The sequence below is a fragment of the Odocoileus virginianus genome, chromosome 13, assembly GCF_023699985.2.
Source record: "Odocoileus virginianus isolate 20LAN1187 ecotype Illinois chromosome 13, Ovbor_1.2, whole genome shotgun sequence".
Lineage (NCBI taxonomy): Eukaryota > Metazoa > Chordata > Mammalia > Artiodactyla > Cervidae > Odocoileus > Odocoileus virginianus.
Genome location: NC_069686.1, coordinates 2,237,797 through 2,381,975, shown reverse-complemented (window position 1 = coordinate 2,381,975; position 144,179 = coordinate 2,237,797). Strand labels below are relative to the sequence as shown.

General features: G+C 37.6%; 1 pseudogene; it reads left to right on the top strand.

Moving 5' to 3' along the window:
• The first annotated feature begins 58,111 nt into the window (after nucleotides 1–58,111).
• LOC110130123 (ribonuclease P protein subunit p38-like) lies at nucleotides 58,112–130,459 on the top strand (annotated as a pseudogene).
• The last annotated feature ends 13,720 nt before the right edge of the window (nucleotides 130,460–144,179 follow it).

Below are 144,179 nucleotides of genomic sequence, written 5' to 3'. Positions count from 1 at the left end.
CTAAAATATTTAATATTGACCTTAAGCTTCATTCATCTGCCACAAAACAACTTGGCAATTATTAGGGATTTCCAACTTTGCTAGTTAGCTGTGTTATTAAAGAAGTACTACTTAAACATGTTGATGAGTGAAAAGATTTTCATCACTGGTATTATAGAAACAATGAAATATTTATATATTGAAATATATATATTGAAATAATCATATATTTATGATTTATATATTAAATCATATATTTATATATGATATTATATGAACTATTTTATACATTGGTATTCAGTTGCTAGGCTCTGTCTGACTCTTTGTGACCCCATGAACTTCAGCACACCAGGCTTCTCTTTCCTTCATTATCTCCTGGAGTTTGCTCAGACTCACATCCATTGAGTCGGTGATTCCATCTAACAATTTAATATCACGTCAAATATTATACTGAAAAGGACTTTCAAAATCTAAAGCTAAAAAAATGTAGGTACTATGTGAAAGTGAAAGTCACTCACTCATGTCCAACTCTTTGGGACCTCATGGACTATGCAGTCCATGGAATTCTCTAGGCCAGAATAATGGAGTGGGTAGCCTTTCCCACTCCATTTCCAGGGATCTTTCAATCTTTCCAACCCAGGGATTGAACCCAAGTATCCAGCATTGCAGGAGGATTCTTTACCAGCTGAGCCACAGGGAAGCCCATTTATGATTTAATTATTTAATTATTAATCAACCAGAACCAAGATAGGTATATATGTGTTCCTTACTCTGAGGGCAACGTTCTTCTCTTACAACATGCTAATATATTTTATAATATATGTATTTTATTTGCTGAAGACCAGCAAGACAGAAAGTCAAGTCATTGCTATCAAAATTATTATCACATGTGGGTATTTTTGATGGATGCCTGTTTTTAAAAGTTGAAAAAGGAGTTAGGGAAAGAATAAGAGGATTCCACATTTATTTAGTTTTAAAAACCATGTATGGATTCAATAAGGAAGCTAATGTGACAGAGTAAAAACATGTTGGGTTTCCCTGGTGGTTCAGTGGTAAAGTATCCACCTGCCAATGTCGCAGATGCAGGAGATGTGGGTTTGATCCCGGGATCAGGAAGATCCCCTGGAGGAGAAAATGGCAACCCATTCCAGTATTCTTGCCAGAGAATATCCCTTGGACAGAGAAATCTGGTGGGCTACAGGCCATGGAGTCACAAAGAGTCAAATGTGACTGAGCATAGTAGTGTTAGTCACTCAGTCATGTCTGACTCTTTGCAACCCATGGACTGTAGCCCACCAGGCTCCTCTGTACATGGAATTCTCCAGGCAAGAATACTGGAGTGGGTTGCTATTCACTTCTCCAGGGTGACTGAGCATTCATACATTGCCTTTGAAGTTTTCCTCTGATATTTATTGTTTGTGTGACCTTACTGTTAGCAGATAACTTAATCCTATGAAATCTCAGTATTCTTATTTGCAAATTGGATGACTTTGACTGTAAGGATTAAATGAGGTTAACTCATAGTCATACGCACATGCCTTCATGCTCAGTCACTCAATCATGACCTAACTCTTTGAGACCCCATGAACTGTAGTCCACCACACTCTTTTGTCCATGGAAATAAGCAAGCACATTGGAATGGGTTGCCATTTCCTACACCAATGGATCTTTCTAACCCAGGTATTGAGTCTGCATTTCCTGCATTGGCAGGTGGAATTTTTACCACTGAGTCACCTGGAAAGACCCAGTTATATACACTGTTGTGTTCAGTTGCTAAGTTGTGTCCAGCTCTTTGCAATCTTGTGAACTATAGCTTCCCTGTCCTTCCCTGCTCTTCACTGTCTTCCAGAGTTTCCTCAAAATCATGTCCATTGAATCGGTGATGCCATCCAGCCATCTCATCCTCTGTTGCCCCCTTTTCCTCCTGCCCTCAATCTTTCCCACCATCAGGGTCTTTTCCAATGAATGGGCTCTTTGCATCAGGTGGTCAAAGTATTGGAGCTTCAGCTTCAGCATCAGTCCTCCAGTGATTATCCAGGACCGATTTCCTTTAGGATTGACTGGTTTGATCCCCTTGCTGTTCAAGGGACTCTCAAGAGTCTTCTCCACCATAGTTCGAACGTGTCAGTTCTTCGGTGCTCAGGATTCTTTATGGTCCAACTGTCACATTCATACATGACTACTGGAAAAACCATAGCTTTGACTAGACAGATCTTTCTCAGCAAAATGATGTCTCTGCTTTTTAATACACTGTCTAGGTTTGTCATAGCTTTTCTTCCAAGGAGCAAGTGTCTTTTAATTTCATGGCTGCAGTCACCATCTGCAGTGATTTTGGAGCCCAAGAAAACATAGAAGGCACTTAATACCTGCTCTTTCCTGATCTTCCCATTCTGCCCTACCCCAAACACCAACTCTAGTACAATAAAATCATAGAATATACAAAATATAATTCTATGTCATATTTGTATTTATTTTATCATTTGAATATTACTTTATTAAATGCATGAGAATTATATAACTTTTGATATTTGATCCTTTCATAAACTGATTATGAAATCTAGTGAAAGGCAGATATGTAAAACATTTCATCATACAAATGATTTTTCAGTATTAAAACTAAAGGATATGAAAGGCTTTAAATTCAATAAAAGATTTATGCTTACAAAAATATATGAAGCAGATTATTTTTAAAAATAAGGACAAACAAAGAGTATTATGCTAATTTTTAAATGGCCAATAAACAGAGTATTCTTCCTAACAGATGACACAGACAGGGTTTCCTGGAAAATAGGAGTGTGTTATGATTTTTAACCTCTTGAGTATTTTGTACTGCTTTGGAGTGAGATTGGTGCAGAGTTCCTTAGATTATTAGGCAATAGTTCTCTTTTCTTCCCCACCTTCAGCATAAATTGAGAACAGCCTTTAGGTATCAGCATCTTGATTTTCACCCGTCATCACAACCAGCCATTCCTTGGACTAAATGAAACACTACAGTCTCATGGTGGTGTTCTCTGAAATCCCATCAACAACTCTTAACTCCTTTGGAATTAATAAAAACTGACATTTGTTTCTGGCTATTAGAAAAAAAAAAGATAATGTTCTATTTTTTTGTCTTCTGCTTAGGAAGCTCCTTAATTACAAAGAGTTTTGTCTTTTTTGTTTACTGATGCATGTAGACCATGTATGTACATCAGAGCCACTCAGATGCACAATAAATGTTACTTTTAAACAAATATTGAATGAGTTCAAGGGATAATGGTTCCCATGATATGATCAAGGAGGTTGTTGTGAGTAAACTGAAACATAAAAATTATCCTGACAGATGGGTGAGTTGGATGAGTAGTGAGATAGGAGGATGATCTGGGTGGAGTGACTGGCTTAGATATTTGTGAGTACTTTTTATTATTCAGAAACTGACATCTGATATATTATACAAACTAGCAGGGAGGACAGCCTTCAACTCTGACAAATGCTGCCAAGAGGCCAATTAAGGAAGGAGAATAGCCAACTGGCTTTAGCAATAGAATTCCTTGTAACTTTAAGATTACTTTCAGTAGAGTGTTGGAGATGGAGGCCAGATTGTAGAACAGTTACGAAAGGGGGACAAAATGGAGACAATGGGTCTTCCAAAACAACTGGAAATGAAGAAATCATGTATATGTCAGTAGATAAATTCAAGGAATTTTGGAAAATATTGTCGTTATAATAAAGAAGTTCAAGGGGCTTCCCTGGTGGCTCAGTGACAAAGAATCTGCCTGAGAATTCAGGAGACACAGGTTCAATACCTTGTCTGGGAAGATTCCGCATGCTGCAGCGCAACTAGCCCATGCTCCACAACTATTGAGCCACTGCTCTGGAGCCTGGGAACTGCAACTATTGAGCCCCCATGTCACAAATGCTGAAACCCACTGCAGCTAGAGTCTGTGCTCCACCTCAAGAGAAGACTGCAATGAGAAACACACACATTGCAACCAGAGAGCAGCCCAGCTTGTCCCAGCTAAAGAATGAAGACCCAGGGAAACCAAAAATAAATAGGGAAAAATTAAAGTTAAAAGTTTTAATTACAAAATAAAGAAGGTTGAGCATGTTTAAACAGTAAAAGGAGGCAGAGAAGTTGAAAATATCAAGTGAATCAAGAGTAATTGCTACTATAAGATTCCTCAAAATTAAGGAAGGTATCTAATTCAGATCAAAAAGTAAGGCATAAACTTGGACAGGAGTCCAATATGATGGTAAGCAGATTAGTTACATATTTTTAAAAATTTTATTATAGAATTGTTCAAATATTCAGAAAGGCTATAAGAATTATATATAGACACCCATATTCTCAACTTTGATTTGTGATTAGCATTTGGTGATATTAATTATGTATCTATCCATATTTCCACCCTATTCTTGCAGATATCTACCTTATTTTTGACATGTTTCAAAGCTGTAAATGTCAATACATGTCACTGCTAAATTTTTCAACATGTGAGTCATTAACTACGGTTCAATATTTAAAAAACCTTTTGTGATAAAATATACAAATGTAAAAAACACAAATATGGATTGCTCCATTGACTGAATAAGTTTGGGAAGTGTATTTACTAAGTGAGCTAGACATTTATCAAGTCACAAAATATATGCATCACCTCCACAACATTCTTTTATGTTGTTACCCAGTGATTCCTTGCCTTCATTCCCACTCTTCTGGCTCATTTTAACTACAGATTAGTTTTGCCTATTCTGAAGCCTGATATAAATGGAATATATTATAGGTATGTACTCTTTTGCATACTTTCTGTTTTGAATTTCACCCATGTTATTGCAAATATTTGCAATTTGTTCTGACTTATTACTATATAGTTATTCATTTGTATTACTGTAACACAGCTTTCTTATTTTCCTGATGGATACCTGAGCTTCAGACAGATTTTTGCTGATTAATAAAACTGATAAGAAAATTCTTAAGCAAGTCTCTTTAAGAGCATTTGCTTTCTTTTCGGGGGTAAACACCTAGGAATGAAATTTCTGAGCTTATAGAAGATGTATGTTTAATCTTTGAATAACTAAGCACCTTTTTTCAAATATGGAAAGAGCATTAAATAACTTTTACAATAATTATAATAAGTATGGGTTATTTTATATCCAACTTCAGTCATTCCAATTGATATATATCTCAATGCTATTTTATTTTACCCTTTCCTGATGATTTGCAAAGCATCATTTTAAATATTCTGTCTATTTTTACTGGATTGTTAATCTTTTTATGGTGTGTTTGTGTATATGTGACAAGAACACTCAAAACAGTTCAGTTCATTTCAGTTAATTTCAGTCATTCTGTTGTGTCTGACTCTTTGTGACCCCATGAACTGCAGCACACCAGGTCACCCTGTTTATCACCGACACCTGGAGTTTACTCATACTCATGTCCACTGAGTCATCCAACCATTTCATCCTCTGCCATCCCCTTTTCCTCCTGCCTTCAATCTCTCCCAGCATCAGGGCCTTTTCAAATGAGTCACTTCTTCTCTTCAAGTAGCCAAAGTATTGGAGCTTCAGCTTTAGCATCAGTCCTTCCAATGAATATCCAGGACTGATTTCCTTTAAGATGGACTGGTTGGATCTCCTTGCAGTCCAAAGGACTCTCAAGAATCATCTCCAACCCCACAGTTCAAAAGCATCAATGTTTGGCACTCAGCTTTCATTATAGTCCAACTCTCACATCCAGATATGACTACTGGAAAAACGACAGCTTTGACTAGATGGACCTTTGTTGGCAAAGGTATGTCTGTGCTTTTTAAAGTGCTGTTTAGGTTTGTCATAGCTTTTCTTCCAAGAAGCAAGCGTCTTTTAATTTCATGGCTGCAGTTACCATCTGCAGTGATTTTGGAGCCCAAAAAAATAAAGTTTCTCACTGTTTCCATTGTTTCCCCATCTATTTGCCATGAAGTCATAGAACCAGATGCCATGATCTTAGTTTTCTGAATGTTGAATTTTAAGCCAAATTTTTCACTCTCCTATTTCACTTTCATCAAGAGGCTATTTAGTTCTTCTTTGCTTTCTGCCATAAGGGTGGTGTCATCTGCATATTTGAGGTTATTGATATTTCTCCCATCAATCTTGATTCCAGCTTGTGCTTCATCCAGTCCAGCAATACTCATGATGTACTCTGCATATAAGTTAAAGAAGCAGGGTGACAATATACAGTCTTGATGTACTCTTTTCCTATTTGGAACCAGTTTGTTGTTCCATGTCCATTTCTAATTGTTGCTTTTTGACCTGCATACAGAGTTCTCAGGAGGCAAGTCAGGTGGTCTGGTACTGCCAAATCTTTAATAATTTCCCACAGTTTATTGTGATCCACACAGTTAAAGGCTTTGGCATAGTCAATAAAGCAGAAGTAGATGTTTTTCTGCAACTCTTGCTTTTTCTATGATCCAGCAGATATTGGCAATTTGATCTCTGGTTCTTCTGCCTTTTCTAAATCTAGCTTGAACATCTGGAAGTTCATGGTTCACATATTGTTGAAGCCTGGCTTGGAGAAATTTGAACAATACTTTGCTAGCATGTGAGATGGTGCAATGGTGCAGTAGTTTGAACATTCTTTGGCATTGCCTTTCTTTTGAATTGGAATGAAAATTTACCTTTTCCAGTCCTGTGGCCACTTCTGAGTTTTCCAAATTAGCTGACATATTGAGTGCAGCACTTTCACAGCATCATATTTTAGGATTTGAAATAGCTCAACTGGAATTCTATCACTTCCACTAGCTTTATTCATAGTGATGTTTTCTAAGGCCCACTTGACTTCACATTCCAGGATGTCTGGTTCTCAGTGAGTGATCACACCATCGGGATTTTCTGGGTCATGAAGATCTTCTTTGTATAGTCCTTCTGTGTATTCTTGCCACCTCTTCTAAATGTCTTCTGCTTCTGTTAGGTCCATATCATTTCTGTCCTTTATTGTGCTCATCTTTATTTTTCCACTTATTTTTATTAGTTGGAGGCTAATTACTTTACAACACTGTAGTGGTTTTTGCCATACATTGACAGGAATCAGCCATGGATTTACATGTATTCCCCATCCCGGTCCCCCCTCCCATCTCCCTCTCCACCCAATCCTCTGGGTTTTCCTAGTGCACCAGCCCAGAGCACTTGTCTCATGCATCCAACCTGGGATAGTGATCTGTTTCACCCTTGATAATATACATGTTTTGATGCTGTTCTCTCGAAACATCCCACCCTCGCCTTTTCCACAGAGTCCAAAAGTCTGTTCTGTACATCTGTGCCTCTTTTTCTGTTTTGCATATAAGGTTATCGTTACCATCTTTCTAAATTTCATAGATACGCATTAGCATACTGTATTGATCTTTATCTTTCTGGCTTACTTCACTCTGTATAATGGGCTCCAGTTTCATCCATCTCATTAGAACTGATTCAAGTGAATTCTTTTTAATGGCTGAGTAATATTCCATAGTGTATATGTACCACAGCTTCCTTATCCATTCGTCTGCTGATGGGCATCTAGGTTGCTTCCCTGTCCTGGCTATTATAAACAGTGCTGCAATGAACATTGGGGTGCACATATCTCTTTCAGATCTGGTTTCCTCAGTGTGTATGCCCAGGAGTGGGATTGCTGGGTCATATGGCAGTTCTATTTCCAGTTTTTTAAGAAATCTCCACACTGTTCCCCATAGTGGCAGTACTAGTTTGCATTCCCACCAATAGTGTAAGAGGGTTCCCTTTTCTCCACACCCTCTCCAGCATTTATTGCTTGTAGACTTTTGGATAGCAGCCATCCTGACTGGTGTGTAATGATACCTCATTGTGGTTTTGATTTGCAATTCTCTGATAATGAGTGATGTTGAGCATCTTTTAATGTGTTTTTTTGCCATCTGTATGTCTTCTTTGGAGAAATGTCTGTTTAGTTCTTTACCCCATTTTTTGATTGGGTCATTTATTTTTCTGGAATTGAGCTTCAGGAGTTGCTTGTATATTTTTGAGATTAATCCTTTGTCTGTTGCTTCATTTGCTATTATTTTTTACCAATCTGAGGGCTGTCTTTTCACTTTGCTTATAGGTTCCTTTGTTGTGCAAAAGCTTTTAAGTTTCATTAGGTCCCATTTGTTTATTTTTGCTTTTATTTCCAATATTCTGGGAGGTGGGTCATAGAGGATCCTGCTGTGATTTATGTCGGAGAGTGTTTTGCCTATGTTCTCCTCTAGGAGTTTTATAGTTTCTGGTCTTACATTTAGATCTTTAATCCATTTTGAGTTTATTTTTGTGTATGGTGTTAGAAAGTGTTCTAGTTTCATTCTTTTACAGGTGGTTGACCAGTTTTCCCAGCACCACTTGTTAAAGAGGTTGTCTTTTTTCCATTGTATATCCTTGCCTCCTTTGTCGAAGGTAAGGTGACCATAGGTTCATGGATTTATCTCTGGGCTTTCTATTCTGTTCCATTGATCTATATTTCTGTCTTTGTGCCAGTACCATACTGTCTTGATGAATATGGCTTTGTAGTAGAGCCTGAAGTCAGGCAGGTTGATTCCTCCAGTTCCATTCTTCTTTCTCAAGATTGCTTTGGCTATTAGAGGTTTTTTGTATTTCCATACAAATTGTGAAATTATTTGTTCTAGTTCTGTGAAGAATACCATTGGTAGCTTGACAGGGATTGCATTGAACCTATAGATTGCTTTGGGTAGTATAGTTGACAATATTGATTCTTCCAATCCATGAACACGGTATATTTCTCCATCTATTTGTGTCCTCTTCGATTTCTTCATCAGTGTTTTATAGTTTTCTATGTATAGGTCTTTTGCTTCTTTAGGTAGATATACTCCTAAGTATTTTATTCTTTTTGTTGCAATGGTGAATTGTATTGTTTCCTTAATTTCTCTTTCTGTTTTCTCATGTTAGTATATAGGAATGCAAGGGATTTCTGTATGTTAATTTTACATCCTGCAACTTTCCTATATTTGTTGATTAGCTCTAGTAATTTTCTGGTAGAGTCTTTAGGGTTTTCTATGTAGAGGATCATGTCATCTGCAAACAGCGAGAGTTTCACTTCTTTTCCCATCTGGATTCCTTTTACTTCTTTTTCTGCTCTGATTGCTGTGGCCAAAACTTCCAAAACTGTGTTGAATAGTAGTGGTGAGAGTGGGCACCCTTGTCTTATTCCTGATTTTAGGGGAAATACTTTCAATTTTTCACCATTGAGGGTAATGCTTGCTGTGGGTTTGTCATATATAGCTTTTATTATGTTGAGGTATGTTCCTTCTATTCCTGCTTTCTGGAGAGTTTTAATCATAAGTGGGTGTTGAATTTTGTCAAAGGCTTTTTCCATCTATTGAGATAATCATATGGTTTTTATCTCTCAGTTTGTTAATGTGGTGTATCACATGGATTGATTTGCAGATATTAAAGAATCCTTGCATTCCTGGGATAAAGCCTACTTGGTCGTGATGTATGATCTTTTTAATATGCTGATGGATTCTGTTTTCTAAATTTTGTTAAGGAATTTTGCATCTATGTTCATCAGTGATATTGGCCTGTAGTTTTCTTTTTTTATGGCATCTTTGTCTGGTTTTGGAAATAGGGTGATGTTGGCCTCATAGAATGAGTTTGGAAGTTTACCTTCTTCTGCAATTTTCTGGAAGATTTTGAGTAAGATAGGTGTTAGCTCTTCTCTTAATTTTTGGTAGAATTCAGCTGTGAAGCCATCTGGTCCTGGGCATTTGTTTGCTGGAAGATTTCTGATTACAGTTTCGATTACCTTGCTTGTGATGGGCCTGTTAAGATCTTCTATTTCTTTCTGGTTCAGTTTTGAAAAGTTATACTTTTCTAAGAATTCTTCCATTTCTTCCAAGTTGTCCATTTTATCGGCATAGAGCTGCTGGTAGTAGTCTCTTATGATCTTTTGTATTTCAGTGTTGTCTGTTGTGATCTCTCCATTTTCGTTTCTAATTTTGTTAATTTGGTTCTTTTCCCTTTGTTTCTTAATGAGTCTTGCTAATGGTTTGTCAATTTTGTTTATTTTTTCAAAAAACCAGCTTTTAGCTTATTGTGCTCATCTTTGCATGAAATGTTCCCTTGGTATCTCTAATTTTCTTGATGAGATCTCTAGTCTTTATCATTCTATTGTTTTCCTTCTTTCTTAGCATTGATCAGTAAGGAAGGCTTTCTTATCTCTTCTTGCTGTCCTTTGGAACTCTGCATTCAAATGGATATGTCTTTCTTTTCTCCTTTGTTTTTTGCTTCTCTTCTTTTCTCAGCTATTTGTAAGGCCTCCTCAAACAACCATTTTCCCTTTTTGCATTTCTTGTTCTAGGTGGTGGTCTTGATCACTGCCTCTTGTACAATGTCATGAACCTTCATCCATAGTTCTTCAAGCACTCTGTCTATCAGATCTAATCCCTTGAATCTACTTGTCATTTCTACTGTATAATCGTGAAGGGTTTGATTTAGGTCATACCTAAATGGTCTAGTGGTTTTCCCTACTTGCTTCAGTTTAAGTCTGAATTTTGACTGTACCCAGCAAGGATCTCCATCAGATATGAAGGAGAATTCAAAAGCTTTACAGACAAGCAAAAGCTGGGAGAATTCAGCACCACCAGACCACCTCTTCAACAAATGCTAAAGGATCTTCTCTGGACAGGAAACAGAGAAAGGTTGTATACATGCAAACCCAAAACAACAAAATAAATGGCAATGGGACCATACTTATCACTAATCACCTTAAATGTAAATGGGTTCAATGCCCCAACCAAAAGACAAAAACTGGCTGAATGGATACAAAAGCAAGACCCCTATATATGCTAACAAACACATGAAAAGATGCTCAACATCACACATTATCAAAGAAATGCAAATCAAAACCACAACGAGGTGCCATTACAAGCCAGTCAGGATGGCTGCTATCCAAAAGTCTACAAGCAAAAGTCTACCCTCTAGAGAGGGTGTGAAGAAAAGGGAACCCTCTTACACTGTTGGTGGGAATGCAAACTAGTACAGCCACTATGGAGAACAGTGTGGAGATTCCTTACAAAACTGGAACTAGAACTGCCATGTGACCCAGCAATCCTACTCCTGGATATACACACTGAGGAAACCAGATCTGAAAGAGACATGTGTTCCCCAATGTTCATCACAGCACTGTTTATAATTGCCAGGACATGGAAGCAACCTAGATGCCCATCAGCAGATGAATGGATAAGAAAGCTGTGGTACATATATACTATGGAATATTACTCAGCCATTAAAAAGAATTCATTTGAATCAGCTCTAATAAGATGAATGAAACTGGAGCCCATTATACAGAGTGAAGTAAGCCAGAAAGATAGACATCAATACAGTATACTAATGCCTATATATGGAATTTAGAAAGATGGTAACAATAACCCTATATGAAAGACAGAAAAAGAGACTCAGATGTATAGAAGAGACTTTTGGGCTCTCTGGGATAAGGCAAGGGTGGGATGATCTGAGAGAATATCATCAAAACGTGTATATTATCAAGCATGAAACAGATCGCCAGTCCAGGTTGGATGCATGAAACAAGTGCTCAGGGCTGGTGCACTGGGATGACCCAGAGAGATGGGATGGGGAGGGAGGTGGGAGGGGCGTTCAGGATGGGGAACACTTGTAAATCCATGGCTGATTCATGTCAATGTATGGCAAAAACCACTACAGTATTGTAAAGTTAACTAGCCTCCAACAAATAAAAACAAATGGAAAAAAAAAAGTCTGAATTTTGCAAAAGAAGTTCATGATCTGAGCCCCAGTCAGCTCCCAGTCCCGTTTCTGCTGACTGTATAGAGCTTTTCCATATTTGGATGCAAAGAATATAATCAGTCTGTTTTCAGTTTGACCATCTGGTGATGTCAATGTGTAGCGTCTTCTCCTGTGTTTTTGGAAGAGGGTGTTTGCTATGATCAGTGAGTTTTCTTGGCAAAACTCTATTAGCCTTTGCCCTGCTTCATTCTCTACTCCAAGGTCAAATTTGCCTGTTACTCCAGGTATTTCTAGACTTCCTACTTTTGCATTCCAGTCTCTTATAATGAAAAGCACATCTTTTTTGGGTGTTAGTTCTTGAAGGTCTTGTAGGTCTTCATAGAACCATTCAAATCAGCTTCATCAGCATTACTGGTCGGAGCATAGACTTGGATTACTATGATATTGAATGGTTTGCCTTGGAAATGAACACAGATCATTCTGTCATTTTTGAGGTCACATCCAAATACTGCATTTCGGACTTTTTTGTTGACCATGATGGCCACTCCATTTTTTCTAAGGGATTCTTGCCCAAAGTAGTAGATATAATGGTCATCTGAGTTAAATTCACCCATTCCAGTCCATTTTAGTTCACTGATTCCTAAAATGTTGATGTTCACTCTTTCCATCTCCTGTTTGACAACTTCCAATTTGTCTTGATTCATGGACCTAATATTCCAGGTTCCTGTGCAATATTGCTCTTTACAGCATTGGACCTTGCTTCTATCATCAGTCACATCCACAACTGGGTGTTGTTTTGTCTCCATCTCTTCATTCTTTCTGGAGTTATTTTTCCACTGATCTCCAGTAGCATACTGGGCACCTACCAACCTGGGGAGTTCATCTTTCAGTGTCATATTTTTTTGCCTTTTCATACTGTTCATGGGGTTCTCCATGCAAGAATAGTGAAGTGGCTTGCCATTCCCTTCTCCAGCGGACACATTTTGTCAGACCTCTCCACCATGACCCGCCCATCTTGGGTGGCCTTACACTGCATGGTTGATAGTTTCATTGAGTTAGACAAGGCTGTGGTCCGTGTGATCAGCTTTGTTACTTTTCCGTGGCTGTGGTTTTCAGTCTGTCTGCCCTCTGATGGAGAAAGATAAGAGACTTGTGGAAGGTTCCTGATGGTATAGACTGCCTAAGGGGGAAACTGGGTCTTGTTCTGATGGGCGGGGCTATGCTCAGTAAATAAATCTTTAATCCAATATTCTGTTGATGGTTGGAGCTGTGTTCCTTCCCTGTTATTTGACCTAAGGCCAAACTATGGTGGAGGTAATGAAGATAATGCAAACCTCCTTCAAAAGGTCCCATTCATGCACTGCAACTTGCACCTCCGCCGAGACCCCTGGACACTCACAGGCAAGTCTAGGTCAGTCTCTTGTGGGGTCACTGCTCCTTTCTCCCGGGTTTTGGCATGCATAAGTTTCTGTTCATGCCATTCAAGAGTCTGCTTCCCCAGTCCTCTGTAAGTCCTGGTGGCTCTCCAGTGGGGTTAAAGGCGACCTCCTCTAAGAGGGCTTATACCACACCCAGGGCCCCTGCCCCTGCGGCAGTCCACTGCTGATCTGCACCTCCACAGGAGACGCTCAGGCACAGTTTTGTCTCAGTCTCTGTGGGGTCTCTGGGTCCTGGTGTCCACAAGGTATGTCTGAGCCCTCTGAGCGTCTCTGCCGGGTATGCAGTTTGATTCTAAACGTGATTTTGCCCCTCCTACCGACTTGCTGGGTTTCTCTGCCCTTGGACATGGGGTATCTCCTCACAGTTGCTCCAGCTCCATGCAGCCACTGCACCAGCACTTGTTCTTAACACAGGAACACGTCATACCAAACAGTCTATTGACTATAGGCCCAGTCTGTACAAGAGATATTTAGGACATGCTTATCTTACATAGCTGAAACTTTGCACACTTTGACTAGTAACTCCCAACTTCCCTTCTCTCAGCCCCTGGCAACTACCATTCTACTCTCCTTCTATGATGTTAACTATTTCAGATTATTCATTTAAATGGTATCACACAGTGTTTGCCCCTTGTCTGGCTTATTTCAATTAGCATAATGTCCTCCAGGTGCATCCATATTGCTACAAATAGCAGGATTTTTTTCTGAATGATATCCTACTGTATGTATATACCACCATTTCTTTATCCACTTGTTCACTGAGGGACATTTATAATGTTCTCATGTTTTGACTATTGTTAAAAAAAAAAAGCTTCAATGAATATGGGAGGCCACTATCTCTTTGAAATACTGATTTCAATTCCTTTGGATATATACCCAGAAGTGGGGTTTTTGGATCATTCAATCTTTAAATTTTTGAGAAATCTCCATACTGTTTTCCAAAGTGGCTGTATCAATTTATATTTCCAAATTTTTGTGTACAATGTGTTTTTCTTATAGCATAGAAAGGCATAGTCTATAGTAATTCATTATAGTGTTTGTAATAAAGAAGAAGATACATATCTTTCACCCATTATGATTAAGAATTGTGATTATATGTGTGATTAAATGTATGAGTGAACATAACTTTGTAAACAATTTTGTATAACAGAATTTATCCAAAAAATAAAAGCTTGTCATGTTCTTATATCTAGATGCATAAATTTATTTTTTTCTCCCCATTTATGTGATATGATATCATAAGGACACAATTCAACTTAAGTATGCAGAACATGATGCAGTACGTGGTATGACTATTGTAGTTATGAATTTTCAATTGATATATAAATCTTGTATTCTCCTTCTCTAAGAGTGCTTGGGAGTGTTCACAATATAAATCATTAACAAGAATGAAACTGGTTGCGATTGGTGTTTTATCTCTGAGGATCAACTGGCAGAATGAATTTTATTGTTAAAGTTACAAAGAAAATAAAAGTGGGACATCAAATTTCTGACTGCTTGAATGAAATCCTTCAGGTCTAGTGTCTACATCAGTAAGACAATTAAGCAAAATTTTTATGCCTAAAGACATTTCCGCTTTCTCCAGCTGCCTGAGTTGAGTCATTACCTCTGAGAGAATCCGTTTGGTGGAAAGGGAGAGATTGGTTATGTTCACTATGTGCTTGGTGTGAGAGCCAAGGTATATTTTCCTTCTCAATGTGGCAGTTATGGAATCAATTTCTGCTATATTTGTACCATAGAATGTTATTTCCAGCATGTCTAGTGTTAGTAGACCAAATCTGCTTCTTGGTTTCTGTTTGCTTTCCTGAGAAATCAATAAAGTCAGGTAGTGATGGAAATCCCATCTGTACAAATCTTTCAACAAGTCTCCAAATAACACTAAAAGATGTAAAGAGTAACCTAATTTCATCTCTGGATGTAATAAAGTAACAAGTATTTGGGGCAACAAATGAGGATCCAGGTCATCTAAACTTAGGAAAACCTTGATTAGATTGTGGCCAAACATCAAGTAGTAATATCTGGAAAATTATTTCACAAGACTGTGGTTGACAGGATTCAAGTCTGGGAAAATCTGTGGATAATTCAGATTTTAGATTTTCTTAGGATTGAAAAACCACTCTCCTCTAGAAAATACAACTCCAAACTCTCTAACTAATTTAAAAGAGAAGACAAAAGATATTATTTTAATTAAATGCCTACTGTTTGTTTCTGGAGTTATCATCAACTATGATGTAATAAAATCATTACATCAAGATGGTTTCAATAAGATTACACATTAGAATATATTATTATCGAACACTTCCTTGAAGTATCTATGTATCTTCTTTAGAATATATTATTATCAAGCACTTCCCTGAAGCATATTTAAGTAGATATATCATTCATAGAATAGGAATGAGGAGTATATATATTACATAATTATCAGAAATCCCCAGATTTTTACCTCCCACAATTATTGGCTGCTATTATGCTAAAATCATCTCTTTACTGACAGGGTTATGCTTGAAAGCCTCACCATTAGAGTTACTTTTTTGAGTGAAGATGTAGTCTTAGAGTGGTAAGTATTAAACTATAGAATTTCGGGAATGAAAAGCTATAAGGCTTACATTTATTTCCTGTTAGTTTTTCATTTATTTACTATTGGTCTGACATGTATGGCTTAATATATCAGGTTGTCTCATACATCCTTGAAAAAAAATAAGTTATGTATAATACTTTGAGCAGTATTTAATACATTTGACTTAATATAACCAATTTAGAAAGCTGCATTTCACAATTGCAAAATAAGCATTATCTTCAAATGCATATAAAACATTTACCAAAATGACTATTATTTTTCCCATAAAGCAAGTCTCAACAAATTTTGAAAGCTTAATATCCTACAGAGTATGTCCTCTAAATATTGTTATATTAATATAGAACAAACTAAATATTAGAAACTAATTGATCCAGAAATATTTGGAAAGTAAACAGTATAATTCTTAATAATCAATTCGCCATATACAAGGAAAATTAGAAAATACTTGGAACAGAGTACTTATGAAAATATGATTATAACATATCATTACTCAAAGGGAAAAGTTTTGGGAAAAGTTTTGGAAAAAGTTTTGTTAGGTGCATATGAAACAGTGTAACTCAGGTTGGGATTTAAACCCACATACCAGGATTCAAACCCAGGCAAAACCCTGGTTGGGACTTGAACACACTCGGCAGGGACTTAACGTGGCTAAAACCCACAGTCTTCCAACTGAGATCACACACCTGGTTTTAGGACTTAATGAAGTTCAGGTTCTTGATGTCTCCTCAGCAGAAAGAATTCAGTGAAAGACAAAGTGACAGGTAAGAAGTGGATTTATTTGGAGAGAAACACATTCCACAGACACAGTGTGGGCCATCTCTGAAGGCGAGACCAGCCCTGAAATAGAACATGCTTAGTTTTTATGGGCTGGGTTATTTCATAGGCTAATGAGGGGGAGGATTCCAACTATTTTGGGGAAGGGGAGGGAATTTCCAGGAATTGGGTCTCTGCCCAATTCTTGGTCTTTGATGGTTCACCTCAGAATAGTCGGGGCATTTGGGAGTATGGCATTTAGCTTGCTGCTGTGTTTCAATGACTATATACTCAGGCTCCAGATCTAGTGGAAGTTGATTTGTCCACCATCTGGGACCTATTTGGTTCTAAACCATTTATGTTTGTCATTCTAATCAGTCATATCAGGTTATGTCATTTTTTAAAATTTGTTCCCTGCCCAATTCTTTCCCATTTCAATATTAGAAACTTCATCTCCCAAACCATTGAAAGATAAAATTCATAGCCACAGTGAAAGAAAATGTTTTTAATATATAAAATAAACAAAGAAAACAACACATAAAGAATCCCCAAACACACATTGAACTTCTAGGTTCTGACATGTAAAGAGTTTGTAAATTATCACTCCCATCCTTAGAAGAAAAAGCTGGACAATCTGACAATCAACAACTTTACTTTGACCCATCAGAGAACTGAGGTTTCAGGGAAAACCACCACCAAAATCTGGCTGCTGCTGCGTCGCTTCAGTTGTGTCTGACTTTGTGCGATCACAGTCTGGAGGGATAGGCAAATCCAGAAAGTCAAGGTCAGGATCCAATCACCTGGAATAGAAGCCGCAGGAGCCATACATTGGTAAGAGTTCCTAAATGATAAATGTGAATTGCTGGAGGCTGAATGTAGGAGCCAGAAACGCTTGGAGGCCTCCCCTCTTTTGGAGGCTTTACTTCCAGGAAGCCCACCAGGTTCTCACAGTGAATATCTAAAAAAAAGAACAACCCTCTCAGTCTGGAAAGAAGAAAGAAAGAGTAATCAATTTTGAAATACTCTCTTAAAGTCTTCTCCATAACAAAAAGTCTATCTAAAAAGAAAAATACTTTGCGTGTGTGGTCAGTTGAGACCAACTCTTTGCGACCCTATGGACTGCAGCCTGCCAGGCTCCTCTGTCCATGGGATTCTCCAGGCAAGAATACTGGAGTGGGTTGCCATGCCCTCCTCCAGGGGATCTTCCCGACCTAGAGATTGAGCCTGGGTCTCCTGCATTGCATGTGGATTCTTTACTGCTGAGCCACCGGGGAAGGTCAAAAAGTGCTTTAATAAGCCTTATTGTTATCCTATCTGGGGAGAGTTCCTCCAAATCAGTCTCCCACTAGCCCTTCTCCCCCTAGCCCTTCTGCTTCTCCAAAAGTGTGTGTGTAGGAGGCAGGGTGGGTTGGCAACAAAATGTGGTCACAGTTGTTAGCTCTTAGAGGAAATGGAGGCAGAGGAGGGAGTTAGGGAATGGGGAAAAAATATATATATATATAAACATATGTATATATATATATATATATATCACTGGTGATAGAATTTGTGAATGTCACAGCCCTGAGACACAGATCCATGAAAAGGATTAAGATTTAATTGGAAGTCAAAGAATGTTCCACTCACTCACACCTCACCATTTATAGACTACTCCTTCATATTTATAGAATACTCCATCCAACAATAGCAAGACACATTCTTCTCCAGCTCATATGGAACATTCATCATATAGATCATAAAACACACCTTAACACATTTAAAGGACTAGAAATTATACAAATTATGCTCTCTGACCACAGTGGAATTAAACTAGAAAGAAATAACCAAAAAATAGCTGAGAAAATCCTACTAAATATTTGGAAATTAAACAACATACTTCTAAATAACCCAAGGGTCTAAGGAGTTTCAAGAGAAATTTAAAAATCCTCGTGAGAGATAAAAAGCAAAGGCAAGCTGAATTTAATAAGGTGAGGAGAAAACCTTAAACAGACAGTTCACAAGAAAGGATTTTCCAATAGCTGATAAATATGTGAAAAATTCCTCAACAAAGTCACCAGAGAAATGCAAAGTAAAATGATAAGATTTTTAAAATGACAGTTTTAGGTGATAAGAAGGACAGAAGTCAACTGGAATGCTGATGAGAGAATCAACTGGTATGATAACTTAGGAAAATTGTTTGACAGTATTTGAATATGTGCATACACTGTGATCCAAGACATCCTCTTCAAGGAATATACCAAGCAGTAATATATCAAAATTTTTTTAAGTATAGGAATTTTCATGGATTGATTCATAATACCCAAACCAGAACACAATCTTATCTAAGTACCCCTCAGGAGTAGACAACATAACTGAATTGTGGCACAATAACACAAGGGACACAATTAGCAGAGAAAATAGCCAAACATGCTACATGCAACAAGAGAATGAATCTCAAACCAAAAGCCTTAATGAAAGACTGAACCAAAAACAATACAAATGGTATGATTCCTTTCATATAAAGTTCAAAAAGAGGCAAAAATAATGATAACGAGAAGGCAGAATAGTGGTTACCTTTGAGAGGGACAGGTGACTCAGACGGTAAAAATCCGCTTGCAATGCAGGAGACCTGGGTTCTATCCCTAGACTGAGAAGATGCACTGGAGAAGGGAATGGTAACCCACTCCTGAATTCTTGCCTGGAGAATCCCATGAACAGAGGAACCTCATGGGCTATAGTCCATGGGGTCAGAAAGAGGTGGACATGACTGAGCGACTCACACACACACACACACACACACACACACACACAGGAGAGAAGGATAGAGTGATACGTCGGGTGATACTGATGCCTGAAGAGTATTTCTAAGATGCTGGTGATGTTTTATTTCTTGACTTTGCTGGGAACATGATCAATTCTTTTTGTGACAATTCAGCAACCAATGCACTTGATTTTATATGTTTTCCATAGCATGCTTCATCTTGAAAAAAAGGTTTTATTTTAAAAATTGAAGATAAAATACTAAATTTCATGATGTGGAATATAGTCCTTATTCTTCCAAGACTTAAGTCTCCATGTCATCTAAGGCATTAACATAGTCTTGAGAAATTTAAAGAAATGTTTTAGTCAACTCTGACTTTTTAGTAGGAAAAAATTAAGTTTTCATTTTCAAAGCTTGGCTTACACTTCAAGAAAATACATGATTTTCTGTCTGATAGAGGAAAGAGTCTTGTTTAAATAATAAATGACCTCTCCATGTCCTCTGCAGTTTTAGAAAAATATCCTTCTTTAAAATTCTTTTTAAATTTTGGTTTCTCTTTGGGGTTATTGATGTTCCATCCAATGTCAGAGAAGTGGGCTAAAATTCCTGTCATTGACTTCTGTAAGCTCAGGCCAAGGTCCTCAGAGTTGCTGGCTTAACCACCTGTGTTTCTTCTTACAGGTGTATCTAATCCACCTTAATACATTAATAAAGCTTGACTAGTCTTTAACCTTAAGATGACTTTGTTTTTGGTCCATACAAAAAATAAGAAAGTATAAAACTTTAAATCAGATTACAATTTGATAAATGTACCTGGTCTTTGATGATTAGATACTAAAGTGTAAGTAATTTATTTAATTAAGAATTTTCTCCAGGTAGCTACAAAACAAACTGCATTCTTGTATTAACATATAGTAAGTAGAATTCTAATTCAAATAGTGAATTCTCACAAAAATATTTTTCATTATTTTGGGGACAAAGTGACACCAGATTTGTTTTAGTATTGATGTTTTGCCCTACTAATTGACTAATAACAACCAAACTCACTTTATAATAGTTATGCACACTGAATGCATTAATTCATCAAAATATTTTATTCTCTAGAAAAAAAAAATTGGTTAATAGAAAATAATCTGAAAAGCACCAGTTGTATATCTTGTGTTTTGAAACTGAAATGAGAAATGGGAGCTATGTTTTGTGGTTGGTGGGTATCGGAAGTCTTCCATACATACTAATATAGCTTGTGGGCATCAGACTATATATGACTATTGTCCAAAAAAATGAATTATTGCAATCTCTTGGGCTGCACACTATACATTGTAAAATGTTAGTTGTATCAGTCTTTGCCAGGCTTCTATCATTCACCCAGTCTCAAGCATCAGATGATTTACATACTGGTGAGCCAAGCGCTACCTCATTATATAATGGTCCACACTAGCTTTTGCTTTTATTTTTTTCTTTTTCCATTCCTCAAATATTTATCTTCCCCTCTTCTTTCAAATTAAAAATAAGCCTGGATGACTCCTGTAAGATGAAGAAAGAGGCAGTATTGAGTAATGGAAAAATGAATAAACTTGGAATTTGGAATCTTGGCTTGCAGTCCTGGCATTACACTTCAACATTTCTTTGGGCACCTCAGTCTTTCTGAGTCTCAGTTTCCTCATTCGTAAAGTGTAGATAATGACACTTATTCCACTTACCTCAGTAGTTGTTGTGAACAACTGAGGTAAATGTGAAAGCTCTGTGATCCCCTATTATACAAGTGGAAGGTGTTATTACTACTGCTTTTATAATTTATTAGAACTAGACTTCTGACATGGTGTCCCTCTGCCAGACTCACGTCACATCACTCACACCGAATTTATTTTTTGATGGACCTGGAAACTTCAAAAATCTATCCTGTAGGGAATATTTATTTAAAACTTTTGAAACTAAGTTTATTTGGGTGAAAGTGGTTTGCAAAGACTACCCAATCATCTGCTTTAAATAGTTGTAGGATTAAAAAAAAAAAAAAAACCAGGAGGAGGTGTCTCTTATGAAATCTGAAGCACTGCCAACCTCTGTGTATCAGCCTAGAGCAGAGGGGCTCTCCCTTGTAAATGCGCTACCAGAGGGCACCCAAGGCCATTTGCTGAAAGATATTGGCTCTCGTTCTGTTACTTCTGAGTAACTTCCAGATCTTTTTCCCTGTGACCTTACAATTTGGCTCCCCTTGCAAGTCAGCACCCATCTCCAGGCTCTTCCTTTTCCAGACTCTAGTGGTGCTCCCCACCCTTCTTTGCTGGCCTCTAAATGCCAAAGCTTTGAGGTTTCCAAAAAGCAGACTCAGCCTGGTCCTTCATCCGGTGGCGGTGTTTGAGTGTCTCAAGCTATTTATTTCCATTTATTAGACTTGGATTCACAGAGTAAAGAAGGCTTATGGAAAGGCTCCTAGAGTTTTGACATGGGCTGACTCATGTGCCCTAGGTCACAATGACCTTTTGGAGTCCTCAGAACTTTGTTACCATACCCTCAGATCGCTCAGACCAGTTCTCAGCAGCATTATCAGAGAAGTAGCTGTCTGTAGCTCCCAGCAGATTGGTGCAGCCCGCAGCCACAGTGTGGAAGGACAGCCCACGCTGTCAGTGGTAAAGAACCCACCTCCCAATGCAGGAGACTCAGATTTGATCCCTGGGTCAGGAAGATCCCCTGGAGAAGGAGATGACAACCCACTCCACTGTTCTTGCCTGGGATATCCCAGAGGAGGAGGAGAACAGAACAGAGGAGCCTGGTAGGCTGCAATTTATAGGGCTGCAAAAGAATCAGAAATGACTGAGCAATTCAATTCAGTTCAGTCACTCAGTTGTATCTGACTCTTTGCAACCCCATGGACTGCAACATGCCAGGCTTCCCTGTCCATCACCAATTCCCGAGCTTGCTCAAACTCATGTCCATGGAGTCGGTGAGGCCATCCAACTATCTCATCCTCTGTCATCCCCTTCTCCTCCTGTCTTCAATCTTGCCCAGCATCAGGGTCTTTTCTGATGTCAATACTTCACATCAGGTAGCCAAAGTATTGGAGTTTCATCTTCAGCATCAGTCCTTCCAATGAATATTCAGGACTGGTTTTCTTTAGGACTGACTGGTTTGACCTCCTTGCAGTCCAAGAGACTTCTAAGAGTCTCCAGCACCACAGTTCAAAAGCATCCGTTTCTTTAGTGTATTCAATGAAGGAGAGGTAGAGTTTTTATGGAATTACCTTGCTTTCTCCATTACCCAACTGATGCTGGCAATTTATTCTCTGGTTCCTCTGCCTTTTCTAAATCCAGCTTGTACATCTGGAAGTCCTTGGTTCATATGCTGCTAAAGTCTCGCTTGAAGGATTTTGAGCATTACCTTGCTAGCATGTGAAATGAGCATATTTGTGAGGTAGTTTGAACACTCCTTGGCATTTCCTTTTTTGGGGATTCAAATAAAAACTGAACTTTTCCTGTCCTGTGGCCATGGCTGACTTTTCCAAATTCACTAATATATTGAGTGCAGCACTTTAACAGCATCATATTTTAGGATTTTTTAAATAAGAAATCCATAATGTGTAAATGAGAAAAAAGGCCAGTGTTTTCCATTTCACACTTTAAATCCCCTTGACAAGCTTTTTGCAGTTGTTTAGTCACTCAGTCATGTATGGATGTGAGAGTTGGACTATAAAGAAAGTTGAGTGCCAAAGAATTGATGCTTTCAAACTGTGGTATTAGAGGAGACTCTTGAGAGTCCATTGAACTGCAAGGAGATCAAACCAGTCAGTCCTAAAGGAAACCAGTCCTGAATATTCATTGGAAAGACTGATGCTGAAGCTGAAGCTCCAATATTTTGGCCACCTGATGCAAAGCACTGACTCATTGGAAAAGATCCTGATGCTGGGCAAGATTGAGGGCAGGAAGAGAAGGGGATGGCAGAGGATGAGATGGTTGGATGGCATCACCAACTCGATGGACATGAGTCTGAGCAAATTCCAGGAGACAGTGAAGGACAGGGAAGCCTGGCATGCTGCAATCCATGGGGTTGCAAAGAGTCAGACATGACTTATCGACTGAACACCAACAATGGGTTTATTATTATCTAGATTTCATATAGGACTAAATTATATTTTCAATGCTTATATCATGTGATTTCTAATTGTGTTTCAGAGAAAAGTGCTGAAAATGGCATGTGGAATATAGACAATAAGGAGAAAGAAGAAGTGTGGAATGAGTGCCAAGAGTATCACTAGTAACATGTTGGGCACCTCTCTTAGGAGGGTTTACTAATCTCAGTCAACAGAGAAATAGGTTATTTATACTGTAGCCAGGGATCTCTGAGAAAGGCTTTCCACTCCCCACATGGGTCTCAGCAACAATATCTCTATATTAGCATCACTTTCCACTTGTTCACACTATTCGCTGCTGGGAAAACACAAAATCCATAAGATTGCTCATATCAGTCAGTGGGGGGAAAAGTGTTAGTAGTTCAGTTGTGTCTGACACTTCACTATCCCATGGAATGTAGCCCTCCAGTTTCCTCTCTCCATGGAATTCTCCAGAGAAGAATATTGGAATGGGTAGTTATTCCCTTCTCTGGGGGAATCTTCCTGAACCAGGGATTGAACCCAGGTCTCTTGCATTGCAGGCAGATTCTTTAGTGTCTGAGCCAGCAAGGAAGCCCATATCAATCAGTATATAGTATTTGACTACTGGTTATTTATAATATTATCTATATTTTATAACCCATAAAGTTATTTTATACTTACATTCTTGTTCCAGTTTCAACATTTTCTGATTATTTCACATATGTTTTCTTTGTGTATGCCTGTGCTACTACAAGTGGTAAGGATTTCAAACATTGTTTTCCTTTCTAAATAATATTTTTCCTTTCATATTTTTTATTTAGCTGCAATACTCTGAGAAAATGACCTCCCCTACTTCCAAAGTCAGTGCTTAAGCCAAACACTTGCATTTTCCACTCTGGTCCACTACTTGTCTGGCTTCATCCATTTTTTTCAGAACTGAAGTGAAATAAATGTCCCCTTTTTAGAGAAACTTCCCATAAATTCTAGGAATAGTTCAGGTCTTTTTGTAATATACACGCATAGGTGCCAGTATATTAGAATCATGTCAAATTTTACTGTTCTTAGTAAATCAGTTCAGTTCAATTGCTCAGTCATGTCTAACTCTTTGCGACCCCATGAACCGCAGCACGCCAAGCCTCCCTGTCCGTCACCAACTCCTGGAGTTTACTCAAACCCATGTCTATCAAGTCGGTGATGCCATCCAACCATCTCATCCTCTGTCATCCCCTTCTCCTCCTGCCCTCAATCTTTCCCAGCATCAGGGTTCTTCAAATGAGTCAGCTGTTCACATCAGGTGGTCAAAGTATTGGAGTTTCAGCTTCAACATCAGTGCTTCCAATGAACACCCAGGACTGATCTCCTTTAGAATGGGCTGGTTGGATCTCCTTGCAGTCCAAGGGACTCTCAAGAGTCTTCTCCAACACCACATTTCAAAAGCATCAATTCTTTGGCACTCAGCTTTCTTATCTTAGTAAATACCCAGTTGTATAATTGTCTGTGAGAAATCAATGGCTCCATTTCTGGACCTTAAGCTCCATGAGGGCAGGTAGAACACTGGTCTTGAACACTGCTAAATTTTCCTTTGTCTACCAGAGCACCTGACACTCAAATAGTAGCTCAAAGAAGAATGAACAAACCAACATCTCCCTGCACACAATTCCTGGTGAACCTAAAACATGTATCCTGATGACACCTGGAATAAAATCAGGAATATTTATGACCACAGGTAGAAGCAAAGGAGGCAGAAAGGTCTGCTGTTTGAGTCTTGCCTCAGTTCACAAACATTTCAGGATGTATTAATTCTCCCAATCTTTTCAAGCTAATTGCCAAATCTGCAGCTGTGTAGAGAGGACCTGTGTTTTGTACATATGACACCCTCTGATGGACCAACTGCCAGATTTAACTCAAATACTTTTAGCGCGTAGACCTAAGAGGTGGGTATATTCTCAGTGCTCAGTCCCTGCAGCCACTATTGTGTGTGTGCTTAGTCACTCAGTCGTGTCCAATTCTTTGATACCCCATGGAATGCAGCCTGCCAGGCTCCTCTGTCCATGGGGATTCTCCAGGCAAGAATACTGGAGTGGGTTGCCATGCCCTCCTCCAGGGAATCTTCCCAACCCAGGGATTGAATCCAGGGCCCCTACATTGCAGGTGGATTCTTTATCATTTGAGCCACCAGGGAAGGCCAAGAATACTGAAGTGGGTAGCCTATCCATTCTCTAGGGGATCTTCTGGCCTAGGAATCAAACTGAGGTTTCCTGTATTGCAGGTGCAAAAGTAGTAGAGTTTTTGGACCCTGGATTTTAAAATTATTATAACAGGTACAAACATATTTTTATTAATCAAAATAGGAAACATTACAATCAAAACATTTTTGCCAATGAGAACTAAGTTTGTTTATTCCTATAGCAGAAAAAAAAACAAAAGTCCATGCTTAGGGATTTGATAAACTGTTGGAAAGCATTTCTAAATCCTACTGGTCATGGAAGCATTTTCCATACAAAAAGTTGTCAAGATACTTGAAGAAGTGGTAGTTGGTTGGCGAGAGGTCAGGTGAATATGGCAGATGAAACAAAGCTCTATAGTCCAATTCATTCCATTTCTGAAGCGTTGGCAGTGTGATGTGCAGTCGAGCATCTTCACAGAGAAGAGTCAGACCCCTTCTGTTGACCAATCCTGGCTGTAGGTGTTGCAGTTTGCAGTGCATCTCATCAATTTGCTGAGCATACTTCTCAGATATGAAGATTTCATTGGGATTCAGAAAGCTGTAGTGAATTCGACTGGCAGCAGACCACCAACAGTGACCATGATCCTAATTTTTAGTGCAAGTTTGGCTCTGGGAAGTGCTTTGGAGCTTCTTCTCAGTCCAACTACTGAACTGATTATCACCAGTTGTCATACAAAATCCACTTTTCATGACACATCACAATGAAATCAAGGAAGAGTTTGTTTTTGTTTCATAGGATAAGAGAAGTTATTTCAAAACGATATATATTTTTTTTTAATTTGCGATTAGCTCATGAGAGATCCACTTATCGAGCTTTTTCACCTTTCCAATTTGCATCAATTGCCAAATAACAGTAGAATGATTGAGGTTGAGTTCTTAGGCAACTTCTTGTGTAGTTGTAAGAGGATCAGCTTCAGTGATGCTCTCAGTTAGCTGTCAATTTCTGTTGGCTGGCCACTGCACTTCTCACCTTCAAGGTTCTTGTCTCTTTTGCAAAATTTCTTGAGCCACCACTGGACTGTATGTTCATTAGCAGTTCCTGGTCAAATGTGTTGTTGATGTTACTAGTTGTCTCCACTGCTTTAAGACTAATTTTGAACTTAAATAAGAAAATTGCTCAAATTTGCTTTTTGCCTAACACCATTTCCATAGTGTAAAATACATTTAAAATAAATAGTAAGTAACAATTAATCAGCAAAAAACATAAAGCAAGAAATGTGCATTAAAATGATGTATAATATAACCACATTTTAAAAGAATGTATTCCAATATCAAATGGAAAAATTCAACAGTGCAAAACTGTAATTACTGCTCCCACTGCTTCTAGAAACTGACAATAAATGGCAGTAAACGATGGGTGCATGCATGTGGGCCAACTCACTTCTGTCATAACCAACTCTTTGCGACCCCATGGACAGTAGCCCACCAGGCTCCTCTATCCATGGAATTCTTCAAGCAAGTGGTTGCCATTTTCCTCCTCCAGGGGATCTTCCCAAACCAGGGATTGAACCGGTGTCTCCTACATCTCCTGCATTGCAGGCAGATTCTTTACTGCTGAGCCACTGGTGAAACCCAAAATGGATAGGACATTTCTTTAATTCTCCTTTTCACCATTTCAGTTAAAGAGATTACCAACAATCATACTTTTTTAGGTCTTATTGCACATATTAATAACTTTTCATTCCTTCTGATTACTCAATTATACTGAGGCAGTCATCAACTGAGTCTAACTGTTTGCCAAACATTGAGAAATGATCACAAAAAAAGCCAGAGACAAGGATGGCAAAGACAGCAAGTCCTCTGAGCCATTTTATTAGACTCTAAAGAGCCATTTTATGACAATATTCCTTTGCTTTAGTGGAAACAGACTAAGACCAAATTCTCTCTTGATTTCTCAGTTAAGAAGCTACTGCACTGTATACCCACAAAGTTGAATTCTTATACGCCCTCTTTGAAAAAGACATGATACAAAAGACTTGAAGACCCAAATGACTGTGATGCAGTCTTTCAATCCTAGGCAAACTTGAAACTTTGACTTTTAACTTTGTTTCTAAACAAATTAAACCACCCAAGACCAGTTTGTTTATTCCAAGTGTCATTGTTATTTGTTTTGAACACATGTTTGGAAGATATGCTTTGAGCACAATATGTACATTTATCAATTATTAAACAACAAATAATTGTAATTGTCACTACCTTTATACTTAATTTGATTTGAAAATGTGAGACTTGGTTGTGGATTTGAAATGTTTGGTAATCTTTTGTTTCCCTTCACCATAATGCTTGTGCTATCAAAATCAGCACGTGGCAGAACTGTAAGGACTCATGCCAAACATATGGTATCCACAACCAGTCAGCATAATCTTTGGAATTCTAATTGCAAAGAAGTGCCAAATGAAAATGCTTAATAGCACACATATGGCCAGTTGAGGATTTCCTAATAGGTTGACTTCTCTGAGGCCTGTAAATATCTTTGTCATGTAGAACAGACAAATTTTAACGCTGCAAGAAAAACCATGATTAAATACAGTCTTTTAACAGTTTTATGTATTTTTTTGAGATGTGAAAGTACAATGTAATTTTCACATCTTTATTAAACCTTCAAAGTGCCTTTTCAAAACTGTATGCACTGTAGAAGTGCCTGCTAATTACCCTATCCATTTTAGCCCAAAGCTAATAGAAATTACAATTTTCCTTGACCTAAATATATAATCACTCCATGACAATAACTGCCACAGAAGCATAAATCTAGTGTCTAGCTAATGCTGCATTTATATTAAACACTAGTCATGGAATCAAGACTTTTCAGTACCTGGAACTATGTTCTGCACTTGATACTGGTTCATACAGTGCTTGTGGAATCCTTGGATTGAGGCTAACATATTAACCATCTGATAGGCAAAATTACTCTAAATCTAGTCTTTCCTACACAAAAGATATCTTCTTTCTGTAAAAGACTATTTCTTAGAGCAGTTTTAGGTTCACAGCAAAGTTGAGAGGAAGATACAGAGATTTCCCTAAACCTTCTACTCCACTGTCAACATTGCCCACTAGACTGCAACAGTTGTCTCAATTGACAAACCTACATTAATACATCATAAACTTCCAAAGCCTGTAGTTTACCTTAGGGTTCACTCTTCGTGTTGTCATGATTACAGCATCATACAAAGTATTTTCACTGCCCTGAAATTCCTTCCTGCTCCCTCTTCACACCTCCCCTCACCCACACCACTGGCAACCACTGAACTTTTTACTGTCTCCATAGCTTTGCCTTCTCCAGAATATCCTATATTTGGAGTCATACAGTATGTGGCTTTTCCAGATTGGCTTCTGTCACTTAGTGACATGTATTTGCTTTCTCCTTGTCTTTTCTTGGCTTCATAGCTCATTTCTTTTTAGCTCTGAACAATATTCCATTGTTTGGATGAACCACCTTTTATGTATCTATCCACCTACTAAAGGACATTTCTTTTTTTATTATTTATTTTTGGCTGTGCTGGGTCTTCATTGTTGCTCAGGCTTTTCTCTAGTCATGGTGAGCAGACTACCCTTCTCTGCAGCACCCAGGCTTCTCCTTGCAGGACCTTCTTTGGCTGCAGAACCAGGCTTCCAGGGGCGTGGGCATCAGTAGTTGGAGTTCCCAGGCTCTAGAGCACTGGCTCAGAAGTTGTGGTGTGTGAGCTTCCCTAGTGTGTGGGATCCTCCCAGACCAGAAACTGAACCTGTGTTTTCTGCATTGGGAGGCAGATTCTTTACCACTGAGACACCAGGGAAGCCCTAAAGGGCATTTTCATTGCACCAGTTTTGGAGATTATCAATAAAGCTGATAAAACAGTGATGTATAGGTTTTTATGAGGGCATACCTGGTTCTTTGGGTAAATACCAAAGAGCATGAGTACTGAATCACGTGGTAAAAGTGTCTATTGTTGTTGTTGTTTAATCACTAAGTTGTGCCCAACTCTTTTGTGACTCCTAGGAGTGTAGCCCACCAGGCTTCTCTGTCCATGGGATTGCCCAAGCAAGAATATTGGAGTAGGTTGCCATTTCCTTCTCCGAGGGAGCTTCCTGACCCTCAGATCAGACCCGAGTCTCCTGCATTGGCATACAAGTTCTTTACCACTGAGCCACAGGGAAGCCTAAAATTATGTTTGCATATGTGTACTCAGTCACTTCAGTCATGTCAGACTCCATCAGCCTATGCACTGGAGCCCACCAGGCTCTTCTCTCTGTGGCATTCCCCAGACAGGAATAATGGAGTAGATTGCCATGCCCTGCTCCAGGGAGTCTTCCCAACCCAGGTATCAAACTTGTATCTCACCCACTGCAGGTGGATTCTTTACCCACTGAGTCACCTGAAAATATGTTTAGTTCTGTATAAATTTCCAGACTGTCTTTCAAAGTGGCTGAACCATTATACATTTCCATCAACAATGAATATGAGTTCCTTGTTCTCCACATTCATGACACAGCATTTAGTGTTTGAAATTTTGGCCATTCTAGTAGGAGTATAATGGTGTGTTGTTTTAATTTGCATTTCCCAAAGGATGTATGATCAGATCATCTATTTGCATGACAAATAGATTCAAGGAACTAGATCTGATAGAGTGCCTGAAGAACTATGTACGAAGGTTCATGACATTGTACAAGAGGCAGTGACCAAGACCACTCCCAAGAAAGAAATGCAAAAAGGCAAAATGATTGTCCGAGGAGGACTTACAAATAGCTAAGAAAAGAAGAGATGTGAAAAGCAAAGGAGAAAAGGAAAGATATATCCACCTGAATGCAGAGTTCCAAAGAACAGCAAGGAGTGATAAGTCTCCCTCAGTGATCAATGCAAAGAAACAGAGGAAAACAATAGAATGGGAAAGACTGGAGACCTCTTCAAGAAAATTAGTGATACCAAGGGAACATTTCATGCAAAGATGGTGTCAATAAAGGACAGAAATGGTATGGACCTAACAGAAGCAGAAGATATTAAGAGGTGGCAAGAATACAAAAAAGAACTATATAAAAAAAACCCTTCATGACCCAGATAATCACAATGGTGTGATAACTCACTTAGAGCTAGATATCCTGGAATGCAAAGTCAAGTGGGCCTTAGGAAGCATCACTATAAACAAAGCTAGTGGAGATGATGGAATTCCAGTTGAGCTATTTCAAATCCTAAAAGATGATGCTGTGAGAGTGCTGCACTCAACATGCCAGCAAATTTGGAAAACACATCAGTAGCCCCAGGGCTGGAAAACATGAGTTTTCATTCCAATCCCAAAGAAAGGCAATCCCAAAGAATGTCCAAACTACCACACGATTGTACTCATCTCACATGCTAGCAAAGTAATGCTCAAAATTCTCCAACCCAGTCTTCAACAGTATGTGAACTGTGAACTTCCAGATGTTCAAGCTGGATTTAGAAAAGGCAGAGGAACCAGAGATCAAATTGCCAACATCCATTTGATCATAGAAAAAGCAGAGTTCCAGAAAAATATCTATTTCTGCTTTACTGACTATATCAAAGTCTTTGACTGTGTGGATCACAACAAACTGTTGAAAATTCTTAAAGAGATTGGACTACATGACCACATGACCTGCCTCTTGAGAAATCTGTTTGCAGGTCAGGAAGCAATAGTTAGAACTGGACATGGAACAACAGACTGGTTTCACATTGGGAAAGGAGTGCGTCAAGGCTGTATATTGTCACCCTGCTTATTTAACTTCTGTTCAGAGTATATCATGTGAAATATCAGGCTAGATGAAGCATAAGCTGGAATCAAGATTGCTGAGAGAAACATCAATAACCTCAGATATGCAGATGACACATTTATGGCAGAAAGCAAAGAAGAACTAAATAGCCTCTTGATGAAAGTGAAATAGGAGAGTGGAAAAGTTGGCTTAAAACTCAACATTCAGAAAACTAAGATCATGGCATCCAATCCCATCACTTCATGGCAAATAAATAGAAGGGGAAACAATGGAAACAGTGACAGACTATTTTCTTGGGCTCCAAAATCACTGCAGATGGTGACTGCAGCCATAAAATTAAAAGACGCTTGCTCCTTGGAAGAAAAGCTATGACCAACCTAGACAGCATATTAAAAAGAACAGACGTTACTTTGTCACCAAAACTCTATCTAGTCAAAGCTATGGTTTTTCTAGTGATCATGTATGGATGTGAGAGTTGGACTATAAAGAAAGCTGAGCACAGAAGAATTGATACTTTTGAACTGTGATGTTGGAGAAGACTCTTGAGAGTCTCTTGTACTGCAAGGAGATCCAACCAGTCCATCCTAAAGGAGATCAGTCCTGAATATTCATTGGAAGGACTGATGCTGAAGCTGAAACTCCAATACTTTGGCTACCTGATGTGAAGTACTGACTCATTGGAAAAGACCCCGATGCTGGGAAAGATTGAAGGCAGGAGGAGAAGGGGACGACAAGGGATGAGATGGTTGGATTGAGAGGGTAACAGGCAGGAAGGCCAGGGGTCTCCAAAGAGAGGAAACAGGCTGCAAGTGCCAGACATTTTTATCTCTCTTAAGCGGCAGGAGGAAACAAACCAGCGATATTTTTTCTTCTCTATACAAATTTAAAAGAAGGTTTCTCTTAAAATGCTTTGTTGCCGTGACACCTGGTTTTGCCTGAAGCTAACTACTCTCAAACCTTGAGTTAACCAATACATTTCTTTTTCTTATGGAAATGTTGTCTTAAGCTATGTTAATGTACCCCAGACTCTATCTTCAAGTTGGTTCCGCCAAATGGCCCAACCTACTTACTCAGATTGTGAGTGACTATATAACAGTAATGTATCCTGCCTGAGGACAGTCTTTGGATTAAACCTTCTGGCTAATTCTGTTATCTTAAAATGTAAATTATGGGAGTAGGTCCGGTGAGGTCTTTACAACCTCCAGACATTCTTTGGATTCTTTGGAGAGTATATAACTCCATTGCTAACACTAGCAAAGGGGATACTCTTTTGCCCCCTTCTGATGCCTATGTCAGAAGCTTTCTCTATCTCCTTTATACTTTAATAAAACTTTACTACACAAAAGCTCTGAGCGATCCAGCCTCGTCTCTGGCCCCATTCATCTCCTTCGAGACTCCCGGAGGCCAAGAATCCCGGCGTCTTATCATTCAGCAACAACCTTTCAGGATGGCATCACTGACTCAATGGACATGAGTTTGAGCAAGCTTCAGAAGTTTTGATGGGCAGGGAAGACTGTCATGCTGCAGTTCATTGGGTTGCAAAGAGTTAGACACGGCTTTGTGACTGAACTGAACTATTGATGTATGATATGGAGAATATTTTCATACGTCTATTTTCCATTTGCATAACTATTTTTATGAAGTGTCCAATAAGGCCTTTGGATCATTTTTCAATTGCGTTGTTTTCTTATTGATGAGTTTTATGAGTTCTTTTTATATTTTGGATAACAATTTTTTTTTCATCATGTGTCTTTTGCAATTATTTTCTCCAGTCTGTAGCTTGTCTTCTCACATTCTTGACATTGTTTTTCACAAAGCAGGAGTTTTAATTTTAATGAAGTCCAACTTATCAGTTATTTCTTCCATGGATCCTGCCTTTGGTGTTGTATCTACATAGTCCTCACCATCCACAGGTCATCTAGGTTTTCTTCTATATTATCTTTTATAAGTTTTTCTTATACTTTTGTGACTTATGTGTAAATCTGTGATAGATTTTGAGTTAATTTTCTGTAAATGATGTAGCATGTTTCCAGGTGATGCTAGTGGTAAAGACTTGAAAGACGTGGTTTCAGTCCCTGGGTCAGGAAGATCCCCTGGAGGAGGGCATGGTAACCCACTCTGGTATTCTTGCATATTGAACCCTAAGGACAGGAGAGCCTAATGGGCTACTCCACTGGGTCCCAAAGGTTTGAACATGACTGTAGTGGCTTCGCATGCACATAAAGGATGCAACATGTGTGTTTAAATTCATTTTTTCAAAAAATGATGTCCAGCGTTCCAGAGCCATCTGTTGAGAAGACTATCTTTGCTCTACTGCACTAGCCTTTCTCCTTTGTCAGCTCTCATGGCCCGAGTCCATCATGTGGAAGAAAAGAAGGTGCTACCTCCCTCCAACGCAAACCTACTCTACCCCTTTTCTCTGAAAAATGATGACAAATCTGGACTGTGAAATGTCCTTGAATTATGGTTTCCCCCTACAAAATGATTTTAAGGGAGAAATTTTCATCTACTTCTCTGACTTTAATTTGAGGGATAAAAGTGTTCATTTTAATCTAGAAGATTATACCTTATTTTCAAATTTTGTTTACTGTATATTTTCTTGATTCTTGGTTAGTCTCCCTCTATGTCTCTTTATACCACTTACATACTCCTCAAAATGTAAACAACTTTCCTTGATGAGAGTTTGCCATTCATTTATTTTCCTATGTACATGAACCTTTTAAATTTATATACCAAGTCAATTTAGTAGTATACAAGATATATTTTATTTCTATGCCAAATAAAGCCTTTCATGCTAACTAAAGGATCAGGGATGCCTTCCCTGAAGAAAGAAATGAGACATTCCAGGCTGAGAGAGCAATGTGAATCCATGCATGTGTCTGGAATGTGCAAGGAATGTTCAGGAAATAGTGAGTGATCCTATATGACTAAAACAGGCTTAAATATACTGCATGAAAATCAGATCTAGTTTATAAAATGCTTAGGCAGAGTGAGGTTTTTAAAATGTTTGAATTATTTGTCACTATTTAATAACTGGGAGATTTCATATTACACTTCAGATCCCTGATTTGTCTTGAAACACTGAAATAGAACCTCTGAGCTTGCTTTTCAGCATGGCAAGATACATTTATTAGGCCAGGATGAATTCAATAATAACTGTAAATTTTCAATAACTTAACACAATTAGCATTTATTTCTTCCCAAAATAATGGTTCAACAAAGGTGTTCCTCGTTTTGTGTCTTTTCTGAATAGCTCTCCACTGAGTGATATATCAAGGGCATAAATTTATTTTATTTTATAGTTTCACCCTACTCTAGGTCTTTGGAGTTATTTCTATTCAGCAGAGGAAAGAAGAAAGACGAGAGAGAATTGTGCAGGTGGATTTTACGGTTCAGGCCTAGAAGTGGTGTTTGTCACTCACTCATGTTTCATGAGCCAGAAGTCAGCCACATGCCTCACCTAATGTCAATGAAGCCTGGGAAATATATTTTAACTGTGCACACAAAAGGAAAATTAAACGGCTTATGAATAGTTAGTTCACTTTTAACACATGACAGCTGGTTGAAGGTAAGTAGTCCCTACCCCCTTTATTAGGGTGTGTGTCCACTCACTACATCCTCACCCACCATACTCAACTTATCTGTGTGGCCCTTCTGACTGCTGTAGGCATTTGACTCTATAACTCATAGGATAGAAAATGAAGAGTGTAGATTTCCAACTAGTGAAAAGGCTTTCTCTGGAAAGGGAAAGAACTTAGCATAGTGTGGTGGTGATGGTTTAGTCGCCAAGTCATGTCTGACTCTTGCGACCGAATGGACTGTAGCCTGCCAGGCTCCTCTGATCATGGGATTCTCCAGGCAAGAATACCGCATTGGGTTGCCATTTCTTTCTCTAGCATAGTATACCTTGCATTAAACAGTAATTTTGTTCTGCTGTTTCTTTAAGTGAGAGTACAATTCTCTCTTTAGGCCAACGAGTCATGTGAAGATGTGCATACGAGCATGCTCAGCCATTCAGTCGTGTCCAACTCTTTGCAACCCCATGGATGGTAGCCCACCAGGCTCTTTTGCCCATGGAATTTTCCAGGCACAAATACTAGAGTGGGTTGCTGTTTCCTACTCCAGGGGATCTTCCGGACCCAGGGACTGAACTTGTGTCTTCTGCGTTTTCTGCATTGGCAGGCGAGTTCTTTATCACTGAGCCACCTGGGAAGCCCATATGAAGACGTACTGAGAAAGAATTATGTGAGCTTTTCATCAATCACTAAATAATTTATATTTGCCAGCATCGCTTTTGCTGTACTTCTAAATAAAATGAAATATTTGTGGCATTTTTATGGTGCCAATGTTTTTCTCAGAGTCAGAGCACTCTGATTTATGGACCGTGATTTTGGATGACAGAGAACTATTTAATACATGGATTAGTTGTTTGATATTTTCTCTTTAAACTTGTCAATTTCTTAATTTCTCAGACCAAGTTTATAAACACCAGGATCAAGTTAGCATTTTTTGAAAAATCCTGCTTTTTTAGGCATAATTTTTTTAAAGCTGTTTCTCTCAGACCTGGGAAAACATTAAAAATTTCTATTTCAATCTTCCTTTCTGTGCTTGCTAAAGGGAATACCAGTTGGCCCTCTGTATCCATGGGTCCATTGATTCAACCAACCGCAGATCAGAATAGTAAAAAAAAAAAATCCAGAATGTTCAAAAAAGCAAAACTTGAATTTTCCTGTGCACCAACTATTTCATGCAGCATTTATATTGTATTTATAGCCATTTATACAGCATTTAGTCATTCAGTCATGTCTGACTCTTTACAACCCCATGGACGTTAGCCTGCCAGGCTGCTTTCTCAATGGAATTCTCCAGCTAAGAATACTAGAGTGGGTTGCCATTCCCTCCTCCAGGGTATCTTCCCCACCCAGGGATCAAACCTGGGTCTCCTGCATTTCACACCAATTCTTTACCATCTGAGCCACCAGGGAGAAAATTAACCCTGAACATTCATCAGAAAAACTAATAGTGAAGCTCCAATATTTTGGCCACCTGATGTGAAGAGCTGACTCATTGGAAAAGACCCTGATGCGGGAAAGATTGAAGGCAGGAGGAGAAGGGGATGACAAAGGGGTTGGATGGCATCACTGATTCAGTGGACATGAGTTTGAGCAAACCAGGAGACAGTGAAGGATGGGGAAGCCTGGCGTTCTATAGTCTGTGGGGTCACAAAGAGTCAGACATGACTGAGCAACTGAACAACAATATAGCATTTATAATATACTAGGTATTATGAGTAACCTAGAGATGATTTAAGTGTATGGGACCTGTAGATTATATGCAAATACTATACCATTTTATATGAGGGACTCAAGCATCTGCAGATTTTGGTACCATCAGGGGTTATTAGAACCAATTCCCCATGAATACCTAGGGATGACTATATGGTAAATGTTCAAAAGGAATTTTAGTTATACTAAGGAACTTGAGTACCACTCAATCTAACCTCACTTCAAAATGAAGTCACTGAGGTTACAGAAGGTAAACAGCTTTGTCCAAGTTCTCAGAGACATTTAAGCTTTGGAAACTCCTTGGCTGTTTTACAGCATAGTCCTTTCATTTATCACCAAACCATCATTAATTCACTATGTCTTTGAGTTGATGGTTAGGGGGCACCCTGATTATGTCAGCAAAAAAAGAAAATGCTTGAGGGGGGTGTCACAAATAGACACAGATTAAGAAGTACAGCATGGACCTGAATAAAAGTGAATATTATATATATTTCCAAAACACACTAGAGGTAGGTAATTCTCGAAGAGACTTTTTAAGACGTTGGAGCCTTAAAATACCATAAAACAAATAATATCACCTCCTACTATTGCCCCTTCACTCACCAGTGGTGAATTATTGTTATCTAGCCACTGTTGTCCTTGATGTTCAGAGGTTACCCATATCATGAATATGCGCTTCCCTCGTAGCTCGGTTGGTAAAGAATCTGCCTGCAGTGTGGGAGACCCCAGTTTGATTCCTGGGTTGGGAAGATCCTCTGGAGAAGGGATAGGCTCCCCACTCCAGTATTCTTGACCTTCCCTTGTGGCTCAGCTGGTTAAGAATCTGCCTGCAATGTGGGAAACCTGGGTTCAATCCCTGAGTTGGAAAGATCTCCTGCAGAAGGGAATGGCTCTCCACTTCAGTATTGTGGCCTGGAGAATTCCATGGACTATACAGTCCATGAGGTTGCAAAGAGTCAGACATGACTGAGTGACTTTCATTTTTACTTTCATATCATGAATATACTGGAAGTCATTAAATTGTACACTTTAAATATGTTATTTGTATGGCATATGAAGTAAAACTCAACAAAGCTATTAACGTACACAATAAAGTAAATTATATTTTTCTTCATTTAGGAGCACATCCCTTCTTGCCAGGCTTCTAGGATGAATACTGAACCAATACGCTTTAGGTTGAGCATTTCTGTTTTGCATTCTTCAGACAATGTTTTGTGTCACTGAGGATTTCTCTTGGCTCTCCAGTCCTGCTTCTGGTCTTGGGAAAGTTGTTCTCACTCTTCCATCCTGCCCTTGGCCTCAGAGGTCAACTGAGGACCCCATATTCTGAAAAGGCAGAAGTTGTCTTATAGGGGTTTCACTCAGTGCTCCTGTTCCAACTCAGGACTTCTGAGCTAAGCTCAGAGTGCCAGAAGGAGTCAAGTGTTCTCTGAGCTTCCCATTCCTCCTCCAATGTTCCTTAGCTCCGGAACTGTCATCTTTATGAGTTCCCCTCAGCTTTCTTTCTCCACCCATATTTTTAGCACTCAATAAAGATCAGAGGACAGGATTGACAGTAATGCTGATTTGTTTCATGTCTCAGACTCTGGTGGAATTTAACCTGTCATGCCAGCTCACATTAGAAATTTTGGTGTGGGCTCATTTTCCCTTTTGCCCATTTATGAGGGATTCCTTTTCTCCCCTCATGTCAGTTATGAGAGGTCTCTTCACTCTTTTCTCTTATGAAAGGCTTATCACTTTCTGGATTTTAGTTTATTAAGGTTATTTTGTGCTATTTTGTGATGTGATTTTTAAAAATTTTATCATTATCTACTTTTCCAATGTCTCAATTGAAAGAGAAAGGATAACAGTCTTGGGGGCTTCCCTGGTGTCTCAGATGGTAAAAAGAATCCACCTGCAATGTTGGAGACCTGGGTTCGATCACTGGGATGGAAAAATCCCCTGGAGGAGGGTGTGGCAGCCCACTCGTATTCTTGCCTGGAGAATTCCATGGACAGAGGAGCCTGGCCGGCTACAGACCATGGGGTCACAAAGAATCAGACATTACTGTGTGACAAAGCACACACAACAGTCTTACAGCTTCTAATATCTAAACTGGAAGTGAGACTCCTACTAAAAGCTAAGGAGAGAAAAGCAAGTTACAGAAAGGTTTTTAAGTACATATAGAGCATTTTTCAATCTTTAGGTTCTATAAATACAACTTAAGAAACAAGCATGCAACAAAGTTCCCAGGCCTCAGATTTTCTCTTTTCAAGTATCTCTCTCTCCCCAATAGATTCTCATAACTCGGACATAACCCCTACCTTGATACACTGGGAACATGGCACAGCCAAAGAGGCCCTCGGAACCATGAGTCAGCTCATCCAGTCTTCTGCAGTCTTGCTGCATCTGTTTAGAGCTAACATGGTTGAATTACCTCTGCCAGGAAGTACTCAATAAAGTGAGGCTTGAGTCACTTCTGTTGTTTACTCTGGTCAAAAACGATCAGGCTCACTAATGCAATAAGAAATAGGTCATGGAGGTACATTGTTTTTCTTGAGCAAGAATTTCCTTAAATACTAAAAGAATAAAGTCTTAGGTTCCACACAACTTTTTCTATACCACTCACATAAAATGCACAAGGATAACCCGGAATCCTCTCATATGCAAGTATTCTCACATCTCATGTCTAAAATCAACCCATAAACATCAAGTGTTCCTCTATGAATAACAGAAGATAGAAGAGGCTGTGGTACCCACCTGTATCTTTGATAAGGTATATATCCCAAGAATACATTGCTCAGCTTAATTTTTTGATCATTGGTAAATCAAAGTGAAATCCATCATGAACAGCATCTAAGGAATCCATTTTTATTACAACTGAATAGCTGACAATAATGCATGAAGTAAAGTGAAAGTCACTCAGTCATATACAACTCTTTGCTACCCCATGGAGTGTAGCCTGCCAGTCTCCTCTGTCCATGAGATTCTCCAGGCAAAAATACTGGAGTGGGTTGCCATGCCCTTCTCCAGGGGATCTTCCCAACCCAGAGACTGAACCCAGGTCTCCGTCACTGCAGGCAGATTATTTACCATCTGAACCATCAGGGAAGCCTGATGTAATACTCAAGTGAAACTGAAAGTGGCTCATTCATGTCTGACTCTTTGCAACCCCATGTACTATACAATCCATATAATTCTTTAGGCTAGAATACTGGAGTGGGTAGCCTTTCCCTTCTCCAGGGGATCTTCCCAACCCAGGGATCGAACACAGATCTTCCGCATTGCAGGCGGATTTTTTTTACCAGCTGAGCCACAAGGGAAGCCCCATACTCAAGTAGTACATTGTATGTTCCAGGTGTTATTCTAGTTCTTTATATTTAGTCCTTATCAAAACAAAACAAAAGTCTATGAGTTATGTACAACTTTTGTCTCTGTTTTACTGATGAGCAAATTGAGGCAAAAAGTGGTCAAGGAATTTGCTCAAGCCACAGATAATGGTTTATATATATAGTATAGATAAAATAAACTCTTCCCTATGAGTTTCTTCTCATTGGGAAGAAACTTGAATTCTGTTACTTCAATTGCAATTTAGAGTAACTAATTGTCTTAATTATCAGGCATTATTTCTTGTTATGATGCTGATAAAGATCAGGAGTGGCTCTTCTGACAATGTACTGAATAGAGTCATTTTTTCAACTGCTGACTTATGAAACATTCTCTCCTGCTTGTGTTTTTCCCCTTACATCATTTATCTTTATTCTGAAATGAAAGGAAAGATGTTCATGGAATAGAGACAAAGTCACATATGAAAAAAGCCAAATTGTGCACATCTTTAAATTTATCATTCTCAAGGAGAAAATACACTTGTATTATACTATATTGCTTTCATTCTTTTACAGCTGTGCCTTTCAAACAATAAAAGAACAATGCTGTAAGCCAAACAAATCTTTTCCAACTTTGTATTATACCCGTAAATTACATGTAAAGGACCACTTTAATGATATCTAATACTCACCCTACACTACTATGCTGAGAAACACTCCAAAAATTAGAACTTATCCTAAAGATACATTCTAACTACCAGAAAGCTCCCAACCTAATCACTTTGTTTAAAAAAAAGAAAAAAAGAATTCCTTTTGCTTGAGACCAGACATGGGTGTGGCAAATGTGAGATTAAGAAAAATCCTTTGGAGAGAAAAGAATTGAGAAACAACTTTAGATGATAGCTAATGAAGGGCAAATAGATTTATATTCCATATGAAATATGTTTGAAATAAAAGGGCTATGATAAGATAATTTAAAAAAAAACTATGATCATATGTGTACATTTCTTTTCACACAGAGTATTTGTCAATAATTTTAACACCAATCAGCCCTACTTGGAAAATAATACATGTGATTCCATACTGCAAAACAATCTATCCTAAGGTAAACACTGGGTCAAACATATAATCAATAGTAAAAATCAAAAACATGAACACAAGCAATTGTAAAACATTCACCCTTTCAAGTTGCAGTGAATTGTATCTTTACCAAAAATATTTGGCAACCTATTCCCACAATTAAATGACCTAATGAACCACTAGTGTGATCGAATATAAGACATCAGTCTAAAAAACTGTCTACAGTTAATCTTTCCAAAATTTCAACTACAGTCTTATAAAACTATACCAAGTTTTATCAAATCCAATTCTTAAGTTACCATAATACCTTAAATTTACATTTCTTGCATGTATTCATTGTATGTGTGAGTAATAAAAACTTCTAAAGTAATCATATATAAATACATTTTTATGCTTTAGAAGTCAAACTTTGTCCATCAAAAGTAAGGTATTTAACCAATAATTACAATAGGAGGGTAAAAAGAGGACTCAATTATCTATAAGGTACCATAATAATTTTTTAAAAATACATAAAGCTAACAACTGAAAATCCTTTATCATTTTCAAGTGAATACTATGTCTGGTTTCTAAATTTCTATCTCCATTCTTCCTTCTGTAATCAATTTTATACATGGCTATAGAATAGCCTTTTAGGGTAGTAGACACAGACTGACCTATCATGCATCATATCAGAATCACTCAAACAGGTATTTTCTTACTAATGCCTTTCTTATCCTGTATTTTGCTGCCTTCTTTTTTGTGTTCAATTTTAGCATTTTTTATATTATATTTCAATGGTATAGAAATGCTTGTATCCAGCCTGCATTCAATCTGCTCCATGGATCAGTTTGTATTTGTCAACCCTCCCTTAAAAGTGGAGGCTAGTGGAAGATGCTCTCATCCATTTGTATTTATGCTTAGTAAAATCATAAAGCTAAAATATAGTTTTCATTACTTTATTTCTAAAAGTAAATCCATGATAAATGATTCTACTTAAAATCATCCAATCATGAATTTAGCAAATCTTTCTTGAAACACTGAATTATATAAAGAAACACCATATAGCAACAGCAAAATCAGTGGCTTAATCATTCATTAGACTAGCATAAATTTTTGAAACATAACTACATGCGGAGGATGCTGCAAGACAGTATTTTCACTGCCTCTTCATTGAATGAGTCTTGCTTTCCCCATGGGTTTTCATACCACTCATAAAATTATAACTATATATATATAATATTAGTCTGCTTCTGGGATTTAAAAATTATATTCTCCTTGCATCTGGCCTCAAGATGGGCATCACTGCATACAGGCATTTTCTTTTCAAGGTACAAAGAATAGAACTCATCTTGAAAAAAGAACTGGCCCTAAATGCAGGCAGCTGTTTTCTAGAACTCTATGATCCTAGAAATAGTTGAGTAACTAGAAGGCATTTAAGCATCGGTAAATTGATGGACTTCCACCTGGAAGCCTTTCAATACAATGTATGGATATTTTTAAAAAAATATTAATGTCCCACCCCACCACCAGACCCACGTGCGCACTCAAGGGTCATCCACCCCTTGCCCCTGGAGTCCCAGCACAGGTGGGAGAGCAGCGTCAGCCACCCGGGCTCAGTGCCGTGTGCGCCCGTCTCACGCGGCTGTGATGGCCACTTCTAGCAGTGACCTGGTTCCCGGAGATGACAGACACACTCCCCGCCCGCCACACCCCACCCCACCCCACCCCAGGTTCCAGGCCCAAGCCTTCCTCCCTGCTTGGTCCTGAAGATCCTGACACCCAGAGCAGGGCCTGCAGATACCTGGTCTCCCTCCCAGAAACATGGGGCATATTTTTCTGATTAAAGAAAATAAAAAGTGCTGTGCCATTAAAATATATATATATTAATGTTCTTTTCTCTTCTGTAATTTTGTGTACCTGATTTTATCTCTTGAAATATTTGAGATTTTTAGAGCAAGAATGTAAAAACAGTGTTAATATATTGCTTCTTACATTCAAAATGGAATTTTAAAGTATTGTTGACAGAAAGAATTTTCTAAATTTCTTCTCCATCTATGCCCCCCACACTTCATATTTCCCCCTGAACTATCAAAAGTAAATCTTGGTTGATTTAATCAGAGAGTTGTTTATAGGGAATTTTCCCACAGGAAGAGATACAGACAGAATCCATTTCTGACCTGCCCTGATTGTGAGAAATGAATGGGGACAGAAAAAAAGGAGTATAGGAAAATGGCACATTTTGTCTCTCCCACTCTCTGGTTGACCCCAGGACAGATGAGTGTTTGAACACACACACACACACACACACACACACACACACACACAGAAAAACAAAGGAAATTAAGGACAGAATGCTTTCACTATGATGTCCCATACAAAGGACTCTGGAGTAAAATTGCTTCCTGGACAGCCTCTGCAAGGTGAAAATAAACTTGATAGTGACTTGTGTGTTTGGACAGAAAAGTCCCTGATATTCATCTTTCTGACTTGAATGGATGGAAGCAAGAAGCAGATGCAAATGGACCTAGAGATTATCATGCTAAGTAAACCAGACAGAGAAAGACAAATATTGAATAATATTGCTTATATGTGGACTCTAAAAAAATAATGACACAAATGAACTTAGATACAAAACAGAAATAGAGCCACATAGAAAACAAACTTATGGTTCCCAAAGAGGAAAAGAGCAGGGACAGAAGGGATAAATTAGGAGTTTGGGATTAGTATTATACACTATTACATGTAAAATTGGTAACCAACAAGGACCCACTGCACAGCACAGAAAACTATACTCAATATTTTGCTATTTTGTAACAACTTATAGGAGCAGCCTCTCGGAGCTATCTGGGATCTGGCAAGATGGCAGAGTGGAATGATGTGCGCTCATCTTCTCCTGCGAGAACTCCAAAATTACAACTTGCTGCTGAACCACCATTGACTGGAGAATGTTAGATCCCAGCAAAGAAAAAGATAACCCATGTCTAAGGGCAAAGGAGAAGTCCCAGCAAGACAGTAGGAGAGGGGAAATGGCATTTAGAATCAAACTCCATACCGGCCAGAGACACTCAGAAGGCTCAAGCGAAACCTTGTGCGCACCAGGACCCAGAGATCCCACACAGACTGAGCCGACCTGCCTCTGAGTGTTGAACTATTTCCTACAGAGGCGCGGGTCAGAAGCAGCCTGCTGCAGGCCAGAGGCTCTGAGTGCAGCAGACCTGAGTCACTCAGTGTGGGGCATGGGCCCTCTTGGAGGAGGTCGCCATTCACCCCACCATAGAGCCTACTTCTATCCTTCTTCTACAACTTCTACTGCTTTGTTGACTGTGCCAAAGCCTTTGACTGCATGGATCACAGCAAACTATGGAAAATTCTTCAAGAGATGGGAATACCAGACCGCCTGACCTGCCTCTTGAAAAATCTGTATGCAGGTCAAGAAGCAACAGTTAGAGCCAGACATGGAACAACAGGCTGGCTCCAAATCAGGAAAGGAGTACATCAAGGCTGTATATTGTCACCCTGCTTATTTAACTTACATGCAGAGTACATCATGTGAAATGCCAGGCTGGAAGAAGCACAAACTGGAATCAAGATTGCCAAGAGAAATATCAATAACCTCAAATATGCAGATGACACCACCCTTATGGCAGAAAGTGAAGAAGAACTAAAGAGCCTCTTGATGAAAGTGAAAGAGGAGAGTGAAAAAGCTGGCTTAAAGCTCAACATTCAGGAAACTAAGATCATGGCATCCGGTCCCATCACTCCATGGCAAATAGATGGGAAACAGTGGAAACAGTGGCTGACTTTATTTTTCTGGGCTCCAAAATCACTGCAGGTGGTGATCACTGCACTACAGTTGCAGCCATGAAATTAAAAAGTGCTTACTCCTTGGAAGGAAAGTTATGACCAACCTAGATAGCATATTAAAAAGCAGAGACATTACTTTGTTAACAAAGGTCCACCTAGTCAAAGGTATGGTTCTTCCAGTAGTCATGTATGGATGTGACAGTTGGACTATAAAGAAAGCTGAGAACCAAAGAATTGATGCTTTTGAACTGTGGTGTTGGAGAAGACTCTTGAGAGTCCCCTGGACTGCAAGGAGACCCAACCAGTCCATCCTAAAGGAGATCAGTCCTGGGTGTTCATTGGAAGGACTGATGCTGAAGCTGAAACTCCAGTACTTTGGTCACCTGATGTGAAGAGCTGACTCATTGGAAAAGACCCCTGATGCTGGGAAAGATTGAGGGCAGGAGAAGGGGATGACAGAGGGTGGGGTGGTTGGATGGCATTACTGACTCAATGGACATGGGTTTGGGTGGACTCTGGGAGTTGGTGATGGACAGGGAGGCCTGGCATGCTGTGGTTCATGAGATCGCAAAGAGTCGGACATGACTGAGCGACCGAACTGAACTGATACACCTGAAGCTAATACAACTTTGTAAATCAACTATATGCCAATGAAAAATTTTTTATTTTTTTAATTTTTTAAAAAAGAAGCAGATGAGCACCTGGAAAGGCAGATTTCTGAGGAGGCCGCTCTCAAGGAAGAGGCAGGGGTCATGTGTGGGGTCACCTGGTCAATGGGTGTCACAGACAGGCACAACAAGTTCTTCAGTAAAGCTGAATCAGTCAGTGGAGACTTTGTGTCTCGTGTCAAGACAGGAGTGATAAAGACACAGTTAACACAGATGTTGCCTTGGCAGATGAATATCAGGTAGCTAGAGGTATTTAGAAACCAGAAGACCCAGAGGACAAGGTGTAGATCTCAGGACCCTACCTTATCAAAGCCAGAAGTGTTCGTGGTCTCCTGCCACTAAACCAAATTTTGTCCTGAAGAAGAACAGGATTGGGGATGGAGGTATGAAGAAAATCTGTTTAAAATAACTAAAGGGACTGCGTTTGCCAATTAGATTAGAAATTAGATGGTCATGTGGTATTTTTGCTTTTTATTTATCTATGTGCAGACACATGAGGAAGACCATATTTTTATAGGCCAAATAAAGGTGTTAAAACTGTCCATTTATATCTTAGTGCTATTGTTTGTAAATATGCCCTCAGTTATATTAATTTGCAGATATGGATTATGTATTTTTAAATTTTGATCTATTGCTACATTATATTTAGTAGTTATTATCACTTACATGAATATTAATAAAAATAATAACAAATGCTACATTATGTGCTAAATATTGTCCAAATTTATTTACATGAGATAGATTATTTATTCTTCACAAAAAAATCTGGTGAGGATATTGTTATTACTTTCATTTTTTCAGATGAAAAAAAACAGTCAGGGAATGGTTAAATCATTTACCAAAGGTGTAGCATCAGGCTTCCAACCAAGGCTTCCTGACTACAAAGCTTGTTTTTTAAATCACTGGCTTTAAGACTTTGGTTTTATTACACTGTTCACTAGGTCTGAAACTGTGTCAAGTAGGTTGATTGGCACCAAGTAGGAAAAATGTCTGGATGGAGAAAAGAATTTTTTATTGAATTGATCAAGTCTATGTCTGAACATGGCAAATATATTTTGGGTGGTTTCCATATGGCCTTAAAAAAATACTGCACTTGTTTAAACTATACAAGTTAACTCCTATGCTGGTGTCTTGGTTCATAGCGCTTATATTGACCTGTTTTAGTTCCATGTTTTGACTGAGAAGATTCATTCAAATCATGAAATGGAGATGTTTCAACATAGTGATTAACCTCAGGTTAATCATAATTTTATTATTCCCCCTTATTGTGGTTTTCTTTCCCCCTTTCTCCAGTCCTTCCATTCATTGGTTTTCATCTTCTCTTTTCTCTACATGTTTATCTTATTTTTTCCACTCAGATTCACTAATCAGTTCCCTTTGGAAAAGGTTATTTTTCTTTTCAGGGCTTCCCTGGTGTCTCAGATGGTAACGAATCTGCCTGTAGTGGAGGAGACCCACTTTCCATTCATCGTTTGCCCTCTTCTATCAATATGCTCAGCTCAACTATGATAGAAAGCATATTAAAATAAGAGGCAGGGTTCTAAGTTATTTGATGTTTGGATAAGTCTTTAATTTTCTAAGACTCTGTTTCCCCATCTGTAAAATATAGGGATTAAACCAGAATGTTTCTAAAATTTAGTTTACTTTAAGAATTCTCAATTAGACTTGTTGAGTTTGCTATTTACACTTTACATAGAACAAGATTACTTTAGGATATATCTGTTGAATGTTGAGTCAATTTAATAAAATCATGTATCCAGTCATCTAAGTGTTTTGTCTCCTTGACTCCAAACACCTACAAGAATTGGATTTTGGACATATTTGAACTGACACTTTAAGTGCCATTGCACAGGCCTGGCCGATCAACATATTAGTTTGTATCTAGTTCCCAGTAACCTTTTTTTTGTTAATAAGAGTCTTCACAACAAAGGAAACTATAAGCAAGGTGAAAAGACAGCCCTCAGATTGGGAGAAAATAATAGCAAACGAAGCAACAGACAAAGGGTTAATCTCAAAAATGTACAAGCAACTCCTCCAGCTCAACTCCAGAAAAATAAATGATCCAATCAAAAAATGGGCCAAAGAACTAAACAGACATTTCTCCAAGGAAGACATACAGATGGCTAAAAAACACATGAAAAGATGCTCAACATCACTCATTATCAGAGAAATGCAAATCAAAACCACAATGAGGTACCATTATATGCCAGTCAGGATGGCTGCTATCCAGAAAGTCTACAAGCAATAAATGCTGGAGAGGGTGTGGAGAAAAGGGAACCCTATTACACTGCTGGTGGGAATGCAAACTTGTACAGCCACTATGGAAAACAGTGTGGAGATTTCTTAAAAAACTGGAAATAGAACTGCCATATGACCCAGCAATCCCACTTCTGGCCATACACACCGAGGAAACCAGATCTGAAAGAGACACATGCACCCCAATGTTCATTGCAGCACTGTTTATCATAGCCAGGACATGGAAGCAACCTAGGTGCCCATCAGCAGACGAATGGATAAGGAAGCTGTGGTATATATACACCATGGAATATTACTCAGCCATTAAAAAGAATTCATTTGAATCAGTTCTAATGAGATGGATGAAACTGGAGCCCATTATACAGACTGAAGTAAGCCAGAAAGATAAAGACCATTACAGTATACTAACACATATATATGGAATTTAGAAAGATGGTAATTATAACCCTATATGCAAAACAGAAAAAGAGACACAGATGTACAGAGCAGACTTTTGGACTCTGTGGGAGAAGGCGAGGGTGGGATGTTTCAAGAGAACAGCATTGAAACATGTATATTATCTAGGGTGAAACAGATCAGCAGCCCAGGTTGGATGCCTGAGACAAGTGCTCGGGGCTGGTGCACTGGGAAGACCCAGAGGGATCGGGTGGAGAGGGAGGTGGGAGGGGGGATCGGGATGGGGAACAAATGTAAATCCATGGCTGATTCATGTCAATGTATGACAAAACCCACTGCAGTGTTGTGGAGTGATTAGCCTCCAACTAATAAAAAAATAAATAAATACATAAATACATAAATGAAAGAGTCTTCTGTTTAATATCTGTGCTTGAATTGCAACTATTTTGTAATTTCTCAAGAGCTGGTTGAAATTTTAATGAAACAGCAAAAGTTTGGTGAGCCTAGTTTATAGAAAGATTTATCTCACTAACTGGTCCTATGAATGCCCTAGTTGAACTTGAGGATGAGACAAACAACCTGGTTCCTATAAAAGTTTTGATTTTTGATTTTGGGATCCTTGGCAGAATAAATTCCAATGCTACCAATAACTACAGTTGATATTTAACAATTCATAGACCTGTACTCCTCATCCAAGCATATTTGTCCTTATTCTTTAGTGACACAGCTTGTTCATCCCACTTGACTATTCCTTATTGATGATAAAACACATTAGGTCACCATCCTCCCTATGAAAAGAACTGAAGTACTTGAAGATGTTTCCCCTTAGGAAAGCATCTTCCAGATGCATCAATTAAAGAATCTGTTGCATTTTTCAACTTAAAACTTATTTGCTGTTATCAAAGTATGGAATATGTTGGCTGGATGTACAAGATAAAATGAATAATTATGATTATGTCACCTTAGGGTCACCATACTTTAGGGTTATTGGAAGAAGTCTAGATGCAAATAATTAAAGACTGAAGACTGTTTGGAAATGAGAAGATAATTTAGTTACCATAATAAAAAAAATGCTGTTTATTGATTACTTCTATTACAGATGTTAAAAAAAAAATAAACACTATAATGTTTTCATCTCAAAAACTAGGACACAACATTTCAAAATGGCTAAAGTAACTGTCCAGCCATACAAGTCACTGTCTGTACCAAATTTTCAACTCTGCTCTATCTCCAAATTCCATGCATTTTCCTATATACAATATTGTCACTATACCAGAAAAGTCCAAGGACCTTTATTTCATATCAGCCCCATGGATTTATTTGAATCATTTTGCAAAGTTTTAAAAGACTATTTTAACACTGGAGTGTTTGACATAAGATCCAGATTTCTGACTTATCCAGAAAAAAGTCAGAAGATCTAGGAACGCCAAACCCCAAAATTAGGGGATTAAATAATGTCATTTTCCCTTTAAAACAGACATATATTATTCAGCTCATCCCAGTCCCTACTATACTTTATTACCACTCTGTCAATGCATATGAGTATCTATTGTTTGAAAATACCAAACACTATGCCATTAGATTACTGGAATAGCACCCAATCAGTTTACTTAAATTACATGCATAGCTTCATCGGGCTTCCCTCATAGCTCAGCTGGTAAAGAATCTGCCTGAAGTGCAAGAGACCCTGGTTTGATTCCTGGGTTGGAAAGATTCCCAGAGAAGGGATACAATACCCACTCCAGTATTCTTGGGCTTCCCTGGTAGCTCAGATGGTAAAAAATCTGCCTGCAATGTGGGAGACCTAGGTTGGATCCCTGGGTTGGGAAGGTCCCCTGGAGGAGGGCATGGCAACCCACTCCTGTGTTCTTGCCTGGAGAATTCCCATGGACACAGGAGTCTGGCAGGCTACAGTCCTTGTGGTCACAAAGAGTTGGATACGTTTGTGTGGCTAAGCACAGCACAGAACATAGCATCATTTAAATTCACGTGAAAACAACTAACATTAAAATAGGAGAGGAAGCCAGAGTTGAAAAAATAGACATATTTAAATGAAGTTTTCATTTAACTACCACCAAGTAGTTAATAAACATGATGAGAATCTCCTTTCACTCTGAATAAATATTTGCCTATAGTTTTAATGTGATGGAAGTATAACTGCCAAAATTTAGGTACACACAAATGGTAAGAAAAAATATATCAAAGAAATTTCATGATTTGCACACACACAAAATGTGCCACATAGGCAATGTTGGTTGCCATAACATCCAGATGGAATGCATGACGCTAGCTAATGTTTGAAAATTTTCCACTCAAAACAATGTGATGACAAAGCAAACATGCTCTTCCTCCCCTATAAGACTATGACACATATACATCTGTCACCCAGCTGTGTAAAATAGATTTTCTAAAAATAAGAAGTGCTATTTTCAAATTAAAAAAATCTTAATAACTTTAATTTTTTGGATAAATGGTTTGAACCAGATAAATTCCATATCAAATGCCAAGTTTTATCCTTTCAGTCCATTATGGTTTTGCCATGAATCCAAAGGGTTGCTGTTGTTGCTCTTCAGTCGCCCAGTTGTGTCTGACTCCTTGCAGAAGAGTTAAATGGCATTATAAATTAAGAAATGTTTTTTGTAGTCTGTCCCTAAATAACTCTTGTACTAAAAAGATAACTTAGTCTCATAAACACTTGGCAGAAATTCAGGTTGTAGGAGGTAGCAGCACCGTACAACTTTGAACTTGCAGTTCCAACAGGTAAAGCCTTTGGCTGGGAGATCCACAAAAAGCAATAGAACTAAACAAATGATATTTAACATTCTGTTTGTTTGCTTAGCACATTTTATTTTGTGCCTATGTTCTAGACACTGGATCAGTCATGGTAGATACCATGTTGAAGAAAACCAGAGGAGGTCCTTTCTCATGCAGCTTGCATTCTAGTAGAAGAGAAAAATGTTAATCCCAGAATCAAGTGCAAAAATGTCCTCTGTCAAATGTAATGGAGGAGACTTGATCTGGAGAGGGGTGGACTTCTCAAGGAAATGAGGTTTTGCCCTGAAATCTGAAAGACAATAAGTGGTAACTAAGTTAATCAATCCTCTATTAAATGTTGAAATTGTTTACTGTGGGTGATGAGTGGTTTCTTTTTTAATGAACCCTTCAAACCTAAAACAAAAGTAAAACTTTCAGCAAACCATTTGCCTCAGGAAGAATTGACTTAGCAAATACCTTGATTTTGGACTTCTAACTCTAGAATTGTGAGAAAATACAGTACCACAAAGTCTGGCAGTTCATCATGGAAGCCCTAGCAAACTAAGTCGACTGTCAGCTCTGGGAATGACAGAAATGTGAATGTGAACACGTTTTGCTAGGTTGTTTAACAGAATAAATGGTGATAAAAATAATCCCCATTTCCTTGGGCTGTTATAATTATTAAGTTAGCGAATCCATGTTAAGTTTTACAGACTAGTAACTTACAAACAGAAAGCATGATGCCCATGCATTTATCTCTGTTATCTTTCTGATCCATAGGTTAAGGTCATCTTTAGAGGGTGAGGGTGAAAGTGGAGGGTTGGAGGTTTTGTGACAGGACAGAGGGTTGGGGATGGCACTGCTGAGAGTGGGAAAGCACTCCAGAGGTGTAGTACGGTTGTTGGTGATGTTGGGAGCCCTTTCAAGGTTGAGATGGTAAATTTGTAATGGACCCAGGCTACTCTGTTCAGCATTTTTTAGTAATTCAGGAACAGCAGCAGAGAAAGTAGAAATTTGAATGCAACTGCTCTGGGTTTTGCCTGACAGACTGGTAAGGCAAAAATACAATTGAGCAAAGGGGCTGAAGCTTATTGCAGAAAACTGTATGAACTGTGTTCACATAAGGTTGGATAAAGATGGAGATAGGTGTTGGATATAGACAAAGAAGAGGGACCTCTTTTACAATGACCACAGATAATAACAATGAGGGAACATTTTTCTTGTCAAGATGATTACATTTTGGTTCTGATTTAAACCCACTTTGTGTGGAAAATTCTTCAAGAGAGGGGAATAACAGACCATCTTACCTGCCTCCTGAGAAATCTGTATGCAGGTCAAGAAGCACCAGTTAGAACCAGACATGGAACAACAGACTGGCTCCAAATTGGGAAAGGAGTATGTCAAGGCTGTATATTGTCACCCCGCTTATTTAACTTATATGCAGATCACATCATGAGAAATGCTGGGCTGGAGGAACCACAAGCTGGAATCAAGATTGCTGAGAGAAATATCAACAACCTCAGATATGCAGATGACAGATGACACCACCTTTATGTCAGAAAGCAAAGAAGAACTAAAGAACCCCTTGATGAAAGTGAAAGAGAAGAGTGAAAAAGTTGGCTTAAAACTCAGCATTCAGAAAACTAAGATCATGGCATCTGGTCCCATTACTTCATGGCAAATAGATGGGGGAACGATGGAAACAGTGAGAGACTTTCTTTTCTTTGGCTCTAAAATCGCAGCAGATGGTGACTGCAGCCATGAAATTAAAAGATGTTTGCTCCTTGGAAGAAATGCTATGACGAACCTAGACAACATATTAATAATCAGAACCATAACTTTGCCAACAAAGGTCCATCTAGTGAAAGCTATGGTTTTTCCAGTAGTCATGTATGGATGTGAGAGTTGGACTATAAAGAAAGCTGAGCACCAAAGAATTGATGTTTTGAACTGTGGTGTTGGAGAAGACTCTTGAGAGTCCCTTGGACTGCAAGGAGATCCAACCAGTCCATCCTAAAGGAGATCAGTCCTGGGTGTTCATTGGAAGGACTGATGCTGAAGCTGAAACTCCAATACTTTGGCCACCTGATGTGAAGAGCTGACTCATTTGAAAAGACCCCTGATGCTGGGAAAGATTGAGGGCAGGAGAAGGGGATGACAGAGGGTGAGATGGTTGGATGGCATCACCGACTCATCGGACATGAGTTTGAGTAGGCTCCGGGTGTTGGTGATGGACAGGGAAGCCTGGCATGCTGCAGTCCATGGGGTTGCAAAGAGTCGGACATGACTGAAGAACTGATCTTAACTGAACTGTGTCAGTTAAAATAGAATTTAACATTATTCAAACAAACAATAATGATGTGAGATGATGTTTCCAAAATGGTGTCATAGAAGCTCTGTCTTAAGATCAACAGTTAGATGGCTACTGATGAACAAAAGCAGCTCTGGGAGAACTCTGGGGTCCCTTCAAGAAACTTCAGCAACACACTGGGAAAAATTCAAAGCAAAAAACAAACAAACAAAAACAAAAATCTGAGAGTAACTACACAAAAAGAGAAGGAAGACAGTTTCATTTTGCTTTAAACCATTCCATCCACCAAGCTGGCATTGCTCAGTACCAAGAGGGAACTCTTGACTAGAAAGTGTTCCCCTTGGGAAGAAAGGAAGAACAAAGTGGGCAACCAGTTTCCTCAGTTTTTGAGAGCACCACAGAAAGGTCTTGCTTTGATTTCACTCAACTCAGACCAACAAAACTGAGGTGTATAGACAGTTAGGAGCAAGGAAGAAAAGCAGGGGTGACCAATGGCAGCCATGATGCTGGGGAGATCATGGTTCATAGCCTATTTTCTCCTTGCTCCTTTCCCCTACCCTCTCTGATTGGAGCCTGGAAACTGTATTAGCAGCCAACCAGACCTCTGCTGCTGTGTGGCTGTAAGAGGCCAGCTTAGACCTCCACGACTGACCCACACAGCCGTGTGCATGCTTGGCCTGGTCCCTCCAGCTGACCACTGGTCTCCAGTGCCTGTAAATGCTCAGGCGAAGGTGACAGCCACGGGGGAGCATGCAAACACACAGAGCAGCTATTGGTGGGCCTGGATCAGGCCCTATCTTCTCCCACTGGCCTGCACCCCTGCACTAACCTACAGTTGGCTCATCTAGCTATGCACCTGAACATGCTCAACTGTGGAGAGTCCAAGCAAGTAAAGCAATGCACGCCACCAGCAAGACCCCAAGAAGCTGCCAGTGAGCCCAAGAGTTGTTCTCAACTCTTGCTAATCAGAGGCCTGCTCTCCCACTTCTGAAGCCTGAACAAGACTTCCTCCATTTTAATTTCCCTAACAACATACAACTAATATCATATAACATTTGTCTTTCTCTGTCAGAATTGGCCTCACTCAGTATGACAATTTCTAGATTCATCAGTTGACTGCTTGAAAGCCCATTAGGTGATATCCTCAGGATAAGATCATTTCCTTGAGATAGTATAAGAAAAAAGAAAGAAAGAGTGAAATAGAGAGGGAGAGAGGAAGGAAGGAAGGAAGAAAAGAGGGCTTTAATCTGGCATTAATACCCACAGGAAGAGGAAATTGCCACATGGAAAAGAGTGGAGCGATTGAGAAGATTTTCAGAAAGAGAAAGAGTAGAAGAGCATTCAATTAATCTGTTTAGACTTTCAGCAAAAGTTTAAGTTTAAAAATGAGCCTCAATGTTACTGTTTAAAGGAAGAGGTCATAGTTTGATTTGAAATGCCAAGATCCTTTTGGTGAGAGAGTCAAGCTAATGTGACCTTAATCCTCTAACTTCTGAGACACTCGAGATATTCCCTGTGTGATCTCAAAGCAGGGATCAAATCCCTGATATGTGATCAAATCCCAGGGATTTAGCAAGAAAAGTAACTGCTACTCTTCTCATGGAAGAGGGAAATTTTGTGTATTTAGCCTGGAGTTACTCTAGATATGGGGTTAAAAATCTGGAGCTGTTTATTTGGAACACCAAATTTTAATGTGCTGCAGCTTTAAATCTCAGAACATAAGAAAGAAATTTCTCAGTGCCATTACCTATAGATGAATTTTTTTCATAATATATTGAGTATAAAAATTCATAATTACTATTGTTATTCAGAGGTCTTATGCAGAAATAATTGAAATGTATACTAATATCACAAAAATTCATGCATTAATCACCAGAGATTTCTCTTGAAACCTAGGAAAACAGAGTTGTATCCAACAAAATATTGAAAGATCGGTGAGAATTTGCTCTCATGCCAGGACAAGGCAACATTTCAGCAGCTCTTTTGGATCAGAAGATGAGGAACTATGTTCCAGGTGGAAAAGGCTTGCTAGTGTTAAGTATTTAAAGTGGATTCTAATATTTGACACATTCAGCTAACTGATGAGATGGAATGGAACACCTGCACAATTCAGAAATGGAGCCTTTGTTGGGTTCAGTGTTTAGTGATAAATTCAGTAGGAACATGGAGGTTCATTAGCGTGGATTCTGGCTGAAAACCAAGACAGCAAGTCTTATTTTGATTCTTATGCTAACCATGAGCAGAAGTTCAACCTCTCTGAGCCTTAGTTTTCCCACCTACAAATAGTGCTTGGTTTTACTTGATCTCTAGGACTCTTTTCAGCTCTAAAATCTGTGATCATGTCTTTTCTAGGTTAGCTACAACATCATTCCTTCAGTACAGTTCAGTTCAGTTGCTCAGTCAGGTCCAACACTGTAACCCCACTGTACTGTGGGTTTCCCCTGTCCACCAGGTTTCCCTGTCCATCACCAACTCTGTGTGCTTAATAACTTGGATGCTTTCACAAGCAGAGACTTCCCAGGTGGCACAGTGGTAAAGAATCCACCTGCCAATGCAGGAGACACAAGAGACACCGGTTCGATCCCTGTGTTGGGAAGATCCCCTGGAGTAGGAAATGGCAACCCACTCCAGTCTTGCCTGGAGAATCTCATGGACAGAGTCTGGCTGGCTACGGTCCAAAGGGTTGCAAAGAATCAGACATGACTGAGCACAGCACAACACAATATTCACAAGCAGAAGATTCATCTATTACTTGCTGCAGACAGAATTCAAGAAGGCCTTAATTTCATCATTTTAAAGAGGCCCAAGGAAGCATATTTCCTCCATGTGGTTTTGGTTATAGAAAAAATGTATAAAGTACATCTCTGACTCAACTTGTGGGTGGTCAAGTAGGGGGAAAGTAAACAAAAACTGTGTCTGTAATATGTTAGGTCACTGCAATTTTGTGTTTGTAAAAACTTCCTGAGAAAACATAAACAAATAAACTCTCAAATCAAGTGAAAACAGAAAACTTTTTGATACATGCAGCTAAAATCTTACAGAGCATACTACTTCTTAAAATGGAGAAAGCTAAAGATGTCAACTTTAATCATTTTTTATTCTCTTCCACTCCCACATGGACATAAGCAAACACACAAAGAAACCCTCCTTAAAATAAATTATCTTTGAAGCATTAATAATCTGCAGCTTCACTTCAAGTAAACCAAAACTGCATTTTATATTCTCTTTGCCAAATATATATATATATATACATGTATATGTATATAATAAAAAATTTTAAATATATGAAGTTTTACTATAGCACTATATGATAGAGGTGCTGCCCTGGTGGACCAGCGGTAAAGAATCTTCCTGCTAATGTAGGAACTGCTGGTTTGACTCCTGGGTCAGGAAAATCCCCTGGAGAAGGAAATGGCAGCTCATTCTAGTATTCTTGCCTGGGAAATTCCATGGACAAAGGAGCCTGGTGGGCTATAGTCCATGGAGTCACAAAAGAGCTCAAAAACAACATATAATATAGACGCCAACATAGAATCTATATGCTTTCTTCCCAAGAAGTCACAGCATTATGGTGTCGAAGCTTGTCTGAAAAAAATATCAACTGAAAATTTTGGAAATATATTGTAAGAGTTTCCTATTAGCTAAATAAACTCTGTGTTCTGATCATTGACTCAATTAACAGAGATCATTTACTGTACACCGATAAAAGAAACAGATGAGAATTCAGATTTGCATAGATTACATTATTTAAAATTGTGCAAAATTTGTTTATTGAGTCTCTGAATATAAATACTCTTTGAAAATCAGTTTAATGCTATTTGGCTGAGAAATACAGAAAAATCAATCTGTAAAGTAATCTCTAAAATAAGTGGCCTCATTCACATGATCTGTGCCTTTCCCATGGATGGTTTTGTGGTATTTTTCTGTAACTATTTCAGTTAATTCAAGGAACTTTTGAATGGAAATTGTTGGTGCAACTTGGGATCATATATCAAATCTCACAGTTGAAAGTATTGGAAGTATCCCTTTTATTGTAAGAATAATTTCTATATCTTTCATAAGTACCTCCTTTTATTATCAGATGCTGTCTCTGAAAAAAAAATGTAGCATATTGAAATCTTAAAAGAGGAAGATATACAAACATTTTAAACAGTATGAGTCAACTTTTTTTGGTTCTTTGCTTTTTGCACTTGTGTGTGTATATATGTGAGTTGCTCAGTTGTGTCCAACTCTTTGCGACCCCATGGACTGCAGGTAGCATGGCCCATGGGATTCTCCAGGCAAAAATATTGGAGTAAGTAGCCATTTCCTTCTCCAGTGGATTTTCCTGACCCACGGATAGAGCCCTGGTTTCCTGTATTACAAGGAGATTCTTTACTGTCTGAGCGACCAGAGAAGACCTGCGTGTGTAGTACAGACTTACTAATCTTCATGCATTGATGAGGGCTAAAACTAAAGCAAGAACTGATAGAACAATGCTGAAAACAGAGCTCTTAAGCCATATGTACCTCCCTTCTGTGCTGGGAAAATGTAATTCAAAATTTTATTTTTTATTTCACAATTAAAAAGGTACTAACTTGAATTCCTTACAAACATAAATACAAGTAAGCAGAAGATACCACCAACTTTCAATCTTTTACTAGTTAATACTGCTTTATTCAGTTACCATGCAGAAGGAGAATTATTTCTACTTAGTTTCAAAGACTTTTTTTTAGCTTTTAAATGACATTTCCTTGAAAATTAAGCAATTTTGACCAAGATTTTTTAAATTGTTAGATAGTCAATTCATTTCCTTGTCAAAGAGCAGGAAGTAGGGTCTAAGGAGAAGATTTCCAACACCAGACTTCATAGTAAAATAGTCTCTGATACCTAGTTAACAAATACTTTAAAAATGTCTTCTGTGATTTGCTTTATTATTTTCATTAGTGCTGTATCAGTGCTGGTGGTCGTTGCTTTAGTTCACTCTTTTAAATTGACCATCTAAATAGTTCTGGACTCTAAGAAGCTCTGAACATGAAAAAAATATATATTTTTTCGCATTTGTGTGGGGAAATTAACAAGATGGCGTCAGTCAGGCTCTCACACCCTCTCACCCCACGTTCTATCAACAATGACCTTGCACGGCTATGCAGCAGCTGGGATCGCTTACAGCGCTGTGCATGCGTGTCAACAGGTGCTCACCTGGTCCTGGGTTACTTCGTGAGGTTTGCCTGTGTAAGCTTCACCTGGAAAAGCCCAGGTTGTTTGTAGTTATGCTGTATTATGTTATGTCTGCTGCTACAACTGCTGTGTCAGCCAGGAGAGAGGTTGTGTTATGCCTACCAGGAGAGAAAGAATAACTGTGTTTGCACTTCCTATGGTTCCTTGAAGTCTTCTTCCAGCCTCTTAGCTTGAACCTTGCCTACTTTGGGTTCAGCGAAGAGTATGAACCGCAAGACGATTGGTGTCACGAACAGGATCAGCAATACAATTTGGTTGCTTGCTATTCTTTTTATTTCACGTAAGATGATTAAACATGGAATGAATGGATTCACTTTCCCTGAATAACTCAGAACCATGTGTGGTCGATCTGTGTATAACTATGCATCATGCAGTTTTATAAATTGAAGGACAATCAAGCCCCAAATTCTATAATGAGAAGTTTAATTTTTCCTAAAATGCCTGCTATTATATGGAAATTCTCTATATTGGCCAAAAAAAAAAAAAGTTTCCTAAGACCATGGAATATACGTGTATGTTTCATTTTCTTTGCATTAAATTTCTGCCTATATTTGAAGTAAACAGAACAAGCTCTAGGATTTCTCAGCTATTGTAGAACACTCACTCATTTCACTCACAATTATTTATTGAGTGCTTAACACCTGCTAGAAAACTATATTAGCGAAGAGTCATGAGAAAACCTAACTTTATCTCTCTTCCCAGTAAACTATAAGTCAACACATGCTACTCAAAGCCATGGAATTAGCTGAGATCATATAGGGAGAGATTCAAGATTGAGAATAGGAGTCAGGAATGACAAAATGCAGGTAACACTAACATGGTTTTTCTTCTGATTCTATTGAGATATAACTGATACACAGCACTGGTGCTGCTGCTAAGTCGCTTCAGTCGTGTCCGACTCTGTGCGACCCCATAGACGGCAGCCCACCAGGCTCCCCCGTCCCTGGGAGTCTCCAGGCAAGAACACTGGAGTGCGTTGCCATTTCCTTCTCCAATGCGTGAAAGTGAAAAGTGAGAGTGAAGTCGCTCAGTCATGTCCGACTCTTCGCGACCCCATGGACTGCAGCCTACCAGGCTCCTCCGTCCATGGGATTTTCCAGGCAAGAGCACTGGAGTGGGGTGCCATTGCCTTCTCCGGATATACAGCACTCCGTAAGTTTAAGGTGTATAGCATAATGAATTGACTCGCATACGTTATGAAATGATTACCACCATAGGTTTAGTGAAGCTCTATCAGGTCATACGAACACAAAATTTTTTTTTTAAAAAAGAAAAAAAATATCTTTTTCTTGTGTTGCGAACTCTTAGGATTTACTCTCTTGAGCACTTTCATATATAACATAGAGCAGTGTTAATTACATTGATCATGTACATTACACCCCTAGTACTTATCTATCTTATAACTGGAAGTTTGTGTCCTTTGACTGTGCTGCATGCTGTTTCTCAGTCCTGTCCAACTCTCATGAAATTCTCCAGGCAGGAATGCTGGAGTGGGTTGCCATTTCCTCCTCTAGGGGTTCTTTCTGACCCAGGAATCGAACCTGAGTCTCATGCATATCCTGCTTTGGCAGGTGGAGTCTTAACCACATTGTACATTACATCCCTAGTACTTATCTATCTTATAAATGGAAGTTTGTGCCCTTTGACCACCTTCATCCAATTACCCTTCTCCTTGCATGCTCTGTTAACCACAAATCTGATCTCTTTTTCTATTTATTTGTGAACTCTAGTTGACCTACAACACTGTGTAAGTGCCTGATATACAACATAATGGTTTGATATGTCTGCACATTACAAAATAATCACTATGATAAGTCTAGTTACCATCTGTCACCATATGAAGATATTATAATATTCTTGACTATATTCCCCATGCTGCACATTTCTTCCCTATGACTCATTTGTTTTGTAAATAGAAGTTTGTACCTCTTAATTTTCCTCACCTACCTTACTGTTTCTCTCAGTCTTTCCCCTTCAGTGATCACCTGTTGGTTCCCAGTATCTGTGACTGAATCTGTTTTATTATGTTCATTCTTGTTCTTTTGCTTTCTTTTTAGATTCCATGGTACATGTTACATCATACTATTTGTCATTCTGTCTAACTTGTTTTAGCATAATACCATCTAGGTCCATCCATGTTGTTTCAAATGGCAAGGTTTAAGTCTTTTTTATGACTAATATTCTGTTGTATGTATATATATATATGACATCTTCTTTATCTATTCACCTATCAGTGGGCACTTAGATTGCTTCTATATCTTGGCTATTATGAATAATGCTTCAGTGAACATAGGGGTATCTGTATCTTTTCAAATTAATGTTTTTATTGTCTTTGGAAAAATATCCATAAATGGAATTGTTTGATTATATGGTAGTACTATTTTTAGCTTTTTGAGGAACGTCCATACTGTTTTGCATAGTGGCTTCATCAATTTTTTTGTGGTCTTTTTGATGATACACATTCTGACAGGTGGGAGGTGATATCTCATCATAATTTTGATTTGCAATTCCCAGGTGACAGTAACATTTAATTGACCAGTAGAATATTATCTCCAAAAAGGTTGAGGAGTGGTCATGGGTGAAAAAGAGGAAAGAGTGGCGTCAGAAAAGAGGGACAAAAGAGTGCTGTGAAGGATATTGGCTAGATTTCACCAAGATGTCTCTTTTTTTTTCTCCTCTACGTAAGAAGAGTAGTATTTTTAAAATAATCCCCAATTTACTTTATTTTACTGGAAACTAGTTTTTCTCCCCATACTCCCGCTGATATTTCAGTTTCAGTGAAGTAGATAGAGAAGATGTCAATTCATGGAATCGGAGAAAACCATGGCATGTAACCAACTACTTCCCATCTTAGGAACTGTGATAAAACAGAGAGAGAGCGAAGAGATAGCTGGTGGGTGGGCTATGCGGGTCCAAGCCTCCCCTCTCTGGACAGTGGCCCAGAATGTGACAAATGTGTTGGATAAATTGAGGAGAATGCCAAAGGAATGAGGCTTTTGGAGAAGTAACTGATCTACAACATGATTTCTTGCCAACAAAAGTGCTTGGCTAGTAAAACTATAAGGGAGGCATGGTGTAATCAAGCTGGGGAAAATCCTCATTTCATAAGGATCATAGATAACCAGTTTATAGCCAGCAGATCTGTCATGGGGCCTGGCATGCTGTGGCAAAGTGAGAGATCAGAGAGCCAGAGAACACTGGAGGATGAGGCAAAGACTGAGAGCCGTTCAGCATCAGCAGGAGTCCAAGGGAGGACAAGTCAGCACAGAAGGAGACGCCAGGGCTGAGCAGACCAAGAAAAAATAGGCCACAGCTTAGTCACCAATCCCAACAGAAAGGCCTTGGGCAAGTCAGATCACCCATATTTTAAGGGAAAATCCCAGTATGCACCTAATTAGTAACATAAAGTGAGGGGATTCTTTTTCCCTTGTCATCAAAAAGTGATAAGTGTCTCTCTGATGTATCTCAGGGGAGGAATCTGAAAGGATTGTGCTCTTACTCAAAATGATCAAGTTAAGTCTAAAGAGACTCTCCAAACTATATACTCTAAATATTTAACTAAATTGATCTATATTTAATTCCCCCCAACCCCTGCCTTGCAACTTCTTAGCAGATGAGAGTGATAGCAAATCAGTTTTAGAAAGTAAGGGAATTGTATAGTTTTTCTGCACAGACAGTATGAAGTGAGTAATTTTTCAATCAAATAATTGTGCATCATTTGTTTTGGTTTCTCATCCTTCAATAGGTTTTTTTTTTTTTTTTTTTGCAAAGTTGATCCTTTATTTAAAGAAGAGGTAAGTAGAGTGAAAAGATGAGGTCAGAATTCTCCATTGTCCCAGAAACTGTCTGTCCTCAAGCAAATATATATTTTTTGGATTACTAGACATCTAAAAATCTTTGATTAATGACTGATGCCTTTTGTCAGAAGACTCTTAGCAAAAGAGATGCAACTGATAGCTATTAGTAATTGAGTATATATTGATTATTTGGTATGTGGTAATTACTTCTAGATAAAATTTGGAAAACATAGCATGCAGGAAAGGAGGAAGGAGACTGATATATGGGTATTCCTAGGGAAAATGAATACAGATAGAGTATTGGATTAAGCATGTCCAGTTAAAACGTCGGGACCTTGGGTTATTCAGACAGGGAGAAACTCCAAAGCATGAGAGAAGATATTTATTTTATTTTTTTAATTTATTTTTATTAGTTGGAGGCTAATTACTTTACAATATTGTAGTGGTTTTTGCCATACATTGACATGAATCAGCCATGGACTTACATGTGTTCCCCATCCCGATCCCCCCTCCCGCCTCCCTCCCCATCCCATCCCTCTGGGTCTTCCCAGTGCACCAGCCCTGAGCACTCTCATGCATCCAACCTGGGCTGGTGGTCTGATTAACCCTTGACAGTATACTTGTTTCAATGCTGTTCTCTCTGAACATCCCACCCTCACCTTCTCCCAGAGTTCCAAAGTCTGTTCTGTACATCTGTGTCTCTTTTTCTGTTTTGCATATAGGGTTATTGTTACCATCTTTTTAAATTCCATATATATGTGTTAGTGTACTGTATTGGTCTTTATCTTTCTGGCTTACTTCACTCTGTATAATGGGCTCCAGTTTCATCCATCTCATTAGAACTGATTCAAATGAATTCTTTTTAATGGCTGAGTAATATTCCATTGTGTATAGGTACCATAGCTTCCTTATCCACTCATCTGCTGATGGGCATCTAGGTTGCTTCCATGTCCTGGCTATTATAAACAGTGCTGCAATGAACATTGGGGTGCACATGTCTCTTTCAGATCTGGTTTCCTTGGTGTGTATGCCCAGAAGTGGGATTGCTGGGTCATATGGCAGTTCTATTTCCAGTTTTTTAAGAAATCTCCACACTGTTCTCCATCATGGCTTTACTAGTTTGCATTCCCACCAACAGTGTAAGAGGGTTCCCTTTTCTCCACACCCTCTCCAGCATTTATTGCTTGTAGACTTTTGGATAGCAGCCATCCTGACTGGCATGTAATGGTACCTCGTTGTGGTTTTGATTTGCATTATACAGAAGATATTTAAATTAAAGGAAAGAGATATTGAGGGGTAGTACTATTAATGTTTATTTTTATTTAAAGTGCACAAAGATTTTTAATCATATATAATATTCCATTTGATCTTTATACCCATCTCAGGACATTGTATTATTTCTATTTTATCAGTGAAGAGCCCAAGTTTCCAAGTGGTGATTTCACCTATCCAAGGTCACATCACATTGTGACAGAATCAGACCTGGAATCCCCATCTCCTGCCTCCATTTCTCTTCAGATTGCAATCACAGCAACAACTTTGCAAATGTCACAATTTTGCACATGTCAAGCTACATAGTTTTGAAAAGTCCAGAATATGAATAAAGTCTAAAAAAAACCAATGGTCCACCACCTTCTAGGACTATAAGCACTTTAGCTCATGCAATCCAATCTAAACTCTTCAGCTCTGTTTTTCATTAATATTTAGATTTGCTAACATGTGCCTAAAATCTAGGATTAGTGTTTTTGCAATGTTTTTAGTAAAAAAATGATTTAACTTTGTCTAATGCCAGAAAAAAGATGACATGACATATGAGAGTTGCTTGCATTCCAGACTTGTCAGAAGAAGGACAATTGAAATATAATTAAGACTATAAAGAAAGCTGAGTGCCGAAGAATTGATGCTTTTGAACTGTGGTGTTGGAAAAGACTCTTGAGAGTCCCTTGGACTGCAAGAAGATCTAACCAGTCCATCCTAAAGGAAATCAGTCCTGAATATTCATTGGAAGGACTGATGCTGAAGCTGAGAGTCCAATCCTTTGGCCACCTGATGCAAAGAAATGACTCATTGGAAAAGACCCTGATGCTGGGGAAGGTTGAAGGTGGGAGGAGAAGGGGACGACAGAGGATGAGATGATTGGATGGCATCACCGACTCAATGGACATGAGTTTGAGTAAATTCTGGGAGTTGGTGATGAACAAGGAGGCTTGGTGTTCTGCCATCCATGGGGCTGCAAAGAGTTGGACAAGACTGAGCAACTGAACTGAACTGAACTGAACGTGAATTGATAACAGCTCTTGGGAAATGTTGAACTGCATTTGAATCTGTAAAGATATGTGATACGTTGTTGTACACTAGTAGTGTTCAGTCACTTATTCATGTCTGACTTTTTGCCAACCCTGTTGACTGTAACCCACCAAGATCCTCTGTCCATGGAATTTTCCTGGCAAGAATTATTCAGTAGAGATGCTTGAAAATGACAAAATACATTTTTACAATTGTAAAATGAAATACTTTTACCTTCATGGTTAAAGAAAAAGAGGATTTTTACAACTGTTAAATGGACATTTAATAATAGATGTATTTTGAGAAAATCCCAGGTAATTTATTAAGCATGGATAAGATTCATTCAAAAGAAGCAAACACAGAATTAAGAAAAAAGGTTAAAAATGAAAGCTATTCTCACCTGACTGATTAGTATATTCATCACCATTTTTGAGTCTATCTTGCAAAGACAGATGTTGAGTTCACATCTTTCATTTACCAGTGTTTTTATAGTGTATTTTTTCATCTTCAAAATTTTAATTTTTCTGTATGTTCTGTTCTAGATGTATCTCTTCTAAATAGTTTATAATTAGATTGTTCACTTGTCAGACAATCTTTGTCTTTTCACTAGTACACTTTTGGTACACTTATACTAAAATACAATATTGTTGCTGTAAAAGGTTGAAAATCAGCTAATTATCACAATTTGGATGGAAATAGGTCCCCCTTTGCTACACTTAAATTTTCTCTTTGTCTTTGATTTAATTTATTTATTCATTCATTTATTCATTTGAGGTTGATTAAGTTCCTTGAAATTGTGAAGGATATGTATGGCATGTTTTATTATATTTTCACAGTGCCTCCTTTCCTATTTAAGAATACTTTTGTTTACAATGAGTAGAATAAATATCCTCATCTCACTAATAGGCCTGTCCATATACTAAACTTTGATCAAGAAAATGTAGAAGGAAGTGAGAGTGTGTTAGTACCTAGCCAAAGCTCTACGAAATATGAAGTGTTTCTCTTTACTGCTGCTGTGCTGTTGACAACTACCATCAGAAAAGAATGCCCAAATTAGTTGCTGGTCCCAAAATGAGAGTCATAGACAGCAGTGTTGAATTTGATCCTCAAGCAATTTGAAGAACTGTGAAAAAAAGTATATGTGTTTTACTGTAGGCTATTGACGTGCAAAAGTTATCTGTTACATACTATTATTGATGCCAGTTTCTGAGTAGTGCAATATCTATTATTGGTTTTGGGAAATTCTAAGCCATTATCTCTTTTTCTTTTCTCTCTCTCTCTCTGTCTTCCAATTTTGCATATACTAAACCTTTCCACACCTTATTCTTTTAGTCACAAATGAATATTTCCATCTCTTGATAACTCTGTACTTCACATAATTTCTTCTAATCTACATTCCAGATCATAAATGTCTTTTACAAATGTGTTGAATCTGATTTTTAAAATATCTAAGGAGGTTTTCCTATAATTTCAATTATTTTTTAATATGATATGCCATTTTAATAGAGTTCTATCTTCAGTCTTGTCTTTTACTATTTTTTACTCAATTATAGTTAGAATAATGATTTCTTAGTCTGTGTCTAATAACTTCATAATCTGAAGTCCTTATAGTCAGTTTCCTTTTTCTTATTTCTTCTAGTTCACAGTCATTTTCTTTATGGCTGATTATCTTTTATCACTGCTACATTTTTAAAAATTTGAACCTATGGAAAAGATTCCTTTTGGCAGACAAGATTGATGTTCTCTTCTGGCAGATAGCTAGGAGCACTACCTGTCCATGTCCACTTTAAGCAATGTAAAAGTTTCCAATTTCTTGGGTCACCTGTGTGTCTGCGTGCTCAGTCAGGTCCGACCCTTTATGATTGCATGGACTGTAGCCCACCAGACTCCTCTGTCCATGGAATTTTCCAGGTAAGAACACTGGAGGGGATAGATTATAATTCTATGCAAAGATTAGTTCTCTTCCTAACTAAAGATTAGTTCTCTTTACCAAGAGCTTGTAACCCTTAGTCCAGACTGACCTGATGATCTCCCAATAGACTCTCCACCTTACATATGCTCTCAGTTTTGAAATCTGTCCTCTTCATTATAGTCAATTTTAAATTTTTAGGTCAACAAATGCCAATAGGCAAAATTAGCTTCTATGCTTGCTTTCCTACTTGATTTATAGCATTCCGTTTATTTTGTCATTGGTAATTGTTTACAATTTTGTAATTTTCTTAAGTGTTTTAAAGAGAAATTTAAAAAAATAAATAAAGAGGAATTTATTTTTAATCTGTTATCTAAGTTTTAAATTCCTGTTAGCAGGATAAGTGCTCTGAATAACCTAGTCCATCATTATCAGAAACAGGAAGTGTCTCACAGTCTTTCTAGGCCTTTTCTTTATACAACTTTTTCTGCTTAATTTCTTTTCTTCAATCTGCTCTTTCCACTATCTTACATGTTTGCACTGGAATCAATCCTGACTCAAATTACATTTGCAAAATCTAAAACAGCAGAAAGTCAGTGTTGCTGTTAGTTTGACTCCATCTTTTGCTTTTATGGAGAACAAATCCTCAAACAAACCCTAGCCTTGGGCCCTGATTTCCTAGTCTTTTTTTTTTTTTTTTTAAAGCTCTTCTGTGCAAAAGACCTTATCTAGAAAGTCTGGAAAATTTTCTAGCATGGAACACACTCCTTTTTCATTGCTGAAATCCTTTCTGTGCTCTTCAGACCTCATGGCTAATGTTATGTTTGTTTAGAAAACACCATCTTGATTCAGATGTCTGACCTTTGTCTCTTCATGTTATTTTTTATGTAAATCATTGTTAGAGTGTTTCATTGGCTTCATGGAAACCTCAGTGCCACTTTCTGAACCTCCTCAATGTTAATTGTTAATAGCTACCTGCTTTTAACCTACTTTTTAAATGCCAAGTTTTCCTTGCAGATTCATTTTACCCCATCTCCTACAGCCATAAATACAGTCTACCTGCAGAAGTCACCCCTCTCATGGACTAAATGTTGTCTCATATTCTGGTCCCTCTTTGAGGATGCTATCTATCAGCTTCACAAACTATTTCATAAACTTCCATGTCACAAGATGTGACCTTCACTATTTGTCAGTGAAGGGTAAAGAAAAAAAGATAAAAATTAATTAGTTGCTTTAACTATTTGAATACATATTTTCTCAAAGGTGTGATATTTAAGGATGAATATACCAATTTAGTCAGTGGTATTTTAAAAAATAAAAATTCCTACTAACAAGAACACCCTTACTCTCAGCTTTTGAAAGTTGATTGCATTGACAGATTCTCTCTTGATGAGATGTGTTAAATGTACTTCTCCCAATATTTTGGCTTACTTTTGGAACCTTATTCATGGAGGAAACGTATCAGATGTAAAATCTGAATTACAGCTGTGTTGTTTCAAAATGAATAACGTCTACTGGGTGAGACACTGAGTCAAGAGTTTCGTTTGCAGCATGAGGAAAATATTTGTGAGTGTTGCTGGAAAAGCTGACAACCTACCATATGCAGCCTCCCTTGTAGATAGAGAAGCATGGCAATGTGAGCAAATTGCTATTTTGGCTAGAAAACTTTTGTATCCACATCAGTTGTATCCAGAAGAATCTGTATTTGATTACCAGTAACCCTCATCTGCTTTTCCTTGCTTTATATAATAAAGTTATAAACTTTTAAAACATTAAAATAAACTTCTGGTCTTAAATTCGGTGGGAAAAGATTTCCTGGAAAAAGGCAGGGAGAGGATTCTTATTGCTCAACACAGGATGTTATCTAAAAGAGATAATAGGCTTAAAATTGAGTTCACTAGTCATTACTTCCACAAGCATAAGTGATTGCTTTGTTGACCTAGACAAAATGTAAATTAGGTGAAGCCATATATTCTGACTATTGATTTATCATTCAGATAACAGTTTTAAATTTCTTTGTTGAAAATATGAGTTCTTCATTTAGAGAAGTTCTCTACATTTATCAGTGTCACTAAACAGTTAATATGTAAGGTTAGAGAAACTAGCAATGATCTTTCAGGAAGAATGGATTTAAAAATACTAGCCTATGTGTATTTTTAACTCATTTTTTAAAAATTTGAGCTAAATTAAATCTACTGGCAAAATGTTGATGGGTTTTGAGTAGAAAGCTCAGTTTATTATGTCTAGGGGTATTCATTGACTTTCATTTCTGAGCTAAATTTATGCTAATATGCAAGCATATATGAAAATATAACTTAGTTATTTATCCACCTTGATGCAATTGAAAGAAAAATGTGGTAGCAGTCAGAGGAATGCATTTCTAGCACCACAACTAACTAGCTATGCAACTCCAAGGAAAGAGCAAAAGCTCTTTTTTTCATGTTAAAATTCTTCAAAAGCACTAAAAATATAATAGCTTAGTTGCCAAATCTTGTCTGACTCTTTTGCGACCCCATGGATTGTAGCCCACCATGTTCTTCTGTCTATGGGATTTCCCAGGCAAGAATATTGGAGTGGGTAGCCATTTCCTTCTGGGGATCTTCCTGACCCAGGGATTGAATCAGAGTCTCCTGCATTGGCAGGTGGATTCTTTATCACTGAGCCACCAGTTAAGCCCAGCCCAGTGAATAGGTCATTGAAAAGGCAGACCAAACTTTCCCATATCTCAAAGCTAATCATCAAATATACATTAAGCCACAGACTTACATGGCATGATCTTGCCTAAAATAGTTCATCTCCTTCCAGAGACAACATTGCTAGACAATCAGAAGTCTAGGATAGATGACCTGAAAAGTCATTTTCTGTCTTTTTTTCTTCAGCAATTCAAGGCTACTCTGGAGGTCCTGCCTGGATGAGCAATAAGACGATTTCACCATTAGAAAAGTTAGGAGAGACATGCAGTGCATGCAGAGTTAATTGAAGGAAAATGAGATAATGAACTCTAGGGAGACAACCATATTGCAGTATAAAACATTTTCTTGGCTTATAAACTAAGAATTGATTTAATAATGCAATAAATGAAGTAATATGAAAACAGAGAGCCAATATCAGTCAAAACCTGCCAGCAAGTTGATGAACTTGACCTCATTTTTTAAAAAGCCACTTGTATGGGCAAATAAGCACCATCATTAACAAAGTAAATACAATACAAAGATGTTTAAATGTAACAGGTACATTTTAGGAATAAATTGAAATCATTATTAAACATGATTGGGCTTTTAGGCAACTTGAAAAAAGTAAAAAATCATACTTAGTCTGTTTATACAAAAAGCCTTCCAGGCAATTTGACCATTATAATCAGCTAGATCCATGATCATATTGTCATTTATTGATGAAGCCTAATGATCATGTTCAAAATCAGTTATGTCATTTAGAAGTGGTCTGAAGAAGTATTTCAGTAACAGCATTTGGCATAACATAAGAGACCTGAAAGAAGAAAAAGGGAAAAACATAGAGAAGGGAAAAGTAATTTCTCTGATGATTCAACTAAGACAGGTTAAATCCTCATGGGATTACCAATAAAAAGTCTTGCTGGGAAAGCTGCTTTTTGAATTTGTCAGACATATGTGATTTGTATTAAAACAATGATGAAATTAAGTAGTACTGCCAGTAAACTTGCCCACTGCTCCTCCCAACCCCCTACTTCTCTTAGGAAAAATGAAATTACCTTCTAAAGTTGAAAAATAACTCTTAATTATACTGTACCAGTATGGCAAATTGATGAAGAACTTAGAAATACATGTAAATACATTCTTCCCCTTTTCCTTCTCCTAGGGAAATAAGAAAAGAGTTTTATGATAAAGTAAGTCAACAGATTATTTGCTTTCCAACATTATAAATTCAAAAGACTAAATTTAATTAGAGTTCCTTGTCAATATATATCATTTTTGTTAGCCATTATTATCACAAAACATTCTTGAATAATTTTAAGTCATTAACCTTACTGCTTAAACAAGAATATGGTACAAAAATAATTTCTGAGATAATTGAGAATTTATGAAATTACTTATTAAATGTGGATAATGCTGACATGGCTGACTTTCTTCTACTTTGGTTTACTTCAGAATTACTAAGTAGTTGAATAAAGCAATATCTCATGTAATTATAAGAGAATAGGGCTTCCCTGATAGCTCAGTTGGTAAAGAATCCACCTGCAATGCAGGAGATCCTGGTTAGATTCCTGGGTCAGGAAGATCCACTGGAGAAAGGATAGGCTACCCACTCCAGTATTCTTGGACTTCCCTTGTGGGTCTACTAGTTAAGATCCACCTGCGAGAGACCTGGGTTCAATTTCTGGGTTGGGAAAATCTTCTAGAGAAGGGAAAGGCTACCCTTTCCAGTATTCTGGCCTGGAGAATTCCATGGACTCTTTAGTCCATGGGGTTACAAATAGTCGGACACGACTGAGCAACTTTCACTTTCACTATTGATACTAGTAACTGAGACAGACTTGAAATCATTACTTCATACATTCATACATGAAACTGGCAAACTGGCAAATAATATTTTGAGTATAAAGATAATTATTTTCAAGAATAAAATGTATTTTTTCCAAGGCAACAAGTCATTTTGACTATAAATATTTAAAAAAGGAAATAAAACTGCTCTACTAGTAGATATCATCCATACTTCTACCAAATCATATGTATTCTCTAGAGTTTGTTGCCACAGGAAAAATATTAGAGAACCAGCAGATAATACTAAAAGATTATTGTATATAGCATATTGTATATGATGGCTTGTTCCCTTTCATTAAGAAAGCCTAGCTAAAAATATTTTTATCTCCTTTATAAGCTTTAAGATATTTTTTCAAAAAGGAAAAAATAAAGAAGAGGGATGGAAGGAAAGAAACTCAAATTTGTGTTATTTTTCAACAGAAGTTATCATTCACCTACACACTCAATGTGTTTCCACCTTTAAATGATCTTATTTCTGAAAAGTATGTACATAATACAAAAGTTCAATATAAAACAAATTTTCCTAATCCAGGGACTTCAAAATGTTATTGAGCTAATGAATCAACTAAATTATTGTCATGTCTCATAACTGCAGGCTAGCCCCCAAGTAACAATAGGGCAACCCATTTCAATTCAGTTCAGTCACTCAGTCGTGTCCGACTCTTTGCGACCCCATGAACTGCAGCACGCCAGGCCTCCCTGTCCATCACCAACTCCTAGAGTTTACCCAAACTCATGTCCATTGAGTCGGAGATGCCATCCAACCATCTCATCCTCTGTCATCCCCTTCTCCTCACACCTTCATTCTTTACCAGCATCACGGTCTTTTCCAATGAGTCAGCTCTTCACAACAGGTGGCCAAAGTATTGGAGTTTCAGCTTCAACATCAGTCCTTCCGAGAACACCCGGGACTGGTCTCCTTTAGGATGGACTGGTTGGATCTCCTTGCAGTCCAAGGGACTTTCAAGAGTCTTCTCCAACACCACAGTTCAAAAGCATCAATTCTTTGGTGTTCAGCTTTCTTTATAGTCCAACTCTCACATCCATACATGACTACTGGCCAACCCACGAAGTGATGTATTTTCCTTCTCATGGGTGGAGAATCAAATGAATAATGTTACTGATCCAAAAAATAATCATTTTGTAGTTTTTTTGTATGTGGGTATCTACTGAATATGTCATTCTGCCAGATACCACATCTTGATGTGCTCTTGTTTTTTTTCTGATACTGAGCATCTGCTTCATTACACATTATTAAAGTTAAGACATGCAGTAAATTACAGAGTGAGTACCAAGTTCATATTCCTTCTGCCTTCGCTAAGCCAGTGGTCAATTTGATAGTTTTGTTCAAGATTTTGAATCGAGGGTCTTAGAGAAAACAACCAGTGAGTCCCATTAATAGCGAAACATTAGAAGAAAGGCCCTTGAAATCCTCAAACACCGCTTTTCTTGTCCCCAGACCCCTCATGATCCCTAGATGGAATTACTACCATCACCAGATTTCCCCAACTTTCTTCCTGGTTATTCAAATTGCTCAAATTCTATAAAATGCCTCGGTACATTTCTCATAAAATTCATTTTATGTTTAAACTGGATAAAGCTTCTGTTACTTATACATTTGAAGGAAATTATAGCATGCAGTTTGTGTGCAAGTGAAACCACTAATCCATATAGACTATGTTGTTTAATCGCTAAGTCATGTCCAACTCTTTTGTAACCCTATGGATTACAGCCTGCCAGGGTCCCCTGTCCATGGGATTCCCCAGTTAAGAATACTAGAGTGGATTGCCATTTCCTCCTCAGGAAATCTTCCCAACCCAGGGATCGAACCTGCATCTCCTGCATTGCACTGGATTCCACACCCCTGAGCCACCATTTATAATACAATACAGTATATGTATTACTAAAAACCACTTCTCTTGACTTGAAAAAGAAGACTTATGTAAACATAAAGAAAATGGGAAAATACATTTTTTTTTTTTACACTGAGAAGAGACTTTCAAAAATACTTGATATGTTTTCCCTTATAGTCTTTTCCCTTATAGTCTTGACTTGGCTATGTATTTAGAACCAAGATCATTTTCATCCATTGCATACATTTTGCTGAAAAAGTAAAAACCACTACATTTTCTATAAGGCTTTTTGAATTGTATTCTATGTAAAAGTATACTTCTTTCTCACTAATGCTTATTGAATCATGAAGTTAAATATTTACATTTTATTTAGACTAATACTTGATATAGACATATGTTTTCAAGTCTAGTGATATGATGAGATCTTACAAAGCTCCAGAAAATGAAATGACACAGAAATATACAGAAGAGAAAAGAACATAGATTGCATTATAGAGCCATTCTCTGCAGGCGCTTTACTTCCCACAGTCTCTGACAGTGAGGCAGGGTAAATGGTTTTAAAATAGGATCATGCTTAAATAAATACATTCTCAGGCACCCAAACTGTCGTCTGAGTTCTGAAGGTTCAGAAACATTGGTGAATGTTTTGCATTTCTGGTTTCTGACCTGGATTGAACTGGACACATTGAAATAATGTGAGAAAGGCTGTTTTTTGGCTTGGACTAGAAATAAATCTGTCAGCATTCCCGTGAGCCTGCCTTTCTTCTGTCCAGCTTTGACTGTTTGAAAAGTCAAGTTATGTTAGACCCAGCCCTTAACATGAACTAGAGCTAGACTATGAAACTTTTTAAAGCATGATGGAAATGCCCAATCCAAATTTGTTAGGGCAGAGCTTTTAGGAGGGCTGATACTGCCAAAAGTCAAAAACGTTTGGTGAGTGAGAGAAATGGATCATCAAAACATGCCTCAGTGGATATGTTGTCCCCAAGCAGGAGAGGTGACCCGAGGGTAACCTCTCACCTAATATGTGACCAAAACTACTGCAAATGGAATATCCTAGCCATGGTTTTTGAGATATTTTACTAATAGTCTATCACCCACATCTAGTGAGAAAAAAGCATGCCAATGGTCAAATATCCATTTAAGCTTTAGCAGCATGCCAACCCATATTTTACTAATAGGATATTTGAGATTTCTGTAGTTTATAACTAACTTTAAACTTTGTTCATTGTCAAATTGATCTCCTCCTACCAAACTTTATTTTTTACTTTTAGAATTGTGGATTTTCCCAAAAAAATAAACAAAGATTATGACTAATGTGGGCTGTGTGTTACTGTGAAAACATTCTGATAGTTTTTTTTTCTTCTATTTTATTCTTTATTTCTTATTCTCTATTCCTTATCCTACTCATTCAAACATAACTTTGTTCTTTTAGAATCATGAAGTAGAGTTGAAAATCTCTGTCCTTCAAAGGTCAAAACATCCTCGAATATCCTTCTGAGGAAAGGAGTGGCATGTTAATTAACATGCCAGTCTCAGAAGCTTTAGACTTTGCCTAGGTGTATGTCCACAGGACAGTTATGATTGGAGCCCATTTTTGCCTTTTCAGTCACCAGTGAAGAAGGGGAACAGCTGGTTCCTCTCTTTTGTATATTCATCTTTTATATACTTAGAGACCAGGCACATCTCTCAGTGATTAACCAAGACTAAACAACAAGGATCCTTTGGACGTTACTCATCACTTTTATTCCCAGCTCATTAATAATCAAGTGGATGACGGATCCCTGAAGCTTTCCTAATTTTTTCCCTTCTTAAGTTGTAGGATTAGAAGCTACAGTAGTCTTGAAAGGACAAATGTTTAAAGAATTTATTCAGGGTTCTTAAAGATTTTTGCACATTATCTTACTTCTATAGCAAGCATGACACATGGTTGATATATGTGCTCAAACTGTTATTTCAACCATCTCCACCAATGTTTTGTGAGCATGCTAATGGCATATATTTTCTTCCCATGTCTGCTATTTTCACCCCAGCTCCAATCAAGAAGCTAAAGATTTACATTTGAGTTTGTCTAATACCAACCCAATGTCTACAACGTTCTGATATCTACATGCCTGTCTATATATGAGGGGCATTAAAACAGTATCACCACCCATGGCAAAAATTGCCAAAGCATCTGAATTCACCTTAATCGTTAAATAAAAGAATGAAAATTTTTAAAAAGAAAAGCACATTTCAGAATCAAATAGGCAAGAATGAATTGCCCTGTGACTATTGATCCAAATCAAATTAGAACTAGACTTCCCAGTGGGCTCTGCTATAAAATTATCTCTAACAAACTCAAAGAACTAGAACCAGTACTCTTCACAGTTGGTGCTCCAAATCGACATTTGTTATTAAGGACAAGTTCAAAGGCATAGCAGTCCATCTGACAATAAATACATATCCATATTTATTATTATTGTTTCATATAACCTCTTCTTATAGCTAAAACAAGTTGTCTAAATATACCCATTAATGAGGAAATAGGTGCCTTGGTTTTTTTAAAGTATCTAGTATTTCAAAACTCTCATCAAATACTATTCTCTAAACATTTAGGTTTGTTAGGATACTATTGGATGCAAATAACAGAAAACCTGACTGACAGCGGCTTAAACTATCAAAGTATTTATTGTTTTTATTGTATTTAGTGAATTCCTGGTAACTCAGATGGTAAAGAATGTACCTGCAGTGCAGGTTTGATCCCTGGGAGAAGGGAATAAACAACCCACTCCAGTATTCTTGCCTGGAGAATTCCATGGACAAAGGAGCTTAGTGGGTTACAGCCCATGGGGTTGAAAAGAGTCTGATACAACTGAATGACTAACACTAACAAAAACTCTCTCAGTGTTGGTCCAGCAGCTTAGGGATTTTATCAAAAATCCTGGCTTTTCCTCCTCTTCTGTTTTGCCATATTTTCATATTGTCTTCCCGTTTGTCTTCTGATGGATAGGTGTCTACCATAGCTCAAGACATCACAATATCCATCTGCAGAGCAGGAAGAAGAGGAAAGAGGCTAATTGGACATTTGTCTCAAATTTGTTTCTTTTACTCGGAAACTAATATTTTTTCCTGAATCACTTCCTTCTAGGAGAATTTTTCTCTAAACACTCAGTCATTTCCATCTGGAGGAAGTCTGAAAATCTGTGCTTCTATCAAATTAGAATAAAATTATGAAGATTAAACAAATCATGATTCATTTCCGAGATTTGACAGGTATCCTTATTTTCTGGAGGTCAAGATCTTTCAATCCACCACTCAAACAAACTGGGCTTCAGTTAGCAAAAAAGTAAAGTTTGAGAGTGGCTATTGGTAAGCAGCCAAAAATGCCTACCAGAGTACTCATCCTTTCTGAGCTCTTAATGTACTTAAACAAGCACCATTATAACCAAACATGTCTTGGCAAAGATATATTTCAGGAAATAACATCAGACAGTTTTATCTAAAAGGATGATCTACAAAAAGGCTGGAATATGGAAATTAAAGGGCTCACTGTGTTTTCAGGCCCCACATCAGTGTTTTGCCTGAGGCGAGGGTTACTGGGGTCTCTGGAGGACTGGGCGGATGCTGAGAAAGCCCCTGACATTCCTAATGTCCCATTCCCTACAGTGATCATGTTTCCTCCATAGTCAGGTCTGGCCTCCCTTCCAGCTGTAACCCTTTCCTCTCAACAAGTTTCATACGTGAGCAAAACTCATCCCAAGCCGGTCTAGGGGAGACTCAACCAGCTGGTGGAGGTATTAAGTACACAGCATACTGTCTTCAGAATTCTAGCATGACACGGATCTCCCTAAGCCTCCCTTACCTCATCTGTAAAATGGAGATAATAATAGCTGCTTCACTGGGTTGTTCTGAGGATTATATAAGATAGTCACATATGATAAAGCCAAATCAACATTGCAGTACACTAGAAAAAGGTGAGATTTGTGTATGAAATTAATGATAAAAGACCACTGCTTAGATATCCCTAGTGAAATATTTGCAGTTCAACAGTAAAGAAAATCAGAGACTTCTCTAAAAAGACAAAATAATGTGACCCACACACATAGAATGGAGGGAAATGGCCACCCAATCCAAGATTCTTATCTGGAAAATCCCATGGACAGAGGATCCTGGCAGACTATAGTCCATAGTGTCACAAAGAGTCAACATGCACAACATGCACACAAATAGAAAAATAAAAATCATCTCATCTCTACCATATTAAATGTAGAAGACACCAGCATGACATGTGCTGAATTTTCAACTGAAAAGTTTTGGACCCAGGACATTTTTACTCATGCAATACGAACAATAGAAAGAACTCAAATACTCAAGTACCCAGAGTGCAACCCACATAGTCTTCACCGAGAAAAAAAAAAAAAAAGTTATTCAAAACACACTCTATCCAAAGAAAGCAGCCAGTGTCATCCTTTTAAAATGTAGCTCAGATCATGTCATTGTTCTGTTCAAAACTCCCAATCCCTGTCCATTTACCTTAGGGTGTGATGACATTGGTCGAAAAGAAACTCTGGCAAGAAATTCTGGCCCTAGTTACTATTCTTATCACATGACTGACTATCCTCAGCATTGGTCACTCACCTCTAGTTGCAGTAACTTTCTTGCTAGCCCTTATAAGCAGGCAAATCCCTACCTCTGGGCCTTCACAGAGCCTGTCCTCTGCCGGGAATGCAAGACTCATTCTCTCATTTTCTTGCACAAATATCCCTTCTCCCTGTGGCTTCCTCTAACTAAATATTTACTTGATTACCCTTCTCCTTATCCCATTTTCCCTGTTCTTGCCAACTATAGCATGTTCTAGAATGTGGTTCTCTGTGTCCCCCATATCTATTAACTGTTTTCCACCTTTTTTTTTCTTTTTACTGAGGTCTGAGTCTTTTGCTCAACTTTTTCTAAAATTAACTCTATGTTGTTTAAATTTTTCTGCATTTAAAAAAATTTTAAAGACTTCTTCTTGGTCTATGATTACTCCTATTTCTTAATAACGTCTTTTTGCTTTATGGATGATATAATCTCTCAAATATCTCTAAGAATATGTATTAGAAATTTTTAACTCTCTACTATTTCCTGTACTACTTCTATACCTGGGATCTGTTGTTTGTTTGTCCATCTTTGTCTTCCTTTCCCAAGGTTTTTAAGTATTCTCCAAAGGTCTAATAACTTTTCATTAACAGTTCATATTTATGAATAAAATTTGATTCAACTCAGTATAAATAAATTGCTATCCTTTTCAGTAGTATGTATCAGACTATCTATGTAGGAAGTACTAATTATTGTAAGCTGATAGTTCCCATGGAAACAAAACTTTCCTTTATGCTACATACCTGAGAGTGGAAGGCTAGTTCAAAAACTCCACGAATGCCAGGTACGGCGTATGCTACTTTGGAAGTAGACAACTTTGTCAATATGCTTCTGACAGGCACTGTCTCTTCCTATGTGTGTGCATGTTCCTATTTGTGTCCTATGTGTGTTTGACTCTTTGCAACTCCCAGGACTGTAGCCCGCCAGCTTCTCTAGTCATGGGATTCTCCAGGCAAGAATAATGGAGCCGGTTGCCATTTCCTACTCTGGGGATCTTCCCAACCTGGGGAATCAAACCCACATCTCTTGCATCTCCTGCATTGGCAAGCTGATTCTTTACCACTAGTGCCACCTGGGAAGACTTGTCTCTTCCTATAATATTGTAGAAAATGGTGTCCTTTCAGGTTCTTTGTCCTTATTATACAAGCACCACCTGGGAAGCCCAGACTGTGGTCAACCCTTCGCCAAATCTATTATTCTATATAGAAGGTAAATCTGGGATTTCCATCTGTGAACAAATGTTTGTTTTTTTTTTTTTTTTTAAGAAATAAAAGAATCTTTATTGTTTGTTTTAGAAGCAATATGTTGAGCAAATGGACAGTCAAATAACCGAAGAGAAATACCATACATCAACTAGTGGTTTAAACATTTGAGGAAAAAACATAAAAGCATTTACATGGACCAGATTTTTTATACAAATGCTAACCCATGAGAAACACTCAGAAACCAAATAGAGTGTTAGACCATCAAGATGTAAACCCAGTAAAACAAAATTACAAAAGGTACAAAGAACACGTGGCTATATGAAATAATAGTGAGTAATAGCATATAAACTGGCCCATGTAAAGTACGAAAATAGAATGCTGTTCCCAAAATGCATAGGAGGATGAGGAGCCAAATTAGACCATATACATTTGACTCTTCCCAATCCTGCTTTTTCACTGTCCCGCAGTTCCAAACTGAATTTCTCTGCAGCTCAGCTGGGAAGAGCTCCACAATATCTTCCTCCTGCAGCTGTTCTAATCTGTGAGTTTTTTCACCCATCCACTTTATCTATTGTATAATCCCTCCCACTTCCAGAATTCTAAAAGCTTGTTAAATCTCTGGTTTCCTGGAGGAATCCTCTCTGGTTCACAGTATTAAAAAGAACTCATTATGTTGACATTTTTACCACCATTTAGTGGGATCTATGTATGGAAGAGAAGTTCGTGTGTGTGCCCAGTTTACCCCCATAGAGTGAAAAACAGGGTGAAAGGGTTAGCTATACAGTGGCAAGACACAAATTTCAGATGAATACATTAGAATAGTAGGAGTAGGAATGTGAAGCAAGATTTTGCTAAGAGAAACCTCCATGCCATTCCCTATTATCCAGTTTTTAACCCCCAATAAAAGGAACTTTTCTATGTCTTTATATCCTTGCTTCTCATGAAATGTAGTAAAATGACCAGCTAGAGTGGACACCTACTGTTTTAGTCTGTATCTAGGGATTTCAGAGAGGGTACCTGTGGGAGTCAGCCAGAAGTCTGGACTCTGGTCTTCAGTCTTACAGCCAAGATGGTAATAAACTTCACTAAAGAAAAGAATGGCTCAGGCTCCAAACAATTTTTTTGAATATGACATTAATTTTATAGAAAACCATCTATAAAATACCATGAATGAAATATCTTTTAAACTTATTTTAATATATGCTCACTCTTACATCTTTGTTGATTTTTTTAATTCAGCCCTTTGATTTATTCTTTATTCTTTTCATCTCTACCTCATCTGTAAAATTCTGTAAGAAAATAATTCAAGATGATAGACAAAGCAACATCTTAACTTCATTACAGTTTTCCATCCCTTAACAATTATCATGACTAGAGAATGACAGACGCATTTGGCCCAGGAGCCTAATACTAAAACTGAGTTTTTGAGAACAAAAAGTAATGATATCAAAGCCAGCAGGACAAAGAAGGGAGGCACAAATCCCCTACATTCTCTAATTTGAAACAAAGAAAGGAAAATCCTTGTTTTTATTTTAAATTGATGACTCAAATTTGGGCAAGAGACAGTGGGATATAATAGGATTGTCCAGTTTAATGCAAATGTTAATTTACCATTGTTCTCATATTTGCCTTAATGGCTGCTGAGATGTACATATGTCTATGATGGCTATCACGTATCATCTGAAGTTTCTTTAGATGGTGGAAAATCTCCCTTGGGAAGTTTTATATAATTAGCATAGCCAACCATCATCTGTTTTGTATGATTTTGGAGACAGAATTTTTAGGTCCCTTCCAGCTCTGAGCCTGTGTCTGGGTCTAAACAAAATGAAACATTTGCAAACAATTTTCCCAAATGCACACAGCAGCACTTCCTGGTGCTTCCTTGTCTCAACTATTAGGATGAGTTTGGAAACAACCACTCACCATCCTTTTCCTCAATACCGCTCACCCCGAAACACACTTCTGACTGTTCAAGTATGCTCCCGGCCCACCGTGTCACATCTACTTCCTCTCTGCCCCACTACTGCATTCACTAAACACAAGTACACACACCTGCTGCTCTCTGTAACCATCAGCGGGTCCCTCATTTCCCCTCCAAGGCAAGCTGCCCAGCAGCAGAGAGCATCATTAAATCATAGTTTGCCTGTCCTTCTTCCTGCTGCAATGTGAAGTAAATCACGGTTCCAAAAGGTGTTTTTTCAGGACAATTCCTTTCTGTTTCTGAAGAGCCAAATTTTTACATAAATAAGATAACTAAAACTTTTGGCCTTCGTAGGTAAACAGGTGTCACACCTGCATGGAATGATCCATCACTCAGCAATATTATTTATCAAGGTCAAAATTACCCAATTTTGATTTGTTATAGTATTAATCCATACCATATATATATATATATATATATATATAAAATAAAAATTCTAAATAAAATTAGTGTACTTAACAAAAATACTTTAGAGTCAAAGTAGGTTTATGAGTTCCATCTTTCCACTGCCTTCCATTGTAAAATAAAATCAGGAAAAAATGGAAATAATAATAATATAATGTTTCTTGAGTTCTTACCATGTGCCATGCACTATTCTCAGCATTCCCAATAGAAAAAATTTCCTTACTCCTCACAACATCCTTATAGAGTGCATGTTATTCCTATGCAGATTTTATGCATAATAAAGTGAGACACAGAGACTTTCACATAACCCACACAAAATCACTGCTATCATAATGCAAAGTCAAGATTCAGTCCTATAGCCTAGTTCCATAATTCATGGGCTTAACCAACATACTGTAATGCCTCAATATAATGAAATAGTTCTACATATTAAGAAGGCCTTGAAAAAAATTATTTATGAAAAATAAAACTGATGGAGCACCAATGATGACATCAAACCTTTTAATAATAATGTAGCTACATGCTGGGAGATTTTAACAAAATGTGTTAAAAGAAATAGTTGCTTACAGCCAAGAAAAGAAAGTCAAAGCCTTTTCTCTAGAAGAGTTAATACAGATGTTATTTTTAATCATGTAAACAAACTAAGTCAGCAGCTACTCAAGATTTTAAAAGAAGAAAAAAGAATGATGGCCTGATTTCTCACAATTTTTGTGAGTTGATTCTGCTGTTAGTGTTTTGGTTGCCGGGAAACAGCTAATTGCATGCTTTCTGCAGTCCTATTGGTAGGCAACACTTTATCACGCATCTGGAGCATGACTCTCGGTGGACATCTGGAACTTGTCCTTTTGTAGCATTTTATTTCTCATCTTAACCTTCTTTGTCACAAGGTGATATCAATCTATTTAAGCCTAGGAGAATGCCAGCACTAAGTATAGTGTGAGAAGCATAATCTAACTGCTTATAATAATCTATCTCTTGGCTGTCTTGCCCACTTAGCAGCTCTTAGATATTAAGAGAAAATCCAAATATCTATGACTCCATCTGAACAGAATCATCTATTAACTCTTTACAACCATATTTATCCATATATTTACTAGTATAATTAGTTACAAATTTAATTTGGATAACAACTATGGTTGATACCCCAAATCTAGTTTACCTAACACCAACAAGAAGCATGAACACCATCTCGTGACCAAGGTTTGATTCATCTTTAAAGGTACTCCTAATAATGTCAGCCCCTTTGACTGTGGTTGTATTAAAGGATGAGTCCATTAATCAACTTGATCTGATGAGCACAAAAGAAGGTTTTCAAAGGACTTCTCAGTTCAGTTCAGTTCAGTTCAGTCGCTCAATCGTGTCTGACTCTTTGCGACTCCATGAATCACAGCACGCCAGGCCTCCCTGTCCATCACAAACTCCCAGAGTTTATGCAAACACATGTCCATCAAGTCGGTGATGCCATTCAGCCATCTCATCCTCTGTTGGCCCCTTCTCCTCCTGCCCCCAACCCCTCCCAGAATCAGGGTCTTTTCCAATGAGTCAACTCTTCGCATGGGGTGGCCAAAGTATTGCAGTTTCAGCTTCAGCATCAGTCCTTCCAATGAACACCCAGGACTGATCTCCTTTAGGATGGACTGGTTGGATCTCCTTGTAGTCCAAGGGACTCTCAAGAGTCTTCTCCAACACCACAGTTCAAAAGCATCAATTCTTCAGCACTCAGCTTTCTTCACAGTCCAACTCTCCCATCCATACATGACCACTGGAAAAACCATAGCCTTGATTAGATGGACCTTTGTTGGCAAAGTAGTGTCTCTGCTTTTTAATATGCTATCTAGGTTGGTCATAACTTTCCTTCCAAGGAGTAAGCGTCTTTTAACTTCATGGCGGCAGTCACCATCTGCAGTGATTTTGGAGCCCCCAAAAATAAAGTCTGACACTGTTTCCACTGTTTCCCCATCTATTTCCCATGAAGTGATGGGACCAGATGCCATGATCTTAGTTTTCTGAATGTTGAGCTTTAAGCCAATTTTTTTCACTCTCCTCTTTCACTTTGATCTAGAGGCTTTTTAGTTCCTCTTCATTTTCTGCCATAAGGGTGGTATCATCTGCATATCTGAGGTTATTGATATTTCTCCCAGCAATCTTGATTTCAGTTTGTGCTTCATCCAGCCCGGCATTTCTCATGATGTACTCTGCATATAAGTTAAATAAGCAGGGTGACAATATACAGCCTTGACATACTCCTTTTCCTATTTGGAACCAGTCTGTTGTTTCATGTCCAGTTCTAAATGTTGCTTCCTCACCTGCATACAGGTTTCTCACAAGACAGGTCAGATGGTCTGGTATTCCCATCTCTTTCAGAATTTTCCACAGTTTATTGTGATCCACACAATCAAAGGCTTTGGCATAGTCAATAAAGCAGAAATAGACATTTTTCTGGAACTCTTGCTTTTTTGATGATCCAGCGAATGTTGGCAATTTGATCTCTGGTTCCTCTGCCTTTTCTAAAACCAGCTTGAACATCTGGAAGTTCATGGTTCATGTATTGCTGAAGCCTGGCTTGGAGAATTTTGAGCATTACTTTACTAGTGTGTGAGATTAGTGCAATTGTGTGGTAGTTTGAGCATTCTTTGGGATTGCCTTTCTTTGGGATTGGGATGAAAACTGACTTTTTCCAGTCCTGTGGCCACTGATGAGTTTTCCAAATTTGCTGGCATATTGCATGCAGCACTTTCACAGCATCATCCTTTAGGATTTGAAATAGCTCAACTGGAATTCCATCACCTCCACTACCTTTGTTCATAGTGATGCTTTCTAAGGCCCACTTGACTTCACATTCCAGGATGTCTGGCTCTAGGTGAGTGATCACACCATCGTGATTATCTGGGTCATGAAGGTCTTTTTTGTACAGTTCTTCTGTGTATTTTTGCCACCTCTTCTTAATATCTCCTGCTTCTGTTAGGTCCATACCATTTCTATCCTTTATTGAACCCATCTTTGCATGAAATGTTCCCTTGGTATTTCTAATTTTCTTGAAGAGATCTCTAGTCTTTCTCATTATGTTGCTTTCCTCTATTTCTTTGCAATGATTGCTGAGGAAGGCTTTCTTATCTCTCCTTGCTATTCTTTGGAACTTTGCATTCAAATGGGGATATCTTTCCTTTTCTCCTTTGCTTTTCACTTCTCTTCTTTTCTCAGCTATTTGTAAGGCCTCCTCAGACAACCATTTTGCCTTTTTGTATTTCTTTTCCATGGGGATGGTCTTGATCCCTGTCTCCTGTACAATGTCACGAAGGACTTCTAGGAAGTCTCAAAAACAAGTGACAGGGAAAAAAAAGTACATTTCCTTTTCCTTTCTTACCACTGGACATGAATAAACATGTAGCCTTATTGCTACTGAAACAATTATTCAGTGAATTCTCTGGGCTACTTGAGCCAGATAATTTTTATTGTGGAGAATTGTAGAATGTTTAACAGCATCCCTGTCCTCTACAACTAAATGATAGTAGAAGCCTTCCAGCTGTGACAAAACTTTCAGATATTTTCAAATGTCCCCTTGGGGGCAAAATCTCTCCCAGATGAGAAATGCTGACTTAGAAGCTGGAGAAATGGATGGGAATGGGGGCTGGGGGAAGAGACCAAAATAAACTAGATTCACAGTTACATCATTGAGTCTCAAGGTCAGCTCATTCTGAAACCCTTTTCACGTCTGGACTGTTAGGCAAAATAACACATTCTTTTATCTCTTAACCAGTGTAAATTGATGTATCGCCTGTAGGGTGCAGCTTAACTGATACTGTGTGAGACCTGGAGTGAATGGGATAGTGGTAGGAAGAGATAGAGTGATACAATCTTTTCATTTTAAACATTTTTTTTAATCCAATGCAATTTTTAAATTTTATTTATTTACTTTTGATTCCGCCAGGTCTTCGCTGCTGCGTGGGCTTTCTCTAGTTGCCAAGAGCAAGGGCTGCTCTGTAGTTGTGCGCATGGGCCTCTCATTGCTGTGGCTTCTCTTCTTGCTGAGCTCTCTCGGGAAATGCCCAGGCTTCAGGAGTTGCAGCTCCTGGGCTCTAGCGCACAGGCTCAATAGCTGTGGTGCATAGACTTAGTTGCTCTCTGGCATGTGGGATCATTCCAGATCAGGAATCGAACCCTTGTCTCCTGTATTGGCAGGTGGCTTCTTTACCACCAAACCACCTGGGAAGCCCTAGAATGATACAATCTTTAAGCAAAAATCTGTGAAAGAAAGTGAGAAATATGGGGCATGAGGCACATGATAGTTATTAATTCAGAGAAGGAAGTAGCACCATAGGTTGTTGTAAAGAGAAAAGGAAAGGGCCAAGACACAAGACAGAATTACTCTGTTAGAAAATATTTTATATGATGCTAGCTCTCATTTTTTATTCTCCTACGTACTTGTTTCAGCAGTAAGCCTAATATGCTTGCATAGTGCCTTGGTTCTCCCACTCCCATAAATGATTACTTCACATATCCAATCTCCTCAAAGCAACATCTCCCCACCTTCACTGTTAGCCAGTGACATTGCTCCCTACTTCCACGGAGAAAAATTTAAAAAGCTGACATTATAGATCTTTTGTGTAAATAAAATTTACAGTAAGGTTATGTGTAAACAGAAATTTACCTACACATACAATTAACATATGTGTCAGTATATATGTATGCATTTCTTTTTCCACAAAGCTGGTGGTTAAACCTATAGCATCAAATCAGTGAACTCTGGGCAAATCCCTTACCTGTGAACATTTTATAGACACAATTTCACATCTCAAAATCAGTGTGACCAAGAATTGCCTCATAGTTTCAGTGTAAGAATTAAGGATATAACCTAAAAATTACTAATATTTTTTTATTATGTTTAAGAAGGTTTCTCCTATTATTTCTTTATTGACCAAGACTAGATGCTGCTGATGTTTAGCAAATGCTTTTATTGGAGGGTAGCATTTTCTGATATAATTGGTTTTCCTCCTTTATTTATTTTATTTCTCTGAGTCTTTGTTGCTTCGTGTGGACTTTCGTTAGCTGTGGTGAGCAGGGGCTACTCTCCATTGCAGTGCGCAGGCCCTAGGTATATAGGCTTCAGCAGTTGGGGCTCATGGGCTAAGCTGTCCCACAGCATGTGGGATCTTCCTGGACCAGGGACTGAACCCCTGTTTCTTGCATTGGCAGGCAAATTCTTAATCACTGAACCACCAGGGAAGTCTGATTTTTCTCCTTAAATGTTTTAATGATGTAAGTTATTATGGTAAATTTCCCAATATTGAATGACCCTTTCAGTCCTGAGATAAGCCTGTTTAGGCAGTAGATAAAATGCCCTGATTTATTCACTTTGTTTTACACTTGGGTTTTCTCTAAGGACTAGAACATGTATGCTGCTAAGTCACTTCAGTCGTGTCCGACTCTGTGCGACCCCATAGACGGCAGCCCACCAGGCCCCTCTGTCCCTGGGATTCTCCAGGCAAGAATACTGGAGTGGGTTGCCACTTCCTTCTCCAATGCATGAAAGTAAAAAGTGAAAGTGAAGTCGCTCAGTCATGCCGACTCTTAGCGACCCCATGGACTGTAGCCCACCAGGCTCCTCCATCCATGGGATTTTCCAGGCAAGAGTACTGGAGTGGGGTGCCATTGCCTTCTCCAAGAACATGTATAGCAAGTGCCTATTTGGCCAATGTGCATAATGGAGTGGTAATAAGATGTCAACTCTCAGGGAACTGCAATCAAATTCTGACCTCATGGCTTACTAATTATGACTTAGGCAAATTAAATTCGCTGAGTCTTAGTTTTGTCATCTTTCCTGAGAACTACTGTAAGTTGCTGCACTGAAACTCTTAAAGGATAAAATGTGAAAAGATATATATAAACCCTCGCCAGGACCTCTTCTCTCAGTAAATGTCAATTTACCTGTTCTGTGAGCTAACAAGGTAACAGCATAACACGTATATATACTTTCATGTGGATCAGGGTGGCCTTTCTCCTGAATTACAGTGGAAAAGTCTAACTGTGTATCCATAAATAGCAAGGGCAATATAAATACCGCACTAAGTAAAATATTTTTGACTATTACTGCTTTAATAAGAATAGTCACTAGTGAGTGAATCTCCTGGCTGGGGTACCTTTCCAGCAATCTGTCTTTTGCATAACAGGACTGTTTGATCCAAACATGTGTTCATGTTGAAACTTTCCCAGGACTCCTTATTTATAACTACACCGTAACCAGTGTAGTTCTTCTTACATATAATCTCTAAAACATATTTGTCATTGAATAGTTACTGCCATTTCCTTCTCTGAATTTCTTTCTAGGACACATGGAAAGGAGGAAAGCCACTGTTTGCACAGCCAAACATCTTCTGTGTCCAGAAATTTCCTTTGGCAGTCAATGCAGTAGGTTTCTAAGTATGATGAGAATACACACTGCATTGTGAATTGTGAAAGCAGCTACCAGTGCTGTGACTGGCATAAACCAGGTTTTAAATAAATGTTAAATGAATGAATAATCAAAAGGATAAGAATCCAATTTTTTAAGTCATTTTTTTGGGGGGAAATATCTTAGTGCCTTAGAGAACTGGGAAAATGTTTCAGTAGAAAATATAACTTATCCATCCACCCACTCATTCATTCAATAAATATTGACTGAGAGCTTACTATTTTCCAGGCAATCACTGTGAATACTGTGCTCAGTACTCATGTTGGTCCACTTTGAAAGACTGCAGTCTGCTGAGGAGATGAATATTGAATATAATTCCAAAATTACTGACTGATGGAAATGTCCTATTATACAAATATATAATAGAGAATAAAAATAGAAATATTTCATGTTTTATCTAAAAAATTATAGGATTCAGTGCATTAAAACTCCTTTAATCTACATTTATAATGTACTGTTATTATTCAAGAATAACAATTGAATATATCACGATCAAGTTCTGAATACTGAATTATTCAAGCTGTAGTTCAAGGTCTAATGTTAAATAAGCTTATTACAAACTCAATATTAGCTGCTGGAGGCTGGACCAGTCTTTGTCCTGTGCTAAACATTTCTGTCCTGCCTGTTAGCAAAACAACAGTGAAAAATACTTCTACCTAAAAATAAAGCCAAGCCAGGTTTCAGCAATACGTGAACCATGAACTTCCAGATGTTCAAGCTGGTTTTAGAAAAGGCAGAGGAGTAAGAGATCAAATTGCCAACATCCACTGGATCATCAAAAAAACCAAGAGAGTTCCGGAAAAACATCTATTTCTGCTTTATTGGCTATGCCAAAGCCTCTGACTGTGTGGATCACAATAAACTGTGGAAAATTCTGAAAGAGATGAGAATACCAGACCATCTGACCTGCCTCTCAATAAACCTGTGTGCAGGTCAGGAAGCATTAGTTAGAACTGGACATGAAACAACAGACTGGTTCCAAATAGGAAAAGGAGTACGTCAAGGCTGTATATTGTCACCCTGCTCATTTAACTTCTATGCAGAGTACATCATGAGAAATGCTGGGCTGGAAGAAGCACAAACTGAAATCAAGATTGCTGGGAGAAATATCAATAACCTGAGATATGCAGATGACACCACACTTATGGCAGAAAGTGAAGACAAACTAAAGGTCCTCTTGATGAAAGTGGAAGAGGAGAGTGAAAAAGTTGGCTTAAAGCTCAACATTCAAAGAGCTAAGATCATGGCATCTGGTCCCATCACTTCATGGCAAACAGATGGGGAAAGAGTGGAAACTGTGGCTGATTTTATTTTTCTGGGCTCCAAAATCACTGCAGATGGTGACTGCAGCCATGAAATTAAAAGACGCTTACTCCTTGGAAGGGATTCCCAGGTGGCTCAGACAGTAAAGCATCTGCCCACAATGCAGGAGACCCGGGTTCAATCCCTAGGTTAGGAAGATCCCCTGGAGAAGGAAATGCAACCCATTACAGTACTCTTACCTAGAAAATTCCATGGATGGAGGAACCTGGAGGGCTACAGTCCACAGGCTCACAAAGAGTGACTGAGCGACTTCACTGACTCCTTGGGAGGAAAGTTATGACCAACCTAGATAGCATATTAAAAAGCAGAGACATCACTTTGTCAATAAAGGTCCATCTGGTCAAGGCTATGGTTTTTCCAGTAGTCATGTATGGATGTGAGAGTTGGACGATGAAGAAAGCTGAGCACCGAAGAATTGATGCTTTTGAACTGTGGTGTTGGAGAAGACTCTTGAGGGTCCCTTGGACTGCAAGGAGATCCAACCAGTCCATCCTAAAGGAGATCAGTCTGGGTGTTCATTGGAAGGACTGATGTTGAAGCTGAAACTCCAATACTTTGGCCACCTGATGCAAAGAGCTGACTCATTGGAAAAGACCCTGATGCTGGGAAGGATTGGGGGCAGGAGGAGAAGGGGACGACAGAGGATGAGATGGCTGGATGGCATCACCGACTCGGTGGACATGAGTTTGAGTAAACTCCGGGACTTGGTGATGGACAGGGAGGCCTGGCATGCTGCGATTCATAGGGTCGCAAAGAGTCAGGACTGAGTGACTGAACTGAACTGAAAAACAAATAGCTAAATCTTTGAGTACACATCTAGTATAAACCATAAAATCCTAACTAGACAGAAGTAACACAAATGAGAGAAAAAAAAAAGTTCAATAATCAAACTAAAAGTTTACTGTGAAAAAAGCTGATGAAAAATAACAGATGACCTTCACAAAAGATGAGGAAAGGTCCTATAAGATAATTAAGAATGTTTTCAGACAATACTGAATCTACAAGCTGAACATGGTAACTTTTGCTTCTGGGGAGATAAAACAACAAGCAAGCAATTAGCATACAGCATGCTTATCCTTGACAATAATTGCCAAATCATCTGTTGGCTCATTCCCATTATTTTCTGGCAAGAGTCACAGGACTCTCAAGATGTCAGCTCCTACCCACGCAAATTCCGCTATAAATGCTTGAGGAGCTCTTGATAAGACCCCTACAAGCTTTGAGAGCCTTTCTCACCTCCTCCCCCTTGATATAGTAGATAGAGCCCCTCCCCTCAACTTTCTACCCCTATAAAATGATCCTCTCAAGGAGCTTTAGGGAAAACGATATTCTAAAAGGCAGAATAAACTTTCCCCTGGGGAAAGGGATTGCCAAGGCCTGGCTGTCTCCTTAGGAAGGGAAATGGAAAAGTACAGTGAACGCCAAATTGAACTCCGGAGTTGCCTGTGCTATACAGCCACTGACTTAGAGGGATGGAGTGGAAGGGGTAACAAGGAGGCTCGAGAGGAAGAGGATATATGTACACATATGGCATGGCAAACCACTCCAACGTACTTGCTTGGAGAATGCCATGGACAGAGGAGCCTGGAGGGCCGCAGTGCATAGAGCAGCAAGGTGTCAGACAAGACTAGAGCAAATTAGCAACTCATGGCTGATTCCCATTGTTGTACAGCAGAGACTAATATAAAATTGTAGAGCAATTATATTCTGATTAAAAATGCACCGTGAACACAAAATAGATACATAGAAACATTCTAATATAGTTGACACTCTTTCTCACTTGGATCCTTCTCACTAGAACAAAGAATCCTTAAGTATACTCCACCAACCTAAAAAACAAAAGCAAAACTATCCTCACCTCCAAGGACATCTACATTGTTAAATTGATCGGTCAGACTTTCTTTTCCAGACTTCTGAGTTATTGGCCAGATTTTATATTGAAATAACTTTCAATTTTAAAAAAAATCATTGTCACTGTAACCTCTCAACTGTGTCTTTTAGTCAGCTCCTCCTTCAAGCACGCTCTTTCCTTTGCCTATAACAGCACCCTTTTGGTTATACTCCCAACTCAGATCAACTCTCAGCTTCCTCAGCCCATTATTAGAGTTCTTCATGCCTAAACTGTAAGACTTCTTATTCTACACTCTCATCTAAATCTACAGATTTCAATTATTGATCTAGTCAACTGGTGATTAGATACACAGGTCTTCCAAACCTATGTTAGTACCTTCTTTTGCTAACCAAAAGAAAGAGGATTTTTACTTTTACTTTAAAAAAAGGTGAAAAGTGAAAACAGTGTTCAGCATTGGTATTATAACGAGCCAGTTACCAAGGCAGGCTACACTCTGAGCAATGAGAGTGGCGGTGCCAACCGCCTTCCCCAGGACCTACACTCAGCATCTCAGCATTAAGACACCACAACTTTGAACTGCTCTTGGGAGCATCTGTGCTTTATCTCAATTTGTTGTGTGCATTCATTAGCAAGACATGTCCTAAGGTAATTGTGTCTTTACTTTATGCCATTTCAGCTTATAAAAGCTTTCATAGGAATGTTCTACTTTCAGACAACAGGAGAAAAGTGTATAGTATAGAACTATAATGAAAAACCATATAGCTCCTCATATCCTAGATGCACCTCAAACTCAACATAGCCAAAACCAAATCCCTGATTTCTCCCTACCAAAACAAAACTATACAAATGAATGAATAACAAAGTAAATTTCCCTCTACAGAAACAGCTACCTGATTCTCTTCTGTTTTTTTCTATCTTAATTCAATTGATAATCCATATTCTAGTCATATAAATTTGAAACAGTGTAGTTTTTTCCTTACTTCCATATTCAATGAATTATTTAGATTCAGTCTTTAAATATATCTTCAATGGATTCATACTTCTTTAACCTGCCTTTCACCACTTTGGTACAGGCCTCCATTTGCCCAAGACTTGATTTCTGAATTGCCTAATGATTGGTATTTTCACATTCACTCTCATTCCAATACAGTTCTTTCATCAAACTACCATCAAAGCATGTTTTCAAAGTTAAAATTTCATCACTGTTCTCTTCTTTGCCTAGAAACTCCTCAGTAGCTTTTCAGCCCCTGGAGAACAGACTTACAGCCTCCATGTTGCATACAATACCTTTCGTGGTTTCACAATCTCCTACATCTGCAGGTTCATCTTACACCATCCACCCTTGACCTTTGTTCCAGCTTCACTAGCATTTTCTCACTTTCTAAAAATGTCATGCTCTGTCCCACTGCAGGACCTTTGCTAGAGCTCTTCTCTCTGCATAGGGTATTGTCTCAGCTTTGAAGAATAGGTATTTAGGTCAAATTTTACTTTTGGGGGTAAGAATTCTCAACCGCCACAAAGCAGGTCAAGGCCCTCATATTATGTGCTCTGGTAGCTGAATATATGATTTCTACATACCACTTATCATTGTTATATATTAAATAAAAATTGGTGCCATAATTCGAAGAACATCTCTCTTTCCTCAATACTTCATGGTAACAGCAGGCACCATGGCCACTTTTGTCACTACTGCATACCTAGAGTCAGTCACTGGGCCTGTCACATAATTAATGTTTAGTGAATTTTCATGGGATAAAAAAACCAAATGAACTGATTCTGTAAAGAAGGAAATTGATTAATTTGATACAGTGAAATAATTAAATGCCTTTTTTTCAGTTTTATACCTTTGATCTACATGAATACATCTTGATCAAGTAAAATTTGGCTCCAAAAATGCCAATTTTCTCACCCATGTACATATTAATGTTTTTGAATGACTAGTTGGAAGCCAAGTTAGAATGATGTAGAACTTCTAGCTCTTTTTATTTATCATCATTAATTGAAACATATTGTTGATATATACATTTATAAATATATGTTTTTACCATAAACACAAAAATGAAATATTTAAGGGAGCTGAACTCTCCCTATCTCTAACAGTGAAGCTGAGATTTAGGGTGATCTTTTTTAAATTCAGGAAAAGATATTTTTTACATCTTTTTGATACTAGTAAGCCCCACAGTGATAGAACATTATACTTAATGTGACTGGAGAGAAGTAGTAGGAATTCTCTGGGCAATGCTTTACTACGCTCTTGAGAAAGCATCTGATTTTAATTTTGAATGGTAAAACTTGAGTATAGTTGGCTAAGTTACCAGTCAGACAAAAAAAGAAAAGGCATCATTTTAAGTGGTTTATACAATCTGTGATGATTACTGCCAACTTTGAGCTCAAAAAATTAGAGGCCACTGACAGAGAATATGTATTCACAAACTGTATAGTTTATATCCAACCATAATAAAGTTTTTGGAAATTGATATATAAATCCAATGCATATATAATATTAAAGAGCAAATATGAATTTAACTATCACAAGAGATATAAAATTTTATTTTATATTTTTATTTTATTAGGTATTCATTGAATTTAAGATTGTCTATTGGTCATAAAATGTTGAGTTCAATGTGTCCTATAATTCAATAAAGACGTACTACTAGTTTTAATTACTAATTTTACTGCTAATATCATTGAATCAGACTTTGTATAAGTCTCAAACCAGATTCTGAGCACTTTCAAATGAGAAAAACGGCAAATACACATTGAACTTACAAACTGAAGATATCTCCTCATTCATTCAACAAATAAATCTGCCAGATGCTATACTAACAGTTAAGAATGTTTCTAACTTCAGAGAACTTAATCTAGTACCTTTTCCAAAAATTTTAATCTTAATTTTGGTAAATCCCCATCATATGCAGATTTATTCTTTAAACCCAAGCTTGTATGTGAAGTTGATATGTTCATACTGTGCATGCATGCTTGGTCGTGTGTGATGCTGGGTCCCCGTGGACTGCAACCCCACAGGCTCCTCAGTCCATGGAATTTTTCTGGTGAGAATACTGAAGTGGGTTGCCATGGCCTCTTCCAGGGCATCTTCCCAACCCAAGGATCGAACTCGTATTTCCTGCTTCTCCTGCATTGCAGGCAGATTCTTTACTGCTGAGCCACCAGGGAAGCCCCAATAGCTCCTATTATATACACCAAAAAGAGAAAATAAATTTTTGATTTATTGCTAGTTGATTGTGTTATTTTTTCAAGTATTTTTTAAGCTTTGCCTCTTACATACATATAGTATAATAAAATAAAAAAATAGATTCTGTGCTTCAAAGTGAAATTGTTTCTTTGATTCCTTTCAGTAGCATAGACTTCATATTTTAAATTACTCTTAAGTCATTTATGAAAACAAGGTTTTTCATCTGTTCCTCATTACTGTTTATACACCTTCTAGATCCACCCCAAAGGCTGGCAGGAATCTGCCTGGCTATGTTGTTGGAGAGAAGTATCCAAGCTGCTGGAGGGAAGCATGAATGAATGGGGTGTGTTCAGGGGTCAGCAGAAGTGTTTTTCTTGAACTGCATTGACTGTTCTTTAATGCCAGTTGACTCATTGACGCATACAAATTCACACACGCTTTCAACATGATGAGGGAAGAAGGTGTCTATTTTTCACCATGTTATTTGAGTGAATTTGGAAAACCAGCAGTCCTATCCAAGAACTGTTTTAATTGCTCATCACAAAATGATATCCTGCATTCAGATGAACTATGTATGTCCTCATAGAATGCTCCATGCACAACTATTACTATAGACAAATAATGTCTGTGGGCAAAATCAGCCATGCATGCCTCGTCTTGACACGTTTTCCTGTGTCATATAATCTTCAGTAACATGATTCCCTCCTAATCTGACCCTACCAGGTCAGGAAGTTTATTAAGGACAGGGAATATGTGTTATTTGTAATTATATTATCAGAATTTAGCAAATACTTAGACTCTGAGTAGACAAAAGTGTTTGTAAAAGTAGAAGCAAAACACAAACAAAAAAAGTAAAAGCAAAACGGGCCAGTTCTCCATGTAACATTCCAATCAATTGATAAAGGAACTCAAAACAGACAGAAGAAAGACATCAGAATTGTATCACCTGAGAGCCTAGATCCTTGCTACCAACTGTCTATTTGTTGATCTTGCAGTGGTTCACTTTTAGCTAGAATCACTTAGGGAACTTTTTAAAAGATCCCTCCCAGATCGCAACTCAAATTAAATAAATCAAAATCTCTGAAAGTGAGAAGCAAGCATCTGTATTTCTTGAAGATCCCATGTTGATTTCAATGTGCAATTAATTCTGAAAAACACTTATGTAGAGAAACCTGAAGAATGCAATTATTTTATAGATATATGCATTTTAAAACAGCTAAACTAATTTCTAGATTGATAATAATGGAAATAATTTAAACAGAATTTCTTGGGGTAGAATGATTTTAATATTTCAGTTCCTCAATCCTAAAATACAGGTTATTTTCAGATCCACAAATGAAAGTATATGCACATGAAATTTTGCATGATGTGACAGAAAATACATTAAACCTGAGGGAGGTTTCCTGGATTTTCAAGACCTTCATCCATAAATTAAACTGTGGTTCTCAGTTTCCTCACCTGTAAAAGGATCAGTTTACAATAAATGATCTCCATGATTCTCCCCAGCCTAAGATTCTAGAGCTGGTTTGAGGAGCATTCTAAATGATCATTTTAATGTTTCTTAAAGCTTTTCCTTTAAGGGAGTATCCTTTATAACTATGATGAAATAGGTCTTTGGTGGCAACAAATACTCTTTGTTTTATACTTGAGAGCTCTATTAAATAAAAAAAAATAATAATAAATCTAGAGTCCTTTGATTTTGATGAAGGGTTTTCCTTGGCTCAGATTTTTTAAGCTTGAGTCCAGATACCAAAATCCCTGCCCATAGTCCACATGAATAATTCCAACACTGCTGGTTTCATCTTCTGCAAATCAGAGTCAAAGCAGTAAGGCTGATTCTGAGCAAGAAAGTATTTTGCCAACCAAAGAGATCTCTGAGGATGAATTCTAGCTGTCACCAATGTGTGGCAAAACAACATGAAGTATATTAAGATAAATACCTCAGAGTTAAGCATAAAATTAAGCCTATTGTTAAAAGTTTTATTCTGAAGCTTAATATCATATTTAATCTTTCATCTTTCCTTCATACTTTCATAATTGTTCATGGGGTTAAGTGCCAGTATCTGTGTCCAAAGTTAGTCAGTGGCAGAGCCAAAGACTTGTATTCTGTGTTCTTGACTCAAGTCCTGGATATTTCTTGTTATGCCTAGCCATCATAATCAGACACATTGTTAGTCATGCTGTTCTTTTTATTTTTATTTTAAATAGACTCAGTTTTTAATTTGGTTTATAGTGGCTACTTCTTCAATTTTTTTCAAGGCAGAAGAAGGGACTAAACAGATTCTCACTCTTGTACTCGGAGTCCAGTTGGGAAAATGGTATAAGAGACAACAAGGATGTCAGTCATCGAAAGGGTAGCAGGAGAAACAAAGTTCTGAGATCAGAGATGGACACTGTAGTCTCAATTCTGCCATCAAATGACTGCATCATCTTGGGAAAATCACAGTCTTTCTGGATCACAATTTCCTTAACAGTGAAATAAGAATGTGTAGATTGAGAATTTCTTGTACTTTCTTCTTCAATCCATAAGTAAAAAGTGTTAGTCAATCAGCCATGTCTGACTCTTTGCGACCACATGGACTGCAGCCCACCATGCTCCTCAGTCCATGGGATTTTTCCAGGCAAGAGTACTGGAGTGGGGTGCCATTTCCTTCTCCAGGGGATACTCCCAACCCATAATCAAACTCCCGGCTTTTGCCACATCTCCTGCATTCAGGCTGATTCTTTAAGACTGAGCCACCTAGACTTTAAAAGAGATTTTTGAGGTAAGCTTGATCTAATCACAAAGGATCTTTTACAAGCCTAGAATTTTCCAGGAATTCTATGCCAGTCCAATGGTTAGAACCCTATGCTTTCTCTGCTGAGGGAGAGGATCCAGTCCATCATTGGGAAACTAAGATCCCACAAGCTGTGTGGTGTGGCCAAGTGAAATAAATAATAATAAATAACAAGTTTCTGTGGCTAGTTACAGAAGAGGAAGTCAGAAATTCAAAACCCAAGAATGATCTGCACACCATTGCTGGTCTGAAGATGGAAGAGGCCGCTTGACAAAGAATGTGGGTGACTTCTAGGACTGAGAGTATTTCTCTGTTGATGGCAAAGGAATGAAGACTTCAACCCTAGAATTGCAAGGGCCAAGAATGAGCTTGGAAGTAATATTTCCACTGAGCCTCCAGGTAAGAACTCAACCAGTCAACATCTTGATGTCAGCATTGTGACAATCTGAGCAAAGAACCCAGACACACCAGACTAGACTGTATCTGAAAAACCTGAACTAGTAAATCCTCATTGTTTTAAGCCATTAAGTTAGTGGCAATTTATTACATGAAACAGCAAACTAATACATTCCAGCTTGTCCTCAATTTTCTTTAGGTAAAGTTAGCAATTATAGATACATGCTATGTATAAAGCTATCATTCAAAAATAAATAAAACATATATTTTTCATGGGAGAGCTTTGCTATGGCATTTATTCATACTTTCCTTAGCAAACATAAGTCTCCTACATTGATAAACAATTTTATTTCTAAACCATTCCAAAAAGTCTAATACATTCTGTGCTAAATAATTCATCATTATGAAATTTGTTCTTGGTCTTCATTTCCTTCAGATAGCAAAAATTAGTATAATTTATTCACACTATCTGCTGTCCATACTGAGGCATATTATCCCTTATACAATGATCTATACACACTGTTGTCAATAAATAAACTCCTTGAAGTTGTTAGAGATGCAAAGGGAAGGACTATACTGGGATTCAGAATGGTGTTAAGGACACAGGGAATCTTAGCGACAACTTGTTTCTCTCATGAGCTACGGATTTTTCTCTGAATGCATTTCTCACAACCAATTTTCTCTGATTTTTCATCATTTTAGTTTCATCTATGTCTGTGCTCAGCCCACATACATAGCATTTTTTCAAGTTTAGCCCCTTTTCTTAATTGGTAAATCATTTCTATAGTCTGCTTTAGAGTTTTAAGAGGGAACCTGATTGGATTAGTGCACTTACGCTATGTCAGTAGTCCATGGCTAAGGCTAGTAGCCAGCCTAAGGATGGCTGCTTCTGGATCCCTGAGGCAAGAGAGGGTTGGGATCACAAATTGTGACATGGTTGCTTAAATAGACAGCAGAGGTATCAATGTGTAAGAATAGATTTTGCCCCAAAATCGCCAGCTCTAGTAGGAACCTCACTTTTCTTCCTCTGACTTCCAGGTGGTGATAGTGATAAAGAACCCACCTGCCAGTGCAGGAGACATAAGAGATTCAGCTTTGATCCCTGGAATAGGAAGATGCCCTGGAAGAGGAAATGACAACTCACTCCAGTATTCTTGCCTGGGAAATCCCACGGACACAGAAGCCTGGCGGGCTACAGTCCATAGGGTCGCAAAGAACTGGACATGACTGAAGCAACTTACCATGTGTGTATAAAATAAAATGGATGAAAATTTACCTTATCTCCTCTCACTGGGATAAAAGGAAACCATACTTATCTGATAGGTGGAAGGTATAGGTACAAAAGAACAATCTTTTGAGAAATTACTTTGCAACTAGTTTTCCCATAGAATGTTACTCAAAAAAAAAAAAAATACTTGAATGTTATTGTAGCTATACTATGACTATATATCTATGGAAGAAGATGAGAAAGAATACTAAGACAAAGTCAATTTTGAAGCCAGCAGATAATCAGAACTGAGCAGGGAGTAAAGTTACTAAATTGTGCCCACAATCCTTCAAAAGATAATTGCCAACAGACAGGAATTTTGATTTTTACACAGCTGATATTAAAGTCACCAATTTGGTCTGACAGATGCTCTAATCAGACCATTCTAAATTTCAAGAATATAGTAAATGCCCTATAAACTCAAAGGAAGATGTCACTGCTTTCTAAGGCAGCTTATAACAACCTGTGAAGTTGATCTTACCTCTGGGTAATGTATAATTCTTGGATGCATGCAAATAGGTGAGAAATGCATTGCCAGAGGGATCATAGTTTGGGTAAAAGGATGACAGTTAAGAGAATAACAGTGCCAATTGACATAATAACAAGACCTGAATGGTCTTCTCTAGCTCATAGTAAAGAATCTACTTACCAATGCAGGAGACAGGGGTTCAATCCCTGATCCAGAAAGATCCCACATGCCGTGGAGCAACTAAGCCTGTGTGCCAGAAATATTGGATCTATGCTCTAGAGCCCAGGATCTGCAACTGCTGAGCCCATGTGCCACAACTACTGAAGCCTGTAGGCCCCAGAATCCCTGTTCCCCGACAAGAGAAGACACCGCAGTGAGAAGCCTGGGCACTACACTAGAGAGCAGCCACTTGCTGCAACTAGAGAGAAGGCCCAGCACAGCCATAAGTTAATGAATTAGTATCAAAAACAAAAGGCCTGGAGAGAAAGCATTCCTAAAGTGTTTTAGAAGTTGATTTATACTAGATTGAACCATCAGTACAAAGGAAGTACGGATAGAAAGATGGAAAATAAATGGTTACAATTTCTTGATTATCAGATAATGCATTTAATAACAATGACAGACAGTTATCCAGGCTTTATTTTAACTATTTATTAAGGGCCTACTTGTGTGTGTGTGTGTGTGTGTGTGTGTATAAAACCTTATTGCAAAATTCAAGCTTAAATTAAATAAAGCAATAAAAACCACTAAGCCATTTAAGTATGACCTAAATTAAATCTGTTATGATTATACAGTAGATAAGATGAATAGAATCAGAGGTTCATAACACTGCCCAAGAGGCGATAACCAAAACCATCCCAGAACAAAAGAAATGCAAAATGGTTGCCTGAGGAGGTCTTACAAACCCCCAAGAGAAGAAGAGAAGTGAAAGACAAAGGAAAAAGTGTTGAATGCAGAACAGCAAAGAGAGATAAGAACACCTGCTTAAGTGAACAGTGCAAAGAAATAGACGAAAACAACAGAATGGGAGATAATATCTCTCTTCAAGAAAATTGAAGATACCAAGGGAACATTTCATTCAAAGATGGGCACAATAAAGGACAGAAATGGCAAGTACCTAACAGAAGCAGAAAAGATTATGAAGAAGTGGCAGGAATACATGGAACTGTATAAAAAAAAATGTTTTAAAGACCTGGACAACCATGATCACACCAAGATGGTGTGATCACTCACCTAGAACCAGACATTCTGAAGTGTGAAATCAGGGGAGTCTTATGAAGCATTACTACAAACAAAGCTAGTGGAGGTGATGGAATTCCAGCTGAGCTATTTCAAATTCTAAAGGATGATGCTGTTGAAGTGCTACACTCAATATGCCAGCTAATCTGGGAAATTCAGCAGTGGCCTTGGGACTGGAGAGGGTCAGTTTTCATTCCAATCCCAAAGAAAGGCAATGCCAAAAAATACTCAAACTACCACACAACTGGATTCATTTTACACACTAGCAAATTAATGCTCAAAATCCTTCAAGATAGACTTCAGCAGTGCATGAATGGAGAATTTCCAGATGTACAAGCTGGATTTAGGAAAGTCAGGCGAACCAGAGAACAAATTACCAACTTTCATTGGATCATATAAAAAGCAAAGGCATTCCAGGGAAATATCTACTTCTGCTTCATTGACTATGCTAAAGCCTTTAGCCATGTGGATCACAACAAACCATAGAAAATTCTTAAAGATATGGGAATGCCAGACCACCTTACCTGTCTTCTGAGAAACCTGCATGCAAGTCAAGAGGCAACAATTAGAACTGGACATAGAACACTGGACTGGTTCCAAATTGGGAAAGGAGTACACCAAGGCTGCATACTGTCACCCTGCTTATTTAACTTACATGCAGAGTACATCATGAGAAATGCCAGGCTGGATCAATCACAAGCCAGAATCAAGACTGCTAGGAGAAATATCAACAACCTCAGATATGCAGATGATACCACTCTAATGTCAAAAAGTAAAGAGAAATTAAAAAGTTTCTTGATGAGGGGGAAAGAGCATATTGAAAAAGTTGACTTAAAACTCAACATTCAAAAACCTAACATCATGGCATCCAGTCCCATGACTTCATGCAAATAGAAAGGGAAAAAGTGGAAACAGTGTCAGATTCTATCTTCTTGGGCTCCAAAATCACTGGGGATGGTGGCTGCAACCATGAAATTAAAAAGACACTTGCTCCTTGGAAGAAAAGCTAAGATAAAACTAGACAATGTATTAAAAAGCAGATATAAGACTTGCCAGCAAAAGTCCACATTGTCAAAGCTATAGTTTTTCCAGTAGTCATGTATGGATGTGAGAGTTGCACCATAAAGAAGACTGAGTGCCAAAGAATTGATGCTTTCATATTGTGGTGCTGGAGAAGACTTTTGAGAGTTCCTTGGACAGCAAGGAGATCAAATCAGTCAATTGTAAAGGAAATCAACTCTGAATATTCATTTGAAGGACTGATGCTGAAGCTGAAGCGCCAATGCTTTGATCATCTGTCCTGAAGAGTCAACTCATTGAAAAAGACCCTGATGCTGGAAAAAAATTGGGGGCAGGAGGAGAAGGGGGAGACAGAGGATGAGATGGATGGGTAGCATCACTGATTCAATGGACATGAGTTTGAGCAAACTCTGGGATATAGTGAAGGACAAAGAAGCCTGGTGTGCTGGAGTCCACGGGGTTGCGAAGAGTCAACACATAGTTGTTAGCAAGTGAACAACTATGTATATATATGTATATGTGTGTGTGTGTGTATATATATATTGCATATATATATATATGTATATATATATATGATATGCAAGTCTCATAAAAATTCTTTGAGATAGATGCTATTGGGTTTTTTTTTCAATTTTAAGAAAATTGGCTATAAAAAAAAGAATTGGCTATAGTATAAAAAGAAACCCAATATAGTAACATGTATTGTGGAAACATGTGGGGATTTGTGTGTTAAGCTGCTTCAGTTGTGTCCAATTCTTTGTGATCCTATGCCCTGTGCCTTGCCAGGATCCTTTTGCCCATGAGATTCTCTTGTTCTCCAGACAAGAACACCAGAATGGGTTGCATGCCCTCCTACAGAGGATCTTCATGACCCAGGGGTCAAACCCATGTCTCTTATGTCTCCGGCATTGGAAGGAAGGTTCTTTATCACTAGTACCACCTGGGAAGCCCAATGTATGAGGATATTTCTCTTTTATTATCACTTTAAGAATTAATAGGAGAGAAAATGGCAACATGCAATGTATTGGACCAAATACAAAATTAGTGAACTAAAAACAATATTCATTTCTTAAAAATTCATTTGAAAAACTAATAAGCAACAATGTTCTGTGGGAAAATTTGCTTATGAGTCTTTTAAACCCTGAAATACTTTGAATATCCAGGGCAATGTTCAATATGTAGTTTTTTCAAAGAGCATATATTTTATAATTCTGAGCTGTCATTTGCCCTAGTTTCCACAATTTATCACTCAGAGACCACATACTTGAATATTCTTTTCAGATTTAACTGGGGTTTCTTTAATCTGCTTTTTTTTTTTTTTTAAACTGAGATCTATAGAAATGTCTTGTCAGTTCTTTTCAGGCCAATGATTTGTGATAGAATTAATCATAAAAACAAAATTAAAAAGCTGATTATTGTGAGGAAAAAAAAAAAACATTTTATGTAGTGGTTGCTTGGGCTTCGTGATAGCACTAAAATGGAAAAAGAAACACCAATTTGATTAGCAATTAGTGACTTTTTTTTTTTCTAAATTTGTGCTTAGCTACAATATACATTGAACTTGCTTTCTTTCATCAGTTAAGTTCACAAAGCTGGAGAGGCATGCTTCCTGACCACTCCATTTGGCCCATTGGACACTAGGTATTTAATTATTCTTCACGAACCAGATAATCACTGGGTCATGGTGATTATGTGATGGTGTGATCACTCAACTAGAGCCAGACATCCTGGAATGTGAAGTCAAGTGGGCCTTAGGAAATATCACTAAGAAAAAAGCTAGTGGAGGTGATGGAATTCCAGTTGAACTATTTCAAATCCTAAAGGATGATGCTGTGAAAGTGCTTCACTCAATATGTCAGCAAATTTGGAAAACTCAACAGCGGCCACAGGACTGGAAAAAGTCAGTTTTAATTCCAATCCCAAAGAAAGGCAATCCCAAAGAATGCTCAAACTACCACACAATTGTACTCATCTCACATGCTAGTAATGCTCAAAATTCTCCAAGCCAGGCTTCAGCAATACGTGAACCGAGAACTTCCAGATGTTCAAGCAGGTTTTAGAAAGGCAGAGGAAGCAGAGATCAAATTGCCAACATCCGCTGGATCGTCAAAAAGGCAAGAGAGTTCCAGAAAAACATATATTTCTACTTTATTGACTATGCTTTATTGACTTTGGCTGTGTGGATCACAATAAACTGTAAAATTCTGAAAGAGATGGGAATACCAGACCACCTGACCTGCCTCTTGAGAAACCTATTTGCAGGTCAGGAAGCAATAGTTAGAACTGGACATGGAAAAACAGACTGGCTCCAAATAGGAAAAGGAATACGTCAAGGCTGTATATTGTCACCCTACTTATTTAACTTATATGCAGAGTACATCATGAGAAACACTGGGCTGGATGAAGCACAAGCTGGAATCAAGATTGCCGGGAGAAATATCAATAACCTCAGATATGCAGATAATACCACCCTTATGGCAGAAAGTGAAGAACTAAAGAGCCTCTTAATGAAAGTGAAAGAGGAGAGTGAAAAAGTTGGCTTAAAGCTCAACATTCAGAAAACTAAGATCATGGCATCCGGTCCATTCACTTCATTGCAAATAGATGGGGGAAACAGTGGAAACAGTGGAAACAATGGCTGGCTTTATTTTCTTTGACTCCAAAATCACTGCATATGGTGATTGCAGCCGTGAAATTAAAAGACACTTACTCCTTGGAAGGAAAGTTATGACCAACCTAGACAGCATATTAAAAAGCAGAGACACTACTTTGCCAACAAATGTCCATCTAGTCAAGGCAATGGTTTTTCCATTGGTCATGTATGGATGTGAGAGTTGGACTGTAAAGAAAGCTGAGAGCCGAAGAATTGAAGCTTTTGAACTGTGGTGTTGGAGAAGACTCTTGAGAGTCTCTTGGGCTGCAAGGAGATCCAACCAGTCCATCCTAAAGGAGATCAGTCCTGAGTGTTCATTTGAAGGACTGATGTTGAAGCTGAAACTCCAATACTTTGGCCATCTGATGTGAAGAGCTGACTCATTGGAAAAGACCCTGATGCTGGGAGGGATTGGGGGCAGGGGGAGAAGGGGATGACAGAGGATGAAATGGTTGGATGGAATCACCGACTCAATGGACATGAGTTTGGGTAAACCCTGGGAGGTGATGATGGACATGGAGGCCTGGTATGCTGCAGTTCATGGAGTCGCAAAGAGTTGGACATGACTGAGCAACTGAACTGAACTGAATATATTTTATTCCAATGATATGTTTATACTCCTTGTTGAAAGAGAAAAGTTTTCATTATCTACTTCTGTACTGAATTTAACTGGAATTTGGAAATATCTCAAAGAAGTAAGACCACCAAAGTTTGCATAAATATTTAGAGGTACTGACTTATTTAAATGACAGTGGTTTTTGATAGTAGATTAATTTTTTATTTAAAAAAAATCTATGGAAATGAGTGAATTTTTTATAATTTGTATTTCTCAAATGAAGCTCTTTGAACATAAGAACTTCTATAACTTGGTTGAATATGATGGTTTTCCTTTGATTCTGGAAACCCCTCATGTGGTCTTCTTATGTTTTCATTGTCTTTAAGTTCACTAGAGACGTTTAATTGAACTGAAGAATTCAGCAACCCTAGAGGAAACACCAAGTTTTACATGGCTGTATTAGACATTCCTCTAAACTTGTTTTGTTTCTAATGACACTTGTTGTATAAGTTCATTTTCAAAAGGCATATTTGTTTTCTTTCATCTTTCTCTGTCTTCTTAAAGGTTTTATAATTAGCTAAAATGTATACCTAAAGATTAAGTTATAATTCAACACTTTAAAATGAAAGTTTAATGCTTTAGACTTTCAATTTCCTGCAAATATTGGAAGTAACTAGCTCCTTATACAATTAAATATCTAATTTTACTTACACAGCATTCAGTTAGTATCATCTAAATGACCTCTCAGCTATCTGTGTGAATGTCAATAACTCAATTTGGAATATTTACTAGCATTCAACAACATTTCCAGTTTTTTTTTTCTTCTGGAAGTTTTCTTCTAAGGGCAGATCTCAGGTCATGTTATTTTCTTTAATCCATGAAAGACTGGCATTCCAGTTACTAGTGAGAATACTTAAAAGTTGGTATTCTCTGATTCTTCATATTCTTTTCAGCTGACAAGGGGAAACTTGTCACTTATCCCCTGTTAATATGTCAGCAAAGGTTCCATCAGTCTGATTCCGAGAGTGACCATGGTGAGCAAACCCCCTATCGATCTCCATTGACATGTAGCATAAGTATGAAACAAATTTGTTGTTTTTTGAGTGCTTTGTCTACTCTGGATTCAAGTCTTTTATTGAATATGTGATTTGCAAATATTTTCTCTCAGCCTGTGGCTTGTCTCTTTACATCCTTAACAATATCTTTCACAGAGAAAAGTTCTTAGCTTTAAGAACTTAAGTTTTTAGTGCTTTTTTTTTTTCCCCTTTCATGGATAGTAATTTTGGTGTTGTATCTGAAAATTCATCACCAAATAAAAAGGTCATGCAGATTTTCTCCTACTTTTTCTTCCAGAAGTTTTATAGCATTGTATTTTACATTATGGGCTTCACTGGTAGCTCAGTTTGTAGAGAATCTGTCTGCTGTTCAGGGGACCTGGGTTCTATCCCTGGATCAGGAAATCCCCTGGAGAAGGAATAGGCAAATCACACCAGTGTCCTTGTCTGGAAAATCCCTTGGACAGAGGAGCCTGGGGGGAGGCTGCAATCCATGGGGTCTCAGAGAGTAGGGCATGACTGAGTGACTAACACTATATGTATTTTACATTGTATTTTTGCTTCATTTTGAGTTGATTTTGTGTAACATGTGAGATCTGCATGTAGGCTCATATTTTTGCATAAGAGCAGCCAATTATTTTAACACTATTTGTTGAAAAGACCATCATATCTCCACTGAAATGCCTTTGAATTTTTGTCAAAAATCAATTAACTATATCTGTGCAGGTCTACTTTTGAGCTTTCTAGTCTGTACTTTCTAGTCAATGTGTCTATTTTTTGTCAATACCAGGCTGTTTTGATTCTGGTTGCTTTATAATAAATCTGGTTTTCAGAGTATTCCAGCGTTATTCTTCTATTGTAGAATTGTGTAAGCTCTTCTAATCCTTTTGCCTTTCAACATAAATCTTAGAATATTTTTTACACCTATGAAAAAGCTTGTGGGGATTTTGATTGGGATTATGTTTAACTTTAGATCAAACTTGGAAGAACTGACATCTTAACTTTGTTGAATTTTCCAATTCATGGACACTGGAATATCTTTCTTTTCCAGGTACTCAATATTCTTGGTTTCTTTCATCAATAACCAGAAGTATTCCACATGTATTTTGTAGACATATAATTGCTTCATTTTTCTTTTTGGTGCTATTGTAAATACTATTTTTTCTTTAGTTTCAAATTCTAGTTGTTAATTGCTGATCTATAGAAAAGCAACTGCTCCTTGCCTCTGTTGCTTTTAACCATTGAAGTTTTGGGATTATTTGTGGCCAATTAATCATCATGATGAATATTAAAGCTGCACCTAAAGCATGCTAGTTCCCTAATAAAAACCTAAAATATGTATTACTGGTCTTAGGAATCCAATAGCTGGTGGTGGGAAGAAGCACTGGAAACTGAAAAGATGGAGATTTGTGCATGGTGAAACATTTGCTTAGACCTATAATAACATGAAAGGTAGATCATGTTCCCAATGCACTTGCAGCTCTAGGGGACTATATTGGAAAGCAAAATGTTGGTTGTGTGTTTTGGTTACGACTGGACGGTTTGGCAATAAATTGCAAGAAACAAATGAACTCAGAAAAGGACTAGCCAGTTTCCAAAACAGAGAAAAAAGGGAATAGAATGAGTCCAGAAACTACTTTTCCTTCCCAAACTATGAAAGATAAGGTTGAGAAATACTTTGTGAAAAGATCCATTAAAACCTTTCAATTGATTAAATTACCTCTGGGTCAGTAGCAAATTAGGAGTATCAAGCTCCTAAGTCCTTTTAGTTAGGAAAAAAGTTTTATTAGATTCCAGGGTCTCACAGCACTTGACACCAAAGAGAGAGAGAGAGAGAGAAAGAACATGGAAGAGAAAACAAAATAATTTAGCATTCTGGGAACTATGTCTTAAAAAATGCCATTGGTCTGGTTACTGGCCCAAGAAACTGACTAAAGATAATAATCTTACTGAGTTTCTAAGGAGTCTGTTCCTCTTCTAGACTTTAAATGCTCTTTGGGCACCCAACCATATATAGGCTGGAAATTAGTTAAGAAAACAGAAATGCATATTCCCCAGTGTCCATTTCAGATGTGGCCAAGAAATATATTGGAAAAGGACTACTCTCCCAGAGGGTGTAGCTAGTGACTTGAAAAACAGTGAACAAAGAAGCTCTTCCCAAGGAAGAGAAGAATCAGGGCATAAACAGGGAACATTCCATACCCCCAGGGAAGGAAGCCTCATAATATCTTCCTATTGGAATTTTAGAATTGCTGTGAGCCAGAGTCTGTAGAAAGTCCCTCATTCTTCCTTTCTGAATGGGAGTCGGTTTTTTTTTTGTTGTTTGTTTTGTTTTGTCTATCATTGCACATTGTGTGTGTATCTGGTTAGAAAGGTGGTGCATTTTAGCTCCTTTTAGCTCACTATTCTCCAGATCAAGGGAAGCCACGTTATGACCTAATGACTAAACTAGTGCACATTATTCAGAGATCTGGATTTTAAGATTCATACCATGGCTGGAATAGACTTTTGGATTTTCATTTTTGAGGTGATCATGTGTAAGTTCTACAAGTGGGAAAGAGAGTGAACATAATACTTGCTGATCAAAAACAAAAAAGCAAACTCTGATAAATACTACTACTATTCCCAGAGATTTTGGTTCTTCTCTCCTTCCACAAAGATTCACTCTAAATTATGCATTGCTGTGGGACTTGTTTTGGTCAATGGAATGTAAATGAAAGTGGTGTGTCATTCCTGAGAGGAAGCACTTAAGACATTCAGTTATACACATTCTTTGATCCTACCATGACTAAACCTGAAATCTTACATTCCGATGACAATGCCTTGATCAAGGTAGTCTTCTGAGAAACTTCAATGGGCCTCTTTTGCATTGCCAACCTGGATAACACAGGCAGCATGAAAAATAAATAGATTTCTGCTCTTTTAAACCACTCAAGTGTGGTAACTGTTTTGCAACCATAGGGAATCTATCCTGATTATCGCACCAAGTAAATTGCTTAATAACATTTGACACTTTGATGGATTAAAACTTGACAACTTTCTAGATAAGCTAAACTGTCCAGATTCTGCATGACTTTCTCAGGGGAAAAAAAAAAAAAAAAATCATGATTTTTAGTTAAGTTTCTGTATCCCTCCAAAATGCAGTAGCCATAAGTGCCTAAAAGAGCAAGATGTGCAAATCTGGAACAAGGCAACCTTGTGAAACCTGTTTTGTGAATCCTTCTGCTTTCCTTCTCTATTGCTATTCAGTCTCTGGAGTTCTTAGCTCCACCCACGGGCTCCAACCTCTAAATATGTAATTGTACAAAACTTAGAGCACAATAATGTAAAAGTGGTGCCATTTGAAGTTAGTGCAAATTATCTCTATTATTTTGTTTGGAAAACTTGGAGGAAATGATATGGGACATGAAAAATAATGAACAGGTTTATACACATCTCCAGCAGAAGCAGGATTCAATGTACCAGGTTCACCTTATTTTCTTACCCTCTTTTCTCTTTATTTTTTAAATCTTTCTCCTCTTCCTTTTACTATGCCCAAAAAAGATAATTTTAAAATAAAAAGCAATAGCTGGTGTAATATCAGGAAAATACATGTGTTGATGTGTTCACTTAAGGTTATTTTTCACAGAAACATATATATTTTAAGACATCTCCATTTTATATATGAATCAGAATAAATTCTATTTTAGAATTTGAAAACTGAAAGACAGAGAAGTTCTTTTCCTGGAGTTTTGTGGTAACGGGGAACTTAAGGCGCTCTAACTGGTAGAAACAAATGCAACTAAATAGTAATGTAGGATCTCAAATTTTAGAAGCATGAAGTATGTTACTAACAATACTGAGCATTTTCACTAAATGTTAAAGGAAATAAATATTAGCATTTTATTCTGAAATGACGGCAGGTATTTTAAGACACACATCTCAGTTCACCTATTTCCCAAGATCTATTACTACCCACGAAAATATTTCTTGCAAGTTTTTTAATACCTAGATATGGTCTAAAGTTCCCCATGTCCTTTGGGAATAAGAAATTCAATCCATAATGTGCAAATTTTCAGTGACAAGAAATTATCAGACCCCTGTTTGTGAACAGCATTTTTTTCAATAACATGTCAACATCAAATGGAGTACATATCGATTGCAAGAAAATAATTTTAAAAGTATGAATTTAAAGAGCCATAAAGTGTCAACTCAGAATATACAAAACAAAGAAAAACTTTTAGTGTAATAGGCGTTTTGAGTCTCTCAGGACTTTGTTCCCAGGACCAGACTATTGACTGAGGGCTTTTTTCCATGGCTGTGATGAGACTCAGCTGGGCTGTTAACAATCGCCTCCAGGGAGCTGGCAAGTCCAGAGGAGATTGCTGCAACTGGCTTCCCCGCCCCCACCTTACCCTGCTGCCCTCCGTGAAACTGACTGTCTGGGAAGACAAAAGTGTACAGACAGGGAATTCGGCATCAAGTTTAAAGCAGTGCCAAAACCCACTTTATTTAATGTAGGCAGTGGCTTTCCACCCACAGCTTCCATCTCTTTAAATGTTCCAGTCCTGTCGGCTCATGAACAATCTTTTCCTGTGGACCACTGTCAGTTTCTTGATCATTATATTTTCCTTTCTAACTTTGAATTGAATTATGTCACCAGTCGAGACTCTTTCTGAATTGTCCCTCAATAAAAGTGAACACATTTCTTTTAATCTTTCTTCTTATGCATGGTAAATGTAAGAATATGAGTCTAGCTAGCACTAAAGTGAAGTTAGGGTTAGAAAGGTATAAATCTATGTAATTTTATTGACACTGGGAAGAGATGGGTTGATGAAAGAAAAGTGATGCATATTTTATGCTATATATATATATATATATATATATATACACATTATTTCTTTCATTGTAGACCTCAAACTCTGATACTATTTTTTTTTTCAACTTTTTGGAAAGTTCCTTTTAATTTATTCTCATATTCACTAGTACAGCCCCACAGAAGCTGGTTTTCTCTAATCTATTTTTTTCTTAGTATTTTTCATTATAGTTCATTGAACTTGACTAGAAGTTAGTATATATGACTTTATACATAAAAATACAATATGGCTGTGAGAATAGAACAGAAAGAAAAAGTTTAACCAAACTCATTAACATCTTGACAATAAAGGACATGGAGTGGTAATGAGAGACTTCAAACACTGGCTATATCATCAAATCAAGAGAATACACATGAATGTTCTTCAATTCTCACCCTTTATGAAAAAGTACTATAAAACTAAAGGCCAGTTCTAGTATACTTAGACCAAGTGGTTTTCTGTAAAGAGAAAATACAAATTTTTAAACTATATCTCATTAGGAAAGAATTGTTTGAGGCGCACTTCTCAGGAGGGGTTGGTAAATTGCTTTTTGGGGGGTATGGGTATAAAATTGATCCATATACAAATATATCCAACTCATTGGAAAGGTAGTCTCACTATGTCCTAATTTTTATGTGAAAAAATTTAAGAAATAATTCTGCAATGGCAAAGGGTATGCTTTTTTGGGGATAAGCAACATTTCCCCCCTCCAAAAAAACACTCTCTGGCTGTCACAACTTGATGACACACACCATTTCTAGTTCCCTTGTAAATGCTTCCACCTCATTTAAGGACAGGTGCCATATGAGGTCAAGAGTACAGTGGTCAGAACACGTATTACACATTGGCAGCGGTAGTCATGACTTCTGGATAAAAGAATGAAAAGTTAACTTATTTCCATTCATAGTGTCAGTTAAAAATTCAGTCTTTGGTGATGATGACCAATGGGTGGGGAGGACCTTGTATGGTTTTCTTTGTCTTGTTATGGTTTTAGAAGGTTTCAAAAATATGTGCACTGTTCCAAAATAAACCACTTAGTTTTAAATAAATTAATTGGAGAATTTTACAACCTTTAGTGGTGCTATTGACTTTGACATTAAAAAAAAACTCAACAGAAAAAATACAACTTTCTATGGGTAATTGAGGCATTAAAGTAGTAGTAGTGGTAATAATAATCATAATAATGTTATATTTGGCGAACAGAAGCATCATGAAAATTCTAAACAAATTGCAAGGGCCACAGTAGCATATCTCTGTCCAGTTGGGAGGTAACAGCAAGATTTATTTTTCATTAAAAGTTAAGCCTTCTTTCCATGTTTACTAAAGCCCCTTTGCCAAAATCCACCATACTATTAAGCAAGATCACTAAGTGTAGCACTCCTGTTAGTTAATAAATTAAAGGATTTCTGAAGTGATATTGGTTACTTGCCATTTTTGTCTCTTTCTCTTAGCTCATAAATTTTAATTTGAGGTAACTGATTTAATCTTTACAGGTTATAGAGAATATTTATTTTGTGACTAAAGAAAATTGTCATTCCATCCACTTATTCTTGTAACATTAAAACCTAGGATGATAATGTCCTGGTAGGCAAAGCCACAGTTTTTTATATTGATGGAAACCTATGACAAAACTAGACCACAGATAGCAGAGACATCACATTGTCAACAAAGGTTCATATAGCCAAAACTATGGTTTTTTTCAGTAGTCATGTACAGATGTGAGAGTTGGACAGTAAAGTAGGCTGAGCACTGAAGAATTGATGCTTCTGAATTGTGGTGCAGGAGAAGACTCTTGAGAGTCCCTTGGACAGCAAGGAGATCAGACCAGTCAGTCCTAAAGGAGATCAATCCTGATTATTCATTGGAAGGATTGATGCCAAAGCTGAAGCTCCAGTACTTTGGCCACCTGATGCCAAGAATCAACTCATTGGAAAAGACCCTGATGCTGGGAAAGATTGATGGCAAAAAAAGAGAAAGGGGCAGCAGAGGAAGAGAAGGTTAGATAGCATCACCAACTCAATGGACATGAATTTGATCAAACTCTGGGAGATAGGGAAGGATAGGAAAGGCTGGCAGTCCATGGGATCACAAAGAGTCAGACACGACTTGTCTACTGAACAACAACATGGAGATTGTATTAGTTTTGTATTGCTGCTATAACAAATGACAAATTTAATGACTTAAAAAAAAAACACGCATTTATTAGGTTGCAGTTCTGGAGATTAGGAATTGAAAATGGATCTCACAGGCTAAAATCAAGAACAGCTTGCATTCATCTCAGGAGTCTCTAGAGGAAAAAGTTTCCTTGCCCCTCCCAGTTTCTAGAGGCTGCCTGCATTACTTGATTTATGGTTTCCCTTCATCTTCAAAGCCAGCAGTAGCTGGTGGAGTTTCTTCATATGGTATCGCTGTGACACTAAATCTTTCACTTCCCTTTTTTGCATTTCAGAACCCATGTGATTACCTTGGACCCACGCAGATAATCCAGGATAATCACCTTATTTCAGAGTCAACTGATTAGCAGCCTGAATTCCATCTGCTTATTTAATTCCTTTGTCATGGAAACCAACATATCAACAGGTTCTGGAAACTAGTATATGACATCTCTGGTAGTCTATTTTGCTGCCTGCTACAGAGCTATTCTATACACATTTGTGAAAAAGAATATCTTAAGGAGGTGATTTTCAATGTGAAACATGTGGTCATTAATATAGTTTCATGAATTTTCCCAGCAATAAAAGCCATCTGCTTTTTTTCTGAAAGCCACGTTTTCATTATATCTAACACATTCTTTCTTTGGATAAAAAAGTTATTTCAAAAAAAATTTACTTTCTCTAAATGATTTACTTGTTAGAAATATATTCAGGCCTAAAAATTAACTGAAAGCTATGTGGAAAACATTATGAAATTTCCATATTTTAAAAATGGCATGTATCTCAGCAATAGTTTCAATAGAAGGAGTTTGTTTGTTTGTTTTTTCTTTTTTTGGCCATACTACATTGTCAGATCTTAGTTTTCCAACCAGGCCTCTTGCAGTGGAAGCTGGGAATTCTAACTACTGGAGCACCTGGGAATTTCTGAGTCTTTAATAATGACTGATTCATAAGGAACCCTCAAATCTACAGTACTCTCCTTGAAAAATTTGCCTAATATACTAAAATACATTATCACAGAGAGCTTTCCAGCCCAGGGATTCTGACAACTTATGGTGAATGGTGCTTTGAAACATGGCTTTTGTTAACCTGGTAAAATCTGATCGGAAAAATTCTTTTCAAAATACAAATAAGATTATATTACATAATCATGAGACTAAATTTCTGAATGTTCAGTAGAAATGAATTTATATAGGTGTGTTTCAGCTTTCTGACATAATAAGCTCAGTCACTTGGCATTATTTCTATAATTTTGCTTATTATTATTGTATGACTTAAACTGGTTGTGAACCACTGTATTTAAATATATATGTATCTTATCTCCTTACAGTCATAATTGGTATGAGTTGCAGTACAAACATAGTCAAAAATAATACTGATTTAAAATTTAATTTCATGTTTAAAAAGACATAACTAGTGTTAACACATTATGCAAAATAACCTTAGCAAAACTGAATGTTAAGGAGTTTTTCTAAATCTCTTGTATTTATTAATATAATGCTGAAAACATTGGTAGAAATCAGTGAACTGAACTGCAAAACCACAGATACTAATTTTTTATCCAATGGAGATATTTATTTTGAATTTCAAAAATTTTGCCTAAGCTCAAAATTAAATTTTAAGTCACTTATGTTTACTTGCTTTTCCTCTGTACAATATTCTTTTGTATATCTAAGGAAAAAAAAAACCTGCCAAAGTTGCTGTTCACATTTTATCCATGTCCTGATATTTCTAGAAGTTATGAAAAATAATCATGACCTCTTCTCAATTTCTGTAATCCTCTTCCCTTCTGTTTTTGTTCTAATTTCTCTCAAGAACTGGAAAGTTCAGTCTTCTCATATAAAGAACCTTATGCACCTATAATGCTTTTGTAGCGCTCTTTCCATATATCAAGGGCTCCCCTGGTGGGCTTAGGCGGTAAAGAATCCACCTGCAATGCAAGAGACCCAGGTTCGATCCCTGGGTTAGGAAGATCCCCTGGAGAAGGAAATGGCAACCCAGCCCAGTATTCTTGCCTACAGAATCCCATAGACAGAGGAGCCTGGCGGGCTGCAGCCCATGGGGTCACAAAGAGTCGGAGATGGCTAAGTGACTGACTCTTTCACTTTCACCTCCATATATCACATACAACTAATACCATTCAAAGAGATATGGCTTGATGGATATATTACTTCTCTTGAACTCTTATATTACCAACCAGCTGCCACACACAAAATCAAATCTATATCTTCATGCATATGCATTTGCTTCTAATACATATTATATAGGGTATGCATACCCTCATGCTTTTAATAATGTGAAGACTTGTTATAAAACCAAAACAAAATATAAGAAATAAATAGTCTAACTCCAAATTAAAGTAAAACTAAACCTGCACTGGTATTTATCACAGGCACCATAAGGATCTATTCTAAGGATTAAGGAAGAAATCTGAAAGAGGGAGAGATTGTGATTTTGTCCAGAATACTTAATTATCCACCACTGTGGTTTTACTTTTTCACTCTTCATTGATTTTCCATCTCTTCAAGAGTAATGTGTCACAAAATGTATCACAAAAATGAGATATTTTACTAAGATTAGTCAAAAGGCTCCCTCACCTCTGTTTATTTGCTAGAGAGTGTACAAAATTAAAAACTAGAACATTAGGATGAGAAATAGTGGCCAAAAGAAACTAAGAAGAATCTAGGATGAGATTCAAAAGAATTGTTTTCAGAGTGTGAGAGGTTCATTTAAATTACTGATTTAAATTGTCATGTGATTTAGATATCATTTAGATATCAATGTGATAGAAGTAATCTCCTTATTCTATCAGTTGCTCAAAATCACTATATTAAAAATTTGATCCATGGCTTCCTAGTGAGCATTGTATATTTCTCAGTTTCTAAACTGCCTTCATATTTTTTACAAAATAATAATAATAATGTGCCCTTTCAATTGGTCAGTTTTTCAACAAAATTGTCAGAGTTTCTTGAAGACATATCTCCTGGAGGCCTCCAAGTTGTTTTGCATACAGACACACACACACACACACACACACACACACACACACACACACAATCTCAACTATTCTGCATAGTAACCCCACAAATCACTCTGCTCTTTGTATCTTCAGATACTAAGTCTCCTTATGGCATTTCTTGGACTCTTATGTTCTCATCTGTGGAGCCCTAAGCATGAGACTTCCCTGGTAGCTCAGATGGTAAAGCATCTGCTTACAATGAGGGAGACCCGGGTTCAATCCCTGGGTGGGGAAGAGCTCCTGGAAAGGGAAATGGCAACCCACTCCAGTATTCTTGCCTGGAAAATCCCATAGACAGAGGAGCCTGGTAAGCTGCAGTCCATGGGGTCTCAAAGAGTCGGACACAACTGAGCGATTTCACTAAGCATGAGAATAGGGCTTCCCCAGTGGCTCAGGGGTAAAGAATCTGCCTGCAATGCAGGAGACTTAAGAGATCCGAGTTTGATCCCTGGGTTGGGAAGATCCCCTGGAGGAGGGCATGGCAACCCATCCAAGTATCCCATGGACAGAAAGCCTGGGGGGCTCTAGTCCATAGGGTCACAGAGAGTTGGACACAAACTGAAGTGACTGAGCACAGAACAGCACAGCAAACATGTGAATGAACAGAGGTCCATGTAGCATATGGCTAGATATTTAAAGATTATAAACCAAGTAACAAACTGCAAATAAATTATGACATCCCTGTGCCTAACAAATATACATTCACAAAAATATATTTAAAGAAATATGTATAAAGCTATGGTTTGGGGCTTCCCTGGTGACTCAGTGGTAAAGAATCAACCTGTCAATGCAGGAAATGCAAGAAACACAGATTCTATCCCTGGGTTGAAAAGATCCTCTGGAAAAGGAAATGGCAACTCACTCCAGTATTCTTGCCTGAGAAATACCAGAGGGTTACAGTCCACGGGGTCATAAAGAGTCAGACACGACAGAGCATGCATGCACAGTGATTTGTATATTCAGTTCAATTCAATTCAGTTGTTCAGTCATGTCCAACTCTTTGTGATCCCATGGACTGCAGCATGCCAGGCTTCCCTGTCCATCACCAACTTCCGGAGCTTACTCAAACTCATGCCCATCAAGTCGGTGATGCCATCCAGCCATCTCATCCTCTGTCAGTCCCTTCTCCTCCCGCCTTCAATCTTTCCCAGCATCAGGGTCTTTTCCAATGAGTCACTTTTTATTATCAGGTGGCCAAAGTATTGAAGTTTCAGCTTCAGCATCAATCCTTCCCATGAATATTCAAGACTGATTTCCTTTAGGATGGACCATTTTCATCTCCTTGCAGTCCAAGGGACTCTCAAGAGTTTTCTCTAACCCCACAGTTGAAAAGCATCAATTCTTCAGCTCTCAGCTTTCTTTTTTTCTTTATTTTTATATTATTTTATTTGCATATTATATTTCTTTATTTGCATATTGTATTATTTGTATATATTGAAAGTCGAAATAATAACAAAGATGACTGGAATTGATTATTACTCTGCATGTAGGCATTCTGTTGATGACCTGAAATTTTTGGAGAAAAAATAAAATAAAAATACAATAAATGTGCAGACATTTAGTCCAAAGCATTTGCTTTTATTTATTTTCATTTTAGCATAATGTTATTATATGGTAATCTTAAAAATATATAAAAATGAAACTATTAAAAAAGCAAATATAAAACATCAAAATGATTAAATTATACTTATGTATTTTTCCAAAACATTATTTTTCTAAATTATTTTAAATTATCTATTAGAAATTAGAGGCAAATACAATTATAGTCAGCAAATAGAAAAAATGTGAATCAAAAGTATTTACATCAAGCTAAATTTGTCATAAAACTTAATTAAATACTGTTATACTACTTAATGTCCATCTAGTTGCCAATTCGAAGAACTAATATATTTCTATTATGCTTTGGCTAGGTCCTAGAAAGGGGCTTTTTCGGTAACTCCAGTGGTAAAGAAACTGCTTGTTGATGCAGGAGACGTAGAGACGCCTGTTTGATCCCTGGGTAGGGAAGATCCCCTGGAGAAAGCAATGGCATCCCACTCCAATACTCTTGCCTTGAAGAATTCCATGGACAGAGGAGCCTGGAGGGCTGCAGTCCATAGGGTGGCAAGAGTCAGACACAACTGAAGTGATTTGGCATGCATGCAGGTCCCAGAAAAAAGTAAAACTAATATGTTTAATATTGCAAAACAGTAATAAGTCAGTTGTTTAAAATTACACAGTATCCCTTCATTGTCATGAGCAATACCCATGAATATCATGCTAATTTGCAAGTGTCTCCAAAACCACAGAATGGAACAAAAAGAAAAGCAAAATAAAATAGATATTAACACCATTGGGAAAGTATGCCTCATTAGGCAAGAATCTATGGTAATGATGCTCTTTTAATGGAAGCATATGATGCGTTAATTTATCTTTTCTCTTGTGCAAGCAGTTCTATCACTCAAATCCTCTGGGCACTTGTAAGCACTGTCAGTTCCCAACTTTAGCCTCACACAAACTAAAATTTTCACAGGATTAGGACTGGATTGACTTTAGTTTCTGAACATTGGGCAAGGGAAGCAGAAGACGATCCTAGGGGTCAGAATGGCTTTATTTCATAGACTGTGGGTGCTCAGAGTAAGCATTGTTTGGGTTGCTTTGCCATGGTGCCAAGTACTGAATCCTGAGTGACAGAAGTCCATGCATTCCTTACTGTAGTGAAGAATTAACTTTATCCAAATGGAGGTCTGGTCTTTGTCCTTAGCTACTGGGAAGTGATTCCTAGCTACAAGAATGTGTTGCTGATAAGCACATCTTTGTTATCAGAGGCTTTGGTCACCAGACAGCCCAACAATGTAATTCATGAAGGGGGCTTTAGACCACACTATATGAGTTTGGACTTTCAAGAGAAAACTGGACACTAAAGATATTGGCTAAACCTCTGGAATGAAGGGTGCACTGGAGTCTAAAGGATCACCCATATGGATGGTATGTGAGTTTCAGTTAAGAGTCTGTACACCAAAGACTAGACTGAACTTTTCTGATTGAAACACTCTGAGCAGCATCACACTGCAACACCATCGCACCATCACACTGTCCATGGGGACATCGGGGACTTCATGGTCAACACCCTCCCAGATTTGACCTGTGTGCCTCTTTTTCAGTTAGTTCAAATTTATATACTTTCACTTAAAAAAATCGTATAATTGTAAGTATAGTGCTTGATCACATTCTGTGAGCTATCTAGCAAATTCTCAAACTTCAGTGGGGTTCTGGGACACCTGAACTTGTAGTCAAGTTGGTTCAAAGTGCAGGTGGCCCTGGGGTCTCCAGATGTGTGGCTGGTGCCTCAAGTGAGGATGGTGCTTGGGGTATTATTCCTGGAGACTGTGCAGGTTGCCTAAATGTCATAAAAGTCTTTTCTTTTTAAGTCATTAAGTTTTTATATTAATTAGAATTTTAAGACAAATTCTTTCAATATGAACTGTTAGGGAAGGATCTAACTTCTTAGGCTTTCATATTATAAACAGATACATTTGTTTATTGTGTGTTTGCTTATGTGAGCCCTCCAAAGCAGAGTGCCCATGGGAGGGGTCTCTCTCCCTAGTCAATGTATGATCCTGTCCCTAGGGCACCTGTGTGCTTAACTTTGTTTAATGTATGAATAACTGTATGCAGGTCAGGAAGCAACAGTTGGAACTGGACATGGAAAAACAGACTGGCTCCAAATAGGAAAAGGAGTATGTCAAGGCTGTATATTGTCACCCTGCTTATTTAACTTATATGCAGAGTACATCATGAGAAACGCTGGACTAGAGGAAGCACAAGCTGGAATCAAGATTGCTGGGAGAAATATCAATAACCTCAGATATGTAGATGACACCACCCTTATGGCAGAAAATGAAGAGGAACTAAAAAGCCTCTTGATGAAAGTGAAAGAGGAGAGTGAAAAAGTTGGCTTAAAGCTCAACATTCAGAAAACTAAGATCATGGCACCCGGTCCATTCACTTCATGGCAAATAGATAGGGAAACAGTGGAAACAGTGGCTGACTTCATTTTGGGGAGCTCCAAAATCACTGCAGGTGGTGATTGCAGCCATGAAATTAAAAGACACTTACTCCTTGGAAGGAAAGTTATGACCAACCTAGACAGCATATTAAAAAACAGAGACATTACTTTGTCAACAAAGGTACGTCTAGTCAAGGCTGTGGTTTTTCCAGTGGTCATGTGTGGATGTGAGAAGTGAAGTGAAGTGAAGTCACTCAGTCGTGTCCGACTCTTTGCGATCCCATGGACTGTAGCCTACCAGGCTCCTTATCCATGGGATTTTCCAGGCAAGAGTACTGAAGTGGGTTGCCATTTCCTTCTCCCGACCCAGGAATCAAACCCAGGTCTCCCGAATTGTAGGCAGACACTTTACCATCTGAGCCACCAAGTTGGACTATAAAGAAAGCTGAGAGCCGAAGAATTGATGTTTTTGAACTGTGGGGTTGGAGAAGACTCTTGAGAGTCCCTTGGACTGCAAGGAGATCCAACCAGTCCATCCTAAAGGAGATCAGTCCTGGGTGTTCATTGGAAGGACTGATGCTGAAGCTGAAACTCCAATACTTTGGCCACCTGATGTGAGGAGCTGACTCATTTGTAAAGACCCTGATGCTGGGAAAGATTGAAGGCGGGAGGAGAAGGGGATGACAGAGGATGAGATGGTTGGATGGCATCACTGATTCAATGGACATGAGTTTGGGTAAACTCCAGGAGTTGGTGATGGACAGGCAGGCCTGGAGTGCTGTGATTCATGGGGTTGCAAAGAGTCGGACACGACTGAAACACTGAACTGAACTGAATGTTATCCACATTCTCTCTTGTAAAAAATCCATTGTCTGTTGATCACTCCCATCAGCCCCTGCCATTGTCTACACCTGTGTGTAGTCATCTTCTCTTTTTCTTTTTTAACAACTTTAATTAGGAATAACAGACATACAATAAAATGCTTATGTTTAAAGTTTAAAATTGATAAGATTTGATATATGTATATACTTATGAAACTATTATCAAAATCAAGATAATAAGCAATCACCCCCAAAATTTCTTTAGGTCTCTTTGTAACCCCTCTCTCTGCACCTCCCCGGCCCCTCTATCCTGGAAAATCTTTTATTTACTCTACATCACTGTAGGTGAATTTGCATTTTATAGAATTTAATACAAGTGAAATCATATATTATATAGTTTTTTAGTCTTGCTTCTTTTACACAGTATGATTATTTTGATATCCATCAAGACTGCTAAGTGGCTCAATAATTCACTGCTTTTTATTACTGAGTACTATTCCATTGTATGTCAAATTCTATAATTTGTTATCCATTGATCTGTTGTTGGAAATATGGATTGTTTCTAGTTTAGGATTATTAAAAATAACATTCATGAACAAGTATAAACATATGCTTTTATTTACATTGAGTAAATAGCTAAGAATGAAATAACTATGGTATTTTTTAATTAAAAAAACTGAAGTATTGTTTCTCAAAGCAGTTGTGTTATTTTACATTTGTGCCAACCATGTATGAGAGTTTTAGTTGTTATACATTGTCAACACTTCAACATCTTATCTATACTTTAATTTTTGACTTTCTAATATATGTGCAGATTTATCTCATTGCTCTAATTTCTGTTTCTCCAGTGACAAATGATGTTGAACATCTTTTCACATGTGTGTTCCAATCTATATATATCCTTTGATAAAGTGTTCAAATTTTTTGCTTTTTTAACATGGTTGTTGCTTGTCTTATTATTGACCTTTGAGAGTTCTATATATGTTCTAGATAAAGGTTCTTACTAGATGAATGATTTACAAATATTTTCTCCCCATGTGTGACTTTTCAACTTCTCATCAGTGTTGTTCAAAGACCCAAAGTTCTTAATTTTAATGATATTCCATTTATCAGTTATTTCTTTGATACAAAAGAAACCTGTACCCAACACAGGATCAAAAAATTTTATCTCATTTTCTTCAAGTGAATTTATGATCTTTGATGTTACATTTAGCTTTATGCATCATTTGAGTTTATTTCTGTATATTAAGAAAGATACATATTTTATATAGAGAGAAAGAGAAAGAAATTGGTGAAGGAGATTAAGAGGTACAAACTTAAAATTGCAAAATAAATGAATTACAGCTATAAAATGTATAATGTGGGGAATACAGCCAATAATTTTGTTATATCTTTGTACAGTGATGGATGGCAAATAGACTAATATGGTGACCATTTTTAAATATATAACAATATGTTTTATAACAAGAACTAACATAGTGTAGGTCAATTATACTTCAAAGGCAAACAAACTTAGAAAAAATGAGATCAGATTTGTAGCTAGCAGAGATGGGTTGTGGTGAAGCACAGTAGGAGGATGGCAGTCAAAGCGTACAAGCTTCCAGTTATAAATAAGCACAACAATGTACTGCACAAGATGATAAATATAATCAGCAGTGTTATAAATTATATATGAAAGTCATTGAGAGTAAATCCTTAATGTTCTTATCACAAAGAAAAAACATGTTCTATTTCTTTACTTTTGTATCTCTATGAGATGCTAGATGTTCACTAAACCTATTTTGATAATCATTTTGTGATGTATGTAGTCAAATCTATATGTTGTATATGTTAAATTCATATAGTCCTGTGGATCAGTTTTATCTCAATAAACCTTGAAGGAAGGAAAAAGAAAAGATCCCGAGTCTAGTGAAGGAACTTACAGATAAACATTAACTAAGTACTTAAAGAAATCAATATGGTATCTGTGAGAATATTCCTTTAGCATTAGTATGCATCAGCAAATTCTTACTTAACCCCAGTACTCGAATAATATGTATCAAAGCTTGTTTTCTTTATAAATGGATATCCAATTATTCCTGTACAGTATAAGAATTATATTCTTTCTTTGTGAAATTGACTTTATACCTTTGATGAACATCAGTTAACTATTTACATGTATGTCTATTTCTGTAATTGGGATTCTATTTCATCAATTTGCTTATCCTCAAACCATCACCATACTATATTGCCTACTATAACTTATAATAAGTCCTAAAGTCATATCCCTAGTCATTTAAGTTTAATCTTTTTTCAAGTTGTTTTGTCTGTTCTAGACAAAACTTCAAATTTGTACAAAACTTCAAATTTGTACAAAACTTCAAATTACACTGCCAGTTTCTATGACAGAAAATCTGCTATAATTTTGACTGAAACTGCATTAAATCTATAGCTCAGTTTTGGGAGAACTGGCATCTTAACATTAGTGTGTGATCCAGTTTGTAAACAGGCATATATCTTCATTCATTTAGATTTTCTTAGAAATCTTTTATCAGTTTTGTTATATTGACTGTACACAGGCCTTATACATGTTTTTAGATTTGCCCTTAGGTATTTTATATTTTCCTGGAGAAGGAAGTGGCAACCCACTCCAGTATTCTTACCTGGAGAATCCCATGGACAGAGAAGCCTGGCAGGTTATAGTCCTTGGGCTTGCAAAGAGTCGGACATGACTTAGTGACTAAACACCACCACCATTTTGTATTTTAGTGCCATTATATATTGCTTTTGCTTACATTGCAATTTTCAATTAATCTTGCTAACATATAGAATAAAATTAGTTTTCATATATTTATCTGATATTCTGCACCATGCTTAACTCAGTAGTTCCAGTTTTTATTTTCCAACCTATATGCTTTTCATTTAGTTTTCTTACCTTACTTCACTATCTAGAACCTTCCACACAAGGCTGAATAAAAGCAATGAGATGGAACTGTGTTTCTCTCTTGCTTATCTTAGGGGCAATATAATCAGTTTTTTTTCATTAAGTGTAAGTTTAGCTGTAGATTTTCCATAGAAGCCATTCATCAGGTTGAGAAAGTTCTCTTCTATTTCAACCAAGCTGAAAGTTTTTAGTCAGGACTAGATTTGGATATTGCCATATGCTTTTTCTACATCTATTGTAATAATTATGTGTTTTTTTTCTTTTTTCTACTGTGTTAATACTGTTAACTCTACTGATTGATTTCCAAACTCTAAAACTTTTCATTCTTTGGTTAAAACCCAGGTGGTCAGTATATTATACAGTTAAAAGTATTGTCAGATATAATTTGCTATCATTTTGTTAAAATTTTTTTGCACCTATTCACAAGGTATATGTTTGCTATTTTTTATTTGTGTATTATCTTGATCTGGTTTTAGGATCATAGTAACACTAGCTTCATAGAATGAGTTGGGAAATATTTCATCCTGTGTATTTTTCTCAATGAAATAGAGTAGCATAAATATTACTTTCCTCTTTACTATTAGAATTCACTGCTTTTCTAGAAATAAACTTTAGCTGCAAAAATTTCTGTAATGATTTTAACTGTAACTAAATATTTAAAAATAAACCTATGACATTTGGGTTACCTGTTTTTGTCTTGAATAAACATTTTGATTTGTGCTTTTCATATTATTTGCTTAATACAAATTCTCAAATTTGCTGACATAAATTTTTCATAATATCACCTTCTTATCTTTTTAATAATTGTAACATCTGTAGTATTATCAGCTTTCTCATTCTTAATATGAGCAGTTGGTTTCTTTTCAGTATCTTTTTTTTCTTTTCTTAATTATCCTGACTAGACACATCACAAGCAACTTTTTGTTTCATATTTTCTTAAATTTTGTATGATGTTCGTACTTCCTAATACACTTATTAGGAAAGCTTACTTATTATCTCCTATATTTTGAGTTTAAATAGGCAGCATCTAGTTGAGTTTGTCTATTTGTCCCTATAGTGTGGTTATGATATTCAATTGAAATGCAATTAGGTCCTTTTGATTCAGTGTTCTTTCAGTTTTTGAGTTACTTTTTCCCTTTCCCATTTATATTAATTTATATTTAAAATTTGTAGAAATTTAAAACTAAGCTTAACATTAATAGCTTTAAATATGAATGGCCTATATATTGAACTAAAATTAGAGCTTTCAAATGTCAAAATTATATAAGAGCATACAGTCAAGAAAGTGTTATTCTCTCTCTCTTATAACTTTTACTTCATTCTTTGCTCAAGGTTTCCCATCACCTTGCCTTTTCAAACTACTGTGAAAGTTCAATTCATAAATCAAAACATGATGGTTTTGACTCAAATGAACTTGAGGAAAATACAACAGTTGTTTACTAATTATTAATTTGACTCCCGCTCTTTTCACTCTTCTCTGAGCTTAACTCAGTTAGAGTACTTTTATTTGTTATCCAAGCAGCTGTGAACATAAAGACAAGGACTACTGTTTGGCACCACTTGAAACACACTCATTATAAAGGATTACTAATTAACTGAAGAATGAGAAGAGATTCAATAATAATAATCAAATTATGGATATAAAATAGGGTTTGCCTTTTTTTTAATTTTGTGTGCATGCTCAATCACTCAGTCATGTCTGACTCTTTTGCAACCCCATGGGTTGTAGTGGACCAGGCTCCTCCGTCCGTGGAATTTCCCAGGCCATAATACTGGAGTGGGTTGCCATTTCCTCCTCAGGAAATTTTTCCAACACAGGGACAGAACCCGTGTCTTCTGCGTCTCTTACGTTGCCAGGTGTATTCCTTACCACCGAGCCACCTGGGAAGCCCATTTCTTATTTCAACTACCCATTTCCTTAACAACTCTTTCTCCTTTCTTCTATTTCACTCCTAAGTGAGCCAGGATGCTGGCGCATATATAACAAACTTGCTCAATACTTTTTCCATCTCAAAATCTTACTTCAATCAATTCCTTTTCCAAGTTATGCCATATTTTAATTTCACATTCATTTGTCTCACTTCTCAGATCTCACTTTAACATACCAAGACTTGTTCATTTCATATTTCTAGGAATCACCATTGCAGTAAATTGACAGTTCTGTGGTTAATTAACATCTAACCTGTTATTGAATCATTTTAATTGTTGCAGTTAAAGCAGAAAATTGGGACGATCCCCTGGGGGTATGGCAACCCACTCCAGTATTCTTGTCTGGAGAATCCCATGGACAGAGGAACCTGATGGGATATAGTCCTTAGGGTCACAAAGATTCAGACATGACTGAAGTGACTTACCACACAGAATTAATAACCAATATCTGGCTTTAAATCATATTTGACAAGCTCTCATTTTCTTAGGTTAACACTTATTAAGCCCTCTCTCCTACATTTTACTCCTTTATTCAGTTAGGGAATGATTGTTATAGATATCTTATGTAAGCAGAACAGCAAGTAAAGTGTTACACTAAAATGTGAGTTGAACCTTTGTTGTTCTTGCTCAGTCGGTCAGCTGTGTCCAATTTTTTGTGACCTCATGGACTGCAGCACACCAGGCTTACCTGTCCTTCACTACCTCCTGGAGTTTGCTCAAACTCATGTCCATTTAGTGGATGATGCCATATTTGACCAAAAAACAAACACAATGAAACAAACAAGGAATAAAATGTTCATATGTAAATGTTCTTCCTGTGATTTTTAAAATTTTGTTGTTATTATTGCTTGGTTTTTTTAGTGTGTGTTTTTAATATTGCCAATATGGTATGAAAGAGAAAGTTGTACTTAAGTTCTACTTAATAGGAGTTCCTCTTTAGCACTCTTATCTTAAGCATGAAGATGGAGTTTAGTCCTGCAAAGAGACCAGATGGTGGCCTATCCTGCAGCATTAGCTCACGGTCTGAGGAGGATGATAACATGTGGTAGAGTCAGCAAAGAGATGGATTCCAAATCCTCAGCAGAGCTCTGAAAGACGGTAATAATACCTTGGCAAGGAAAAATCAGTACACGTGATGTTTGCAGCAGTTTCAAGCTCAGATTGATTCCACCCTTTTTCTTCACCTGCATTTCCAGCTTTGTTTCATGGTGGTTATTGTTGCAGATCTGAGATGAATGGACAGAGAATCCTTTTATTGGGCTGTGAATGTCTGAGGGTCCACCTGGCCCTCTCTACAGCAAACTTCTAGGTCCAAGCAGATTGAATTTGATTATTGTCTCAGGACCCTTGAAAGGCAAGAGCAGAAAAGTTTGATCAAAGTTAGGAAAAATGACAGGGAAGTTAATCATTTGGTAGTTTGGGTGGTTCAAGAAGTTTGGAAAGATTAGAAGTATTAGGCAACTTGGAAACTTTTGAATAGGTAGTGTTACAACAACTGAAAACATTTAATACTTCTGATAATTTGTGGAACTTGATTGCCTGAGGGTTGGTGTTGTTTGAAGATAGAACAATTTAATTGCTATTTTGAGGAATATGTCCATAATAAATTATGGTTAGTTTAGAAGTACTTGATTAAAAATCCATCACATGGAAATGGCTTCTGAGAGGTCTCCCATTCCATTCTTCCCATGGAGTCACTGTCATTTTCATGGTGAACTGAGCTGGGTGAACCAGGTCCTGGCCTGGAGAGCATGCTAAATGCTCTCACTAAAATAGAGTAAAAATTTACTAAACTAACATTCTGTGCACATCCAACCCGATTACATCTTATCTGGCTGAAAAAAAGAATAGTCTTGTGTGTTATTTGTTGTTGTTGTTCAGTTCCTAAGTTGGGTCCAACTACCTGTGACCCAAAGGACTATAGCACGCCAGGCTTCCCTGTCTTTCAGTATCTCCCTGAGTTTGCTCAAACCCATATCCACTGAGTCGGTGATGTTATCCAATTATCTCATCCCCTGTCACTCCCTTCTCCTGCCATCAGTCGTTTCCAGCATCAGGGTCTTTCCCAATGAGTTGGCTCTTCGCTTAAGGTGGCCAAAGCATTGGAGCTTCAGCATCAGTTCTTCCAATGAATATTCAGGGTGGATTTCCTTTAGGAGTGACTGCTTCAGCACTCAGCCTTCTTTAGGGTGCATCCATACATGACTACTGGAAGAACTACAGCTTTGACTAGACAGATGTTTGTCAGCAAAATTATGTCTCTGCTTTTTAATACACTGTCTAGGTTTGTCAGAGCTTTTCTTCCAAGGAGCAAGCATCTTTTAATTTCATGGCTGCAGTTACTGTCCAGTGATTTTGGAGCCCAAGAAAATAAAATCCGTCACTGGATCCATTTTTTTCCATCTATTTGCCATGAAGTAATAGGACTGGATGCCGTGCTTTTTGAATATTGAGTTTGAAGCCAGCTGTTTCAGTCTCCTCTTCCACATTCATCAAGAGGATCTTTAGTTCCTCTTCACTTTCTACCATTAGGATGGTGTCATCTGCATATCTGAGGTTGTTGATATTTCTCCCAGCAATCTTGATTCCAGCTCGGGCTTCATCCAGCCCAGCATTTTGCATGATGTACTCTGCATAGACGTTAAATAAGCAGAGTGACAATATACAGACTCGATGTACTCCTTTCCCAATTTTGAACCAGACTTGGGAAGTGTGTTATTTACTAGATATTTATTTAGAAACTTTTATGGCCTGGGAAGCATATTGGGTTAAATAAAATAAGAGAGTGATTTAAAGATAACACTGAAACATTTTCTGCTGCACCCTAAATGTGTTTTTATTATCCAATTTAAATTTTTAAGAACATTTATCTCCATGGGCAATCTAAGCTAGTTTCCTTTTAAATACAGAATAAAGTGTAATTCCCCCACCTCCTCCCTTCCCACACTTTTTAAATTCATTCTTTCTCTCTTTTACTTGCAACAAATAACAAATGCATACCATAAGCTAAGCACCATGCTAACTCCAGGGATCTGGATGTGAAAGAAACAAATGAGATGACCATCTGCACGGCATTGAGACCCCCAACAAAGGGCACAGAGGAATAATCAATTTAAACATGTAACACATGTTACACATGTTAACATGTGACAACTGCCTTGAGAAAATGCCAGTACTAAGGAAGCACTTATGAGGAACAACTGGCTTTTTTGTCCTTCAAGGAAAGTTTCCCAGGGCAAGAGCATCTGACACTGAAGGCTATATGAGAGTTAGGCTAATAGTGTGGATTGTGAGAAGAGTGTGTCAAGCAGAATATAGGTGATGATCAAAAGAAAGTGACGAGTTAGAGGAAGTCAAAGTAGTTTAGGATGGTCAGAGTAAAGACTTGGAGTGTTAGACCTAAGATAGCAAAGTGAGATGAGGAAAGCTGATCTGATTCTTCTTAAAATGTAGGTTTTTCTTCTAAGAGTGGTGAAGTCCATTGGCAAACCATAAATTGGTGCATGACAGGATAAGATTTGGACTTAAAAATAATTTCTCAAGAGATAGTATAGAGAATAAATGTAAAGAGAAGAAAGCCTAGAAGGCAAGAAACTAGAAGGGTGTTAGCTGATCCAGGCAAGAGATGGACTATAGAGCTGATTTCCAGAGTAAAAAGTGTAGCACTCAAGAAAGAGGTCAGAGTGAAGTAAATGATTACAATTTATTCATTCATTTATTTTTATAAATATTCACTGCATATCTACTATGTCTAATTCTTGGTACTTGAGTATTAGGTGCTGGAGTTACAGGATAGAACAAAAGAGACAAAAGTCTTGTCTTCATGGGATTTATAATCCAGTTGAAGAGACAATTGCAGAAAAGTAAGTAAAATATATAGTCAATCAGAGGATCATAAGTGGTGAGAAGAAAAATAAAGCAGGAAAGAGATAGCAGAGGGCTGGTAAGGACGTGAAATTTTAAATGAGATAGTCAAAGAAGTACTCAGTGATATTGGAGCAAAGATCTGCAGAAAACAAGGAAGCAAACCATGTAGATGTTGGGAAGGAGAGATCCTGAATGAGGAGAAGAAGGGGAAGAAAAACAAAAGATATTTTAAAGTAAATCACCGACTCAATGGACATGAGTTTGAGTAAACTCCAGGAGTTGGTGATGGACAGAGAGGCCTGGTGTCCTGCAGTCCATGGGACAGCAAAGAGTCAGACACGACTGAGCCACTGAACTGATAATTGAACTGAACTGATACAAAGACTATTCTAAAAATAAACGTTTAGCTAGAACTCTTTCTCCACTGACTGGGAGGGCCTTCACCAGAGCCCTCCCCTCTCCCCTCTTAAATTCAGGGTTTTTAAGAGATCAGGCCTCACTCTTTTGTGATATCCTGGGCCAACTTTCCCGCTTGGAAGTGTCCCAGTGCAGAAGAACAATAAAGAATCCTCCTGGAATTCAGGAGCCACAGAAGACGTGGGTTCTATCCCAGGGTCAGGAAGAGCCCCTGGCAACCCACTCCAGTAAACTTGCCTGGACAATTCCATGGACAGAGGAGCCTGGCGGTCTACAATCCAAAGGGTCACAAAGAGTCAGATGCGAGTGAGGCGACTTAGCACGCAGGATGCAGAAGAATGAAAAGTGTTCTCTGAGTGGTTTTGCACCTTCCCTCTTCCCCACCCCAAGGCAAGGACTCTGTGCTCGCACATCGATAGACTGTTCTGGAGCCTCTTTGACACTTCCAGTCTTGGCAAAGGACTCTTCCTGGCTGGAGTCCACAAAGACCTTTCTCTGCCACCTTTCTAACTGTGCCACACCTCTGCTTTGAATGTGACAGCTGCTCCTGACGATGGAGCTGATGCCCAAAGCACAGAATTGATTTTCAGAATGGCTGCAGCCCCCTAGTGCCAAGGAGGGGCTCCAGGCCGAAGAAGAGGACTTTACCTGAGAAGGCAAGGCTGAATAACCCAGCGCAGCATCGGCTGGGGTGCCCTGGCCAGGGAGGATATGAATTTCATACTGCAGACCCTGAAAGACAGAATTAAATCCTCCAGCTTCAGAAGGTTGTGGACAGGAAGAGAAGGAAAAAGCAGCCACCTTTGGAAAAATAAAGTGGAAACAAGATTAGCATGGATGTGAACACTGGTGAGGAGCAGAAGGTGGAAAAGACAGGAGGTGACCTTCAGGCGTCAGGATGGACTCCCGCCGACGTCAGGAAGCATTGACGCCATCGGCATCCACGAGGTCAGCAGAGCGCCGGAAGGGAACCAGCTGCTCTCGGCCTTGGTGTGTCTGTCGGCCAAGCTAGACGTCATCACAGCACACGTGACGCCGCTGAGCCATCAGCGGAAGTGCCACCATCTGCCGGATGCCCCAGCCCAGCCAGAGGCTCGCACCCGCCCTGGCTTAAAATGAGTCTTGAGCTGAAAATACGTCCTGGCCTTGGAATTCAAAAGGAACACCAATGCCTTTAGGAAGCATCTGAGGGCCATCACGCCCAGAGACCCCCAGTCTAAATGTGCCGTGACCCGGAGAGAACCTGGAGACAGAATCTTTGGAAAGCCTAAGACAAAGAGATTTTGGACACTTCCACTGAAGAATTTTCTAAACCAGAAAGAAAGCTCACTGAGGGTCAGCAAGCTGTAATGTTACACCCCTGAAAAGAAACTGATTCCAAAGCCCAATAAGATAAGGAAACCACTCAAAAGTTAAAAACAACAACAACAAAAAACAGCTTCAAAATAATCTTGGATAAATCTGTCACTTCATACAGTTGTAAAATGACACTTCATAAAGAAGTCTTGGGGCTGCCTGGGTGGCACAGTGGTGAAGAATCTGGCTGCGATGCAGGAGACACAGGTTCAATCCCTAGGTGGGGAAGATCCCCAGGAGTAGGAAATGGCAAACCATTCTGGTATTCTTGCCTGGGAAATACAATGAACAGAGGAGTCTGGTTGGCCACAGTCCATGGGGTTGCAGAGTCGGACACAGCTGAGCAGCTGACACTGGTGAACATGATTGACAGTAGTATGGAATAGGGCTTGTTCAGGAGCTAATGGCTTTTATAGATGTGTTTACCCCAACTCTGAATGTTTGGGTCATTATGATCTGGAAATAAAGGGTAACTGATCATACTTTATATTTTGGGGCTCCAAAATCACTGCAGATGGTGATTGCAGCCATGAAATTAAAAGACACTTACTCCTTGGAAGGAAAGTTATGACCAACCAAAATAGCATATTAAAAAGTAGAGGCATTGCTTTGCCAACAAAGGCCCATCTAGTCAAGGCTATGATTTTTCCAGTGGTCATGTATAGATGTGAGTGTTGGACTGTGAAGAAAGCTGAGCACCAAGAATTGATGCTCTTGAACTGTGGGGTTGGAAAAGACTCTTGAGAGTCCCTTGGACTGCAAGGAGATCCAACCAGTCCATCCTAAAGGAGATCCATCCTGGGTGTTCATTGAAAGGACTGATGCTGGGACTGATGCTGAAGCTGAAACTCCAATACTTTGGCCACCTCATGTGAAGAATTGGCTCATTGGAAAAGACCCTGATGCTGGGAGGGATTGGGGGCAGGAGGAGAATGGGATGACAGAGGATGAGATGGCTGGATGGCATCACTGATTCAACGGACATGAGTTTGAGTAAACTCCTGGAGTTGGTGATGAACAGGGAGGCCTGGCATGCTGCGATTCATGGGGTCGCAAGGAGTCAGACATGACTGAGCAACTGAACTGAACTGAACTGAATCTGCCTTTTAGATTTATCTATCCTCTTTCCTAATTTCTTTCCTTAAAAAAAGTTACTGGCATGCACAACTTCAATGCAAGTCTGCTTCTTATGAAAGAGAGGGAAGACATATTACAAAAGCCCTTTGGTTGTCAGAATCTTTCATTGCCCAATTTCACATTTATAAGAATTTTCTAGATGGTTAAGGAAGTTAGCACCATGCTCAGTCTTTCCCTGATAATGTAGAGGAGGGGAAGGGTGGCAAGACTGTTATAGACCAGGCCAAGGTTAGGATTTAGATGTAACTTGGATGAGCCTCTTTGTGTGAGGTTGGTGGAAAATAGAAGCAATGTCATTTTTGAAAATCATTTGCTCTGGAAAACTCATCTTGACAGCTATAGATAGGGTCATGTGGCCTTCACAAGTTTCTGTACCATCTTTGTCATAGTATTTATCACTCTGAGTTGAAATTACTTCTTGTCAGCATTTCAGACTAGACTGTAGATTTGTTAAAGATATAGATCAGGTCAATTTCATCACTAAGTCATATGTCAGACACAACACTTAGCACACAATAGGTATACATTTAATACACATAAGTATACATAGAAGTATACATTTAATTCATAAATGAGGGCATAGACCAATTTAACAGCCATATTTCCCTGCTAAGATTGACTAAAACCTACCAACTATTTTTTTCACATCAACTACTAATACACAACTACTCAGCTCTGTATATTCATTGGAAGGACTGATGCTAAAGCTGAAACTCCTATACTTTGGTCACCTGATGCAAACAACCCACTCACTGTAAAAGACCCTGAGGCGGGAAAGATTGAGGGCAGGAGGAGAAGGGGATGACACAGAATGAGGTGGTTAAATGGCATCACCGACTCAATCGAGATGAGTTTGAACAGATTCCGGAGATGGTAAAGGACAGGGAAGCCTAGTGTGCTGCAGTCCATGGGGCTGCAGAGTCGGACACGACTGAGAGTGAAATACAATGACAGCTGCTACTAGTACACAGCCACGTCTCTTCACCATATTCTTGGGCAACCAATTTTTAATGGAAGCTGTAAATTTTAACAGCTTGTAATAAATTTTAATAGCATTTTATAAATGCTATTACATTAATCTCTTACATAGCTTTGTTATGTTGAAATCAGCCCACTATGTAACTAACCCCAAATATGTAGAATTGTCCAGTGGGAAGGTAGACATGTTGAGATTTTTGTCCTATCATTTTAAAGCATACTCACTCTTCTCTGGACAAACAAAGGTAACATTATTGTCAGTACTTTTCTAAATCAGAGTGAATCTTTATTTTAGAAATGCTAAAATAATGCATGCTTGCAAGACCTTGAGCCTTCCATAGGACAGTATGAATCTGACTCAATTGCTATGGCTGACAAGACAATGTGATGGCCAGATGAAGACTATACTTGCCATAACTCAACAAAGCAGTCACAAAAAGGCTAACAACCCTATCTCTGGATCATGGATATTAACAGTTCCAATATTTATTAAATGGCTAATACTCTTTTTAAAACTGCTACATATTTTGATGTGAATTTTCCTTGATATCTTGCTATAAGAAAACAGTTTAGTTGGATTGATAAGGTAAGTTTCATTTTTCCTTTTTCTAGGTTTATTTCACTAAACTATATACAATAGAAAAAATAGATGCCACCTACTAGTAGTGACAGTTTGTAAGCTTATTGCCTCATTCTGAAGCATCTCATTCAAAATTTATACATCAATGAATCAGGGTGCCTCAATTAAAAACAAAATGAAGTCAAATGTAATAAAATAAATAACAGCAAAAAGAATGAATCTAGAAAAGGTATAATCCCCTATTTTAAAGTACAAAAATTTTAGCATGATCTTTAAGTGAAAAGCATCCATATATCAGCTCCAGAGAGAGCTTAAATAGCTCATAGTTCAGAAACCACTTCATGTGCAATTAGAACAAAATGTTTGGTTCTCTTTACCTGTGTTTTACAATAATATGCTCTAAGAAAAAGAATGATACTCTGTGAAGTCCAGAGAAGAGATGCATCTACTTCTGTGGGAGCTATTCGGAAAACGGATACTGCTGTAAAAATACAAACCATATTACAGGAGGGGAAAACAAATCTGAGTAAATAACTGACACATTTTTAATTGGAGAAAAATACATAGCATATGAGTTTTTAAAACAAATCAGTCAAATTATGTCTAAACTTATCACTTCATAAATGAATTTATTTTCTTAGAATAAAGTATTTTTTGGACAAAGTATTTGTTGCATATTAAGTAAATTGTATAATCCTTATAAGGCTAAGAATTGCATTACTTCTCTGTTTATATCATAACAAATTTAGTGTTTTGCTTTGTATACAATAGGTATTTGAATAGTATAATCAGTTAATTTATTATAAACTGTTGGAATCATCAAGGAAATACTGCTATCCACCGAGAGGCACTTACCAGAATTGTTGGAAAGTAATTTTGAGGAAAAATTGTAGAAAGGGGACAGTGTTCTTGAAAATCAAAATTTATAAATTGAGATCAAGTAGCACATCTATTGAAGGATTAAAGTAAAAATCAAATAAAAATTGGAATTTGTTAACTGCTTTAACTGTTAATAATCCATAGTGTCCTCCAACTAACTTTTTTTTTTTTATGTTTTTCAATTGCTTCTTGGCACTAAATCAACATGTATGTCAAAATAACAATATTTGAAAAAAATTTTTCTTTGCAGAAATTGAAAATTAATAAAACTCTTTAAAAAAAAATGATAGAGAAATCAATAAAGGGAAGACCCAGCTGAGAAATGTTGTAAAGTCTGTGAAATACTTGTAAAGACAATCCTGTGATCCTTTTGGAAATATTTGTCTAAGTATGTCATTTCGGGACAGCTCCCTGCCACATATGTAAGTTTTGTTGGAAACTGTTCATTTCTGCACTGTCAGGATGGGATCATTTTGTACAGTTTACAACGTGGACAGGCCCTGAGGGGCGGGAAAGCCCAATTTTTCACTTGCTGGTTTTGCTTGGCTAATCCTAGCTTAGCGCTGACTGCAATAAAACTTGGGTTGTCCCAACAGATTCTGAAACAAACAAAAATCATATTTAAAAATATAATTTAATAGCAGAATGAGATTCTACACAAAGATTCTGCTTTCCAAGGTGCATGCACACCATCTCAATTCAAGACAATAGACTTCAAGGACTCTTCCACTGACTTTTAAATTCCATAAAACACTGAGAGATTTTTCTTTTTTATTCTTTTTTCACTAATACAACAGAAAAAATTCACCTTTGACTACATCTTCAGTTGATATATTATTTTTAAAAAACACTTTTTTATCTAATCTCTGGGATTGTCTTTAAAATAATTTTCTGAGACATGAAAGAAAATTGGAATCATTACCAATCATTATCATTTTTGATGCAATGTTACACAATTTGACTTGTTTAATACTACTTTTTCACCAGAAATCACAGCAAATTGTTTGTGGTGGTTAAAAAAAATTAAGTCTACTCTTAGTGAATTCATCAATGGAAACAGTGAAAATAATGTTTCAAACAAATATGCAATTAAGAGAAAAAAAAGAACTAAGTATAGCTACTCCAAAGTTTTCATTGAAGACAAAAACACTCATTTAAATGTAATGGTTCTAAAGATTGACAGCATTCAGGGCTACTAAATTGAACTTATTGTTAATATATGGGGATCAAAAGAATGGATCCTGGAATCAAATTTCCTGGGTCTGAATCTTGGATCTGGGTTCACTAACCTTGTGATCTTTGGGAAGTCATTTTACTCATTTGCAATACAAGTATAGCATTCATCGTGCTCATAGGGTTGTAAATAAATTATATATATACTGTGTATGTTATATTTTTACATATTGTATTAAACATGTATAAAAATAAATGCATGTAAATAAAACAAAATAATGCTGCTGCTGCTGTTAAGTCACTTCAGTCATGTCCGACCCTGTGTGATCCCATAGATGGCAGCCCACCAGACTCCCCTGTCCCTGGGATTCTTCAGGCAAGAATACTGGAGTGGGTTGCCATTTCCTTCTCCAATGCATGCATGCATGCTAAGTCGCTTCAGTTGTGTCCAACTCTGTGCGACCCTATGGACAGCAGCCCACCAGGCTCCTCCGTCCACAGGATTCTCTAGGCAAGAATACTGGAGTGGGTTGCCATTTCCTTCTCCAGAATAATGCTGGTATATTCTAAACACTAAATAAAAATTGCTACCACTACTACTACTATTATTATTACAGGCTTTGTTTATTGTTTTAATCATAGACAATCATCCACAATTATTTTTTCACAAAAATAACCTTCATACCAACTAAATCGAAACATGAAAACCTACTTCATAATTCATTTATTAAGCTGGAATTTACTGAGCACCTTATATGCCAGGCGGGCTACAGTCCATGGGGTTGCAAAAAGTTGGACATGACTGAGTGACTAACAGTTTCACTTACATGCCAGGAACTGCATCAAGCATTAGATATTTAATATTTTTCAGATTCCATTTTGAGATGATTAAAACTCTCTGCATTAACATTCTTTAGGATGTGCTCAGTTGCTTCAATCATGTCCAATATTTTGCAACCCCACGGACCATAGCCCACCAGGCTCCTCTGTCCCTGAGATTATCGAGGCAATACTGAAGTGGGTTGCCATCTCCCACTCCAGGCTTCCCAACCCAGGGATCACACCTGCATCTCCTGCATTGCAGGCAGATTCTTTACCTGCTGAGCCACCAGGGAAGCCCCAACATTCTTTAAGGTTAAGGATTTAAATGACACAATCAAAAATAATTTCTGAGGATATTTTAATTGTGGGAGGCACTCTTCCTCTTCCTGAACCCCATTCCTTGCCTTTGTCAAGGCAAACTAACATTTACAAGCCAAGCATTTTCTTATAAGCTTTAAAAAGAATTCTCTTCTGGCTGGTGATTCAAAATAAATAATTCAAATAAGATATTGTTTGGAAAAATGTTAATAAACTTGCCCTGGCAAACTATTTGAGTTTTCTTGCATTACTTTCATTTGGCAGGAATTTTATTTGGGGACTAAAAAAAATAAGAAATGAAGAAAAATGTCTTGAATTTACAGAAGGATATTTTTATTCTAAAGTAATGATTATCTTATAAAACCACGATTCCAAGTTGAGAATTAGGAAGCCTTTCATTTAAATTTGAATTATATAAATTACACTGGAAAAATAACAAAATCATCAGAAAGCTTAGGATCATTGGTATCGGACTGAATTCTCAGCATCTCATCAGTCAACAGATTCTCACTGAGTGCTTGTTCTTGGAGACTACTTACAAGGTGCCAGAGAAACAATGACTTACCAGAACCCAGTCCTTTCCCCAAGGAGCTTTCATTCTTGCAGAAAATGCGAAATAATAATTATGAGTAATCTAAGAAATTATCATAAGTAAATAGCTACCAGAAAATGAGTCACTTTGGCAAGTGGCCAATCAATATGGCCCATATTTTGGCATTGTTTTTCAATAGCTTAAAATCCTGTGTCTTAAGATTTCTTTATCCCAAACTCTTGATGCCCACTTTCCCTAAGCTCTAAACTTTTGAGAAGAGGAAATGAGAAGTGTTCTCTTCACCTTCTTTAGCCAAGGAGAAGAAAATTTAGTTGTACCAATGTAATGCTGGAAAAAAAACAGCTAGAAAGAGAGCTAACTAACATTATGGTCGGTACACATGGGTACCCAAGGTGCCTGTCATCACTGCTGTTGCTTCTTCTGGTTCACCCTTTCTTCTTATTAACTGCTAGGAAGGACTTTGCTAACTAGTAAGGCTGCAATCATTAGCAATTTGGTGAGATTCCAAAATACACAACCCCTAGAAATTTTCCTGGATTCCTTGCTTGGAGAAACACTGCAAGCAACTTACGGCACACAAATCAGAAAGGTTGGCCTGGAAAACCATTTATGTAATTTCTCTGCTTTTGTTTTGGGGAATCTTCCAAATGAACTGTCTAGAGAATCAGATATAATTTTGAGCAGGGGATGGTAACGTGGCTTCAACAATGATTTTAGTTTTCTTGTAATTTTGCACTCGACATCATTTTTTCCAGTGGTGTGTCATGCTGTCCCAGTTGACCGTCTAGCCATATTTTGTTCTGGTGTTTGCTGTAGCAAAAAGTGCAGATATAAAGTTACCTTCTTCAACTTGATGTTAATTTCAGTGAAATATCTCAAGATGCATCATCTCCCCTTTTCCTCCACTAAATCTATATGATCTCGGAGTCCATCCTTTTTTGATTATATTTCAAATAGGAAATAGTAACTAATATTTTGAAATAATTCAAGAGCCTTATTTTAGCTCTGGATTTCTTCTTAATCAGTTAGTCATCACAGCTAATAATTAGCAAATGTATTTATTTCTTATTTCTTCCCTTCCTCACCACAAAATGTGTTGTGTACATCACTTCAAATTGGGAGATGAGGAGGGTCAGTGAATTTTTACACAACCCTTTGCAGTTTGATCACATCATGCCTCCAACTATTAACCTTTAACTGTTGGCCTCCCATTGCCAGTCACACCCTAACTGATATTTTAGGAGTGACTGTTTCAGCTCACACCAGGCAGCAATCAAGAGTGATACAACCCTGATGCTGAATCTCGGTCAATGAGGCTGCTCACTTTGCAGTTGACCTTGCTAACAACCAAAAACTGGATTGCGATTCCTACACAAAGGGGTACTCTTGATAATACTATTATCTGACTTCTATATATTCCTAGAGCATACGCAACTAAACTGACTGGCATTTGCATACATCTCCAAGGAATTTAAGTCAATAAAGCAAGCATTCAACATTTGTCTTACATTATGTGTGAGGTGCCTGAATTTGTGAAAGAGAAGGGAAATTTCAGTCTTTTCATGACTTGATTATTTTACTTTTTTTTTCTTTTGAAAATTTTGACTGCAAGAAATTGAGTCAAAGGAAGTGAAGCAGTTCAAAAGCGTGAGAACTCATCTTGAGAGTATTTCATTCTCATGATACTCATTTATATGCCATTTAAAATTTTTTTATCCCCAAAATAAAAGATGAAAACTGCGATCATTTCTAGCTCAGTTGTTTAATTTTTTATTAAATTAACCTTTCATTCTTTCTTATATTCCTCGGTAAATTACTTACATTTCTTTCCATTAAAAAATTATTGTTATTATTTTTAATGCTCTTACTTGTGATACTTGTGGGAAACACAGAGTTCAACTGCTTTCAATTGGTTTGCTAACTAGTCCTTTTGTTTACTTTTTTTAATTTTGGAAATAAATTAATAACATCTGTAAGTTTTAAAAACCCATTATCCAAAGACTTCCTATGCTGGAAAGAGTGACCTTCCTTTTTTCAGGTTTATGGAAATACTGAAAGTAATTAACTTATTAAAAATTGCATCAGTTCTGAAGAATACAAAGAAATAGATTACTTCACATGCATTTTGTTGGATTAAGTGTTTCATATTGTAACCCGTGTGACACTTAACATTTACTAACTGCATATTGTATGTAAGACCCAGTAATCATTACTGTTGGGTATAAAATGATGAATGAGCCTAAATATTGCCCTGGAGTAGCTTTCAGTCTAGCAAGAAAGATAAGACACTGCAAAAGAAACCAAGAGCCATGAGAAGGGTAAGGAAGATTAGAAGAGGAGGAGAAAGATCTCAACAGGGAGGATTAAAGAGATTTCCTAAATCAAAGATCTTGAGTTGAGTGTTAAAAGTTGAATTGGAGTCGAGCACATAGAGATGAGGAAGGCTCATTTTAGCCAGAAAGGTAGCATAAGCAAAGGCACCAATACAAAGAAATATGTTAGGTATTGGAAAAAGAGAGCCTTCGATTTGTTAAGTTAGTGTCTGAATCGGAATGAATTGCACATCAGAAATTATCTAAAAGAGTTGTTGGGGTGGGGTTGGTCAATGGAGTCAGTAACTGGACATGAAAGAATAGAAATAAAGTAACATGAAGCTACTCAGTATGATCATCCAAATATTAACACTTTGAATAATCAGGATGGCATAATTTTTATATGGAAACTTTCTACTTGGAGTGGCTTACTTTCATTAGTCAGATGTTTTGACTTAATTATTTCATGAAATGTAGCTAACATCTGTAAAATGGTGAAGAGCAGAGGTGGATTCCTGGTATGGGTCCTGTAATTTTAAGAAATGCCCATATTATTAAACTCTAACTTCCCCCCACACTTTTATTTATTTATTTTCAATAAGTTTAAAATCTTGAGGGGTGCAGCATGACATAGATTCTGTGTCCAGTGGCTTGAGCAGAAGGTTGCTTCAGAATTTGGCACTCACCATGCCACTGTTTCCATGAACACAAGTGGAAGGACTTTCCCCCAGATTCTTTTGGTTTTGGTTGGTTTGCCACCAGGAGTCACTGTGTTCTTTGCTTTGTACACAAAAGAGCAATTCTTGCTCAAACAGAATTCAGTTTTATTTCAGGGATTATTATCTTCAATTTTTAGAAGAGCTGTGTGGTGCTCTGTCTGGCTCTGGAGATCCTACTTAAGCCAGGAGAAATGGTCTTGGACTACAGCCTTGCAGACATATCTGCATTTTAGAAAGTTTATTCCCAGCAGGCCTTCACAGGTCCCAAGATGGTGGAAAGAGAATGCCTAATATTTTAAACTGTTCCATACCAATCCATTCCTTTTTTTTTTTTTACATTTATTACCTATTACCTATGATTGACACAGGATGGAGTTTACTGCTGTGCATGATTTTTAAAAAGGGGGATGGAAGTAAAAAATAAGAATAGCATATGAACAGGAATAAAATAAATAAATGTATATACACACATATATATATATATACATATAAAGCAAAACTATTAAAATGGACATTGTCACATGAAAGCCAAGACTCTAAAGGGCAACACTTCAATCTTTTGGGACAAAAGGAGCCTATATACCATAGCTTTCTTCTACCAAGAATCTAATATTGAATTATTTCATAGACCAATAAAAAGTCTCAATATAGAGCTTCTTTAAACATGACTTAATGTACAGACAAAAATGCAGTCTTCAGATAATCAAGCAGAATATGTTTGACATGAACATTAATGCTGACCTGAAGAAAGGTTAGCTGTGCAGAGTAACAGTCATAATTTACACCCAGGAAAGCCACCTTTACTTCCATTTATTTGGGGACAGAGAAGCAGATGGCTCTAAATTTCTTTGTCCTAAGAAACTATTTGGATTAAAAAACCCTAAATATAGCCCCCCATGGAATATCTGAATATAAAAATATTGAGAGGAATTAAAATTACTCTATTTGAAGCATGTAAATCCAATAAGTTTGGCTTTGACCTATCTCAATCTCCTATCAGAAGACCGTAGTTTGGGCCTTCTTTTTATCTTCAGACAAAATTGGCTTCATTTGAAAAGCTATTGCAGCTGTGTTGGATACTGCTGAAAATTCCTAAGTATGACTCAGATGACAAATTCTATTTGATAGAGAGTCTAGTGGGATTTGCAGAGTGGAGCTTCAATCCTGAAAACAATTAAGACCCAACAGAGAACTTCTGAACTCCTATGAGATGTTGCATCCCAGAACCTTTAAGACAAAATTTGTATCTTATAAATTACAACAGAATTTATAAAATAATCACACTGTTTTGAGATGAGTCAGTATGCTAGGTAATGTGATTGATTCTAATTTTCTATAAGTTTTCAAACATAATTATAAAATTAAGATGGTAAATATCACTAAAGCATAAGTATATAAAAACTTCATTCCAGGTGGAAATAACTACAATATTTCATAAACTTGCACAATTCAAACACATATATTAAGGCAGTTTCCATGAAATTTTACTTGCTCAAATTTTTGTCAAACTTTAAAAACTTATGTGAATATATTTTAAAATATATGCTCATGTATATATACATGTACGCTTACACACAAACCACACGCATAGAAACACAAATACATATGCAAATTCTCTTGAATGCCCTAAGATTAAACTCCATCATTCAGTGTAAATTAATAAGGATTAACTCAAAACATTTACAATTATAGCAACACCAGAAATTAAAGACTAGTGATGAGTCAAAATCAGAATATTCCTTTTTTAATCAGTCATTAACTCTACAACAGTATCCTTTCTCTTCTTTCCATCTTTTTACAATCCCTCATTAAAAAAAAAATGTATTCACCAAGTTCCTAAATTGCATAAAAATACTGTTACCACATCAGTGACTAATTCAAGTGGAAAACATGGTGAAAAAAATTTGGAAAGTGTGCTATTTAATTCCCATTCCAATTCCAATGAGTAATTTTGAGGGTCATGTAACCTCTTTGAACTTTCTGTTCAATCTTGGGGTAATTTTCAACTGAAAAAATGCAAGGAGAGAAATGCAGGACCTCAGGCTTAACAGCAAAGGATATAAAAAAAAAAATAGATAAGAACAGAGATACTAGTGTTTCCAAAATGAGCACATTTCATTTTATAAAACATCAAGGAAATGTACCAAAGTAAAATTTCTGTGTTAAAGAGAAGTGGTTATCAACACAGTTCTATAGGAACAAAAATAAAGGGACAATTAACTCTACTTCAGAGAATAAGAAGACATTAAAGGGTCTTGAAGAATTGATCATGGTAATCATTCAAAAATTTGCCTGTTACGTCCCATTACCAATCTCATAGCCTCAATCTTAGATAAATCTATGGCTAGATATGCCCAAGTCCTTCACTATAGCATGACATTTGCAATCACATTTTGGCTCTTCTATATGCATATTAGTCTTTGTTTAAATTATTTTTAAAGGAACACATCTCTCCAAACATGATTTCACCACTGACCCACTTTTCTAGGAGTAGCAAAGAGAATATATGTTGTATTTTACAACTGTATTCTAAGTTATCATATTTTAGACTGCAATTCTGCTATGGATTCAGTATATTTTTAGGTAAATCTTCCCACAGATAAATTTTAAGTATATTATAGTGGTTTGAAAGCATATAGAAAATGTCCATTAAAAATGCATCTCTTATGCTTAAAGAAGAAAATCACATATGAAGCAATACAAGTGAGAGAGACAGAGAGATTTTCATGTGTTTTTCATGATGGAGGTAATTGATTTTCTTACTGCCCTTATAGAGAGCACTGCTGACATTCACTGGTCTACTGAGTTCATCACAGCTGTGCTTATACGTCTCTCCCAAGCTCCGTTTGCAACTGAAAAAGATTTGAATTTTTGCTTGATAATCTGCCACACCCTGGCTTTGTCTCATCTTTCTAGTCACTCTTTTTTGTTAAAGGAGAACCAGATTAATCAGCGCTTTAGTTGGTGTGGGTGTTTAGATTTGTGTTAAACTTTAGATGCAAGCCAGAGAGCAAAATGACATGTTCTGTTTGAGCTGGCTAATATCAGAGAAATCAGGGATGTATAGAAAGAAATGTGTGTCTAGGTTACTGTGAGGACATCAGCTGTTAGATTGCACAGTAGAATTCACTAGTGTGTGTATTTCACCCAGTCGTGATAGCAACTGAGATCCACATCCATCTAGATACCATATTATAAAACATTTTGACTTGAAGAAGAAAAATAGGATTGGGGCATAGACTACAAAGGATCCTTGTGCAGGACCTCAACATGCTCAAGGTAGTGAAGAATGCTAAATCAGAAAATTTGGAGTATGAGATTTATCTCTGGATCTCTCATGGATATCTTAAAACACAATTTGTGTGTGTGTGTGTAAAATATCAACTAACTTTTCTAATGAGCACATTGATCATGGATTTTTCTTATAGGTATAAAAATTTTATTTGAATAGATATCAAATTGAGAATTTTAAGACAAAAATTACAGTAGAAATCGTATATGTAATGCCTGAAATAAGACATAAAAAGCATTATTTTAAAACTAACATATCCAATTTTCCATATTAGAAAACAATTATAATTACAATGAAGAAATGTAATGCATTTCAAGTTTTATTGATCATTTAAAATAATAAGATAATGTGTACAGATAATGAATTTTTTCATACAAATGTCAAAGAGATCAGAAGAAAAATTAACCATGCTTCAGAATTGGTTTGAACACAAGGGTTTTTTTTTTTTTTAATATAAAATAAAGATGATTGAGAGAGAGAAAGATAGATATAACAGCCTTTTCCCCTAACATGTCCTCTATGATCCAAGAGCAAAGCTTGTTTTCATGACTGGTCAATCATTACCCTTTTATTTTTTCATTTAAGTAGCAAATCTCTGGTTTAAAATCAGAAGATGTACAAGAGATTGGTCCAACTGGTTTTCTTTTCCTGTCACCAGATGATGTCATCTATATTGGAACATCTGTGTGCTTTTTGTAACTGGGCCTATAGGGAGGCCTGTGTACTACTGTCCTCACTTACAGCATGGATGAAACCTGGGATTCTACAGATAACATGTGAATCGAGTAAAAACTGAGTAACATGAATTGGCAGAAAGAGAAAGAAGAAGATGAAAACAAGTTTAATGGAGAAAATTTTGAACTAGGCATTAGAGGAGTTACTTCCAAGAATTGCTGTGAGGTGAGGAAAATTTTATGTGCACATACATGCATGGAGATGGCATGGTTAAGTTGACATGGCAAAAATAAAATAAATGCAGATGATCATGATTACAATTGAGTAGCTCATCCAGAATAT